The sequence below is a fragment of the Pyxicephalus adspersus genome, chromosome 12 (genome assembly GCF_032062135.1).
Source record: "Pyxicephalus adspersus chromosome 12, UCB_Pads_2.0, whole genome shotgun sequence".
In the NCBI taxonomy this organism is placed as follows: domain Eukaryota; kingdom Metazoa; phylum Chordata; class Amphibia; order Anura; family Pyxicephalidae; genus Pyxicephalus; species Pyxicephalus adspersus.
The window spans coordinates 10,316,412-10,460,590 of record NC_092869.1 but is presented as its reverse complement, the minus strand read 5'-3'; the positions used below and the strand labels follow the sequence as shown (position 1 = coordinate 10,460,590).

Here is a 144,179-nt window from a genome sequence, read left to right as displayed (position 1 = left end):
TGAGCAACTCTCCAAGCAACTGACTGATTTAGGCTGGGATGGTGGGAGAGATAGTGTGTGCGCCTTTTTTTTTTTCTTCCTCTGTTAAACATTCTTCCTAATGTTAGACATATAATAGGGCCCTTATTTTTTAAATGTTCTCTTACTATGCTCATGAAAAGACATGTGCTCAAAATAAAGGTGAGCTAGCTATCAGAGTTGCCCCTTTTTCCTTTATTTCCTTTAGCTGGAGAAGATCACAGTTTTTTTAAAAAGTACACAATTGCAGACAATATTGCACAGGGATGGAATTTGGAAAAGATGTTGCTGGACCTAAGCCCTGCAAAACTATTTTAATAGAAATTATTATCACAACCAGTATGGGACTAATATGGACAACAAATATGGACAACTTCAGACCAGAAAATATTGTCAAAAGGCAATGGGTAATCAGTTAGAGTGAAAGGCCAATCTAGTAGATCAGGCTCTAGACCAGCTTTTCTAATTACCACTGGGGAACCCTCTGAATTATCTTTAGGTCTTAGTCTGATAATCGTCTCAGGGCCAAAATCGGCTGAGAATCTGAAGTGTGTACAGCGCATGTCGTTCATCGTCTGAACGACCGTCCTGGCGGTTCCACAGTCGATGAGCGATGAACGATTGTAATGCAAGTGAAGGGGAGAGCGCGCAGCAGGGTGCCGCTCCGTCGCTCTCCCCTTCCCCTCTGCATAGAGCAGAACGGTGCTGTATGTACAGCATCGTTCATGCATCGTGATATGCTTAGTCGTTGGAAAGGATTGTGAAAGATCCTTTCCAATGACTATAATTGCAAGTGTGTATGCGGCTTCAGGAAACCCCTACTGAAACCCTAGAAGGTCAGTGGTAAAAAGAATGCACCAAACATTGGTGGCCAGAAAAATGTTCCCCTGACAATGGTGGTCAGAATGCCATCCTTGCAAATAGCTAAAAATAGTTTTAAAGTTATGCTGCTAAGAGGTCACCATCGAATGGGAGGTCAATCAGCCAAAGCTCAAGAAACCCCTAGCAACCTCTAGAGGAAGCCGTTAGGCTTTCAAATTGTGCTAAGTGTGCCTGGGAAAGAAGAAACCAGGTGGTGCAATAGTTTATCATAGGGGTCGGCAAACCCTGGCCTTTAGGCCAGATATGGCCTAGCCGGTGGTTCGTTCCGGCCTAACGCCCCCTGGCCGAGCCGGCCTAATGCCGGCTCAGGCCAGGGGGCATTAGGAACTACTGAAACCAGAACTGCTGGAGCTTTTGAGTCGCTGGAGTTACGGTGCCGCCCCCTTCCAGTTGCTCCCCTATTCACCGCGGCCGGCGTTTATACTTCCGCCGCTGCGGTAAATAGGAAAAGCTCCCTTAAGGTAAATCCCTCTCCTCCGCAATGCATACAGAGTAGAGGGATTTCACTTCAGGGGGCATTCCCTGGTGGTGGGTGGATCCATCCCCATAAATGGCGTGGTGGCCATAAACTTTGCAGACCCCTGGTTTATCACAACTTATAATTCGGCCACCTACTGCCACAGGGAGATTGGAAGTAAAATAGTAATCATCACTGAAGGTAGATTTTCCCAGAGCCTAGCTTACATGATTCACACAGGTGTCGGTAGTTATGTGTGTATTTAAGGCTTCAGCTCACTACCCTTCTTGTTGGATGATCCCAGCCTGCTAGCTATTTTCCTGTTACCTGTTAGTTCCTGATCTGAGCTGTGCCTGATTGACCCTTAAATTGCATATATGACTTTGCCTCTTGTCTTACTCCTTGGTACCTTGCTTGATCTGCCTCTACTACTGTTACCTGACCTCTGCCTAGCCCACTGTTGTTACTTGGTCTTTCCATTATCCTCAATTAGTAACTCAGTTTGGGTGTGTATCTGAGTGGCGGCAGCCTAGTATCAGCCTGCAGTGCAACATCCTCACCGCCAGAGGCTCTGGAGAAGACAAGGCTTATACTTAGACTCTGCCCTCATTTACACGCTGATCTGAATAAACCAGTTAACTCTCACCGTGGTTTAAACAATCCTGACCTCTTCATCTAGCCAGAACCTAAAGAAGCTTCACTTGGGGAAGTTGTACATGGTCTGCATGAAAACTTCCGGCAGATTTGTCTGGAGTTGGATACGCTTCAAGTCAGCTGTACATCACTACCCCTGAGATTCCTGCCTTCCACCAAGCATCAACTGGTTCTCCTGTGTGTGTTCAGTACCCCTCCTGGAGAAGTCATGTGGTTTTCACTCCAAGTTCTAGACCTTCTGTTCCAGCTGACTTTTGATAATTTTAACTGCAACCTCATACTTACACTGTAGGTCTACAGCTCTGCCAAAATGGTTATTTCTCTGCGCAGAGGAACCCCCAGATCTAAGCTTTCTTGAAATCTCTGGAAACTTTCTTTCCCCCTAGGGCCACGATTTATGATGACCTGGGTCAGTCATCCACAGCTGAAGGCTCTATTTGTAAATGTTTAGAAAGGCCTCACACATGTTGAAACATCTAAATCTGGTTGTCTCACTGCCAATATCCAATAGTGACCCAACCCTCAAACACCAGTATAAGCAAGGCCTGTCCTCAAGGTTGAGGTTGCATGTGTGGGCATTCCTAGGTCCCTGGAGGAGTTTTCTTTTTTTCTAGTAAGCCAAATTGCTGACTTTGGGAACATTGGGCAGAGATTGACTACCCCATATCCATCCTTGATGCCTCTCAAGTCTGTCAACTCTGCTAGTCTGACTATGGAGACTACATCAGCAACACCTGCTGTGGACGATGGTGAGCTAACCCAGTTTATTTATCTGGCCGCAACCTGGTATCAGTCTGCAGTGCAACATCCTCACCACTAGGGGCTCTGGAGTAGACCAGGCTGATACTTAGACTCTGTGCCTCATTTTCATGCTGCACCAATTGAACAGATTAGCTCCTCTAGCAATTCTTTGCTGTGGTTCAACCAAACTTACAGAACTTTAGGGGTTTCCCTCAAAACCTTGGTTGAGAATGGCTACTCTAGACAATAGCAAATGCACAGGATACTTTGCAGATCTCATACTCAAATGGATTAAATTATATTTAGTAATACTAGGATCATGAAGTTAATGCACAAATTCAGGTATACCAGGAGCGCAGGCTAAGATTTGCAGAAGTAGTAAATGAACCAGCAAATCCTGATAGGAATAGGGTTTTCGCCAATCTATCCTGTATTTGACAAAGAGAAGGACAAGGTGGCATGCTGTAGACCAGGGGTGTCCAACAGGTGGATTGTGATCTACTGGTAGATCGCAGAGCCCTGCCTTTCAAAATAGGCTCTACCACGCACAGAAGTCCAAGTTTTTATTGTTGGTAAATCATTTTGACTTGGTCATGTCAAGTAGCTCGCAAGCCAAAAAAATGTGGGCACCCCCGCTGTAGACATACATACCCATACACAGATAGTAAGGTATAAAATGGCATATATATAATAAATATAAATGAGTAGTTAGGCTGCAGGAAAATACTTGAAGGGCCTAGGCTCAAACCCACACAGATACTTTTTTTTGTGTAGTTAAATGTTAAAACCTCTTTAAAAAATGTTTAATTTTCACTGTTTGACAAGTCAGTTGGCATTACTATAACTATTTCAAATGTATGTCAGGGCAAATAAAAACATATTTACTACATCTTATATGACTATGGTAGAGACATTAGATTGGGAGCCCCTTTGAAGGACAGTTAGTCTTTAATGACGTTTAAAGATCTGTGTAATATGTCCACACTATAAAAACACAAGGCAATAATGATAAATCTTTTAAAACTCTGCAGGTTCTGTTGATGTGGCAGGAGCAGAGTGTGTTCCTAACATTCTGTTTTAGCAGATTCTCCTAAAGCGTGATTCTCCTACAAAAGCGTGATTCTCCTACATTTCATTATTCTATTACGCAATGTATGGTTACATTTCAAATAAGCAAAATTAGGGAAATGCTCTTGGATACATATTTAGCATGTTTTGTATGGTACAGAAGGAAAATATTGTTCTGTTATAAAAACTCATTACAATTTGAAAATTTGTTTGTGGATATAAGCATATATGGAAGTATGCAATTTGCTTGTTTGGTTTTGTATATATAGATTTTGTATATATGTTTAGTAAACAGTGCCAGCAAGAAATCCTTCATACTCTCATGATTATTTTTGCAGTAGGTTTTAAAAATTGTTCTATTGGGGCCATTATCTTAATCATGACCACCCGCAAGCTACCTAATGCTTGCAATATGTACCTAGTGCATCATCTTATAGTATATATTATAATGTATATGTTGGAGCTGAGCTGAATATTTGAATGTTAAATATCTACCAGTTGTGGTGTATAAATATAAAGTTCACACATTTTCCTAATTCACAATACATTTTTTTGTTTCACACACTTCATTGGAAAAGTTACATAGTTACAATGTAGGTTGGGTTGAAAAAAGACATAAATCCATCTAGTTCAACTACTAGGGAAATAATCATATCCCGGATATAAAACTCCATGGACATAGTTGGTCCAGAGGAAGGCAAAAAAAAATCCCTGGTACAATTTGCTTCAACAAGGTAAAAAACTCCTTCCTGATTCCATTAGGCAGTTGGATGTTCCCAGGATCATCAGTCACTGTTATTTTTACTTTAAAGCCTTAATGCCCAGTAATACTTTGTGCTTCTAGAAAAGCATCCAACTTTTTCTCAAAGCATTCTATAGTAGTTGCTGAAACTACTTCCTGAGGGAGCCGATTCCACATTTTCACAGACCTTACAGTGAAGAATCCCTTCCTTATCCGGAGCTTAAACTCCTTTTCCTCCAGATGCAAAGAGTGCCCTCTTGTTCTTTGTAATGATCTCAAAGTGAATAATGGGGAAGAGAGTTCTCAATATGGACCATTTATATATTTATACAGGGTGATCATATCCCCCCTTAAATGTCTCTTCTCAAGGGAGAATAGATTCAGGTTCAGCTAATCTCTCCTCATAGCTGACCTCCTCCATTCCTTTTAATAATTTAGTTGCCCGTCTCTGAACTCTCTCCAATTCAACAATGTCCTTTTTGTGAACTGGTGCCCAAAACTGGACTTAATATTCCAGATGTGGTGTGACCAATGCTTTGTACAGGGGCAGGATTATGTCTCCATCTCTGCAGTCTATTCCTTTTTTAATACAAGAAAGTACTTTACTAGCTTTAGATATTGCAGTTTGTATGCTGTTATTAAGTCAATGATCTACCAGAACCGCCAGAAAAACCAGAAAGTATTTAATAATTTTCTCTCCCTCTGTCACACGACAGGAAATGAGGGAAGCTTTCTGCAGTGTGGATAATGAACTACAAACCCATGACAGAGGTCCTAACTAATTTAATCATAAGAAAAGGTTTTAGATGAAAATCTTTTATGCTTTGTAATCTGTGAAGCACCCTTCTAGGTTCCGCTACTCACGTGTACATGTCAGGAAATAGGTGCCAGTCCTTGACTTTCTGAGTACATTTATTTAACTGTGCAAAAAATATGTTCTGTAGTAACTTATATTAGCCATCGGACAACATGGTAATTACATTTGTAATTACCTTCTACTGAAACATAGTGTTAGTGTAGAGCAGTACCAAATATTGATGGGTTAAGTGCTTTGCTTAAATTCACAGTCTAACCATTGTTCTGCATGTGTTGTGAGCTACCAAACTATTTGTGAAGTGGTAAGGGGTCCTTCTGACCCCTCACCAGCTTACATCTCAGATGCAAGAGTTGTTCTTGCAAAGTATAGGTCTAGAATTATTGTTTAAATCTAAGTGAAATAATGTTCTATTTGATCATATAATCCAGTACTAACCATACTTTTAAATTAAGAGAATTTAGCCATTTATTTATTGTAAATTTTAAACACTTCTTATACACTAGCTGGCCCTTAAAACACTGCTTTAAGCTTTGAATATGGCACACATTCAATGTGATATCATTTCAAAAATCTTATGCAATGTCACATCATTTATTTCCATCCAAAATTGCATTAATATTTTTCCAAGATTTTGCATTGATGATGGTGGGGTTGGACCATTGTGTAAAATTTTCCCAGGCGCATCCCAAAGATTCTCAATGGAATTAAGGTCTTGACTTTTTAGTGGCCAAATCCATATGTGAAAATGATGTCTCCTGCTTTCTGAACAACTTCTTCACAATTATGAGCCCTAATAATCCTCGCATTATCATCTTGAAATATGCCTGTGCAATCAGGAAAGAAAAATCTATTTGTGGGAAAACCTGGTCATTTAGTATTATCAGGTATAATATCAGCTGACCTCATTTGTTGGACACCAAACGTTTCAGACCCTGGACCTGACCAACTGAAGCAAATCCAGACCATAACACTGCACTTACAGGGTTAGACAATGAAACTATTTCTATCCTATTTCCAGAATTTCCCAATTGTCTCTAGTTATGGGTATTAACAAGGTAGCCTCTGCTCAACACCACAGAACAAAGTAAAATGAATCACCAAGGATGCCCACCTAACTTTTCGGTAACCATAAGGAAATTCACTTATGACTCGAATCCAAGTCATGCAATGATCTGATATGCATGAAGTAGATCAGATCTACATGTCTATTTTGTGTCCTGTCTCAGATTAAAAGTTATTAGTTATGTCTGTGTCGACATTAGCAATCCCGTCTGTGGTTTGCCCTATTTCAGAGACATCAGGGAATTCTACCATGTCTGTCCTTTGTGATGCAGAACTATTAGTCACCAGTGTATTTCCCTCTAATTCTTCAGAATTCTGTATGAGATTTGCTGATTGCATCTTCTTGGCTTCATAGACAACTGCTACCTTTTGACACTTGGAAGGTAAACTTTTCTTTGTCTGAAAACAGCACATCATGGCCTGCAGCTCTTGTCGAAACTTGGGGCTCAAGCCTATGTAAATGATAGGATTGTAGAAGCTTGCTGACTTAGCAAGCAGTGTGGCCACAACACTGGTGAGGGCTGGTACTTGGTAGCCACAGGCTGACCACATAGAAATAACAGCATAAGGAGACCAGGCGAGTAAGAATGCTGTGCAGATCACAAAGGATACCTAAAGAAAGATAGTGATACAAAAAATAGTTTTATTAATAAACTTGTTAAACACTCCTGCCCTAACTTACTAAATATGCATATTCAATATGTAATTATATATTTATGAAAGAAAATTCAAATGTAAGACTGCCAAAGGGTCAGCATAAGGAAAAATAAATAAGTTTTCTATAATGATAACAATGGTACCATGTCTATACAAATTGAAAGCAAATAAAACTAACAATATTTTAGAAGATAGGTGCTCTTAGAAATCAACCTAAAATAAAAAACAAAGTTTAAAGCATCTCTACATAAAAAGAGAATATGTAAGATGTGCATAATGCTAAAAGAAACTGTAGAATATTTATTCCAGTGGTGCTCAGGATAGAAAAGGGTTCTGTACAAAACCTTGCTACTGGTGATCCAGTAGAAGTTTTTAGGTGCTGAACATTTTCAGAAACGTAAACACAATGTACCATCATTGTGCTCCCTCTCACCTGGTCCTACAGCAGGAAAAACGTGCTGCTATAATAATTATAAGAGGGTCTACACCTAATTTTCTACCTTAGTACCCCTGCAAAGTCCCACAGATATCTGTTGATCCTGATTGGGAAGTCTACCTAATGCAGCTACCTGTGATGGTGGGAATTCAAATCAGAATGGCCACTCTTTTGTAGGCTGTTTCTGTCTGCACTACAGTGGAAGGAAAAAATGTGTGTTGGTGGCTATCAGTATTGTCACTGCGTATATACAAGCTTTTCAATTAGCACCTGGCCACATCAAGCTCTCTTCATTGCTTTCTGAATTGTCGGCTCTGCCTCCCCTGCTGGAAGCCTCCCACTGTGTCTGGTGAGTGTATGTGATCCAAATCAAGAGACTGTGTCTAGGTAAGGGAGGTAAAAAGCAGGTTTGTTGACTTTATTAGGTTTGTGCATCACATAGTTAGTGTATTTTATAATTGTTTATACTATCATTCAGGATTTACAGCAGCCTTTGGACGCAATTGATAATTAATTAAATTTATTCCTAATTGCATACCTTAAGAAACAGGATCTTTACAGTGGCCTGCAGAAATAATGCTCCTTCAATGCTTGTTAACTGCTGCAAAACATATGGGTCAAATACCTATTCCCTGCACCCTATAAAATAATTTCACCTGTGGCCTGGCATGGTCCAATGTTGACATACATTGCACATCATATGGGATCCTCTTAAAGGTATGAAATTACTTACCAAATTGTGGACAGTCACATCAACACTAAAATATAACCCCCTTCAAAAACAGTCAACATTAATTATATTGAATTGAACTTGGTTAAGGAGAACTTGGTTATAATATGTTTTTACCACTGGCTGTAGAATAAATATGGAATGGAATATGAAAATTATTGGTTTCCTCCCATATTCCAAAAACATGCAGTTAGGTTAATTGGCTTTCCCCTAAAAATGACCTTAGACTACATTAAAGACATATGACTGAGGTAGGGACATTAGATTGTGAGTCCTTTGAGGGACAGCTACTGACATGACTATGGACGTTGTACAGCACTGTGTAATATGTCAGTGCTATATAAATACTGTGTAATATTAACAATAGGGGAACGCATTTTTTGTTGAGTTAGATCTTACACTCTTTTTTTACTAATTTTTGGGTGGTGAATCCAGAAATTACCCCAGTGTTTTGCTATCACATCTAGTTTTTGCGATACAGGGTACCCCCCATTTTTGTCAAAAAACACAAATTTTACATAAAATGAAAAAATAAATAACTTTAATGTACCCTTTATTTAAATTTCTTTTGTTCATGCAAAGGATTTATTGTTACTCTATGACATTTTTTTTATTAGTAAAACATTTAAAATTGAATCGGCAAAGTAGGTAAAAATGTACGCTTATAGCTTTTCCTGGAGTGGTTAGTGTTAGGATAATGCCTCTGGATGCTCCAACAATAGTCAGCCATCATATGTACATCCCATCCACCCTGATACCGTCCTTCCATGACCTTCAAATCTTGGTGGAATCGTTCACCTTGCTCATCACTGACTGCACCAAGGTTTTCCGGGAAGTTAGAAAGATGGCTATGCAAAAAATGCACCTTGATGCTCATATTACAACCAAGCATTTTGTAGCTCTCCAAGAGTTTCTGGACAACTTCTGTGTAATTATACGCTCTTGTGTTTCCAAGAAAGTCTTTGACAATGTCTTTGAATGATAACCAAGCATTTTTTTCGACTTCTGACATTGCCCCTGATTCATCAAGCAGAATCGGATTATCGGTCGCGCATTCGTATTCGCGATCCGAAATCGTACGCGATCGCGCTATTCAGCAACTGAAAAAGCTCTGTAGACCATCAAACACACCGGCCTTTATTTTTTCAAATGATAGGCTAGGAAATGCCAAAATGAGGTACTTGAAACAGTTTCCTTCAGTTGGCAAAGCTTTAACAAACTGCTTCATCAGACCTAGTTACATGAGCAGAGGCTGGAATATAATATTCTTTCTATCAACAAGTGGCTCATGTAGAATATTTGGATCACCTGGTTTTAGGGCAGATCTTGGAGGTCAATTCCTTTCCACCCAATGCCTCTCACGGGCTCTGCTGTCCCACATGCGCAGATAACAGGGATACTTGGTTTATCCACGTTGCTGACCAAGAAGGAAGCATACCATTTTAAGGTCAACACAGATGACCCAATTGTGTTGGTGATATTGCAACAACTCCATGACTCTCTTAATGTCTGCATATTCTTCCCAAAGGGCAACTGAATGGCCAGTTGGGACTGACCCAGATATATTGCCATTGTGAAATAAACCAGGTATGTTATGGCAATACACAAAGCCACTGTCAGTTCTAAAGTACTGTAGAAATGCAATTTCTCTGGTTCGAAAGTACGATACCTTTGTTCCTTTTTCAGGTATGTTTTTCTCACGCAGTCTTGATGAGTCCCAAATCACGTGCCAAATCTCTCAACTTATGCTGATAAAATCTCTCTTCAATTTCAAACTCTTCATCATTGTTATCACCTAGTTCATCACCATAATCATGTTCTTCAAGAGAGGGTAGTGTAACGAAAACCAGCACTGGGGTTTCATCTGAATGAGCCACTGGGCGTATAGTGGATGGTGGACTAGGATACTCTGTTACATTTATTTTTCTTGTTATATCCTGAAGTTTTCACTATACAAAAGTAACAGTCACTGAAATGATCTCCTGGCTCTCGCCAAACCATAGGTATACCAAATGCCCTCTTATCACGCATTATTACGTGTTCCCTTGTCCACATCCGTAAACCCTCTAAACACTGTTTGCACACCTTATGAGGGGCCCAAGACTTATCTTGTTCACCAAGTTTAACTTTGAAATATGCCAAATAGGCTTGCTTTACAAATGTGCTGATATTCGCCCCCTTGACTGGTAATTGTGAAACTGCCACAGATATAACAAAACGAATCAGGGTTGTTTAGGCACCTACGACCAGAAACAGCAGAGCCAGACATGATCTTAAAGAAAGGAATTACGTGTGAAGTAGAAAAAGAAATTTTGCTTATTCACTATGTAGAGCAGCGCACAACCTCTGACCACACTGTCTTGTGTGTAAATGAATCGCCTATACAAATCCATGCTACAGTAATCGCATTATTATAAGCGGTAGAGAAAAAACCTGATGTAATAGAAGAAAACTAACTGCACTTTCAGAATCAGCATACCTATTTTAGTGTAAATAGGCTTAAAAATTGAAGTCAACAAAAAATTTGTTCAAAATTGTTCCCCAGTGTAATACTTAGTTATTATTACTTATTGCTTTAAACATTCTTGGACTAATTTTTAATTTTCAATCTAAACCTGATACTGAGATTAATAGATACAACATTTGTTGACGATGTTAACAGAAGTACTGCAATTAGAAATGGTTAGAACAAATTCCATCCTTAAGTATTCTATAGAAGAGATTACCCTTGTGATATCTCTTTCCATGGTGAGTTGTCTTTTACTGATCTCCACTCCCTTGGAGCTCCTGTGACTGGCGTGAACAACTCTAATGATTGATACATAGCAGAAGATCATGATGGCCACTGGAATGAAAAATCCCCACAGGAAAACTCCAATAACGTAACATTTGTAGGAAATGGAGCTAGTAGCCAGGGACCAGTCTATTTCACAGGTGCCATACTTGCGTTCTGCAAAGAGAATTATATGATAGAAGAATGTTCAACTCAAAGTTTTTAAAATGTTCCATTGTACAGCCCGATATGTAGATAAGTGCTCAGTTCTAACCTATCATCTTGATGCCAGGAATTTCAATTGAATAATTCAAATAGAACTCTGTTAAGGTATATGCGTAAATAAACACTTTATCAATATTAGTTCACCCACCTTTGAAGCTGCCCCAGCCTAGAAGTGGAGCTCCTGACCAGATAATGGCTGAGATCCATATGATGATGATAGTCACAGAGGCACAACGTTGGTCTAGCATGTGAGCTGAGAAATAGACATAACACATATCACGTTTAAAGTTGCCAAACATTTAAATACACAGATGAAAAACATATATGCTAGGTGTATATGATGAAAGAGTTGTCATTTTGTTCACTCAAGATTACATTAGCCCTCCCGTACATCAGAGTGCCTGACGTGAGAAAGATCTATCATGTAACTTCATCATATAGAATAACAATATTTTTAAAATCAAAACATAAAGCTGAATAAATGTACAAGCTTAAAACGGAACTAAACTAAAAATGTGAAGGGGAAAAAAAAGAGAGCCGATCTCACTGCGCATGCAGTGCTTTTAATTAAATGTTTTCTTTATTACCGTTGTTACTGCTTTGGACAAAAAAGTTGCTTATTAGCTGCTTGAAGAAGCTAATGAACCTTTGTTAGGTCATATTAATATTTTAAAAGAACAAAGAATAATCACATACAATTAGACATTCTGGTACACATTTATAAAATAAATTACTTTAGCACAGTTACTAAGACAATACCTAAACATACCCAGAAATCCCAAGTTTTTGGAAAAGTGTCCCTGCTAGAGAGAAACATGTTTAGTACCTGTCCCAATTTGTGTATTTAATAATTTATTTTTGCATATACAAAACAAGCATTAGCTGGGGGGAGGCGAGAAACCAGCCATTTTGGACTGATTGGGTTTAAAAAGTGTTTAAATTGGAATAAAGTTTTTTTAATTTTTATTTTTAAATATGACATCCAAGAAACCAGTAACATAGAAGAAGGAAATAACAAAAATAAGTAGCCTTTGGTACATATATCAAATAAATAGCAATGTACAAACAATAAAATATGTGAACATCCCCTTTTTATGGCCTATAGTTAATATAAAAAAGTAAACTATTTATTTGATCTAAAATAGTAAATAAAATAATTTATTGTATTTAGTCAATGACATTTTGTTACTTTATGTTACAAAGTGAATGGCTTTCGCGGGCAGCTGTGCCCAATGGGTCCTATCAGGAGTATGCACAATTTTGTCTCAGGGTTACAATCTCTCATTCACATTGCCGAGGCCTAAGTCTAGACATGATGTCAATATACCGCAGTCAAACATTGGTTATATTTCCCCTCAAGCTGCCTTATTAGTAGTCACCCGGATATAAAGTGAATGTACCGATGGAATCACATATGGAAATTAAAGTTCATCTCTGGGCTTGATACCAAAGACAGTGAAAGTAGTGACCTACCTCTGTGTGGGTGACATCCCTTCACATAGCGTAGGAGGCTGATTGCTGTAAGGGTGCTAATACTAATCAAGCCAAATAGGAGGATTAGAAAGCCATCAACCTAATAAAACAGGAGAGATAAGTAGGACAGATTGCATAGGATTCAAATAAAGCAGTTTACAAGGTTTAATTTACTTAGGACTACATTGACATGTTTTAGAATGAAAGGATCAAGAAAACTGAAAGGCAGATGTCTGGGGCAACAATGGAAGTCGAGTGCAAATCTGTGGTTATGTGTGATTCGTGTTGAAAGTGCAGATAAGAAACATTTGACATTCTTCATTTTATTGTTTAGTCCTGTTATAAATCTGTGAAGCTTAAAGTGGAACTAAATAAAAAAATTAAAAAATTGTGAGCAGGCATTGCGCACAGGTACAACAGACATCGCCTGGCCCTTCTGCAATAAAAATCCCACCTGCTTGCAATTTTGGAATATGAAACCTTAGTACTTTAAGAACAATTTAGGGTCCCTTCACACCTGTGGTGGGAAACCTCGGAGATGGCATTTTCTGGGTACCCAGCAGGTAACCAGATTTGCTGTGGCTGCAGCAGAGCCAAAAGCGACTTTGGGGACCACATTATAGCAGCCGCAGTCAAATAAGGTTCCTAACTTTTCACTTTTAGTAGTAGAGCTTGGGACCGTGGTTGACATCCATTGGACACAAAAAAAAAGGTGCAGTTGTAACTGAGACAAGAGGGCACATAAAGAACTGAGAACACTGTAAGAATTCCTATTTTTTCTTCATTTTGCTAAAAATGTGTATCTGTTTTCTGACAGAAAGCAGGAGGAAAATCTCACTAACAGGGCAAAAAGGGCAATACAAAAATCTAACAGAAACTTTAACCCTTCCCCTAACTATTCAAAACAAAATAAAATAATTTTGGCTGGGGATTGGCTTAAAAAAAACACTTGGGTGAAATACCTTTTTGTCATATCAAAATAAAATGTTCAAACACACTCACATTGCAAGTCCAGAGTGAGCTGATTAGGAATCCATCTTTTCCAAACCCCTGGAACAGTTCCATTATTCCTCGGCTGTAGCCAAAAATTGAGATTCCTCCATCGGACACAGCAAGGTTGAAGGTCATTATATCTTGGCAATCAAAGTGTTGTCTGCGTTTACACATAAGGCAGATTACAGCTCCATTTCCTAGCCATGACAGCCAGCCTAAAAAATGCAAGGAGAAACACAGGCAAGTTATACAGAAATATTATACAAGAGTTATACAAACATTTGTGGTGTATGTGTAGTTAAATATTTGAGCATTGAGTTATTTTATGTTTTAGCATTTTATTATTTGCATACCTTGCACCACACTATTCCGATTCCTATTATTATGTTATACGCCTAGGACAAACTAACATATGAACCCCCAAAACAATCAACAGTTGTAGTAATCGATTTTCATTTTATTAATAATCGCCAATAAATAAGCTTAAATCCGAAGGGAACTGCCATTACTAAAAAATGTACGCAGCCAGATAAACATGATGTTTGGTACCTAAACCTGGCGATTCAAGCAGAATTGGTGACATCTAATTTGTGTTTGATCATAGGCACTTCAGTTACAATTTCATGAGCAATAATAAAACATAATTATTCAAACCATTATGTTTTGATGATTTTCTTAAATAATCAGCCAACAATATTCCATGTTGTCCTTACCTAGGAGCAGCAGGTAAGCACCTATTACTGTCTCGCCATCACTAGAGGCTCGGGCACCACTGGTAGTGTTGGTCTGCAGGAGGGAGCTGTCCTTCAGGACCACATCCATGATCTTTCCTTGTGCATCCATCACTGGTATCTGTTAGTTGCATTTAAGGATTCCAGAAGTTTAAAATAAATGAGTGTTCTAATTTCCACTCTTTTTCGTCCTCCTTAAAAAAATGTCCTTTCAGGACTGTTTGGCTTTAGAGCGCTCAGTGTCTGATGCCAGTCCTGCAGCCCTGACATACATTCACAGTAACCCAGTGTTCACCTGAATTTACATTGCAAGCCAAACTTAAATCTCCTGAAAGCTTCTGTGAAATAGGCTTTCAGCACTTAGGATAATCTAACTGTGTCTGCAAAGCATAATTTAATGAATAAAGCTAATGTATTTACTAAATATTGGCTGTGGTGAAGAGGTTCCAACAACCTGCTCAATAAGCTGTTGAGTTCTTGAGAAAAGATAAAGTCTACATTTTCAAAAAGGGTAACAAATCAAGCATTATATTATTTTTAAAGCTTTCATTTGGTTTCTTAAATATGCTCACCAACAGTGGTAATCTTCCTGTAATAGTATTGAGCTTGATAAACTATATCATTACATTGAATCCACACAAAGTCTTATGTCTCTTCTGTAGATGTGGATGAGTTTAACCAGCCAATGTTTTTTTGTGTGTGTTGGGGACTCTGCTAGCATGAAATCAACACAAGAGATCAGCCAAAGCAGTTGCAGACGTTTGAAGGGAGTCTCCCTTCGTGTTGGATTTCTTCATTTAGGTGTGGGATTCATGGTAGGTAGGGACAGAGCCAAACTCATGTGTTACAATTGATACAATATTCTGAACAATAGACGTAAACTATAATTTAAGAGCTTTTAGTTTGCTATAGCAGTGCATACCATAAACAGTAGCCATTTGTTAAAATTAGAATTCGGTTCTTATCCTTTGTAGTAATTTTGTCATACTTTGTATCATTCCAAGATGGTTGATCTCTTGCAGTCTGTTTGCAGCCGAGTTATTCCTAATTGCATTTCATTAATGGCTACATGGTTTCTTAAAACTAGGAGTGATGTGTTCAAATAGCTTCTCCTAGTCTACTTCTGAAGCCTCTGTGACAGGGTGACAAAGCAGAAAAATAATTGGTGACAAGCATAGATGGTCACTTATGTGGTCACCTAAGGCAGCGGTCGCTAACCGGTGGTCCGCAGCTCTGGCCAGTGTGCCGGTGGGCACATGGGCCAGAGCCGTCGACTACTGACCCTGTACTGATCGCAGGCTAGGGGCAGTGGGTAGGTTGTGTCTCTGAAAAGGCTCAGACCTGCAGTGGGAGAGTGGGTGAGTTCTGGACACATGATGTTACTCTGGGGGAAGTGTCTTCCCATTTGAGTGACACACTGCTCCCTGCGCAGTCCGTAATCCGTGAAATTAGTGGTCTGTGACAACCAAAAGGTTGGCGACCACTGACCTAAGGTATTTGAACAAGGACCTTTATGGCGTGATTACCAGGTATTATTTTAATGAAAGCTTCAGAAAAAGTAATAAAATAATAAAGAGGAAGTAAACTCAAACCTCGGCCAAAACAAAAAAATACACTTACCTTCAATCCCGCAAAGTAGTTGAATGGTCCGGAGGTCTCCTCCAGCGGGTCCTGCAATGTTCAGGCATCCGTCTTCGGGCCGGTATGCTGGGTGCCACCATCTTCTCCTCTTCTTCGGGTTTTTCTTCCTACATCACCCGACACAGGCGCAAGATCGGGTGACGTAGATGGAAAAAATTTTTGCAGATCTCATTGTGCATGCATGAAATCTGCATTTTTTCCCCTTTTGAGGCTCCTTTTGCGCATGCCAGAAAGGAACACCCAAGAGCCCACTGGGATGCGTGATGTGCTCCCATTCTTTCTCAATAGCCTAGGCCAGGGGTCAGCAACCTTTACTATCAAAAGAGCCATTTTGCCTCCTCTTCCACTAAAGAAAAATAGTCTGGAGCCGCAAAACATAACACAGTTTATAAACTTTTAAAAGTTTTAATATTTTTTAAATTTTACCTGTTACAACAAGTGTGCATGTGTAGGCCTACTTTGAAGTAAATTAAACACTGAACTATGCCCCTAGAAGCCTCCAGCTTCTAACGTATCATCCTGTTACATTAGCTGGAGGCTTCTAACGTAACAGGGTAGATTTTTTTGATGGGCAGGGTTCCTTATGTTCTGATGATAGCCTAACAATTAAATTTTAGGGGGTGTTAGTCACAGGTGTCCCCCACTTGCACCTACATTTTTGGTTTTGTACATCTCCCCATTCCAGAGGAATTGGGGTTCAAAAGAGGGGGATGTCATTGTACACACCCATTTGTACACGCCCCGTGGTAGATTTATTTCACTGGTAGATTTTTTTCATTAGAACACCGGATAGGGAATCCCCCTCCTCCGCAGTGTCTTGGGAGGAAGGGGATCCCCCATCAGAGATCTCCCCGCGGCAGCCGAAGGGAGCCACAACAAGGAGGCTGAAGAGCCGCATGCGGCTCCGGAGCCGCAGGTTGCAGACCCCTGGCCTAGGTGATCGAGAATTAGGGGGCGGTGCTGCACCCTTTTTTGTAAAGTGAAAATTCTGAGTTTAGGTACGCTTTAAAGCTCGTAATGGGTCTTGGGTGGTTGATTGAGGTCCAGGATCTGTTTGAAGTGTACACGTTGACCATAAACTATAGACTTATAGTGGTAAATGGGCGTGGACCCAGAAGAGGGTCACTTAGAGCTCCCAAAGTGCACCTATTTTCCAAGATATATTCTAAAAATTTACCTGCTAAATTTCTTGAATTTTTCCAGGGAAACATTTTTCAAATTTTTATTACTCCGAATATCTGCATATATATCTGTCTCCAGGGAATGATTTTTTTTTCATCGTTTATGAATTTATGATCTCATACAGACTGGAAAATTTTGCCTGTTTAGATAATTGGAGTTTAAAACAATTACAATTTGTGAATTTGCCTGGTTTTCAGACGATTCACCATTAATTGCATTTTTATGGATTGTTCCTCCGTTTTCACTGTTACATAAAATGCTAAAGGAAGAATACTAAAACGAGAATGGTGAGTTGTATCCACCAGAAACCCAAACATTAAAGCAGGAGATGGAACAGATTGGGTAGTAAGGGGAGGGTAACTCTGCATGACCAGGGCTATTTTATATCTTTCTAATCAGAGTCAAGTCTGAGGAAATTCAATTGACAACATCTTCATGTAGTCTTTTTCCAGGTTTGGATGGTCTTTGACCATCTGGAATTGGCCAGGCTGGAGTGACATAACCCATGCATGCTAAATTCATTCCTAGCACCTGGGTATGTCCTTCCATGCACAACGCAGTGTCCATTAAATGAAAGAATGCAAACAAAATAAGTTATTTCAAAATAATGTCTCTTTCAGGATTTGATGGTTTACCTGAACCATGTAGAATTTCTGAACAAGATTTATTTTTGGTTCTATTATAGTTCTACTTTAGTGTTTTTCTGCTGTAGCCACATGCTAACAGCCCAGCTTGTAACTTTTTTGCTGTCTGTTCAGTCAGTCAAAATCTTCTGAACAATTTCTACAAATTCTTGAATATTGATAGTGACTAGGGTGTGCACTTGTTGCTGACAAAATCGTATTGCCCGCTGTAGGTCTCTTAAAAGGTTTGATGACAAAGTTAGATCTGAGTCAATTTGAATTTCTGTGATGAAGCTAGATCGAGAGTGCATCATTTGATTCCTTTCCCAGCCCCCCCAGGTACAGGTTGCCATACATGGGAGCACACTTGGTCCCCATCGCTACTGCCTGTACATGGAGGTAAGTCCCGTCAATGAATATGAAAACATTTCTTGTATTTATATATTTTAGCAATGATAAAATTAAATAATTTTGCTTAATACACTCCTGATTTTTTTCTTTTAAAAAAAAAACACTGAGTTACTTCCAGTCCTTTCACATGAGGAATGCTGGAATAAAGAGTTTTAATATCAATTCCAACTAAAAAGGCACCTTCAGGTATGGTTAGACCATAAATGACTTTTATTAACTATGGGGTATCTTTAAAAAACAAAGGTAGGCTGTATACAAATATTCATAACATTCTGTCTACATAATTACTTGCATTTGTTGAGATACTTTCTAACCCTGAAATTATTGGACGGCAAGGTGGTTTTTATGCACTTTTGGATGTGTATAAAATGTCAGTATTTTTTGAATTTCTGACACTCAAGAATTTGTAAGTATCTTTTTTTATTGCCCCTTCCTTTAAACCTTGTAAGGTAAAATGATTAAACTCCTAATTATATTCATTTGTTTTAATAGATATTAAAGGTTTATACCACTCTTGATTTTTAAACACATTTGTTTGTATTGGGAAACATCCATAACCACAACGTTTCTACCCTTGTCAGAGGGTTTAATAATTATGTCAGAATTATACTGTAAGTTTTTAAGAGCTAGGTATTGTTGTTTTGTCAAGTGTCTTCTTTCAATTCTATTGGTATCTCGTTTTTTCACTTTTCTTACTTGCTGCACAAAAGCGGGTATATGGGGGGCTCTGTGGTAAATTCGTAAATATAGTAGATTTTGATACAAAGGTCAAGACTTCGGCCTCATTTATATAGGTACTTGAAAAAATAAGTTTCTGCCAAAATGTGAGTATCATTAATGAATTTGAACTTAACACATGCACTAGAAGGACAAAAGCGAAGACCTAATTCCAATACTTCCTTTTCAGTTTCAGTGAGAGCATGTTGAGAAAGATTTAATATATTTAAGTGTTCAGATTCATTGGTAATTTGCACAGTGTATTGATTTATTTGTCCGTTTTTTTGTGGAACCCCTGTTTTTTGGCTCAAATTGTTTCCCAAAAAATGATTTATCAAAATAATTTCCAGTTATATATATTAAATGCAATTTATAATAGGCAATTGAAAGATATAATAGCAACAATTTAGAACAGAAACAGAATCATGAAGATAGAGCACCCCCTCTTAAAAAAGGTGCATTACAGTAAATACAGCTGGAAGATTTTTTTTTGTATGGCTTCAAAGCATCAAAATGTGAATATTTTGAAGGGGTAATTCTTTTCTATAGCCATTGTATGTTGGATACTTACACAATCTACCAATATTTGCAGGTTCCATTTTAATAATTAGCAATTTACTGGGGCAGATTTTTTTCTCCTTGGTAGTATATGTTAAGATATTATGTTATGTTTTATTTTTAAGGAAATACTGCAATAGTGCAAACTCTGGGGTTTTGTTCCCAATCTTTCACTACTTAGTGGGTCACTGACCAAAAAAGCATATGGACTTCAGGGATCCCAAAACATTTGTAACTTATGTAGTGTAGGAGGTAATAAACATGACAGCCCTGGACTATATGGACCTTAAAAACAAGTTAACAGTGTCAGTTTCCATATTTATATTAAAGATTCTTTTAAAAATTCTGCCTTGACCAGCAACTTACACCCAGCCTGCTAATATAACATGAAAGGGCAATACCACACAGATCAGTTAATTGTACTGCTGTATTTTTTCCAGCTAGCAAGCACCCTGTTTAATTGATTATATATTAATATATCCACATTTTAAACAGAAGGGAAAGACAGATACGGTAGCACTGTACTGTACCTGTAGCTGTGCAGCACCAGATCCTTTGTTTGAATCTTAGCCATGACAATAAAATGCTGTAGACTTTCCCTGTTGCTGAGTTTCCTCCCAAATACATACAGGCAGATAATTGTCCCCTATAATGGCCTTAGATTAGGTTTAATATTAGATTCATCTTGTGAGTGGAGAAACAGTGACTTGGACTGTGTGAAGTGTTGTGGAAAAGCTCAGTGCTATAAAAATACACGCAAAAAAATCAGTATTTTTTGCAAAACAAAATTTTGATAATTATGTGTTTTGTGTCAACTGAAGCCTCCAATTTCACAAGTAGTATATTACAATTTAATTCTGTAGAGGCCACCTGGCTTGGAATGCAGGAATTTCCCCTCACTGGTGTGTAGACATTCCAATAGGTAGATATCAAGCGAAATTCATGTACAGGAATCGGCTCTCTATTAAAATGCAGTACATTTAATTTATTTTTGTTTGATAAACAGATGGATAAAATAGTGATATTTTACTTACCATTTTCAGGGCCAGACTCATGTTTAGGGGCAATGAATTTTAGCAGCAGCCTTGGTTTACATGAAATAAATTATTGAATACAGCAAACTCAGCATCTGGAAAGAGGTTAAACGAGTTAGAAATAGAGTAATTGTTAATTTGTGGGGAAAACAGATGTTGGGAGCAATAAATTACAATATATGGGATTGAAGCTAAATCCCCCTTTTCAAATCCTAATACAAGTCATCTATACAACATGAAACAGCTTCTCATTCTCTTGCACTGACTGATGATTTATGCCGTAGAAAGTAAATAATGAAAAGGCACAATGTACTGATAAGGCAATCAATGCACAACACACGCTTAGCTCTGCAAAATAACTTCTTAGGGGTCAATAACGAAGAGGCAAATGTGATAATTCATAATTTTTTAGCAGCTTTTTGATACCTTTAGATCGTCATTTACCCGATTTATAAAGTTCCATCGCTGTTCAGATACAAGTTGGGTTCCAAAAATTTTTATCGCTGCTCTGATGTAGGTGGATTCTTTCCAAATATCCGATTTCCACTGGAACTTCTGAGTATTTACCCAATCATGATTAATTGACTGTATATTTGTAAAAAAACCATTGCTGTTGTAAATTATTGTCTATCTAAAGCTTTAATTTTATTTTTTTTTTGTTTTGTATATAGTGAGAAAGTGTTAGAAACCCTCTTAAGTTTTTATTGTCATGTGTCTTTGCCAGACAGGTTTACCAGCCTTCATCCTGGAAACCTTTTGATGTCCTTGTGAAAAAAAATAAAGAAAGGGAAATCTACAAGATTACAGCTGTCATTGGAATGGAAGTAAGGGGTAAACCTATCAATAGGGACACCGACTCCAATGAACAAGAGGACAAATTCTCTGTTTTCAAAGGTAAGTCTCTTAGAGAAAACTCTTTAGTAGGTGTTAAACCATCTGTGTTACTTTACAATACAAAAACATTTTTGGCTTTTAGATAAATTATTGCATCTTGTTAATCCCAGATATGTCATTAAATGTATTTTTTTTAAATACATGCAGTGTAAATACCTGAATGTGACCCTGGTATGAGCCTTTTGCAGCCAAAAGAAGTTTTGGAGAATGAGAGGGTGTATCAGAAAAGGAGTCAATCAGTGCTTAACTTCCATAGTTGGAAAGGTCTTAGAGAGTTTGATAAAGAACCACATAGAGGAGTTTCTGCTAGAAAATAATAATATAAGTGATAGTCAGCATGGCTTCAAGAAAGACAGAGGTTGTCAAACAAATTTACTCTCTTTTTATGAGGAAGTAAGTAAACAGGTAGACAGTGGAGTAGCAGTTGATATAGTGTACTTGGACTTTGCTAAAGCATTTGACACTGTACCCCACAGACGGTTAATATGCAGGGTCGATAGGTTTAGAAAAGTCAATCTCTAAATGGATAGAGAACTGGCCTAAAGACCGCATCCAGGGAGTTGTAATTAGTGATTCATACTCTGAATGGTCCAAGGTTATTAGTGGTGTACCCCAGGGTTCAGTGTTGGGACCTTTACTGATTAACATCTTTATAAATGATAGAGAGTTTGCGATTAAAAGTACCATTTCTATGTTTGCAGATGACACCAAACTATCTATTGGAATTAAGTCCATACAGGATGTCTATATTCTACAAGCAGACCTGGATGTACTATTTAATTGGGCAGCCAAGTGGCAAATGATATTTAATATAGATAAATGTAAAATTATGCACTTGGGAGCTGACAACATGCATGCTTCATACTGTCTAGGGGGAATACATTTGGGAGAGTCAGAAATGGAAAAGGTTCTGGTAGATTATAGACTTAATAACAGCATGCAATGCCAAGCTGCAATATCTAAAGCTAGTAACGTATTTTCTTGTATTAAAAGAGGAATAGACTGCAGAGATGGAGACATAATCCTGGCCCTGTACAAAGCATTGGTCAGACCACATCTAGAATATTCAGTCCAGTTTTTGGCACCAGTTCACAAAAAGGACATTGTTGAATTGGAGAGAGTGCAGAGAAGGGCAACTAAATTAATAAATGGAATTAGGAGCTATGAGGAGAGATTAGCTGAACTGAATCTATTCTCCCTTGAAAAGAGAAGAGGCATATGATCAAGGGGGCATATGATCACCCTGTATAAATATATAAATGGTGCATATAAAGAATTCTCTTCCCCATTAATCACTTTGAGATCATTACAAAAAACAAGAGAGCACTCTTTGCGTCTAGAGTAAAAGAAGTTTAAGCTGCGGATAAGGAAGGGATTCTTCACTGTAAGGTCTGTGAAAATGTGGAATCGGCTCCCTTAGGAAGTAGTTTCAGCAACTAATATAAATTGCTTTAAGAAAAAGCTAGATGTTTTCCTAGAAGCACAGAATATAACTGGTTATGAAGGCTTTAAAGTAAAAATAACACTGACTGTTGATCCAGGGAACATCCGATTCTATATTAGTCTTATGGAATCAGGAAGGAACTTTTTTCCCGTTGATGCAAATTGTACCAGGGTTTGTTTTTTTGCCTTCCTCTGGACCAACTATGTCTTATAGGGTTTTATATCTGGGAAATGTTTTTTTGCCTAGTGGTTGAACTTGATGGACTTATGTCTTTTTTCAACCTAACCTACTATGTAACTATGTAAGACACAGTGGACTGAAGTGTTGCTAGTGAAAGTTCAACACATGAAAACATAACACATCCACTAGTAATGTGTTGAAGATGTTGGTTGGTACATTGTATCCTTTGGACATGTTCTATCTTAGTCTAATATTAGAAAATGGTCAATGATCTTCTCGCAGGTTGGGTTGAGATTACAATACCTTTACAGGTAGTCACTCACTTTGGGTCTACCCATACGTAATATTTCTAAACTCAGTAGAAAATGGGACTAGATGTCAACATCCCCCGAGCTCAGGATGTCCAACTCATAGAACACCTCACCGCCCGGCTTTATGATCACATTGATAAGTTCATGGCAATCTAGGCACCTTGGGATTCCTATTAATTTCTCCTACCAATATATCCCAACATTGTGCTAATCTCCCTCCTTAGAAAGGACTTATCACATGATTGTTGAATAATTGTACCCCTCAGGAAACACTATCCCCTAGGCTTCTACCCCCTATACTTATTCTGTTCTTTTTGCCCCTATTGTTCCTGTTACTCATAACAGATAGGGTTTTGAACACATAAGTACTGTACCTTACATATGGAGTGTCAAATTATTCAATACGGTCACTGTGATTCTTCACATGCACTGAATGTTGGTGTTTACTGCTTCAAAGTAACAAATTCCCAAATATTTAGTTCTTTAAAATCAATTTTTATTTCATAGAGAAAATGCATAAAATTAACAAAACAAAGAATTCTACTAAAATCATCTTTCTGCCAGGAACATTCTAGTGGTCCACAACCAGAAGCTTGGAAGCCACATATTGTTATCATACATCTGATATTGCACACAACCTTTTGTCAGGTTCTAGGCATTGAAATAAACCATCTTTTGTAAACACTTCAGGGGACATTGATCAGTTCTGTCCCATAGCAAGGCAATGCCAAACAGAAGCAGTAGGACAGATTTACTACAAGGTTACATTTTTTATACAAATATTTTTTTCTCAGCTGCTAACTTAGCTCTGAGACAGAATAAAACCTTCCCCAGACCATTTCTTAATTGTGCGTCAGTTTGGCGTGAAAATCTTTCTCCTCTTCGGCGCTAATTTTGTCAGGGAACTTTGTAAATCTGTTTTAGTTGGATGCCCAGAAATACAGGAGCAAGGACTGCAAATACACAATAAGACTGCCATATATACTTTGCCTAAAGCACAAGTAAAGTCCTGACTAGCTGGATATTTTTTGTAGTAGAAGAGACTTCATAGAAGTTTTAAGTCTCTTCTGGCACAAATCTTTCTGCCTGCCTGTAAGGACTTTTCTTTTTTGGAATTAGGTAAAGATTATGGCAGTAGAGTAATAAGAGACATCTCGGTGTTGCCACGTTGGTAGTACATGTGCCATAATGCTTAGCATTACCATGGGCACTGGCAGCGGTACTTACATCCACTTTATTAAGGCAGCCTGACTTGGATAGAATTGTGTCGCCTATTTGCATGTTTAACTTTTCCCAATGTGTCATAAACATGAAGCCAATCAATCAAATGATTTATATTTTTATAACTGAATTTACCATTAAGAAAGGAATTGTGCTCTGTTCTTTATATATACAGACCACGGTGAGAAATGATACATTGGTATTCAGTTCGGTATTGCATACAAAACAGGTTTCAGTTTACTGAAAGTAAAATAATATATGAAAGCTACTGCTACCTGCACTTTGCATTAGTGAATCAACCTATTATAAGTTTTCAGTTAAAAGTGGTTAATCAGATGAAACAAGATTCATATTCCTGTAATATTTGGTTTTCCTGTGTGTAGAACTGGTCAGAACAAGGCTACATGTGGATGACTCACACCAGAGTATTCAGTATCATAATCCACGGTTTTACTGTAAGCCATTTCAGAAAGTAGAACTCTGAACACACAATTTGCTTTAAAAAATTAAACAATTATTTGTTTTTATTTGGAAACAACCTTTTTGTACAGAGAAAATGTTAATGCCAAGGGTACCGATGAACCTCCAGCAAAGTTAAATATGAGAGTCTTTTTATAACGTTGGAGGAATCAGCACACTTTTATCTCTGACTCTCTGGAAAATCTGTGTTGCTTTTCCAGTCAGACGTGCAGGCACTGGGGAACAGCTCTGCCGAAGGATTTGTGGAACGGTGCAAGTATAGGCCGGGTCTTATAGTCCATGCATGGTCAGATCACACTCTGGAGAAGAGCGAAAGATGATCTGGGTCCATGTCATCTGTTACTTCTGTCCAAGCTGAGACAACTGGAAGGGAAACAGAAAAAAAATAAAGTAAAACATGAATCCTCCTTCCACAGGAAATACACAAAATGACAAAAATAACCGCTTTCACAATTAAACCTGTCAAGACAGATGTATAAAGGCTGACTTGTTTTAAAAAGTGCAAGTCCAGGGCTGTCATTTTTATCCTGTTTACCACTTAGTAAGTCAATCATCTGAAACAAGCCAAGATCTCTCCACCTAAATACCAGTGACTCAACAAGAAACAATAAAAGAATGAATATGACAACACTGCAGCCGGAGTCTTTACAACAAATCAGCAATAGCTGATTCCATAACTTTTCTACTCCCACAGGCTCTTCTTTGCTTTCACTTCCTAAAGCTGGAGTGTATTTTCCATACACTAGAATTGTAGAATTGCCATTATAATCTGATAAGATGCCTGCGGTTAGTCTATACATTGTCTAATAATAGTAACTGTGCTACAATGGACATGAAGCAGGCTGCAGTGGGAGTTAAATAGACCAGAAAATGTTTATACTATTGAGCTTCATTGTGAAAGGTAGTCTTGTGACAGCTTTCAGCTGGCATTTGGATCAAGTAATATGAGATAATGATGTTTTTTCCCTAAAAATCAGTACGACACTTTCCTCAAAAATCTCATAGGAATGTAAAGCCCTACCAGTCAAACATTTGATATTAAAACAATATCCTTTAGTTTGAAAGTATCCTTTTAAGCTGATGAAATCAGGCTTCTGCGGTGGACATTGAGTGCAGTGATGCTAGTGCTATGTCACATATGGAAGGCACTCTACTCTACTCTGCATATTTCTTCAGGAATATTAGGAGTGTCATGTAACGCGACAGCTTGGAGTATACTGACTTGGGAGTAACAATGATACAGTGTACCCCAGTGACGGTATTTGGCTGTCTATGAATTCAGTGAGACTTTACTGGTTAACCCTGACAAAACCCTCACTGGCTGCATTTTGGGTATAAATGCTCACCCTAACTGCTGCATACCAGATAGTTGGTCCATGACCAGTCCAGTCCCAAAGACCTTATGCAGCCTTTGGGGAAGCAATGCCCCTGCCATGGAATTTTAAAGTCATTTTTACATGATTTAGCATGCAAGCTAAATACTTTTTGCCCAATTGGTTGAATTTGGATTTAATTTATTTATCTGTATTGTAAAAAGAGATGTTCCTGTACTTTTGATCTGGGTTTTACTTACATATAGATGGAATCCTTACTTTAACAGATCACACAATTACCAAGAAACCAAGTTGTAAAGATGAACATCAACAAGCAATTACAGCCATAGAACTCAAAGCAGAAATGCTCATTGCCCTCAATCTACCAACACACACTGAAAACTGATTTTTAGGCCCCAAAGTATAATGGAAATGATAATAATGTTTAGGAGCTAAAAGGAAGACAAATGTACATAATCCCCATAGCAATCACCATCAAACATTTGTTTTTCTAGGTAAAATAATAAAAGTTAACATCAGAATATATAGTTTGTTAAAATAATTTCTTTGGAGGAGCTCTTCTAAAATTCGGAAATGCTGACACTTCTTGTTACGTTTAAAACAAATGTAAAACAATGTTCATAATTACTTTACCAATTGTTGTCAGATTTCCATTATAGAAACGGGAACGTGTCTGTTTTACATTCAGCTTAATCAATGCCAAAATCAACTGCAGCAATCACAGATGGATACAGCCAGCCTGAGAAGCCATTATAATACAATATATAGATATTTTCGAAATCACCAAAGAGAAATGGACTTGGGTTTAAGTAAATGAAGCATATAAAATGGGAACAGGGCCAGAAGTCCAGAGACCTGGGGGGTATAATATGTAAACATCAAAGTCATTTTTATTGTTTCTCCCTATTATCCTATATTAAAGTGGGAGTCTATATGTGGATCTCCAGAAAAATGTCTATCATACAATTCCATATATTAAATTTAGTGAGAATGAGGAAAAAAACTTGGACCCTAGATATGAACCAGACAATTTACTAGGGTTTATTTAATCACATTTAGAAAAGACGCCCTTTACCTGTTTAACAAACTGTGAAGCATTAAAAAGCTCTGTACAGCCATACAGAACGTGCTTTCCTTGTTTGGTCTATGAAAGAAAGAAGAAAAAGACAATGCACAGTGTTAGATTACATAAATAATGATATGTATTCAACATACAACTCAATGGAATTAACGTTTCTTGGCATTCTTCCAACATTTTTATCCCCAAAAGGGTTAACAGTAGCAGGTAATGAGTATGAAGTCCCAGGAACGGCTCTGAGGTACTGGCGAGGGCCACATAAATAACATCTATGACAAAGTAAGCAAAAGGAAGGACAGGCCTTAGCAACCAGTAACAGGATCCAAAAGCAAAGCAAAACCAGAGCTGTTTGCCTGCCATGAAGCTTTATTTTTATAGGGTAGAATATTTTTTGCATGTCAATAAGCCAAAGTCGTCTGTCTGAAGAGAAGGTAGATGAGAGACAGAAGGGGAGGAAAGAAGCAGAGGAGTGTAATCTGGGGAAGGGACAGAAATGGAGCAAGTAATGAAGACAGGAGTACAAAGTATCTGAAAACAGGAATAAAATAGGTTCAGAGAATGAAATGGAAAGTAAAGAAAGATTTATTAGAGGAAAAGTCTACAGAAACAATGACAAAGTGTTAAACAGCAGCCTTACATTGCAATGCCTTTAAAAGAGAATTGGATGAGAATGGGTAGGTGAGTGCATAGTAAAGGGGAAATTGGGATTTCAGGAGGATAATTAGATGAATACCAACTGTAATCTGATTTCTAACTGCAAGGGACAGACATTTTGAAGACACCTAGACAGTTTTATCTGTAACAATTTTAGCAATGCACACAGGGGCCCACTCATTGCTGCTGTTACATGCAGACTCCATGCTGCTCCCCATCTAGAGAACATCACCACTCTGATGAATATCCTAATCTCTTGTTCTTCCTATAACATTGCCTATTTAGCACCTCCATCAGTTATCAGGAAAGCAGACCCAGTTCATATGCCAAGTGGCGATATAAATATACCATGCTATAACATGGCTTTTTCAAGCAATTCATCAGTGTGTACACAGGTTTTCTCTGTGTTCTTCTGTAAGGAGGAGTATAAAGGGCCAAAATAAAAAAAGTGGAGTTGGTGATTATGTGACAACTTAGATATATAGATTATATTTAAATGGTGTGCTGCAATAACAAACAGAATACTCTAAATGCAGACAAAAAGGACATCTGATGTTTATACTCAGAAGCAGATAACTCTGGGTATACACCAACCTTTATATAGTCTACTAAATTCTGGTATTCAATATAGTTTCCTCCACCAACAACAAACACAATGGCCTGTAGGGAAGAAAAAAAAAGTATAGATTAGCATAATCCACAATCCTAACCTGATCACACATTTACAATCTGGTTTTGTAATCTCCAAGCTACCAGCAACACTGTAGTGGAAAGCATACAAATGGAAAGCATTGCTTAGGCCAGGTTATAAGGTCGATTTTTAAAGCATTGAATCTGGCATTCACTGAAACATTCGCTGGTGGAGAATCTTCCAGGTCCATGTTTTTCAATGGCAGTATTTGATTCTCCACCGGAGAATGTTTCAGTGAATGCCATTTCACTGTTTTACTGCTTTGGTGGTTACTGGTTCAGAAAAAAAATTTGTGTACACTCATATACCCATGGAAGGTATTATTATAAATTGATGCAGCTAACATAGGACATAGAATAGCTGCAGGACAGAAGTTAGCCCTTCATGGAATTTTGATAAAACTCTGAATAAGAGGAGTGACCAAAAGTAATAGTAAGTACCTTGAGGCAACAACACAAGTCAACATGTCATTTTCATCAGATATAATTTTATGTGGGCTTTGTAGTATTTTTGATGCAGATTTTTTCTCTAGCATGTCTAGTTTTTGTGATGCAGCTAAATATATATGGTGCGAAATTCGTTATAAATAGCCTTAACATATTACAACATTTAGGAACAGTTTTCTTTTTTTAAGGCTAGAGACCGCACTAACTGCGATTGATTTCATTTGTCATCATGCCTAGAAATTGCCTTCATGATTCAGACAGTTTCTGTTATGTGTGTGGTTCATTCAGGACGAAAGCACAACGTTGCCAAATTACCACAGAACTTAAAAATATATACAAATTATATTTTAGCTGTCCACTTTGTGACCAGGATAAATCTTGGGCTCCACATGTCATCTGTACCAGTTGTTCCAAGGGACTGCATGACTGGCAAAATCGTCGTAAAGCAGCAATCCCGATGTTGTGGAGAGAACCGCAAGACCATCTAATCTGCTATTTTTGCCGCGTCAAGAAAAGTGGATTCTCAGGTAAAACTAAGCACAAAATTGTATATCCCAGCCTGGATTCTGCAATTAGGTCTGTTCCCCATGATGATTCATTGCCAGTTCTTGTACCGCCAAATGATGGACTTGCTTCTGTAGAAGGTGATGAGGAATGCGGTGGAGTTGCAGCCAGTTACAACACCGAATCATCTGATCCTGACTACTTGGCCGATGAAGATTCAGAACCAGAGACCTTTACACAAGCAGAGCTGAATGATCTCATTCGTGACCTAAATCTCTCCAAGGACAAAGCAGAACTTCTTACTTCAAGGCTTTAACAGAAGCATTTGCTTGCAAAGGGTGTAACTGTAACTCATTACAGAAAACAAAATCATAACTTGACAACGTTCTTCACTAGTGATGGCTCACTGTGCTATTGTCATGATATAAATGCACTCTTTAACATCTTGTCACAAGAGCATGTTCCATCTGAATGGCATATCTTCACGGATTCCTCTAAAAGAAGCTTGAAAGCAGTCTTACTGCATAATGGTAATTCCAAACCAAGTTTACCGATTGCCCATTACATTAACCTAGAGGAGTCCTATGACAACATGAAGTTACTACTTGAAGCAATCCAGTATAAAACACACCAGTGGAAGATGTGGTGGCTTGCTGATGGGAATGCAAGGAGGATTCACAAAATATTGTTGTTTCCTATGCCGGCGGGACAGCCGATCTACGGGAGACCATTATGCCAAGTGTGTTTGGCTACGAAGTGATACCTATAAGCCCGGAAAAAGCAGTGTCAAGTTTCTGCCTCTGGTTGATCCACGTAAAATATTCCTGCCACCTCCCCATATCAGGTTAGGCTTGATGAAGAACCTTGTGAAGGCCATGGGTAAATCAAACTTCATGGGTTTTAAGTACCTTGTTGAGAAGTTTCCAAACATAAGCACTGCAAAAATGAAGGAAGGGATATTTATAGGGCCACAGATCAAGTCTGATTTAGTGGTTTTTGATGATTATTAAAACTAATTTTTTGTTGACCTGTGCAATTGAAATCAGCTGATTCTTTTTAAAGCAGGAGGAGAACAAGCAAAAGCTGTAACGCTATCAGAAGTTCTCCTGGATCACAAACTAAGAGACAAAATAAACAGGTTCAGCAATGTTTTGCAGTAACATTTAATTCAGTGACATGTATGGACATTCTCTTGAAAATGATTCAAATGAGTCTTCAAGTTAGATTCTGGAAAGAAACTTGACACTGATTTGATTTGTATCAACTTTGATTGTAAGATGAGCTAAGAAAAATAACTTTGGAGAACAATTACATAAAAATAGAAATCATTACTTCCTTTGATACATAAACCTGCCAAGTAATTTAGGTACTGTGTCTGCCAAATGATTACATGTGAATGTTGGTCAGTTATAAGGTTTTTATTGTCATTTAGGGGTTTCTTGGCTTACCTCTTGAAAGGGGTTCTTGTTTCTTGGTACAGAACTGTAATTACAAAACAAAAAGGTATGTGTTAATTCAATGAAAAGAATATTCCAGGCTCATTTACCGAGCTATGATCCTGGACAAAAATCTAGGAGTTGCCATTGATGACTTGTTTTTAATGTTCCAGGTTCTGGTTTTATAATTCCGATTATAGCTTCATGGTCAGGTAAGGCCCCATCATCCTGAACTTGTCTGATATGTGTGAATTTGGCTTTATTCACTAATGGTTCACAGTCTTTCGGATCCGGGCTTCCTTGTCTTGTATGTCACCATTATTCTAATTCTGGATTTACTAACTGGAAGGTCACAGTCATCATGATTGGACCTTCACTGCCCATACCACTGTTATTCTCATCTTGACTTCATTGTCAGATGAATCACATTTAGCCTGATATTTAAATCACAGACATCAAGATCTTTGCATCAGTTCAAAAATAGTTTGAAATGTTGGACCTCCTGATGTGTAGATAGTAACTGTATGGTTATCAGTCATCTTTGACTTCAGTTTTATTTTGTGAACTGCAGATCCCCTCCCCCTATCTTATTGAGAAGTGGGAAAAGGGATGTAATATGCATTTCTAATACACTTTGAGAATTAGAGAGACCATGGAGCTACTGCATGGATATAGTATAATAAGTGAGAGCGTTATCTCCCTAACACAGGAACTGGTAAGATCCCCAGGTAAAAAAAAAAAAAACACTCTAAGATAATGAATATGGAAAAATATCTGGAAAACATTTGCTAAAAGTTGTTTTTGTAATTATATTAAAAATTGTCACGGAATAATCACATTCTCTAAATAACTTTTATAGACATTTACTACAAGAAAACAGATAAAAAAAGAAAGCCAGACATATATTTGCATGCATTTAAGAATCCTGTAATTCAGCTCCTGTAATAATACTCAGTGAGTTTGAAATATCAAATGCTTTTTTTTAAGGACCCCACTGCATGATTTTGTTGCAATAGCCATCGTCTTTTCTGTCCAAATAGAGTTCTATTCTACAAACATATTCAGGCACACAAGTGTTACCTGTCATTTCCACGTAACATCTTGGGATCAAAATATCTGTAGTCATCTGTTTCCTGTAGGATTACAAAAAATAAATAAAAAATGTCAATCACATGAGTATATATAAAACAAAGGTAATATTAATAAAGGTATACAAAAAACAACAACAAAACAAACATATATATGCACATACAGTTAGGTCCATAAATATTTGGACAGCGAAAACTTTTTCTAATTTTGGTACTGTACATTACCACAATGAATTTTAAATGAAACAACTCAGATGCAGTTGAACTGCAGACTTTCAGCTTTAATTCAGTGGGTTGAACAAAAAGATTGCATAAAAATGTGAGGAACTAAATAAAGCCTTTTTTTTTTTTTTTTTTCTTCACACAACCACTTAAATTCAGGGGCTCAAAAGTAATTGGACAATTGACTCAAAGGCTATTTCATGGGCTGGTGTGGGCAATTCCTTTGTTATGTCATTATCAAAAAAGCAGATAAAAGGCCTGGAGTTGATTTAGACAAGTCTACCATAAAGAGAATACTGCATGAAAGTAAATACAGAGGGTGCACTGCAATGTGCAAGCCACTCATAAGACTCAGGAATAGAAAATCTAGATTGGACTTTGGTAAAAAAAAAAAAAAAAAAAAAAACATTTAAAGAAGCCAGCACAGTCCTGGAAAAACATTCTTTAGAGAGATGAAACCAAGATCAACCTTTACCAGAATGATAGCAAGAAAAAAGTATGGAGACGGCGTGGAAAAACTCATGATCCAAAGCATACCACATCATCTGTAAAACATGGCGGAGGCAGTGTGATGGCTTGGGCGTGCATGGCTGCCATGGCACTGGGACACTAGTGTTTATCCATGATGTGACAGGACAGAAGCAGCCGAATGAAACGAGGCAGAGACATACTGTCTGACATACTGAAGTTCAGAGACATACTGTCTGCTCAAATCCAGCTAAATGCAGTCACATTGATTGGGAGGTGTTTCATAATACAGATGGACGATGACCCAAAACATACAGCCAAAGCAACCCAGGAGTTTATTAAAGCAAAGAAGTGGAATATTCTTGAATGGCCAAGCCAGTCACCTGATCGGAACCCAATTGAGCATGCATTTCACTTGTTGAAGACTAAACTTCGGACAGAAAGGCCCACAAACAAACTGAAGGCGGCTGCAGAGCATTAAAAAGGAGGAAACCCAGCATCTGGTGATGTCCGTGAGTTCAAGACTACAGGCTGACATTGCCAGCAAAGGGTTTTTAACCAAGTATTAGAAATGAACATTTTCTTTTCAGCTTTTTAATTTGTCCAATTACTTTTGAGCCCCTGAAATGAAGTGATTGTGTTAAAAAAAAGGCTTTAGTTCCTCACATTTTTATGCAATATTTTGGTTCAACCCACTAAATTAAAGCTGAAAGTCTGCAGTTCAACTGCATCTGAGTTGTTTCCATAAAAATTAATTGTGGTAATGTACAGAACCAAAATTATAAAAAAGATGTCTCTGTCCAAATATTTATGGACCTAATTTTATATAAAAATGGGAAATGTTTTTATCATAACTGGGTTACATGTGAAATCATTTACTCACAAAAACTTGTAAGCCTGTTTGCCTAATATAAAAAGTTCATTTAAAGGAACATTTGCTGTGCTTTCCACTGTGGTATATAAAGGACACTTTATACTGTAAGAAGAGATTCTGTGTTTCCTCTGGACACAACAGCAATGGGGCAACACATTTTTTTTTCCAATAATTGTTCTTGACCGATCTGTTTCTTGCGTTCAACCCCTACAAACCTGTGTGCCTGTGAGAGTGAGGAGAAATACCCAGAAAGTCTGGGAATGAAGAGCATGTAGCACTCCACAATTAGAAATGAATGACAGCTTACATTACAATTATTCTAAACATGGGATTGGGATTTTTTTTACCATTTTATCACCTAAAATGTAATGCTTTATTTCTTTACCCAACAAATGTTTAATCACTTCAGGTTACAGCATTTCAGTTATCAATTTCCATTTCTATTTTTATTTAAATTTTAAATACTGATCACCTTTTTTAAGTGTTTTGTTTTGTTCTGGTACATATGGAATACAAATAACAGTAGACCAGTGAACAAAGTACAAAAGAAAACCCCAGCTAGATGGGAAACAACAGAAATATTCTTTTCACAGCTCAGATATCTGAAGCATACTGTACATATTTTCACATACTGCCCTTCAAATGCTTTTAACAAAGGTGTTTGTCCTATACACACACTGTATTCCAAACTAAAAATGTAATATAAGACAGTATTAACTATGAATGTGTAGAAATTGATCAAACACTAGGTTTATTTCAAGCTGCCTCCTACTGAATGTGGACTAGACCAGTACATGGAGATCAAGCTTTGTATACAAACACATGGCCCCCAGAGCAATCATTTTATGAGCTCCTGGCAATAGAAGCAGCTTAAAGGAGGGCGTCCGGTTGGGGAGTCCTTTCCAAAATGTATTTTTTTTTTCCAATTTCTGTTTTTACTTGCAGCTGGGAGCAAATATAATAAAACCACCAATACCAAAAACACAAATATACAAAAAGGAAAATAAAAACAACTGGTTGGAACACAGCGATCCTGAAACACTTGAATAGGTTTTTAATGCTTGGAAATGAGACTTAATAATGTTTATCTGGGGCTGGCAAACAGCTGCAGTTGTCATATATGTCTACTTTGAGGTTATGTGTATCTTTAAAACTACATTTTTACAAAGAAACTTATAATTTGCTCTCTGAAAAATGTTGATCTTGTCTTCTTTGCTACTTCAGCATAACAGTCATATTTGCAACTGCAGCTGATAAATGGGAAAATATTGTAAGATTGATTCTTACTTACCGGGTTGGATTTCACCTCCATTAGGCTATCGAGGACTCGAGTGACTGGTAGGTTCTACAAAGACAAAGAATGACAATGGGGCACAATAAATATACGAACAAAGACTTATCTCAATCTGAGGTCAATCAAATGCTTTAAAAGGAAACTATAATATATATATATGAATGCAATCTACCTAATGTATAATTTTAGTCAAAACTTGTATATCTTTAATGATGTTCTAATTAGCAAGAATTATCCAACCCCTCCCCCCCTTAATTTTTTTTATTTATAGAAGCTAATAGAACATAGGTATGACATTTTAGGGAATTAAACCAAAGTTGTTTGAATGAGCAAAGCACAGGGTCATTTTAAAATGAATCACTTTAAGAGAACCCCAAACATTATTGACTTAATTGGTCACTGTTTTCACTGGATTTGTGTTATTTAACAAGTACAACCATCAAACACACACATGCAAAGTGCATTAGGTCATTTAACTGTGAAGTGCTTCAATAGAGTGTTATTATAATTATTATTATGTCTGAGCATCAGGGCCAGCATTACAACTTCATCGCAGACAGGAAGCCAGAAGCTGCCTGTGTTAGCTGTCAAGGGTCTAAGACTTCTAATTTGCAGCAAAGAGATGTAGAGTCCGAGCTCATCTGTGGCTCTTTAAAGCTGCTTTTATGTTATATGGATGACTGATGTCTGTAGTATTATATTTGCCGTAAAAAGAAAACAATAAAGTGAAGCTCTAATTTAAATTTCGATAGACGCACACATTTCTGATTATGGATATTTACATCTTGCAGCTGACGTTCTGGGAAGAGCAGACACATTTACTAAGGGCGCAGCGGGAGATGTGACAGAAAGTTCTGTACCCAGTGCGTGTATCAAATGTCCAAACACACTCACAAAGCTTCTTGTTTTGAGCAGCCAAAACAAACAGGATGGGGGAACCGGGCAGGATAGGAAGGCAGCTGCATTAACCCATATGCAGATGTGATGGATGGGAACACAAAGAGATTCAGCGCTACAGCATTCAACAGTGGAATGGCAACATTAGTATCAATATGATTACCATTAAACTGAATGCAGGCTGTGTGCAGGACCGCACAGCCACACAGCTGTGTATATGTGGTGCACCACAGTATAATGACATGCCGAAGACAGGGCTAAACTCGCACTCAACCTGTCCTGCAGTCACTCAGCACATGCAGCTCAATTACATTCCCATCGGTGGTGGGTGAGACTCTAGTTTACACTTGTCAAAATAAAGTCTGCTCCATAAACCGTTTACCTGCAGCTTTAAAACCAAGTTTTTCACCCCCTCCATGACAAACTGTGACCCCGTATTCATGACTCTGGAGAGCAGCCTGGAAGTAGAAAAAAGAAGGTAGGGTATAAAGAGATGCATCTCTTGTGCCAGATCCTTCACCCTACACAAGTTACAGAGAAAACTATCATTGTACCTGCATAAACAGTGCGTAGCTTTGAAGGCTTCGGCTTTGGATGTGTCTATGTAATCTGTCTGACAGTAGAGGGAGAGGGGGCGTAGAGGGACAAGAGATCATCTGTGATGGAAGGGAACTGTGCAATGCCAACCTTGGCAGCGATTCCAGCTTCCCATGGAATGGCACAGAAACACTTTGTCCTAATTGGTGATAGAATATGAAAGTCACAATACTACTAGGAGGGCTGCAACCTAATATGTGAGAGCAACAGGTCACATGCAGGTGACTGGCTCAAGAGGAGACGATAGTATGTAGAAAGCCCAACGTTAGAACGACTTCTACATAAGAAACGTAAAGGAGTATTCCTCTGCGAGCCAACAGCTGACTCCAGTCCACTGTTCATATCGGCTTTAAGTCTGCCAATGCATAGCAGTTGAAGCCTTTCGAACGGTTAATTGGAAAGTGGCCACAGGCGATTTTTGATATTGTGAACCCTGGACATAATATAGAAGGAATGAGATTGATTTGCACAACATTTTTCAAAATTACAAATTACACATTTTAATTTTTTAAACTGCCTTACATTTTAATATGGAAGTTTCATGACAAAGTTATGCCTTTAGAGTCAAACATCATTACATACCATTTCACAAAAGAATGATCATAACTGGCTAAAATGAGAAAAGTTTATTTTAATATGGATGCAATTAAAAATTCATTAATTTTGTGTGTTTTATTGCATTGGTATGGTAATTATGAACACAAATGGGATTTTAACTGTGAAAAAGAAGATTGCTATTTGTTTATTAGAATTCATGTCCCTGGCATGAAAAAAAGATGTGACTATATTACTTATATACAGCTGATGTATTCTTGCTAAAGCAATGGCAGGAACTTTGATTTACAATTTTCCTTGCATGAGTGATTTACACAGAACTACAGCTCCAATAACCCTTTCTTTGCATTTAATACCATTTTTTTTCATGTCTTCTTCATGTTAGTACAGTAGCCCATCATACCTACAGCTTGGGTCATGGATACCACAGGTCATGGATACCACAGGTCATGTAATGAATATCTGAGACAACCAGTACAATTATTAACTTTGTAGAGGCTTCTACAAAGCTTTAAATATACTTCTAATTAAAATGAGGAAACTAAGGTTTGATGAACCCAGTAACTCTACAGCCTGACAGATGTCCTAGCCCTAGTTTTATGGAAAAGAAGTGACAGGCTACTAAAATATGTGAAAGATTTGAATGATGAGTGGCCTTTTATGAAGGTGTGATCACTGTGGTGTGTATATCATCATATACATTAGAAGGTTGTGTAAGGTCTACCACAATTCTCCGTACACATTGCAAATGCTTATTTACCACATTCCAATCACTCACCACCTGTAACACTACCTTAGGTTCTACTTTTTATTAATATTTTTATTAACATCCTAGTTGTGAAATTTTAAAACTTCTGGAAACTAAATTATGCCTACAGATAAAGGAGTCTCTGGGGGAATTCAACACACAAAGCGCTGTCAATGTTACAAAGAAGGAAAATTGGAATTTTTGGGCAGTTATAGAAAATCAGGTGGCTGCAAACAAACGGTATATTGCAATCCGATTGTCATACAACATTGTATGACAATCGGGTTACAACTGAAAGAAAATACTTACCCGGTCTCCGCAGCTCCTCCAGACACGTCTGTCCTCTTCCTTCTTCTCCGGGCGAGTGCAGTAACGATCTCCGGGGTTTCCCGGTGGCGTCGGTGCGGGAGGCGGGGCAGGAAATTCAAATAACTTTGCATTGAACTCAATACAAAAAAGCTGTATTGAGTCCAATAGAAAGAAATCTTTATATAATATATATATAATTGTATTTTATATATATTATATAAGCTACTGTACAATTACATTACATTATACACTATTTTTTTTTATGTTTTATAAAAAAAAAATTTTTATTATTAAATTTATAAAATTTTGGACAAATTTCGGTGAGTTATGCAGTAATTCGGTGAATTTTAGGTAATTATTGAGTAATTCAGTGAATTATAGCCTACAAACTAAAATAAATTTCCATGCAAAAAATGTAACACTTTTTGCATGGAAGTAGGGAAGTTCGGAAAGAATAAGAACACCTGGCATTCGCGTACGCGTTCCCTCAGCGATTTCTGATGATGTCCGTGCATGCGCCCGTCGATGGGGGTAATTTTTTAATTTTTTTTTTACATGATTGTGTGTTTCAAACTTTTTTTATTTTCACGATATCTACTAGACCCTTGTTCGGACATATTTCTGTAAGTTACAGGTCTACAACTTAAAAAAAAAATTTCATGAAAAACAGTGTACCGCTTTTGGTACAGAAATCCAGACATCAGTGAAACACCCAGGTGGTTAATGTGTCTCTTTTGTTTGCTACTGTTTCTCCCCTATGAACATTTATTACAAAGTATGAAAGTCTAAGATATAAATACATACTTTTTACTCTACTGACTTTCAGCCTGAAATTTTGGTTTACCTGATACAGGTATTAAGAAGGTTTTAACTAGAAAACATTCACACATGGAACACAAGTAAATCTCTTACCCTTTGGATTTAGTTGCAGAAAGCCCATAACTTGCCGGTGCTGATGCCATCTTTGCAAATGCTCTAAATAAAAATAAAATTAATGTTACCAGTTGCTGTATTACTACACACTAACTGAAATACTTTGATCAGCATGCTCTCACAGGTGCAACTTACTTCCACTGTTTGATGTAGTTTAAAGGTGCCAAGTTGCATCCTGCATCTTCCAGTGCTTTCTTATATTGATCCAGGTCGGTCTAATACAGAGGGAAATAATAAGATATATGAAAAAAAATGTACAATCACAAGTATCATTCTTCAACCCCTCAAATCCTCTGCATCAACCAAAATGCATAATGTTTGTCACCCCAGATAACAACAATTTTGGGCAACATAAATCTAGTGTACAGGTGTCTACCGTACAGGTGTCCCCAGATATCATTACTGATTCACCATATTGGATTACTTGTGCCCAACACCATTTTTAATTCTATGAACATCCCCACAACGGAGTGTCTTCTGTCTGTCCTCTCCTTAGAACAGAAGAACAGAGCAGAATGTTCTCTTCAGGAATCTTTCCTAAACTGTCACCTAAAATGATCACCAACAATCTATGAGGGTGGTAGTAAATGTTGATATAGACATGGATATTTGTAATGCTAGGTGTATTACAAACTAGCTAAAAAAAGGATACTAAGTGGTATATTAATTGCTTACAGAACATAAACAGATTCTAGAATTATTCATCAACAGGAAACTAATAATGGGATTTAAGGAATTTAGTAATTTGCTATGTGGTCCAAGTTGTCTAAAACCACACTGGGATGCTGAAACTACTAAAAAGCCCATAAAATATTTTTGTTAAAGTTTCAAAGAAAAAATAAGCAAAGTGATGGCAGGACAAGCAGGACACTCATTAGTACCATCTAAAAAAGTATTTTAGGATAACAATGAGCAAATTGAAATAAAAAACTTAACTTAGTTAAAGAATTAAGAAGTACATGATTAACAAGTGAATTTCAATTTTATATATATCTTCTATAATTTTATTTACCAACAGATATAACACAATTGGCCTGATTTGATAAAGCTCTCCAAGGCTGGAGAGGATACACTTTGGTCAGTGAAGCTGGGTGATCCAGCAAACCTGGAGTGGATCTGGTCCAGGACTAAAAACATTTGCTACCAAACAGCAAATGACTTAAGAAATCCATTTCAGGTTTGCTGGATCACTCAGCTTCACCAATTAAAGTGTATCCTCTCCAGCCTTGGAGCGCTTTAATAACTCAATAGGTTCAATGGTATAATAATAAAAATGGAGCAGATAAGTAAAGTCCATTTTTACATATTTTAATGAAATAAAGCAAATTAAATTTAGATTTAAATTTAGACAACATTTTAATAGCCATTTATTTTCTGTAAAATGTGTCAGTTTCTACAAGCTTTCTTTATTAGAAGCTTTCCAAAGAAAAACATGAATGCAGACATTGTGGACAATGCTGTTTGGCTGTCATACCGCCTTACTTATTTCTAGCTCAGAGACTCAGAGACTCAGAGAAGCTACAGGGTTATTATCATAGCAAAGCAGCTATTGTTGCACTCATATTTCTTTTGTAGAGAATTACTTTAAGGAGCCATCTGCATACTAGGTACATTTCCATTTAGCCAGAAGTTTTTTTTCTAGGCTGTGTCTCTGCAAAACAATTCACAATTCATTCATTAATGTATTAGAAATATTTTCAGCAAAGTATAGTACTGGCAGTACCTCAGATGGGGGCTGTGCAGACGTGATGTAATAGATCAAGAACAACCGCATCTTGTCTTCTGGAGTTCCAGCTATAAACAAACAGCGGGAAATATACAAACACGTAAAACATGCAATAAAAGAAACCATTTGCTGCTTGACCACAAGTAAATGGAATAATAAATTATCCCCAATTTGAGTATAAAGTTTCAAAAGGTGTATGTGTGTGTAAATCCTTCATAGTTGATTCACTTAGCCTTAGTGGCTGCATTACTCTTAAACATAGCAATATGAGAACATGTTGTTTTTATAGAATGGTGAAGAAGACTGTACTGTGCTGCTGAAGATAACATTAAAAGATACAAACGGAAGAAATTAAAAGGCATTACTATGTTTAATACACTAAATACAGCGGAAACCAGGGTGGTGCCGATTAAACCTATTCATGGGATCCTTATGCAGCATTCTCTGTTCAGTTAAAAAAAAAAATGGAGTGAAATTCAAAGCCTATGCTAACATGCTAAACTTTAGGGCTACGTACACACGTGCAATGGTTCTCGGACAATATCGGATGAGAATTTGGCGTGTGTACAGCTCCTGTCGTTCATCATCTGAACTACCGACCTGGCAGATCCATGGACGATGGACGACGAACGATCTTAATGGAAGTGAAGGAGGAGGGTGCGCAGGGGTGTGTCGCTCCATCGCTCTCCCCTCCCCTCTCCATAGAACAGAACGGTGCTGTATGTACAGCTCTTGTTCATGCATCGTGCAGTCGTTAGTCGTTGGAAAGGATCATGAAAGATCCTTTCGAACGAAAATGATTGCACGTGTGTATGTAGTCTAAGAAGTACTAGAAATACTCTGTAGCTGACTGCAAACACAACAGAGAAAGAAAGTTGTAGTGTAAAGATACAAAGCGACTGGTGGCACTAGTTATAGGGAAAAGAGCTGTTTCTTATGTGTGTGAATTGGTTTACCTTCCATAACATTTCTGATTCTGTTCCCTCATTTTTATGAGTTATACATTTTTGGCCACACTGCACAGCCAGGATGTTGACCCCATAATTTCTACTACTGTTAATATAAGGACGTGTCTTTTTGCTAAAGTAGCTACAACTAGGCATGTGCACAGTACCAGACTGACAACACTGCAGTGCAATAACAGCTTGATTAGCTGAAACAACTAACCTTCACTCTTCCAGGCTGTTCAGTTGGCATTGGAAACTAACTAAAAAAAACCCATTTAGGGGTTCAGACTAGCAGTATAAAAAACACTTTGGAGTTCATGTAGCTGGGCACTCTTGTCAAACACCTTTTCCATTCAAAGGTGGTGCGGTGTTCTAATGCAGCACTCAATATGAAAAGAATGCTTGACTGCAATTCAAATGCCCCACATGTAGCGTATGTACCTGAATTTGACCTAGCAATATTCACTAGCAGTCACTTGGGCTCATAGGAATGGGTTGAATGATGTTGGGCAATGGACTTAGGAAACCTAATAGTATAAAAATAAACATGCAGGGGAAATTTCTAAACTGAAGCTAAATATTATACCACATGTTTGTTGTATTCTGATATCCTTTAAAGGGCGATTTTTATATATTTTTTTTATTTTGGCTGGAATTCTGAGTTGTTTTTTTTTATTAAATTTACTTTAAATATAGTTTAGCTTAAAATGGAACAAACTCTGCTGATGATGCTCAGCAGTTTGCTATAATGTACCAATGAACAATATATTTGAATGTTTGTACATTATTAATAATAATTACCAGAATTTATATAGCGCCAACATATTACACAGTGCTGTACATTAAATAGGGGTTGCAAATGAGAGACGGAAACAGACAGCGACACAGGAAGAGAGGACCCTGCCCCGAAGAGCTTACAATCTAGGAGGTGAAAGAAGTAACACACCATAGGAGGGGAGATATGTAGTAGTGGGAAGTAGTGAGGGTTTTAGAAGACAGAAGAAGACGGGTAGGCAAAATTGAAAGAAATGGGTTTTGAGTGCTCAATGAAATTACCCCTCAAAGCACCCTTACTGAAATCTCCCGATTGCTCCCACTGACTTGTTTGCCTTTTATTTATTTTTTTAGCCATCTCAATAGTCTATGGTGACATAACTCCTGGACATGAGAGATATTTCAGCCTGGCAGTCTGCTAAATATGCTGAAAAAGTACAATGAACTGGGCATTTGTAGCTCAAAATCTATTTACTTCTGGGAAGCAGGAGGGCAGCTTATACTTCATATTTGACAACATTAGTCTATTCTACAATAACGGTCTATCCGCAAAAAACAGTGTCCTTATTTTTAATAGCCACATCACATAAAATACTGTACTAGGGAAAATCAAGAAAATACAAAATAAAGACTATTTAAAGCATAGTACCAAGGGAAGCAGACATACTGCTCTGAAGATCTGTATAGTAATTCAGGAAAATAGTCTGTAAACCCTTAAGGGCATTACATGGGAAACATAATTCCTGGCGGCTGTACATAACCTAAGTGATAATCCTTCTCACCTAATAAAGAACAACTTGTTGTCTGATATATGGCCAGGGTGCACTGCTAAGAAATATAAACTTAGAATGATTGCCACAGAGCAACAGCTTTTCAAAATCAGTCAATTTCCTCAACCATTATATAATAGATATTATTTTTTTTTAATGCACAGCCCCTTATTTTAATTTTGAATAGAGTATAGAGGATAGGGTCCCAGTTTTTCTGTGTTACTTCTAAGAAATTCCGTTAACTTTTTTTCCCAGGAACACAAGCAAAAAGAGGAAATCCTTTCAAAATTATTGAACATCCCCTCTTTGGAGTGTCCCTATTGAAAGTTTTCTGCCCACACCTCCTGTTCTTGTAACAACTCAAAAGTATTGATCTGCCATTACTTTCTGTACCAGAGCAGTGGGCACCAGGGTGAATCTCTTCAGTAAATAACCAAACAGAAGATCAGTTTTAACCCGTTCCACCACCACACCACTCTATCCAAATCAGAGATGGAGTCAAATATTAAACATACAAAGTTGTGTGAAAAAAACAATTATTATTTCCCTCTTCAAAAATATTCTTCTATACAATTATTGTCTCTTAGTTATGGAGCTTTTTAGTTAACAGTAAAAGTGAATGGGGTATACAAAATACCTGCAGTCTACTTGCAAAACAACCCCTCACCCCCACAGTTTTTCTGGAATACAATGCTCATTAAACAAATACGATAACTTCACATTATTAATTGCATCTACACCATGATCATGTTTATCTACTACTATGAGGTATAACCGGAAAGCTGCTCTCAAGAAGCTACTTTCTAGATAAGTTCCTGTCCATTGAGTGAAGTCTATGAATATAAACCAGGGAAACATGACATAATGTTACTGGCTGCAAATATTGGCAGACATTATTCTCCTAAGGTGTTTGCTTATGGATCTTTAGAATAGTCAACGTTCAGAAAACCTGAAAAACGTTCAAATGTTAAACAAACTTACAACTGGGCATTGCATACATAGCCAAATATCCCATTTGTCATATGGAAAGAAGAACATAGAATAGGACCTCAGTTATAAGACACTTAGCTCTATGTAAGCTTCCTAGTAAAAAAAATTAATATCCGCTTTATGTCATTTCATCCTCCACCTACTAATGTTAGTGTTGGTCACAGAAGCAGTAGTATATACAGGCTACACTTTCCTTTATCTGGACATTAACTCACACTCTGGCTGCCATATTTAAAAGAGTTTCCTTTTAGTATGTCATGGGACAATACTTCAAATATACCCTGGCTTTGCCATATGGCCATCTTACAGCTGACCATGCCTAAAATAACTACAGAGGGAGTTCCTCCAGAGCTGAACCATCTACCAAGTCCTTAAGAACATTCATATGTCTTGGAAATATCATATTTAGCCCATGGTGCTTTTAGTAGCCAAATATTAAACCTGTTGATAGAGAATACCCCCACAGGCCTTTTACAAAAGCATCGGCCTGTAGGAGGGCAATATAATCTTATAGCAAGATTTTCAAAGCTTTTAGCAAACTTTGAGAAGCTTTGTTGAAACCCTCAGAATAGACTTTCCGTGAAAAGATGTCACTGCCAGCCCTGAACATCCAAAATACAAATACATTTAAAAAGCTATTGGAAAATAGGCTGTTGTGCTATGGTCTGGAGTGCATATTTAAAGGAACTCTAATAAACAGATCTCTGGGGAGTCAACAGAAGACATGGCTAAGGTTTATTTACCATTATTATTTTTGTTTTTTACAAACTGTTTATTTTTGAATGGTTTTTTAAGCCATTTAGGTTGTTGCGGGGTGGCAGAATAATTCTTTCCAAAATAGTTTCATTGGAAGAAATTATTTGAATTATGAAGATGTTAACGAATGGTGTCAGTCATGAAATTCCTATGTGAATATAGTGTTTTTCAAAGAAATTGCTGCCACAGGAATGACATTTCAGTTACCTGTCACCTCTATATTATGACATTTTCTTTTACTGTGAAGATTTTCCATATTTATTTTATCAGTGTTTAAGGATCTTCAGCATAGGTATTTTCCATGCAGCCAACACTGCTGCTAATAAATGTGTCGTGAGCTATATTGTGGAACTTTCTGGATGGACTTCATTTATTTTTATAGTAGTGTTTTGATTAAGTATCTAATATCATCCAGAAGAAGGATGCATGACAGATCTACCACCTTCCTGATTATAGTTTTCTTCCATTGATAACAGTGAAAATTGAGATTTGCATACGCTGTAAATGTAGCTGTCTACGTCTCTGGATCTAATGATAGTTTTGGTAGTTTTAAATAGTACCTATAGTTTGAATAGATCATTTTCATCCTTTAATGGACAAAAGTGATTCTTTGCCATTTTAGGATCTTGCTATCATTGAGGAAACAATGAATTCGTATCTGTATCAAGACCTTTACTAGCACGATGCCTAGTATCTATCATAGTGACACTTGGAGACTATTGAAATACAACAGTCTTAAGCAATCCTGCATGGCTCCTGGGGAACGGCACCTTGCCGGTCATTCAAATGGCAGCACATTTAACAGCAGACAACAGTGAGCAGTACTGAACCCCTCACTGCTGCCCCCAATTATTTTCCATTGGGCTGTCACAGGTAGAAGCTACATGTAGCGTCTCCCCAGAATTAATATTACATAGTGCCAACATATTACGCAGCGCTTTACAAACCATGTTACAATCAGCGGTAAGGGCACTGCAAGCGCACTGCCAATCTGAACATAGACTAAAGTCTTTTGTTAAACTTGTATGCATACCAAATCAAGAAACTTTTTAACAAGTGTCACTTGTAAAGGTGTCCTATGTCAGCAGCACACTGGAGAGCCAGAAAACTGCCCTACTATAGGTCTAAATCTCCAGCACTGACTTTCCTTCTCCAAAGTATTCCAATACATGTGTCATTTTGTCAATAGCAACTTGGTATTTATGTAATCTTTGACTAGTTTTGAGTCAAGAACAAGCTGCCATGTAGGGTCTTTTCCATTATAAATGAGCTGACTGGTTTACCAAACACTAAAACAGCTAAAAATTTAAGTTGCAATTACAAAATTGTCCCATATTAAAATCAACAATAAAAATGACAACAGCAGTCATTGTCTAATTAGGTTTATGATAGCATCCTTCACTGAGTATCATAAATATAATGGAAATCAAATAGTCAAAGTCATAAAAGTCATCAAAGAATCAAAGTCAAATAATTAGAAAATGTCTAGATGGATAACATGAACCATGTATCCCTGTAATAACAGTGCTGGTACTGTTTTCAGAATTGTACATGTACTCTGGCTCCTAATATATGGCTGATTGGTCCCATATTAGACAGCCTAGTTTTTAAATTTCATTATTATTTGTCCATAATTTTTTAACTCGGGATCTTTACATTAAGAAACAGTATGTGATAAATGGGTGGTGGCAATCCTGAGCTTCTTCTTTTCAACATACTTGCTGGTACAACAGCACTAACAATTTTCTAAACAGACACAAGCAGACACAAAGCTAATCCAAAAGCTTCCTGTCCTTGTATCTATTCCTTTTCAAATGAATAATTAGCTCTCCTTTCATGTGTTACACAAACTGAGCCTCCAGTCAGAATTTGCACCGCCAGGGAAGTGTCTTTAATTAGAGATAAGTTTCCTATCCCCAGGGGTGTAGAGTAGCCCATGTCCTAAAAATGTCACAGTTGTAGGCATCTTGTAAAGGATATTCAGGGTCCTTGTGGTAATTCCTCAGTTAATATATTTGTGAGAACACAAACCTTTGTAAATAATAGAATTGAAAATAGCCATGTCTAGCCTAATCACACAGAAGCGTCCACAAACCTTAATAATTGAGACTACCCATAGCAATATATGCCTATCTTAAGCTTTTTGTTACGTAATATATGTATATATAAATATATATCATGGATAAATACATGGTAACATCTTTTTTGTGAGTTAAAGAATATATTGAAAGATTTATTTTTTTAAATATAGGGGGTAAAAGATCTGTCAGATTTTTGTTGCAATTAGTGTCCAATGTAGAAGGGTTCCCATCATTTCCTGTCTTACAGACACAAAATCTCTCTTAAATTAGGGGAAATTTCCATGGACAGTTTTCAAATGTCCCTATTGAAAAATTTACTCTTACTATCCACGCCCCAAAAAATCTTTCCCACCGCTTTCTGTCTGGATAAAAATGGTCAGCAGGACAATTAAAGAAGCTCTAAAGCCTATAGTCCAAAGCCTTACAGAGATATGAAAACCCTCTACACGCTAATCTGAAGGGGAGTGTTGGCTATAGATTTATACTTCAGGGATTTAGGAATCTGCTGTACTGCAAAAGATCCTGGAAGTGGAAAAAGACAAAGAAGTTTTCCGTTTTTATTAGGCTGCTTTCAGACAAAATTTCACAGCTAATTAACGGTGATATACAGCCATGTGAAAAAGTAGGTACACCTCATGGCAGTCTATCAGGGCCTATTATAGTGAACCTATCACCAAAATTTTTACTTTTCAAAAAGAAAAGACAACCATTTTATGTAAAGTTTTTTAAACAAACCCCCCCCCCCCCTCTTCCTTTCTTCGTACCACCGTGGCGGTAAAGACAGAATGGGAGCACAGAGCCTCCTGGCATACTCACATGATGCATCCCTTTCTCTTCCAGAAGACAATCTTTGGTCATCTTCAAATGACATGCAGGAACATAACCTATTCCTTTCTGCAATACCTACCTGCCTGAGTTGCGTATTTGCAAAGTGGGACTAGTTCCAAACATAAATTCTCCGGGTATACTTATTTTATTGTTCTAAGTTACCTTACATGCACATGACAAATAAAAAACTGATTCTTTGAACAGGTCATAGTTATGCTAGAAACAGGTCTTCGCAAAAACTGTTGCTACAGTGTTGGTAAATGGAAAATTGTTAAATGTATTTGTATGCTGTAGCATTAACACTTTACTGTAAACACCTAATCATTAGGAGGCATTTCCACAAATGGCCATATGGTGTAGGTGTAATGGTCAGGTGTTCTATTTGGTAAAGGTGGTCAAAATACAAGATAACTTTATGACTTTCAATTTTCAGAAAAGTAAAGCTAAGTGTGCGCATAATTAACAAGGTTCTAAAGTGTAAAACCAGATGGAAGGATGAAAAGAGCAGCTTGACATTTTTAAGTCCATTTCATTTGAAAATGTTTGCTTGCAAATGGTAGTCAGTTTAGTTGACAAAACATAAAACACTTATCACACTGTAGGTATTTAGCCTCTATATGGAAATCCCATGGACAGGTATTCCAGGAGTGGGATAGTACATTTGTTTGCTTACTCTGAGCCAGCTGTAACATTACAGTTCTGGAACTTTTTTAATATGTATTATTAGAAGGCTTTAATGAGACATTACGACAATAGTGAAATGAAACTTCAGCAGAGGATATGAGCACAGACAACCAACCTTAAATTGATGCGTTTAAGGTGTTGATTTTTGCAGAAATGTATTTGGGTTTTGGGAAGCGCTGACATATGTGAGAAACGTGCCAAAGACTTACTGGAATCAGGAGAGTAAGTTTATACAGAAGAGCAGGATGCCATCTAATTAAAAGGTGTTAAGGAACATAAAGATTTTTTTTTTTTATTTGAAGCAAATCAACTTTCTTATAGGAAAAGGAACTGTGGAATAATTAATCATAGATTCATGTTTTCATAAATGTGTGTTTTTAGTATACTTTTATATTAGCCTTACTAAATTATTACATTTTCTTGTTTGTACTATAAATGATTATGGACTGAAATCCTTTTTGATATTGATAGCATAAAAAATGCCACTTCCTTTTCCTTTTTCTATTTAATAAAGTTAAATGTATGTCAACTGCAGTTGGAAATATGAAATGGCCATGTGAAGCAATTGTGCATTTGACAGTAAATAACAGAACAATACATTCTGCTCCTTATGATTTGACCAGAGATTCTAATATATTTTTTTTTAAATAGTAGAAAAAAAGATTACATTTTATTTTTGCATATGCAGAGATAAGCATAGATAAGCATATGTGTATATAATAACATCTTACAAAGGTCTAGCTAAGAAAAAAAATCACACTGAATAAGCAATAAAATCTTGGCCTGCAATCACATATATGTGCAGTCAGATTTGTGGGACTGTGCCATGTATAGAGATGTGTGGTACCTTCCTTGCCAACTGCTTCCCTAGACCTGCTGTGAGGCCGGAGACATTTAAAATCAATGAGGTGTCGAGTGTGCTGGCTTGAGAGCCAAGACCCAAAGGGCAACGTCAGGAGCAATAACAAAACAAACCAACTATAACACCTACTGCCGTTCCCCAGTAAATTAACCCTATTCTTCCACAGCAGGGATATAAGCAAACAAAGCTCACCATCAGGGTCAGAGATTATGTCCAGGAGGGATTTGTCCAAAGACGATTTGCTCATCAACTTCTCTTCGCATTCAAAATATATATCTAACTTCCGAGCCTACAAAAGAAAAGGTCTCATTAATGTACAGTACAGTATAATGTGGGGTTGCAGGTCTTGGTGGCCATTTATACAGTGGTTACAAGTATGAATAAAAGTACAGACATTGGAAAAAGGGTGTACACTGGAAATGTTTAACTTTTTTTCAACATATTTAAAACAGGCACCTTCATTCAAACATTACCAACATAAAGGTGACATACAACAGCTGAATGTTTGCTTTCGATCATTTATTCAACATAAGTTGTAATAGCTGTAATGGTGGCTCTTGGTCTCATAATTTAGTAGTGCCACTTTTACCAGAAATATTTTGTAGCCATACTGCATAAGTTGTTTTTTTTCATCACACCTCCATGCAAAATTACTGAATTTGTTGGACTGGCCAATCCTTGACTAAATCCAATATGTTTGTGGGTCTCTCTATGAATTGTCCATTTCAAATCTTCCATAACATTTCCAAAGGATTTAAATCATGGCTTTGACAAGGACAGTCCATAAGTCTTCATATTTCCTTCCTAAGCTATTCCTTGGTAGATTTGCTGCACTTTGATATAATGTAGAACGTAAAATCGGCTAGAAGACTGCAAGCTGCCCAAACCCTGAAGCCGCAAAGCAACCCAACATTTCCATCAACATTGGTATGGGGGTTGTTGTCCTGAAATGAAGTATTCGGGTTGCTTCTCATAAGTCTACAGTTACTGATAAGACATTGTAGAAGACCTGGTTTTTGCCTATATGGTCAATGGCAAACTTGCTCTAATGTTTTTTGAAGGCAACATAGGCTTAGTTTTTGGTAAACCTCCCATGCATCTTTAATTGGTCCAGTCACTTTCTGATAGTGGATAATTGCACTTTGCAATAAAAATGGAGACTTCATTTTGCATTAAAGTGTCATCTCTTGAATCCTAAATCCCAACTGACTTCCCATTCTGGACAGATTAGCAGTCTCCTGAAAATTACCCAACTTGAAGATTCTTTAAAACCCAGTTAAAATAATTTAGTATTTTTTTAATCACTTGCTTGAAGCTGTTGTCCACAACTTTAAAGAGCTCTGGCATGATGACACCATACTAATCCTTGGCAAAGAAAACACCAAACCCTGAATATCTGAAACGTAAAAGATGTTCTTACTTTTTCACATGACTATTTGTTACATTGCATTTAATAGGGATTGTGCTAATGTCTATTTAAGAGCTGCACTCTGAATCTCAAAGTTTCTCGTAATTTCCTGGTATAGGTCTAATGACCAGTCATTAATATATTGCTTTCCGTACTTTGCATGCAGACAGCAACTTGACTGGGAACACTTAACAGAACTCCATACAATATTCTTGGTAACAAATGAAAAACAAAACAAAGATGTATTGAAACAGGAAAGGAGAAGGCTTAATAACTAACACATGACTTCTGTTCTTTCAGATCCAATAAATAGTTTTATTGCATGCATTGAAAAAACAGAAGTTTGGGAAAAAAACATGTGCCTGAACTACAAATTAAAAAAAGATCACAAATGCATTCCCCTATTTTTTTTTCTTTTTTTTGATACAGTAGTCCTCTAAACACATTACAATGCAGATTTCAGTTAGTATTTCAGTACACTTTTAGTCTGCAATCCAAAAACCTGTCTGAGATTTGATCTCATGCACTGAAATTTTTTGTGCAGCAAGGTTTTTCCTTTTGGTTTTGAAAGTGTGGATAACTGAAAGTCTAGTTCATTCACAATAACATAAATGTCCTAATTCCATATGGTTACCATTATAGAATAATGATATGCGGTTATTCAACTGGCCCTACCTATCACCAACTGTTGACCTTCCCTATTAACAAACAGCTATATCTCTATCTAAATGAATGTACTCAAGAAGCCATGGCAGCCAAAATATGTCATAAATTAAAGCATTTTGCCCTTCTATGAATGAACCAATCATTGACTTTATCGCCTGTTTAAAGTACATGTAAAAAAAAGGAATAGTAAAGGAATACAGTACATATGTATTCTCATGAAAATACTATTGCTATTTTAAGTATATAGCAACAAAAGGACTTGGAATATCTGAAAATAGGGGGAAGACACCAAAAAGTCCAGGTGTATGGGATAGAATAGGTTACACTTGTAAAATGATGCCACTGGTGTCTCCCAAGAAATATAACAACCAAATGGTGATTGTATGACTCAAACCTCCTCCTTTTTTTGTGTCAGCCACAGTTTAGTTTGTAAAGAGCAACCGTGTAATTGAAATATCTTCGGATAAAAAAAAAAAAAAAAAGTTTGTGTCTGTATATATTATATATTTAATTTTCCCGCCATTTTTTAAAAAATATTTGATAATCAAAAAGTATCTGACTCTTAAACTTCTTCCCCCTCCTAAACAAACATCTACAGTGTCCAATACTAACCAAGGCTCAAAAGGTAATAGTACATAGCAGAGAGTTCACAAGACATTAATGTTTTCTGACAAGGCCATACAAGCAAGTATTATCAATGAAATTTCAAATTGTCCTTAGCTCTGTTGTACAATCCGCAGACGGTTCTCGTTCCACTGGAGTAGAAAAAAAGGCAATCTGACAGCAAAATGCTAATACAAAAACCACAGATTTGCAAGTAATGCTCCAATAGCGATTAGCCTGAAACCCATTTCTGGCAATCTCATATGAGATCTAGCACCTGGTATACTACACACAAGCCCTGCTTGTTCTTTAACCTCTGCTTTAAATGGAGGAATCTCCTAATGCTTCTGGGTAACACATACATAGAATAAAATGCTTTTATCTGCAGAAAGAAGATGGATTAGTTCGAGACTCTGCTCTGGCACATAAATCTTCTCCTCTATAAGATGCCAGCTTATGCTACACCTAAGGAGCAACATTTTTTTGGTAAATATAGCAGTACATTTTGTTATGAGTAGAGATGAGGGAATATGAACTACTCAATGCTGAGGATTAAAGTAGGAGTTGTTTGTTGAAATCTTTCAACCTGTCGGGTTGTTAGGAGACGCACAGACACAAGCGCTGACTTAATGCGCACATGGGCCAGAAAGCTGCCAGGACACACCAGAGGAGCTGATTAATTGTCAGTTTCCTTAAGGCGATGCTAAAAACTGATGGAATATGAGCAGCAGGGACAAATATCATGTATCACTGGCATCCTATGAACACTTCATTCCTCCAGCCAAAACACCATCTACACACACTGCACTGTATGAATGTGTTTCCACCTCTGACACTCTGAAAAACAAACAGCAATCGAAATCCATAAAGCTGACCGCACCATTAATTTAAGCCTCCGATAAAACTTGCTGATAATATGAAAACAGCAAATCACCCACAGAAAGCTCATCTATCCCACAGCAACTATTCACAGGGCTGGTATATATCACTAAACTACTGCTCAAATATTTCCTCTGGTCTTCCAATCTCTACAATACTTTGTCTTCAAACACCTACTTTATTTTCAGATTCCACTTCCTTTAGCACGGCAGACTACATATCACTGTAGCACTCAAAAGTATAAACAGACTATGCTGATACTGTAAAATGTGAATATAAATGACTAGATACCGAGCTTTAGACTGCCTAAAACCATCTACATACACTGTATCAGACGTGAAAGATTTGCAATGCATTTAAACCTTTTTCGTGATACAGGTATCCCTGCCAGACAGCAAAGTCAGGTCCAGCACTTCTGAGCCCTCTCTGCAGACTACAATGCAGTTGAACAATGATGCCTGATTTAGAACCCGACCCCTCACATGCTTCCTCCTCCTCTAAAAAATTTTAGATTTACAGTCATGTACAATAAAGAAAAAAAAGAGTGACTGTCCTTCTGTTAATTTGAGTGCTGCTGTACAGAGAAAGTAAATCATGGGACATTTAGCTGCTTTTTCCATCATTTGTGGGATAGTGAAATTTTATATTGGCCCATAGTTCATACAATTTCTAACAAACGTATAGGTCCCATTACTAACAGGTTCCTTTTTAGCCTTCTGTGTTCTGCTTGGAAAAACTTCTGGCCACTTCTGCTCCAGGAGATGCAGAAAGGTGAGAGACTCCCCATATTATTATCTGAATGTATGCCCATATTAATTATCTGAATGAGTTCCTCTCTTGTTTTTATGAAAAGTCATAAAAAAAATCTATCCAGCGAGCACACAAACAGAAAAAAAACTTAGAGATTTTTTTTTTTTTTATTGTCTACTCTGCTCTGTTCCAGCTGGACACTCTTTATCTGTACGATTGCAATGTATATGATGGCTATGTAATTCTGTGTCTAACATTTTAACGCACCTCACTATAAAACACCATGTAAAATATAGAATCCGCAAGTCAACTTTAATATAAGGCTGTACCCCACAGTACATCTTTTCCACCACTAGATGTCCCCAGTGTAATCCATAATGGTCCCACCCCCTCGGAGTACTACAGCATGATGCTTACAGGGCACAGAACAGAGGCTTTTTACCCCAGACTACAGTTACTTGTACAGTGTAAAACTATGCAACCTGTACTTTTTAACACCAAAATGCAATAACTAACTCTTTTAACCCTTTCTTGCTATTAACTGCTTTTTTTTTTTTTGTGCCTGATCCCTTACTCAGGAAAAAAACAAGTCCCAGGGCAGTCATCCTGATCCTCATATACCTAGTGAGTTACCAACAAGTCTGTGGAACAGAAGATTAGACACTTTATCATTCACTGACTGCATGCTTGCTCCTGATCAAGTCACTCATACGACTACAGTCAGGATCAAAATGATGGCCTCGAGCCAGCACCTTTACAAGCCAAGACAGCAATGGCAGCTCACATAGTTCTGTGCTTTTTACCATGATAAGAATAGAAAAGAGATATTTTTAAAATGGTATTGTTAAAAAAAAAGTGTCACAAAAATAATCTTACATTCATGATGGCAAAAATGAGCACTGAAAAAAGAAAATGAGAACCCAGATACTCACATGGCTTTTCCAATGCTTTTGATTTTTACGGCTTTGAAATTGAAAACCAACAATATGCGGCACACTTTACTACATAATTTAACAGTATGGAAACTGGATCAGTGGTTCCGATTAGACTCAGCAAGTCATCATGGAAACAGCAAAGATGGTTGATTTATGCTTGTAAGATCTGAGCACCTTCAATTTCACGATCTCTGTGTATTGTTAAGTAAACCTGTGATGGGCTAGGAAGACCTAATAATGGAGAATATATGGGCAGGGCGCAACAAGTATGAAGCTGATGTTCAAAAGCCTGAAGGGCAGCTTTATTGGCATCCTATCTGATTGTGATGAATACTTAATCCAGAAAAAAAAAATAGGAAAAGATGTGAGAGGATAACCTTTTATTTTATAGAAGGGAACAGAAAGAACAGCAACTGTGTAAGCACTACTAAGCCTACATAGAGAATGTAATAAGAATTTATGGTTGCCATATGTAAACATAAGTGCAAGCCTATAAACATAAACAAAGCTCTTTACAAATTAAGGCCTTGATTGCATTTTATATATACCAGACATGCTAAACCCTCTCTCTGTTACTGGTCAATGTCCATTTGCTAGCAATGTCCTTCTCTCTCCTTTAGGAATGCTGGGGACATGTACGAATGAAGCCTGCAAATAGTCTGTTCTTTGGTCTGCACATAATGTTAGTGCAAGGTTATTTTTTTTTTTTTTTAACCTCCCTAGAGGTAACCCCGAGTGTGACTCAGGATAGAAAAAGTTGCTAAAAGTGGTAACCCCGAGTCACACTCGGGGTATGTAAACCTATGGAAAGGTAATAGTAAAAAGAGAGCATACCTGATCAGCCGGCATCCCGCGCTGTTCAGAGCCGCGATTTCCGTCTTCTTTCTTCTTCCTGCTTCTGCATCCGATGAGTCACTGGGGAGTTCCCGGTGACGTCGGTGCGTGTGTACGTTGCTGGCGGGGTAGGGCAGGAAATTCAAAATCCATTTGCATTGCATTCAATACAAATTAACTGTATTGAATGCAATACATTGGATTTTTGTGTGTAAAAGCAGTACATTGTTTTCAAGAACATTTATTTTACAGTATATATAATACTTTGAGTATAATATGTATTTTTTTTTAAATATATAGATTTTTTTTAATTTATTTAATTTATTGGTTTTACATGATTTTGTGTTTCAAACTTTATTATACTCATACTATTATATTATACTGTAAAATAAATTTTCATGAAAAACAATGTACCGCTTTTAGACATATAAAACCGGAAAGAAATGAACCGCTAGGGAGGTTAAACAAAAAGAATTAGTTGATCCTAAAAAACTCTCTTCCTTTTATTATATATATTGTTTATTCAAGTCTATATATTGCATTTTGTTTTCTTTTTCACATGTAATATCACAAGGACCTGAAAGTAATGCATAACTTTCTTATGAACTGACACAAAAGACTCATGTTTAATGGGACAAAACTCATAAAAGGGAAATAGTCACTTTAGGCTGCAAAGTTCCTACATGGAAAAGAGTGTTCATAAGGGCTTTTCTACTCAAGTAGCATTATGGTTCAGACATGATGACCTTTGCCAGTAACAGTTTTAGATTAAAAGGTTTACTGTAAAAGAAGAAATCTGCTGCTTGGAAAGAAATTTGACTACAACATAAATTATTGATGTGGAGATGAGTTATTGATGGAAAACACCCCATGCTACAGAGTATGGCAATCTCCTGTCCATGGACCCGACATTTGGCTTTTTGCTGATTTAGTAGGGGAATTATGCTGTGATGTGTACGATGTCTAGATTCAATGAATGGGGTGTTATTGCAGTTCTATGGCAGACAATACTGCAAAAAAGGCAGTTTTATGTGAAATATTCACATTTAGACGTGTCCAATGTAAAAAAGGCCCAAGAACCAAATTTATATCAACATTTTGTTATTTACAATTTCTAACTGTAAAATGTCAGGAAATGGTCATAGGTATAATGGAATCAGAAAAAGACATGCTTTTAGGATAAATATTACTTGTCCAGGAATCCCTTTCTTTGGGTACCCTGGTGCCACTTTGGCTGAGCAGCTTCCTAGCCACAAAACAGGAATGTTGTCTGCATGCCAGCCGTTGTATTGACCGATTCCATGCGACTCAGTGATTAAAACTGCATATACAACTCTGGATGATTTACTTATAGGCCACAGATGTAAACAGGCAAACTCTTTATTGTATAGCTGTCAGTCACACATTGTGGTCTATTTATAAAACAATAAATCTTATATTTACTGAAACAATTCCTGGTGTAAATCTTCCAGATCCATGTGTTTCAATAGTAGATTTTCCACCAAAGAATGTTTTGGTTCAACGCTTTATAAATGGACCCCATTGTGTTTTGTCATCTGTAAACAATGCCAAAGATGAGTGTCCACAGATTTTTACTTTCCAATATTGTTTACTTTGTATGACAAGTAAGCCTAGCATTTATGGGTAAATCACTTTTAACTCTTTAATCAGTTTTGGCTAATTTTTTTTTATAATGAGTGCTGGTGCTTCCTAAGTCTCGTTATGCTAGTAGCTTTGTATTCTGGGATCCCCGAGTTCTCCATTGACAAGCGCACGCGTGGCCAAAGACTAAGGGGAATAAGGCTACATACACATGTTCAATAATTGTCATGATCCTTTCCAATGACAAAAGACTGAACGAGGGCTGTACATACAGTGCTATTCTGCTCTATGGGGAGGGGGGAATGACGGAGCAGCACCCCGCTTTGCTGTCTCCCCTTCATTTGTATTACGATCGTTCACTGTTCCTGGATCTGCCAGGACGGATCCATGAACGATTTTAGACGAAAGCTGTACACACCCCAGATTCACGTCCGATAGCATGAATCATCTGAGGTGTGTATAGAGCCTAAGTCCCATGGTGGTGTTGGGGGAAAGGAATTACAGAAAACTATACAGCAGGACGTAAGTCATAACGTGAAGTAAGTCATAATAAACCAGTTGCCAACCTTTTTGGACCTATGGACTGGACTAAACTTACGGGCTACGGACTGCACATGTACAACTAATTGTGTGTCACTCAAGGGGGAAGAAACTTTCCCCCATAGTGACGTCATGATGTCCGGACCCGCCCACTCTCTGTCCAGAGACACAACCCCGCACACCGCCCTAAGGCTGCGATCTGCACAGGAAACTCTGGCTGGTGCGCCCCCCAGCGGGGTTCTTCTCCTGACCCTGCTGCAGGGCACACCACCCAGAGCCGCGGATCGCCAAAATTTTCTTGCGGACCACCAGTTGGCAACGGCTGTAATAGACAATCCAGTTTGTGCAATACAATGGCCTTCATAATCAAAAAGGCCTGAAAAAAGGATAGGTACTTAGGATAATTAGACTATACCAGCTACCAACTGGATTCTCCTGCTTCATCTGCATGCACTCCAGTAAAGGCTGCATAGCATTTCCAAAGGCTGATTTCCTAATGATGACAACAGTGAGCCATGATATTGCCAACAGCAGTCTACAGCAGAAGCTTGTGTGACAGTGAACCGCATTCTGTTTGGATTTGTAATACTTACACTTCCTTACTACTGAATTAAAACAAACATGGTCATGTCGGGACACCAGATATGCTTGTTCTCTGGCTTACATATTGGGACACAGATAAAAATGACTGCCTCTGACAACAAGCTTTAAAAATAGTCAGCAATGGCATTCTTTTATCCAGATGGGTTCTTTTCACGGGAGCATTCTGGTGAGAAAAATCCCAGCAAAACCAGCACAATAGCAGTGGTTATTCATATGGTACTTTTTGAAGGGTACCCATTTTGCTTTCCGTTTTAACAGTGCACGTTCAAGGGTTGTAACTGATGCCAGCAACAGCAAAATTTATCATCACATGCTTCTGTGCATTTATCACCCATTGTACCTGTGCATGGTTCATGCTGGGCAAACAAACAAATTACCTTTACAGGAGACCTTCACAGTGACACTTAAGCTACGTACACACGTCAGATTTTTATCGCTCGATAATCGGCATCGACCAATTATCGGGCGAAAATCTGCCGTGTGTACAGTCGGTGTCGTCCATCGTCCGGACGACCGACCTGCCGGATCCACGGACGATGGACGACAGCCGATCGTAATGAAAGTGAAGGGGAGAGCGCGCAGCAGGGTGCCGCTCCGTCACTCTCCCCCTCCCCTCTCCATAGAGCATGAACGGTGCTGTATGTACAGCACCGTTCATGCATCGTGCACTCCCTTGTCGTTGGAAAGGATCGTGAAAGATCCTTTCCAACGACAAAAATTGGCAGTGTGTACGCAGCTTTACTTTCCTTTTAGTCCCAAGGTGATCCATTGTTGTAGTTTATAGCCTGTTGTCTCACCATGCTCAGATTCATGATTCCCCCAATCACTAGGCCCATTTAAAAGCCTTCAGATAAATGATTGGAAACATAGCAGAGACTTCTCCACAGTACTTTACATTGGTATATTTGTGGAACATTTGTAATATGAACTCACTATCTGCTCTCTGCTCAGCTCACACAGGTAATCCTGAATGCTGACTATAGCGATGTTAGGCATTTATAGACAATTTTTCTTAATATGCACTTCTCTTGATAATGGCCATTGATAATGATAAATACCTGCACATAGAAGGCTCTTCAAAAGGGAGCCAGCAAAGTGACAAATGTGTAAAAGTCTTTCTTAGCAGAGATAAGAGCAGCTACTCCTGCATTTACATTTGTTAGTGAGTACTGTTGGGTTGGTATGAATTCCCCTGACAGTACTAAATGCTAAAGCCTGTAAGGGAAGCATTAAAGCTACCATTAGACAGATATATGTCTGCTACAATGGCACCCAGCAAGAGAACCCCTAGATACCCCTATGCAATCCTAGGGTTCTATGACACCCCTTGCTTTTTGAAGAAAAATTATCTTTTACAAACTGCACTAGCCATTGGTTTCATGAACAATGTAATTACAAACAACACTTAGAAAAGTCAATTTCTGAATATATAATCCTTTATATATTCAGTTGAAAGGACAGTACAGGTTTAAGTATCTGTACATATGCAATGCCATTGAATTCAGAGTATTTCTTGTGCCTATAATATATAGACAGACACTCATATGCAATAAAGATTTTTTTTCATCCTTATAGGACATAATTTGGAATAGCAAGCAATACAAGTTCCACTTAATTCAAACACTGTCAAGCTCCAGTCATTCATGTTTATATATTGTACATTTCCAGATTAGCTGCTAAAAAAGAAACTGGTGTGTTCATGATTCAGAAATGTAGAACTGAAAGAAATCTGGAGTGTTTTCAGCATGTTATAATTTTAATCAGTAATCAAACCCCTGAATGCTTGTTTGAACTTAGGAACCATTCAACACCATACTGAAATACCAGAATTTTTCCTGTGAACCTGGCCACCCAATCCAAGACAGCGTGTAATCAAAAGACATTGCATGCTCATATCTGGTTACAATATCAAGATCTACCGGCACAGACTTCAACCATAAAAGGACATTATGCAATTTTATATCATAGAAAATATGCCAACAATTTTAACTATTTTGATGATGCTCTGTTGCCAAGTGATCTTTTACAAGGTCTAAAAAAACAAAAAAACAAACAAGGTCTTGGGTGTCTTGTTTTTCTGGACATCCAGTTGTAGAACTCATTCTTCATTATAATGCCTTAAGAGATACCTGAATTACTTATATAATATAATATATACACTATTAAATAAATATACATAACCCCAATGCGACATTGTCCAGCGAAACAATTACAGATTTTCAATTACAGATCAGTGAAACTGGGTGATCCAGCAAACCTGAAATGGATTTCTTAAGCCATTTGCTATTTGTTAGCAAATGTTTTCAATCCTGTACCACATCTATTTCAGGTATGCTGGATTACCCAGGTTCACTGATCAAAGTGTATCCTCTCCAGCCAATAAATACAACATTCAAAATAAGCTACTTATGGCACGTGTCATAAAAGTTACTCCATTTTTATCTCATTTAGTTTTACACCGGTGCTGTTTTTCCTTTAAAGTTACTGAATATTTGTAATTTATTTCCTAAACGAAAGTTACAAGGACAGAGGCTTAGCTATAGAGTGTAACAAACTTATCAGGTTGGTGTTATAAATAGTAGCCTGATTTATGCTTGTAATGTGATGGGGTAGTACATTTAGTTTGTTCCTACTTTGGGTTAAACCAAGGACTTTACAAATGGTACCTCTTGCCTCTTTGATTGTCACTCAGCATATAGCGAACAGAGGGGTGACCAATCATTAGATAATGTGGGTAAGGACGCTTGCTGTTATATTTTTAAGGTACTAACTTCTAAACAGGATTCTTTTCCTAGAAGCAATAAAGATGTGGCAATTCCATTGGAGCAGAGAGGGAATTTAAACTTTAGTTTCACTTTAAGCACTCCAACAGAATTTCCTGACATTTGAAGTTATCAGTTTCTTAATGAATATTGTTTAATCTACTTGGTTATCATTTATTTGATTTAGCAATATAGAAACAAATCGTTCCTTACGCTCCAACGGTCCTTAACTTGGCATCCGTTTGCAAAAAGATTAAATAGATATTCTATATCAGACAGTATGGAACTTGTTTCACCTTGCTCTGGTAGTCTGAGGAGGGATGTGGAGGGTCTTAGACTACTCCGAATGCTGTATACTTTTATATAAAGTCTGACCCTGCCTTTATCCTTGTTGATGAGGGACTGCAAATACCAACTTTCTTTTTCCATCTCAGGATAGTTTCAACATTCCAGGGGAATCTGCAACTTCTGGTAAATTATGGGCAACAGCATGATCTGTCAGAAGGATAAAATTGTCTGTCCACCAGCAGGTTAAACGCTGGGGAAACAGTCCATGTAGACTTACTACTTAAGCAGTAGTAAAAAGGCTATATTGTTTGCTAATGGGCTTGATGATGAGGTATATTGGTGCTTTTAGTATAGTTAACAGCTATAGCGATGTGGGCTTGATAGTTATGGAAAAATTAATTTTGCTGTCATAATGCAGCTGCTCCACAGGATGTTCTAATGTTGTAAGGTAGGCTTCTAATGTTACGGCAACTACAAAGCTATTGATTAGTATGATATGAGTATGTACAAACATTGGTGTGCCTGACTCAAATATGGGGATCAATATTGTCCAGGACTTTAACCCTTTTAGCTTATGGGGCTTGCAGATTCCTCGACTGTAAGTCTAGTTGAGTTTTAATCTCTATGTAGACAGAAGCTTGTTTTTTTACGGCTGCCTTTAAGCAAACTGTAATTACCACTGTAATCATTAAATAGTAATAGACTAAGTGATGAGACATATTGATACTTGTGGTTTTCCTGCTGCTAGTGCACCATAAGTATAATGCTTAATTCTAAAATTACTACTAAAATACCTGTAGATTTTGTTTAGAAGTATTGCTATGAGTACGTTTTCTGGTTTAGGAGAACAACACTGGAGGCTCCCTTTGAAATGGTCATCTTTTAACACTAAACTGATGCAAAAACATTCGCTATGGGCTAATTCCCCCAGTGGCACAAAGTTGTCAAACTGGAGAAAAGGCTGGTCATTCCCACAATGGCCCCATCTTCTCTTCCTGCAATGCTTTCTGGGAACTGTTACCACTTACAGTAATATCAATGCTACCTAAAGTGTTTTTATAGAAGCAGAAAAAGGAAGCACTCTTAAGCATCTTTTTTATTCCTTACAGCATTGAGGACCTCAGAGTAGAAGAGTGCATCCCATATACCATCAAATATAGTTTATGTTGACTCTCCATCTGTTTTTAACATTTGGGACATAATCTACATAAACAAACATACCCATATAGTGCTTCATAGTACTTTTTTTTTCTAACTACAAAGCTTTTTACGTGCCTTGTTTTTTCAGAGTTCCATAATATTTTTAACTAGGAAATGCAAAACATTCCCTTTTTGGAAGAAAATTTTCCACAGTTACATCATTCACAGTTTATTTGACAAACAAATTAGGCAAACCAAAATCTCCATCGAAAAACATAAGAATAACTGGGATAGGCAATTAGAGCTGACACACAAACCATCAGGCAGGGAGTTGTATTATGTTTCCCTGAGCAAAAGGACATTTGCAGCTTCCTGTGCCGAAGTGCTACACTGGCAACATGATACAGATCATCTGTCTCTCATTTTCCTATTTTTTGTTTTACGACCATCGCTTTCCTGAATGTTATCTAATCCAAAATGCTTCATTTATGAATAAGGTTTAAAGCTTCTGAAGAACTTGAGAATGTGCCATGTTTTCTTCTGCTGTTGTGATATTTTGAGGGTTATATTTTCCTTACAGATGTCTTAATACAATTTTGATATTTGAAATAAAACTAATGATGCATTAAGTCTGACAACATCAGTGTAGAAGCACAATGCAGCGATGGTCTCTCAGGTTTAGGAGGAAAAAACCTCCTAGACCAAGACTATTAAATCTTTTTCATTTGAATGCAAGATTGCAATTAATTTTGCACTTGGAGGGCAAAAATCAACAACAAATATAATAAAAATATCCAGAGAAAAATCAGTGCCATATTGACACAGCCTTAAAAATGTAAGGCCAACATAATCCATATAATGCTGACATAATCAAAAATCAAAATGTCAGCCAACACAATCAGTAGATTCTACTTTGTGCCTGTGCTATTTTACATAATAGGGGTGTTCTGACTACTTGTGGACTCTCCAAAGAAACTGGAATGTCATGCAGTCGTTCTATTAAACTGGCATACGACATTGTTGCCTCAAGACTACAGACAATCACGTGGAAGTGTAGAATGTTTTAAAAAGATGAGAGAGACAATGATATAAGGTAGGTAGGTATGACACACTAGCATGCAGATTCTGAACCACACCTCCTAGACAAGGCTAATCGTCAGCATGGCCAGCAAGAAGCGACCACAGGAAAACAATATTCCATAGCATAGTAAGACTTAAACAAACCATATGTAGGTTTTTTGGTATACCATGTTGGCAAAAGATTTTTGCATGCAACAATATATGTTGGACAGACTGCTTCAGTAAATTTTTGCTGGCAGTAATAATAGACATTAGCAGATCCATGAAATTCATTCAAATCATAATAATTGTTTGGATAGGAGTGAACTCAGTCAATAACATGGAGATCCTACAAAATAGAAAGTCTGAAACATCTAAACCAGCCATTCTCAAACAGGGTTCTGTGGAACCCTACAATTCCTCCACTGGTTGTTGGGGATTCCCTGAAATTTGAATGATTGACGTAATTAATGATATACCTCAACAGTTCTAGTTTGAACGCTATTTGGCATAGTCAGTCAGGTTTTTTCCTTTTTATCATTGTAATTTAGGCATTCTTGCCACCAACGCTCAAATTAATTTTATCAGTTACCTGAGACCCCAAATTTATTCCAAGGGTTCTTCTTGGGTAAAAAGGTTGAGAAAGGCTAATCAAGACCATGAATATTATCAAACCTAGTGCAATTTTGCAGATGTTGGGCTATCAGTCTTTGACCTCTGGATCATACAAGAATAAGGCAGTGACTGGAGATACATTATAACTGAATGTACTAGCAGGGGACGTCAAGCAGTGTTGAGGAATAATGACCAATGTTTAAACATAACATGTAATAAATAAGCCAACAATAAGCTTAAACATTCCACATTAGTTTATTGCTGTCCAATTTACTAAGTAACCCACAGGGGTGCATCTTTTTCTTTGCAGAATTGTACAATACATGCAGGTTAAGTTTCTTCTCACATACGTGAGATATCACCATATTGCATGCTGTACAAAGCAAAGCATTTTTGAAAGAGTTCAAAGTTTGGAATCTCAATTGATCTGATTGTGAATAATAGGATTACCCTGTGAGTGGCCAGCCTAAAAAGAAATATCAGTCTTCTATTCATTCCACACACGTACCCTATTACAAATTTAGAAAATAAAATAACTTGGCACTGTCTACATTATGTATGTGTATGCATATTAAGTTGACAACTGACCTTGATATGTTCCAGCACAGCAGTGGCTACATTAGTGTGTAGGTCTATAAGTCTCTTCTTCTCCAAGAGTTCGGGGAGCGAGCTTTTAAGACAGAACAAAAATAAGACAGTTAAAGTCGCACATACCTTATGCTATCTGTAGTCAGACTTCAATATATGTTTCTGGGAATAAGTAGGACAAGTCAAATAATAACTCACATTTGTCTCACACTCAGATTTTCCCTGTTTGATTTCAAAGAAGCTGTTCCACTTTTATCTGAAACACTCATTCACAGATACAGTACCCACATGCAACTTCAGACTAAATCAAACCTACTTTCTGAACTCAAAGTCCAATCTACAGAAAGCAAAAAAAGGTAAAATGGGTTTCAATGCCAAAAAGCTGTGCTTACCTGACAGCGGATGTTAGCTTGGCTGTATTGTCAGACAACATGCTGATTGCACCTTCATCTTCCCCTTCCAGTCCCTGGAGAAAAAACAAGATCAGTATTGGTTAGAAAGACAACTCTTTACTTGAATTTGATTTTAACCCCTGTCAATTCACTGTACAGTACAGAGTGGAAAAGGTAAAAGAAGAACCACAATAAGTCAATTGGTTGAACTGATTCTACACTTTTAGTGTATAACCAGCTTTCCACCTTGTATTGTGGATCATGTAATGGGTTTTTCTGCCTTAATGATCAATAAGGATAAGCAAGAGGTAGACAGAGACTTGGCTAAGCTAGATTTTAAAAACAAAAAAGTAGAGATATACAAACTGCGCTTGGCTACATATCTAGGTCTACTTTTTGAACTACATTTGTCACAGAAGTTAACCTTATGGTAAATGCCAATGCTATTCCTATACAACATTTATTTTGAAATGGTCTCAAACAGCAACAATGTGTTACTAAAATTAAAACCCACTCTACATTACAAAGATAGTGATGGAAATCTTCTTACCATTATAGTTTTGAGTCGTTTAACTTCATCTTCTTGATTGCGGTAGGATTCTAGCTCTTGCTGCACTGATTCAGCAACTTCAGGAAAGGGGCTATGGGAAAATCAAAGATGGATCTTAGATTTCATTTACCATTGCTAGTCAGACTTGGGTACGTCGAGCCAGAGAAAATCCTTCTCTAAGCATAGGAAAGTACAGTATGTACATCTTAAAAAGAAGGTATTTACATGGAAGCAGTATATCTCAACACACCTGCCTTTATGCTTTTGCCAGAACTTATCGGACACAGTAAGATCATATGACTTTATGTTCTTCTTCTTTGGACGGGCTCCAGAGGGGCTACTTTCTGCTGCTGATGTCTCTTCTAGATTGACTCTGTTAAGATGAAAGTCCTACAACAGATAAAGATGCAAAAGTTATTTTTGCTCCACATCCATATGTCAACAAACACAAATGAAAAACCTAAACTTCTACAAAGACATTCTGTCCCTTAATTTGTCAGCTTCTGATCACCCTAACTAACAAAGCATTTTATCCCAAATACACTGAAAATCTGATGGTTTGGCACATGTAAAGGTCCACAGTATGCAATAAACACCAGCACCATAAATATATGCTTACATAGAAGAACACAAAATAATTAACCCATGATGGTGAAAGTGTTAGAAGGGTGGAACCTAATGAGCAGAGATGGATTTCCTATTAGCAATGGCTTTCTTCCAGTTTGTCCTAAATAAAGCTCAGCTTTATGAAGTGCCCAAGACATAGCTCTGCCATACTAGTTGTGCAACTATACCACTGCTTTATACTGATCATTGACTCTTTCTCTTAACCTTTCCCTCTCTTGTAATAGAGAATTGGTGGACTGTTTATTACAGGTTCATAGCTGTGCAAATTATTTTCATTTTATTTTTTTGTTTATGGGATTGTCCAAGAATGTTCAAAGTTTGGGATTTCTTTTCTTTCTTTCCCAGAATTGTATTCAGTGCTTGCTTTGTCAGCTTCATAATGTATGTTCACCAACAAGCTATGGGACTTTCCAGAAACACACTGATTTATTCTGAGACCATGTGACATTCTTTGTACAAATTGGATGCAACTTTTATGTTACTTTTAAAATAGTTGCACCATAATATATTTAGTGGTTTCACAGCAATGAAGGTGAATATCTATGTTAATGAAGACATCTCAGCTTTTTATTTGCAAATGTAAAAAAAGGTTTTAAATAATGGACCAGTCACTGTAGATCAGGGTCATCAAACCACAACTAAATTCACTTTAGCCTTTAACGCTAATAAAAGTGGAAAGGTCCAAGAGGGTGATTATAAATGTTGGGAGATTGATCTTATGTTATAATGAGCTGATCTAATGTTCAGAGAACAATTGATCTTATATACACGGGACAAGATATGTGTTTATGTCAGGCTGGTTTACTTTTAGACACTTTTAAAACCGGGCATTTATTAAAGCTTAGAAAAAAGAAGTTTGTTTAACATTTACCTCTTCTATGAGCAATAGTAGAAGCATGTAACACTATAACAATAGAGGACCTTCAGCCCTGGCAGGTTGATAGTGTTGGCAGATTAATATTCCTGGATGGCAGAATCTAAACCACAAAACTCATTGAATATTGTGGAAAATAACACATCTGATGTTTTCCTAAATAGATGCGTATTTATTTCTCCTATCTTCGGTCTCCTAAAAACAGTTGAAATCTATGCCTTGGTAAATGTTTACTATGACAGACAAAAAGTAAAGAAGGCAGTAAGCTAAGCCATTCTATAATATCAGACTGAAAGGGGCTACAATGAATATGAATCCAAATCAAGAGACAACTCAGGTTTAAACAAGATAAAAGCACAGCCTGGTTCGGAAATGTTTTGAAACTGATGGCAAATTTTATTACGGTAGATGGGAAAGAAAGTGATTATTATGCCAAAGAAAGAGCTTTGGAACTGTAAGCTTTATTTTCACTGCTGTCTTGAATTTGGCCAAAAGTCTGGTACATATAGTACAAAACTGGGATAATGATGATGGCAGAGCAGCTAACATACTCCAAAAACAGCATATGCACCATTATTAATAAAGTATCTTTGTATTTTACAAAGTTACAGTATTAAACCTGAATATTTTACAGCAATGTGGACACATAAGTGCACAGCCCCAGCAAGAAGAGCTGTGCAAGTTTTCCTGTCTGGATTCCATACACTCCATTTCTCCCCGTGGTCCTTCTGGATCGTGCTTTGCTCAATACCAAAGATTTTTCTCTAGCAGTCATCTTATTACTATTTTACATGTGAACACCAAAGGAGGGTATGTTCTCTGTCAGCCTCTATCACATTTCAAATGTGGCAAATGGTTTATAGTGCCCTGCTTACTCACATACAGAGCTCGGACAGATAATACCCCACCCACACAGACAATGAATCTTATACTCCAGACATGTAGAAACCTTTCAGAACGCCTTTTAGGCAGATAACACCAATGATAAGGCTGAATGGTAAGGAAGAACCACAGGTAACATGGACTTAAAGGGGATTTACACAATTCCTAAATTAAACAATTACAAGGACAATACAAGGCATGCTAGTATTCACATTTATTGTTTGTATACTTCTAGAGAAAAAGCTTGATATAAATGCTGGTGGTCTATATCTATTGCTTGGTTGAGGATAAAACTTTATTAAAACAGGAATGAATACAATGTGATTTTTTTGTGTTAGAAATGTATTGCATTTAAATATTTTTCAGGCTTTGCACTTGAAAGGAAAATAATATAAATATATATATATATATATATATATATATATATATATATATATATGGTACAAATGTTACTAATAAAGGTATGACCAATATTTACAGTTATGTGTAAATGAAAAAAAAAAAAACATTGCTTGTGTATGTACCTAAAATTATGATTCATAGCTCCTGGCAATCTCCTACACAGCAGAAAACTGGCTTGAAGTAAAAGGAGGAGCCAGATTTTAAACCAGGCTGGCCCAACTGTATTGAATGGTGCTGCCCATTTACCAGGTGCAGGTACAGGGGGCATATTAAAAAACAGGATTTATATAGCGCCAACATATAATGCAGCGCTGTACATTAAATAGGGGTTGCAAATACCAGAGATATAGACAGTGACACAGGAGCAGCAGAGGACCCTGTCCAGAAGGGATTAAAATCTAGAAGGTGAGGGAAGTAACACACAATAGGAGGGGAGATATGGAGTGATAGAAGTAGTGAGGGTTTAGGAGACAGAAGAAGATGGGTAGGCAAGTTTGAAAAAATGGGTTTTGAGTGCCATTTTAAATAAGTAGAAAGTCGGAGCAAGCCCATAAAGGATGAGGAAAACCATTCCAGAGAGTCGGGGCAGCTCAAAATGTATTTGGGAAGCTTAAAAGACAAATTCACCCACTACCACCATCCCAAAAAATGTATTTCATACTTACCTGTATTCAAGTCTTTAGGCTGGTCTTCTCAAACACTTGGTGGTCTTTAGAGCAGACAGTAACACTGATGTAAGGATGTCACTGCCTCACCATACTTTGAGATTTATGATGTCAAGGTGACACCCAACCAAAGGCTGGGTACAAAATGCCCTTCATTAAAAGAATTGGATTAAATGATAATGGGTTTTTTAATCAACCTGAAAGAGGACTGGCTCTACATTACAGAATAGATGAATACACAGGGGATACTAAGGGAGACGTGGTGAATGCTGCATTTAAAGCAATGTTTTTTATATTTACTATTAGTGGGTTACCTATTTATTCAAAATTAACAAAAAAGAGGTGTGGGGGTTAAAAATAAGTATCATAATGTAATTTTGGAAGTCAGTAAATAGGAATTGACAAATGAAGATGTCCTCTTGCCTAATGCATATACAGGCGTGTGGGGGGCTGTCAACTACAGGAGTCACTGGACCCCAGCACCAGGAGGCATATGCCCTTGTTCCAGCATGACTACTTACGGAGCAAATCACCTTGACCATCAGTAACTTGCACCTATGGAGCACATCCTGAGCACCATAAGGGAGCATAGGCTGATCACTATAAATAGATGCACAATTACGTTATATAGGGGTGTCTATTGACTGACATAAAGGTAGATATGTTGATTGTTATAAAGGGGGCAAACTGACCACAGAGAAAGGGGTGGACTGACTACAATGTACGACGAGTTAAAATGACAAAGTCCTGGCTGGCTTTTGCAGTGTTGAACATGACATTGCCCTGGCTGTGCACTTGATGTTACATAACCCTGACTGCTGCTCTCTATACACTGTTACACATTGCATAAGTCAGACCGCCGCAATGTATACACTATGGTATATTACATAGTTACATAATTCTGACTGCTGCACAATTTATGCTCTCTTATTTGCTTTTCAGTCCTGACTGATGCATTGTGTTGTACATTACCTACTCTACAACAATGTTTATTGGTTCAACAGTTGCTGGTTGCTAAGTATTATCAACTCATCCAATGAAATTCACATTGGCGCTGCTTGTATTTAGGCCACTTCCACTTTTAGGAGCGATTTGGCCCTGTTTGTGTCTATTGTCTATGCTGTCATGTGAAAGTACAATCCAACAGGACAGCTGTATGTCACACAACTGACTGCCGCTAAGCCTACACATATTGCACCCAGAAATCTAGCGAGATTGTAGGGACAAGAACTAACACTGCTGCCCAACAAGTTCAACCCCAGTTCTGTTTTCTGCTAAGCCTAATTGGAATTAAATTTCAATTGTAGTGAATTTTTTTTTATTTAAATTGCATGCATGGAGGTTATTAGGCACTATGCTGCCACGGTCTAGTTTATGATGTCTCAGGATGTTTAAACATAAGGTCTTTAGGGGGCACAGGCAGTGGTAAGCTTGAAAAAAGCACAGGCACCATGTAAACCATCAACAAAGCTGCCTAAAAATTGCTGCAATACTTGCAAATACATAAATAGTTTTTTGTAAAACTGTACATGTTCTTCTAAAAATTGAAGTCTACGTGGCCTTAATGGTTTATATGTTGCTGGCATTAGCTACAAACTACAGACAGTACAGTGTTTATCTGCTATCAAAGAAACTCATGGCAACAGCAAACCATTTAAATGATTAAAGGGAGCTCACAAAAGCAAAAAATTGTCATGTTTTATAAATAATCATTTATCTCAAAGCACTTGAGTGATCTAAAATGTATGTAAAAGTTACATTTGCTGCCTTTAGTCTTGCACAGCATCCTTGGAAATGTTATATTGGTATTGCTATTGTATTCTGTGGTTCTGCACGTTTCAGTTCAAGACAAGGCAGACGGCGACCCCTAGTGGAAGATGTATGATGGTAGTTGTAATCCCTGAGGGTTCTAACCAAAGGGCTGCTACAGTACAATAATACTTCTAGAAAGGAAATGTCTTTATTAAATGGGGGAGAAGCACTACAGACAATGTAAAACATTTTTTACATAAGTTTTACAGATAATGAATCAGTTGGTAGAGTAATATAAAAAGATAAGAGCACCCAAAAAAAAATGGACCTGAGCTATTAAAGCTCTCAAGGGCTGGAGAGGATACACTTTCATCACTGAACTCGGGTGATCCAGGAAACCTGGAACCGTTTTCTTCAAAGTCATTTGGTATTTGCTAGAAAATGTTTTGAATCCTAGACCAAATCCATTCCAGGTTTGCTGGATCACTGAGCTCTCCAGCCTTGGAGAGCTTTAATAAATCAGACCCAATGTGTCCATGACAGAATAGCACTAAACTCACATTATTAAGACCAATATCATATACTGTATGAACTAGTGGGTGAATTTAGAATAAAACTACTGTTGAAGAGAAAAAGAAGCTGATAAATGGAATAACCTGTTGGTGCCTGAGTTCTTACCTCTCCAGAATTTAGCACTTAGAGAAAATAGTGGCATTTTTGCATTTGCAATAAGCACATAATTTGGCTCTAAAATCAGAATATAAGTATCCTAATGCACACATAATATGAACACTACCATCCAGCACATGACTGATATATTGGGGTAAAACAAACATGCTCTGATAATTTTACATGTTTGTGTTACCCTACTATAAAGACAAGCAACATGGATTCACCAGGTGTCTGGTGAATCAAAATCCTTTGATTTGTTACCCCCATCTCTAAAGTTGTTTTTTTTGAGATTTGTGAAGTTCACACATTTTACCCATAAATGTTTAAAAGATGGAGCCATTGGGAGATGCAGCAATAGGTAGACATGTGTAAGCCAGTTTTACCATCACCCTACACCCCAATGCTACAACTGGGTTACAATCAAGAAATGGAAGACTTAATTTTGCACAGAGTACCCAACATGTTGACATGTCTCATTGTGATAAATAGGTTGATACGTCTGTTTTTACATTTAGGAATGCAAAAAAAGGATGTTTACACTCGTATCTTTACTTTATATCCGACAGTCCACAAGGTAATATTGTGACCTGGTAAACTAAAGGGAGATGTCTTACCACTGTTCAGCTGTGTATATTGTGCAGCCTAAGAAATGTTCAGATACGAAGAACTGAGCCAGGTTATATATGAGAGTTTCATATTCCTTTCACCCTCTGTTCCACCAATTTTAGTTTTAAAATTCAGTTTAAAAAGGAAAACTGAAAACTAATAGTTGTTCTACTAGGTAAATTAGTTATTGTAATGCATGAATAAAGATATTAAATAAAAAGGCCATATAGGAATAAAATATACTTTCTAAGCTGACACAACAGGGCTGAATATAATTGTGATTCTGCATAGGTGTTGTGCGCTGTATAAAATGGATAATTTTAAAAATAAAATGATATGGATATATCTGCTGTGATCCCTTTTTCAGGCATGTACTAGTAGAAGATTCTTGGCAAACTCTGTAAAGTAATGTAAAGGATTCTTGGCGAACTCCAAAGGATTTTTTAATATTTCAAGTTAGCCAGTAAAAGGTATTACTTGAACTACAGACTCTAAATTAATCAATGGCTAACATGGTACACGATTCAAGTACTTAAAAATACACAAAAACTCCAAACTACAATGATTTCAATTATAAAATTAAAGAGCGTGACAAAATGTAAAACTAACCTATTTAAAACTTTGAAAATAAGATGTTTTTCTTTGCAATTATTAATAACAAATAAGCTTGTTATAAGAAAAGCATTTGACCTCATACTTTCATCTTATTAAGTTCACTATGACCACAAAGTTACAGTCCGGTTTGGAATTAACCACCCTACCTAAGTGTTGTTCATAATAATTTAGAATTTCAAGTGCAAATACTCACTAGAACATCATGGACCAGTGCCTGGTAAGTCCATGTGTGGTGCAGAGGAGTTGCAAGGTCTATGTTTCTGTCCACAAGAACTAATAAAGGCCTCTGGAAGCTGACAAGAACAAATCAAAAAAAGATTTTGTTACAAGAAGAATTCTCTAATATCATTCACTAAATATATGTTATATATTTGATTAGATTGTAGAAGCTTTCAACATGTAAAAAAATGTATATATGCAGCTCATGTGATCAGCTAATTGCCACACAACTTTCTACACTATAAGCAGCATGCATTACTAAAACCAAAAGATCAGCTTTTATCAAGGCAAATTAATTATTTTAAACGAGTTAGCAATGGCACCTTTTATGATTTCTCAGTGATTGGTTTACTTTAAGGTTAAATTGTCTATAATCTGACTGAATGCTTCCTTGCCTTCCCTCTGTGATGATTTTGCTTTACAATATATCATAGCATATACTCCATCACAGCGGGATCACTCACATTTCTATTATTGCTACAATATTCCCTATGAAAACACTGCTCTTCACTTCCACCCACCACTCTGCTCTCTATTCAATCTTCTCTGTCTCTATCCACGCCCACTCTGTTCTCCTCTCCTCTGCAAACATTTTCCTTACTTTTTCAGTCCCATCTGATCATTTCCTTCGACTTTCTTCCTGAATAACTAAATATTAATTATAACTAAAGTAACTACTTAAAAGAAAAACAAATCTGCGGGTGTAAAATTATTAGTGTGAACTAGTTATTTATAACAACATGTAAGAAATGCAGCATCATAGCAGCCACCTGAATTGCCCAGCTCCAAGGTTATCTCCAGTGAATAGGCTGTTTCTGGCATCTCTGAGATTTTCACGTAGCTTCTTGTCCAGTTTCTGAAAGAGAATAATTACTGTAAGAACTTGACCCATAAAACATGCTAATATATAGAATCAGATACCAATAAGCAAATTACAGCATCTCTTGTGATAACTGAAAGACTAGCACTGGAGATAACCAAAGGTTCATAAAAACAACTGCTCAAACAATTAAAAACTTGCCCAGAAAGACAGTCACTGACACCTATACCCATCCCAAGTCTAGCTATATACATTGCAAAGTGCTTGCTGGAATTTCGGTAGATCTGAAAATGACTCTTACAACACTAATAAATATCTAAAGGAAATGGGAAAGCATAGGTTTTTAACTACATAAAGGAGTTTCCAACTCTAAAGTCTGATTTTTTTGACAACAAATATCTCGGATGAGCAAGCTAACTTGCTCATAGAATAAACATGTTTCTCAAATCACACATTTATCCAGACTGTAATACCTGGCATGCTAGGAATATCTTTAGCTGAATAAAATTAGCCTAAATGGTAAAAATATTCTCACCACTGCCACCATCTCTGCAGCATTGCCTCTTGCACATCTTATTATGGGTACAGCACCTAATTAGGAGAGGAACCAAGAAAGTCAACTCTGGTAAAAGCCGCATACAGGAAGAAAATTAGGGGATTAACAATTTGATAAACTTCAAATGTAAATTAATAGCATTTACTATTTAATAAAAATTTAGGTTGATTCTCTGGTATAGATAGATGTTCCATGTTATTCCTATATTTTATTTACTTTCTAATATTTTATTTCATTGCTACACCTAAAGGATAGCTACTGAAGAATCTCCATACCCCACCCTTACAATACATGCAAATTCATTACCATCACTTCATTATTACGTGCATAGAATAAATACAGGAAAATGATGCATAAACTGCAGAACTACAAAATTATTAGGAATCTATTGTCTTCTACTTTATACCACTTATCTGATCACTCCACCCACATAATAACTCAAAGCACTGATATGTGGGCAGAGCTTTTTTTTTATTATCTTTGAAGTCAACTTCAATGCACTAAGAGTAAGGCTATGTACGTATGTTAGGCTTTTGTCCTTGGAAAGGATCTTTTACAATCCTTTCCAACGACAAAAGACTGAAAGATGCATGAACGAGCGCTGTACATACAGCGCCATTCTGCTCTATGGAGAGGGGAGAACGATTGAGTGGCACCACGCTACGCTCTCTTTCTCACTTGCATTGCGTCATTTGTTGATCCTCTAGGATGGATCCATCATCAACAATGTCGGACAGCCGCTGTATGCGTCAGATTCTCGTCCAACAGTAGCCCTGAGACTTTTCCTCTTTTCTCAATCAACTTTGTTGCACTGCAGCATTTACACATATTCTTTCTTTGATCGTACATTTATTCTTCATGCTTGTTATAAGATATTATAATCATGATTCTACCACAGATGTATTAGGAAGAGAATTCTCTATATCAGTGGTCACCAACCATTTTGGTTCCACAGACCACTAAAATCACCGGCTCCTAACAGCGCATGCGCGGGGAGCCGGGTGTCAATCAAAGGGGGAGAAACCTCACCTATAGTGATGTCGTTGTGACGTAGCCCCGCCCACTCTCGCCCACTGTAGATCTGAGCCTGCGATAAGAGAGTGGGTGGGTTATGTCCAGGGACACAGCCTGCCCACTTTCCTAAGCCTGGGACTTGTACGGGGACGTGTTCTGCGGCTCTGGTCGGTGCGTCCCGCCAGCGGGGTTCTTCTCCCGACCTCACTCGGGGGTGTACCGGCCAGAGCCGCAGACTGCATATTTCAGATGTGGTCTGACAAATGCTTTGTACCGGGGCAGAATTATCTCCATCTCTCAAGTCTATTCTTCTTTTAATACAAGGAAGTACTTTACTAGCTTTAGATTTTGCAGCTTGGCATTGCATGCTGGTAATAAGATATGATATACCAGAACCCCCAGGTCCTTTTCCATTTCTGATTCCCCCAAATGTATCCCCCCTAGACAGTATGAAGCATGCATGTTGTTAGCGTCCAAGTGCATAACTTTACATTTATCTATATTAAATATAGCTCGAATTTCTGAATAAGCAGTGTGATGATGATGATTCTTTCCTGATGAGCAGGATGGAGAAAGAGATGTGAATACTGAAAGCCCAATGAGTTTGAATGATAAAACTAGTATCTGATTAAAAAAAAAAAAAAAAAAAAAAAAAAAAAGAGACTTGTAAAAGTGCTCCAGAGATCAGATTATAAATTGGTATTGCAATGGATTGTTTCTTAAGACCTACCTAATGTGACAAAGAAGCAGAAGAGACTGTCAACTATGGTATCCATTATTGTTTCCATCTCTGTGTCAGTGACGTCAGGTCTATTCAATGCTGGGGAAGGAATGATAAGATTCAGCCAATGCTTTATTCTTTTAAACACATATTCCAATCTTGGGCTACAAAACCATTTTTAAAAATTGAATTAAAAAGGATAGCTGAAAGATCTCATGAACTTACCTCTGTAAGATACTAGCTCTTTGTTTTGGTTACAAAGCACAAACATGTCATCCTCCAATGTAATGAAATTTAAGTACTGATCAAAAACCTGTAATAAAGAATTGCATAGTCACATTGCAAGTAAAACCATACATAATATATAGTTCAACCTGGCTTCTCTTGGTTCACCAAGCAAGATACAAACAGTATCAGATGCCTATCTAATACAAACCTAGTTGCTAAAGCTACATACACACGTCCAATGGTTCTCGTCCGATAATCGGCTCAGGGACGATATCGGACGAGAAATTGGTGCGTGTACAGGGCCCGTCGTCCAAGAGCGACCCTCTTGGCAGATCCACAGACAATGGACAACGAACAATCCTAATGCAAGGGAAGGGGGAGAGCACACAGCGGGGTGCCGTTCCGTCGTTTTCCCCCTCTCCTCTCTATAGAGCACAACAGTGTTGTATGTACAGCACTCGTTCATGCACCGTGCAGTGCTTAGTCGTTGGAAAGGACTAAAAGGTAACTGCACGTGTGTATGGGGCTTAAGGTTTGTGTGGGCCTAAAGGTGCGTACACACTCCCAATTTTTATCGTTCAAAACGAACGATCGATTGGGCAAAAAATCGTTCGTAAAAAAGTAAGCAACGACGCCGACGAACGAGGAAAGTCGTTGCTATACGATCGTTCGTAGATATCGTGCAGGATCGTTCGTCGTTCGTTTTCCAACGATAATAATTGGAAGTGTGTACGTAGCTTAAGATCTTTGTAATTTCAAATCTTGACAACAAAATCCAATGGTTTTAAGGTGCGTACACACTTCCAATTTTTATCGTTCCAATCGAACGACTGTGTACAATATCTACGAACGATCGTGTCGTTAACTCTATGTGCAGGATCAGTGCTATACGATCGTTCGTATATATCGTGCATGAACGTTCGTCGTTCGTTTTCCAACGATAATAATTGGAAGTGTGTACGTAGCTTTACAATGATTTGCAACAGATTTGTCACAGGATTTGCATCAGTTCCTGATAAGAAAACAATTAGTAGCTATCTCATTGCCTGCTAATCTTGTTCTTTGGAGAGATACGCTTACTAAAGAATATCCAGCATATGTTACACTTGGGTATGTGAAGTACATAGTTCCCTGCTGTGCATTGTGGTTTCCTCTGACAGCCCTTACATGTCTAGTAATGGTGAAGGGCCAGCAACTAAAAGCTACAGGAAGCATTGGGTGCAAAGGGTTTTTATGAAACTGTATCTCTTCATCACAAAAAATCCCTGCTTCTGTCCTGTCAGAGAGACAGACAGACAGAAATGAGGTACCCAAGATACCCCTTTTAATTTAAAACTTGTGTATTATTTTGAAAAAAAGATAAATATAATTAGGGGTGCGGTATTCAATCTCACAAACTCCACCTGAAAACAAAACTGGCAAACATTTTTTAATGCTGCTAATCAGATGACAAACACACTAACAGACGAAGGTAATAGGTAAACTCACCTTTGAGACTTGAGCCACTGTATTAGCAGTAAGTGCTGCACTTGCTATATCCTCCAATTTACTGCGAGAGATTGCAGAGATGAAATTTAAGTAATAGGACTCATACAACTGGGTCCTCAGATCCTGCAATTGGGAAAAAATAAAAACAAAATTAGCCCAACATCAGGGCTTTTTGTGCAATCTTTACCTAAACAAAGGATGCTATTCAGTGTCAGTATTCACCTATATTTTTACTTTCCAAGCATATACAGAACTACCTTCTTCCCCACATCAGTATGCAGTAGAACAGCATGCTACCAAAACTGTGAAAGAACCCATCATTAAATGTGGGGGGAAGAATATCAAATACAGTTCTTTCCTCCATGATGCTAGCACTAAAGCAGAAGGAGGTCCCTGTGTAAGTAATAACCAATGTAGGGATTTTCCATTGCAATCTGCAGTCAGTAAACAGAAGACCAAACAGAATTCCTCTTAAAGGAAACCGCTCAGGTAAGAAAGTTGTGTCCTGCTAAAGAGAACTTTTCGCTGTACATAATCTCATAGGATGCAGGTCATACCTGACATATTCTATCCACATTCTCCTCAGTAGGCATCACAAAATACACAGCTGGAACATCTGGAATTGCATCCCGATCGGAGTGTAGAAGTCTTAATAAAAAAAAACATGGTGTTGTGATGAATAGACTGAGTGTAAATCAAGACATAACTGTACAAATCAGCAATGATAATATTCAAAAAGACCACTTTCCCTTATTTCTGCCTGTTGGTCCTGTAAATTAAATGGTTGTCACATAGGCTGGACTTAAAATCAATTCTGCCTTTCTCTATTATATGGTATATTGCTGATAAGGGCGTTTGTGCTGTCTTTTCTGTTTACAGGAAATGATTAGTACACTGGCAAGATCACATGTATTTTCTGTACCTACTGAAAATGTTCTTAGGCCGAATAACCCGAAACTAATGCATGGATCCCATCCATGGCCTGGCCTGATTACTATTATTTTAAATTCAGGTTAAAGTTAAATTTTAATATATCATATGCCACTTCATATTTTACTTTTACACACATCAGAAAAAAATGGTACTGCAAGTCTTGCTAGAATGGAAACGTAAAGACTAAATATTTATCTTTTCTAGAGAAAATACAGATCCAAGGTACTTCACCATAAGATCACTGCTGAGAAGAAAATCCTACTGGTTAATTTACCCTTTTAGCAGAGATCATGAAATCTACATTGACAGTGACCTAGGCAGCACCTTTTCGTAAGTATTTCAGCTCATCTAATATAAATGTATATTCATGTATTCTGTAGGCCTTATCTCTAACACAGTAGCTTCACATTAAAGCATTAGAACAATGCATACAACACATGCTAATAAACATAGATAGTTTCAAGACTATAACCAATGGATCTATGTGTGTGTCTGTGTATAATGTATACTTTTGATCTGTTCAACTATATTTGCCTAACAGCATATACCTCCTGCTAGATTTATAAGTTGAAATGAATACACTAATAAACTATACATTATTTAATGCACACCAAGGCTGTACAGTTAGGCACAGGAAAACCTGCCTGGTAACACCAAAGACCTCACTATATTGTTTCCCTTTCCAGCATCTGATGACCTTTTAAGATGAATGTTGGTTTCCTCAGCACCCTGAACTCTGTCATTAAAAGAGGCACATAAACATTACCAACACTTACAAGTGTAACGTGACCCCCATATCTCTTAGTTCCTTCACAGAGAGCAGAGGAGAGATGATGTCTTGGCCAAAGCGATCGTAAATAAGTACCTGTAAAACAAATCATATTTATTGAAATTAAGCGAGGATAAAAAGGTAATTTAGTAAAAACACACCCATATATTTATGTGCTCAGATTCTAAAGAGAAGGAACACTGAGAAATCCATTATTACTAACTGCTGTGGGGGCAATATATCAGAAGCTTATCACAGTACCCCAGGGTTCAGTGTTGGGAACTGTACTGTTTACCATCTTTATAAATGATATAGAGTTTGGGATTAAAAGTACCATTTCTGTGTTTGCAGATGACACCAAACTATGTAATGGAATTAAGTCCATACAGGATGTCTACAATCTACAAGCAGACCTGAATGTACTGTTTGATTGGGCAGGCAAGTGGCAAATGACATTTAATATATAAAAATGTAATGTTTTGCACTTGGGAGCTAACAACATGCACGCTTCATACTGTCTAGGGGGGATACATTTGGGGGAGTCAGAAATGGAAAAGGATCTGGGGGTTCTGGTGGATCATCAATATCTAAAGCTAGCAAAGTACTTTCTTGTATTAAAAGAGGAATAGACTGCAGAGATGGAGACATTATCCTGCCCCTGTACAAAGCATTGGTCAGACCACATCTGGAATATTCAGTCCAGTTTTGGGCACCAGTTCACAAAAAGGACATTGTTGAATTGGAGAGAATGCAGAGAAGGGCAACTAAACTAATAAAAGCAATGGAGGAGCTCAGCTATGAGGAGAGATTAGCTGAATCATATCCCCTCCAGCATCACTGATGAAAGTGTATCTTCTCCAGCCTTGGAGAACTTTAATAAATTAGGCCTAGTGAATGGATCCATTTGTCTCAGTGTTAACCATCTTTTGCGAGTGTTAGTGTGAACATGCCCTAACTATCCCTTAGTTTCAGTCCTTTGCCACAAGGTGGCAGTGTTTGAACAATGGAATCTTCTAACACCTGCTCTCCCCTCCATCTAATGAGCAATATAGCTGGAACATGGTGGGCCACCGTTAGGGCCAATGGCCATAAGGGCAGATAGCTGGAGGAGCTGGTACTTGTCAGGGAGTAGTTAATCTGTACAAATGTTGGACAGAATGAAATGTGAATGGGGAAGAACACAACATACATTTAAAAGACAACTCTTACCTTCCATACTGGCTCGCCTGTGCTGTTCTTTACCAGAGGAACATTAAAATTCAACATACGCTTCAAAGCAACTGCAAAAGACAGCAAACAGCACTGTGATCCGTGCAAAATATGACTGCAGTACATATGTATATGTTATTTATATACAAAGCACTGTTTACCAAACGTGCTGGGAAAACAATGATCTACAGGTAGTCCCCAAGATAGGGCCTGTAGGTTTGTTCTTAAGTTGAATTTGTAAGTCGGAATAGATACACTTAAATAAATGCAATTAGAACAGATGTTTGTCTCAACATGTTATTAGGCAGCATGGTGTCAGTTACTGTAGAAAAAAATCCTCATTGTGAATTAATCACAAATAAAGGGGAAAAAATCATCTTTATGGAGCCTAGACATTCAATAACTTCTTGAGCAAGCTGTGCTTTAATATGCAAAAAGAAACAATTGTAGAGTTTGTCTTGGTCATTAAAAAGAGGCTGCAAAAAGAGCTCCCCCACCCCCCAAGATCACCCACAACCTCTGTGTTTAGCAAAAGATTTCTTCTGCAAGTCATGTGAACAGCCCCCTCCCCCCAGTCAAGCCTCCATCCTGCACACAGCAAGCAGGGAAGCCCTGTGAGGAGGGGTTCGTATGTCAGATGTCCTTAACCCAGGGACTACTTGTATAATAAATATACATTACAATGACCGGCCCTCCTCCAATCACAGAGCACACTGTGGCCAGCATTCTATGAACGGGCTGCTGCATTGAGAAATAATGGGATGTATCTCAGAGAGCAGATACTGATAACAGATCTCTGTTAGAAATTGCTCTCCACGTACAGTCAGGAAATTCCAGCAACTGCTTCTTCCTTTGCTTGCACTAAGGCCACGGGATTTGGAAGCAGATTTGGATCAGGATTTGGAACGAAGTTTGAATAAATTACAACACTCCAGGTGCATGAAAACAGAGTATTAAAGTTGGTTTTCTTTAGAAAAAAAAAGCCACAGCCTTAGTAGGAAAGCCTACTAAAAAAGTTCTGTGCAGAGATGGTATTTTGATCTGTATGGAATCAGTGGTCTCTCTGCAGAGGTTTGACATGTCCTTCTGAGTGCTCCAATCATCAGGGAGAATGAGCTTTGCTGTAGAGAGGTTTGACTCAGCAGGACCTCTGCAGAGAGACTGCTGATCATTCTTTAAAGCATACTAGCAGGGAACATGCTTGCCTATTCAGACAAAACTAGAAAAAAACTATAATCCCCAATATTTCTTTCTTTGAAAATGTTTAGGTCAAAGAATTATTATCTCCCATTTCAAATCTAGTTACAGCATTACATTATAAGCAGTCTCCATTGATCCTGCCAATAAAGTCCATGTAATGCACTTCTTGTGGGACAACAATGCTGCAATGCTCTTGAACTGGGACAGTTGCCACTGTCATGAAGGATCTACAAGATATAGAGGGCGTGGTTATCTGTATCGCCTGTCAATCATTATCTGACCACACCCATTGGTTTCCATATTGGCTATTGCAGAGTCCCTCCCACGGTGGTCTGCAGTGTCTGTGGGGGGGAGCAGGTGAGACAGAATGGAGGAGGCTTTGGATCAGGAAGTTTATTGAGCTATAACTAAGTTTGGCGCATGTTCTACTGTCTTTATATTTATTTGTACAGAAGTCTTTATATCAGACTGAGGACGGTTCCTATGGCTGCAGTGGGTGAGCTTCTTTCACCTGAGCACAATGCATAATATTGGCTATTCTCATTACAGTACAAGCAGACCTGTCCACACATACACCCAGCTGTCACATGACTGGCTTGTCTCCGTATATAAAGCCTCTCACTCCTCATACCCCCCTCATATCACCTCAGCCACACACACATCACAGGTCTCCCTGCTTTCATGTCATTCTGCCCGGTTCTCACCCGTCTGTTTTTCCCGGATAGAGGACGCCATCTTTCTCTGCCTTTACCCCGCCTACCGAGCTGACGGCACCAATGGTGACGTGGCAGCAGAAGCGAACTCACCACCCAGAGCTCAGCTCTGTCCCCTAGGTAACCCGAGAAGGCGGGACTTGAATCCAGCTCCTTCGATTGGCTGGTTATGGACGCCGACTAAAAGCGTCATTTTAGTCAATGAAACCGGAAGTCCGTGCGTTCCAGCATGTCATTTCTGTGTGGATGGAATGTTATGATTTCAGCGTTGTGTTTGGAATAGATAAGGCAAGCATTGAGGGAAGTGTGAAGAGGTTACACAGGTTACTTTATAAACAATCTTTACTAAAGCTATATCAATCTTCCTAGAGTGTAAGCTCTTCGGGGAAGGGTCCTCTCCTCCCCCTGTGTTTCTGTCTGTCATCTACAACCTCTATTTATTGTACAGCGCTGCGTTATATGTTGGTGCTATATAAATCCTTTTTATTATTATTATTAATAATAATAATGTGAACGGTACAAGTTCAGACATTCCCATCAGAAACCTGGAGGCTCTTTTATGTTATTTTCTTTCAGAGCTTCATCCGGCCTCTTATGTGTTAAGATGACATGAATTTCACCCCACATAGTGCCAATCATTGTGAATGGAACCCCAAAGCTCCATTTAGAAATTGAGAATGGATGAAGATGTCCTATGGGAGGGTATGCAAGGCCAAATCAAGGTCACCTGCGTTGTTTGATCTATAGCAGGCCTCACCAATCAGTGGTCCACAAAAAATGTGGACATTATTTGCAATTTTTATGTTTTATTATTAATAAAACGAAAATAATATTCTAATAAATTCTTATATTCTGAATGACAACTTTCATATTAAACTAAATTCACAAATTGTACCAGAGACGGAAAAACAAGGCAGGCGCAGCATGACTTCAGAGTAGTATTAAGATGTATGAGGCAACCGTTACCGAGCCGTACATTTCAGTATTGTTTCCACCATTACAACAGTCACCCCGCTCCGCCAATACCGATTCTCATCTGATTGTTTTATTTTTTTATTTCTCAGATGATCTTGTAGGGAAGTATTACCTCAACTGTGTATTTTCTTTCACTGTTATATTTAATAGCATCAAATAGTTTGACTTTGATAACTATCATTTCTTGTTTGGTCTTAGATTGGAATGAAATAAAACCATAATGAGCGAGAAAAACCAAACCAATATTTTTCATTTCTTCAGTGATACCAAAGATAATGCAACTAATGATAATAGTAACAATAGTAATACTTCACTTAACCGTGAGCTGATCAATGAATCACAGCCTCCACAGTCCTTGTCAGGCACCATTAGGAAGATCATTTTTTTACAAATGTATTTTAAAGGATTTAGTTCTGAATTTAGTGGTCTGTGAGGTTGGCGACTGTTGATCTATTGTGATACATTCGTGATGAGTTGCAGAATTTCCCACAGCCCTGCAAAGGATAATAGAACTGTCACATGGCTGCTGTAGAAAGTAAATTAAATGGGAAAAAACACAGATACTTATAGGGTTTCTACTTTGTATATTATATATTAATATTAACGTTTTCTAAATGATTTCTATGAAACTATACCAATGTTTAGAACACTGGGGAACCCTTGAAATAACCTTCAGGTTTTCAGGGAACTCTATACTATATTTACTATATTCACAGCAAACTAAGAGTGCTGGCCAGTGGGAAGAATGTCCCCTTATAAATAGCCAAAAAGATCATTGATTGAGAGGCACAAACTGCTAATTGCTGAAGTTGATTCCTTATCAACATCTAGAAGAATCTTAGGAATCGAGAATCAGTGAACTATATATTTATAGATAAATGTGAGTGTATGTATGTGTGTATATATATATAATTGTTTGTTTCACTTTGCCTAGAATGACAGGTGGTAAGCTCCCACAAACTTGCATTTTCCCATTTTGCATTTTGTGTGTGCAAACATCCGTGCTCACAGGGTGCATGTGGGGATATACACAAAAGATCATCTCTACTTTCATTCTGAATACTGGTATATTAGTCTGTTTTAGGTGGTTCTCATCTAGGAAATTAAAGATTCTACTCCCATCAATAGATAAGAATTAACATATTTCTCCAGGATCTTGTTCTTCGAACATCTTGGTCATGGGTAAGGAGAATTGGGGTCAATCTGCCCTATGCAAAATCCTCTTCAGGATGGGATATCAACCACAGGCATTGCTGGCATCCTTGGCAGTTCTTACTTGGACTGGAAAAGGCTCAAGACAACCAGGTGTCAGGTGTTCTATGATCCACCACCTAAACATTGGTCATGTAAAAGAATGCTGCCCAAGGCTTTTGGGTATTTCATGTTCACATGACTATTCTTTTTAGGGGCCTTAAATTTACCTGTGCCTTATTAGTGCTATGCAAAGGTAAAGAGATAACATTCTTGGACAGAAGACTTGTGCCACCATCATTTTTGTTGTTTTTGCAGTTTAATGTTCAGGTTCTTACCTAGAAATATTGTTTTGGGATTCAAGTCCGACTGTTCAAGTTAAAATCCAGCCCAATTCTTAGGAAGGTTTTATAATGTCCCTGTTTACTTCTTCCCTTGATACCAAACGACAGAATCCATCCAGATAGGGTATGATCTCCATCCCTTGGTTCATTTAGGTAACCATTAGCACTGCCATGATTTTAGTAAGGATTCAGGGTCAGGGCCAACTCAGAGAGGTGTCTGCAACTGGAAAATGTATCTCCCTGCTAGCAAAGAGCTAGAGTTAGTTGTGGTCTCTGTGATGACCAAGGTTGCCCTATTTTATTTGGTGGTTCTATAGATGCAGATTATTTCTAGTTTGTGCCTAAAGAGTGAGGAAAGAGCAGGAAACAGGGCTGCCAGGTGGGGCAAGGCCCCAAAAGAACCCACTCACCCACCACATTAACCCTACTGTTTGATTGGAAACGCAGCTACTGGGCACTAAATATTGAGGTTATGGAGTAAGGTGTATGTGGGTGGAATTCCTCTGATGGATGCTGAAGGAAAGGGGGGGGGGGGATGTCGCTGGAAAGGGAAGGATGTAACCTTTATGTGACCCCATGCCAAACATATGAAGGTAAATTGATGAGCATTGATAGGAAGGGGTTCTGCTAAAATGAATTTCCCATCCTCTGATGGATCTGACCCATTGTGAAAGCTTTGACCCAAAATCACAAATTTTCTGCAATATTAATGTGTTACATGATACAAGAGGCTACTACTGCTTTGATGGCCAAATGGCCACTCAGACTTCCTTGGGACCAGTTTCAGTCGACTGCAACTGAGACTGGTGAGGACCCCTGGCATATATAGCTGATCCCTGGGAAAGGAAAAATAATCCATGAGCTGGTAATGGCTGTAGTGCAGGACGCAGGAAGTACAGTAACAAATCATTGGTGGACTTTAAACTCTTTAGTCTTGTGTTTCCTGCAGGTGGACTGGACCACCTCAACTCAGAAGATTATTTGTGAAGCATACACAGTGTGAAGCATGGAGTATTTTGTAACTCTTTATTGCATTTTTTTAAAAGGTTGATTTAAAGTTTCAGGTCCATGTAAAAAGTAAAATACAATGGAAAAAACAAAGAAAAAAAAAAGACAAAATGAAAATCTCTGCACTACCCTTTATTGTAAAACTATTTACATTCAGACTATAATGCAATACTGGACTTGCAAATCCGAACAGAGTTTAAATTGTGATTTGGGTACATCACTGGTTAAACAAAAGACCTAGGAAATCAGCAAATAAGGGGAGTCAACATTAAATCCAATAACTAACCACCAATCGTAAATAACTGTTCATCTACCAAAAGTTCATGTATCCTGTATCCTTTATACAGCCAATTATCCGCCACTGATAGGGGAAAAAAAAAACACCACTTGTATCTCAAGGGGTTCTATTTATTAAATATTCCCTCTTCAATTCGTTCATAAAATGTGTTTTCTTCCTATACCTATTCCTTCCTTTTGCTATTGTGACAGCTATGCACTTTTGACGATTGGCCACTAGGTGGCAGAACGAGTTATTGTTTTAATAGGAGACCTGTAGAAAAATAAGATCATAAAATTCACCACCAGCCATTTTCAGAGGAATTGACTGGGGGAATAATTCATAAAAGGAGCCCTATGAAGCATTCTCTAACACTTAAAAACATGTTGTCCACAAACACCCTGGTGTGGACTAGCACATTAGAATTTCAAACATGGGTGTTTAAACACTGGGGAAACAGTATTTGTAAATTTAGCCTAAGAAATTTTCAGAAACAGATATTTCCTTTGAAATGAGGAAAATAAAGACCATAACTAAACAGAATATCCTTTTGAAGGGCCTAGTAACAAATGGGCTTAGAGCTCCCTAAATCAGACAATTGCTGTCTGGTGCATCAACTTTCTAAACATGAAGTACCCATATGGGTCACCTTTACAAATACAGGATGTGACCATATCTGTAAGGGTTATGGCTCTATCCCAATGACTAAACAAAAGAACATGGGAGAGTGAGAAATACTTTAGTGGTCTACAGTCACCTTATAAACCTCTGACAGTCACCCGTAATTCTTTTTTATCGAAGCTTTAAAAAAAAAAAAAAAAAAAAAATTACATGTGACACCAGCCCACTAGCACCTAAAAACCCTTCAGGTCATTAGAGATGCCTTGGAACATCTAAAGAAACCAATTAAAGCACCTAATTACACAAAATATCAAACAACTAGGTAACGTCCCCACTTAATTGATCCCTTCAAAGGACTTGCTCTGGCACCATATCATAGTAATGCTGCTAACTGCAAAGTCCACACAAACATAGAACTCTAGTGTAAAACATTCTTGTTTAGTAAATTTCCCAGTTAGGTGTATAATTACTTATTTTTTTATCCACATTTCTCATCTTGTTCCACTGTAACCATGCAGGCTTAGATGGGAATACAGAAGAGAAACACTGAAACCCTGTCAGGCTTTTAACATGCCTGTTTTGGAATAATTCCAAATGTGACAAAATTCCTGAACGATGAATCCATAACATTAAGGGGACATCCGCTAAAGGAATCTCAAACAGGAGTGAAAACATGACCTGCTTTCCACCCTTCTTCACTTTTCACTTACTGCAGTGCTTAATGCCAAGTGAAAGAACGGCTAACAGAAGTGAACAGTCAGTCAGGAACTTTCCAAGGTTCAGCTTACCTATGAAAGGTTAGAATAGGAAGAACATTAAACACACCAAAATATCATGTGCTATGTGTGGACTATAGACACATCATGATAACGCATATATACAACAAAAAAGTTTGTATTTTTTTTTACATAGCCTGAGCTATGTAATCAATGCAAACGGTGATAACTGAAGTTCTTTTGACAGATGTACGGAGTATGAACAATCCAAGTAATTTACTTTCTGCCTATGAAAACACTATCAGGTGTTATTAACATGGGAATAAACTATTCATGGTATGACAGTCATTTGTCTACTTAAAACACTTTATACAGTAGTATAAATAATGTAATATGTGACCTTCTTCCAAAACATAACACAAAATTACAAAGACTCTCAATACATAATTTAGAAAAACAAAAACACAAAAAAATACATACAACACAAATAAAATACAGAGAAGATCCTGCAGAATGGTAGCTTAAATAACACTTTTCAAAACTTTGAACTGAGGTCAGACATTAATCAAGCAAGAGGAATGTAATCCAGCTGAACCTAGAATGATCTGCCACTCGCTATATTTTTAACAGAGTAAAATATTTTTTCATATAGAAAATAAAAACCTTTAAAATGCACTTAAAGCCATGCTTGCAGTAAGATACAAGGTCCACTTACAAAGCTGCCAACCTACTATTTAGAAAGTGTAAAATGAACATGTAAAGACAAAATGTTTACTTAACTCATCTTATTCTTCAGAGCCGAGGCAAATGATGATGATCACATATGTGACATATTTGCAGGGCTAAGGGATTTTACACTTTGAAACCTATAAAAATCATTGTCTGACCTGCATTCTTTTACTTGTTTTATTTTTTCCCAAAAATTTATAAGACGGTATACAGAATCGTCCAATAGGTCTTGCTGCATAAGAACGTTCTAAAAACTGCATACCTAAAAAACAGAGTTGAAGTTAAAAATTTAAATTTTCGGGCCTGGTGGCAGTGCTAAGCAGCTGGGTTATTTGGCAAAAAAATGTCAGCGGCACTACCTTCATAATTCTTAATAAAATCTGTCAAGATTTGTTTTCTTATCCTTGCTGTCTATCACAAAGAGTGATCACCCTTGTAAAAAAATCCCCAAACCAATACAAAATATAAGCAACAAATACAAACTGCTTAGGTTACGTTTAACTTCAGTTCTCTGCAAGAAAAGAAGCACAAATGGATTAACAAAGAAGTGCAGTGTCCTCACATCCTCCTACGGGGAATTGCACATATATGTTTATAACACATAGTTCAAACACTTCAGAAGTCCATTTTACCGGCTACATTTAACCTCCCCCCGCCCCCGAGCCAAGAGTAGTGACAGAGCAGCAAGATACACAATTCCAAGAAGTTTAGCCATCGTGATAAAAAAGTGCTATGTTTTGCACAGTGCATCACATATGGCCTTGTCCATGATTTTTCTGAATACGCGGTAAGAGTTCAACCCTGAAACCTCAATACAATTTATGTTTTTCCGTGCTGTGGGAAGGATTTGCTTGTAATGAAACAAAATAGATGGCTGTGGCTCAAATCCAGCTGCAGGAATGAAATCCAAACCCGTTGCAAAGCTCAAAATGTCTTCCAGGGAAACAGCAGAGGTTCCATCTGCAAATAATAAACAGGTTAAGTTATACCACTGAAAAGACAAGGTGTTAACAAAAACATTATAGATGGAGCTCCGAGACAACCCTGCCCATAATAACATTTATTAAAAAACTGGCATATCTGGGGGAAGGGATACTCTATACCTATGCCACTATTAGTGCCACCAGAAAATCACTTAAATCACAAAAAATATTTATGTGGAGTCCACAGAAACATTTCAGGAGCATCTTATTTCCTACAGCACTTACTGGTTTCTCTTGCTGACCTGTAATAAGGTGTTCAGCTGAAGAACCACCAAGAGTTGCAGGGAAACACAACTGACACCCCGAAACCTTTCAGCATTATTTTAGACTTTAAATCCTGATGGTGTTTCAAAAGGGTGGGAATAACCGGTATTTATGCTTTTTTTTTTCCAGGACAGCCCACAATTGTTAAGACTAAAGGTCTCTCTTAACCTCTCTGGCGGTCTGAATAACAAGTATTTTTAAATGTCAAAACGGTACATTTAAAAATACTTCTTTTAAATTTTCCACCTCCCAGCCGCACGTTACCACCCTCCAGCTGCATGCTCGAACTGCCCGGCCGGCATCGCGTTCCCCAATGGTCTCACACTGGGAACGCAGATGCCGGCTGGCTTCGCCAGGGGAAGCAGATGCCGGGCATCGCCGGAGGGCACCCCAGGAACGTGGGGACTTTTGGTATGGATAATTCACCCTGAGCCACACTCGGGATTACCGCTAGGGAGGTTAAACCTAATTTCTAAGCTAACTCACCTTCTGTGTCTTGCAGATACTTCTTCCAAAGATTTGCAGCATTAAACTTAATGTTGTCCAGGTCTGCATAATGAGTAATAGTGAATAGATCGGCCATAGCTTTTGCAGTTAGTTTTTCAGGCTTCATGCACAGGATGCTCCAAAAGGCAGCTGGATAAGTTTGGATTTTCTCCAGGACGCCCAGTGTCTGCAGCCCTTGTTTAAAGCTGAAAGGAAAAAAAATAAAAGTATTTACAAATAATTTAACATCAATTTTTCATATGCAATTGAAACAACCTTATTGTGCTGCAGTAGTCACTGTAATAATCAGTTAGTCTGAATTAAAATTTGTGTCTTTTATATCTGCCTAAACTTCAGCATTATTATAAAAAGTTTGGGTGCTGGCCTCCAGTGATATGGGGGTTAGCAAAGGGATCTGCTGTGTGTGGTTGGAATGATTAGGCATCAGACACACCCAGAAGTGTAACAAACTTTTACTCAGTCTCAGCAATGGAGTTTGATTAACACAATGTTCTTCAAAGACTGTTAAAAATACAGTATAAAAATATACAGTATTCCTGATATGACAGTGAAAGGCGGATACTACAGAATAAAACTACACCCGTGGCCTTCCCAAAGTACCTTTCGAGTGGTTCCTGCACTCTGCGAATGACATGGTAGGATAGCATGTTCTTCACCAGAATAGCTTTATCACTAACATTTAGTACAAGGTGTAATGTGCCAGTCTTCTGCAGGTAGTCAAAGTAACGCACAGTAGCCTCTTTCAACTTATTAATCCTCTGGCAAGATTGAATCTGTCACAAAAAAGGAAATTACATCATTTATACATGAGTTTTGTTGGATTACAAAGAAAATAATAATTAGTGTATTTTTCGCAAAAATTTCTTAAAAAGCATTTTATAGTTACTAGTTTCCAACACAACCAACCACAAAAGCTGAACTTTAGTTTTTTTTTAACACTACTTTGACAGTAAATCACATTGTCATTCACATGTATGGTGTAAAGGTGTTAAATCTTACTCTGTAGTGTGTATAGCCATTACTATCCACCTGTTGTCCTCAAAAAAGGGATGATGTAAAATTTAGAGAAGCAAAATTTGCAAGGTTTGCATTCCCACTAAAACTTACTGTTAATATTGCTTCCAAGACATTAGAATCTGCTACATCATCTAAAACTGGCTGAACATGATGAGAATCCAGGATTAGGCAAGAAAATAGTGTTTGGGAAAGAAATCCTGGAGCAGGTCCTCCGTGCACCAAAGCAACTGCCAGCATTCTACCAGCTTCATAGTACAAATTATCTTGCAGAGCTGTGTGATAATACAGTATAAAAGAGGTAGATCAATATATATATATAAAAAAAAAAAAAAAAAAAAAAACACAAGCAAAATGAATTCAGAAAAACATATATTCCAAACCAAAGCAGCCAAAGACATTTAGAGGCTTAAATGTGTATAGCTTTAAAATGGTAGATGGGACACTGGAAATAAAATTCTGGACACCAGACCCTTCAAAGAATTTTGGAGTGATGCCCTGCACTTATATATACCCAGCAGCTCATCTGTAAGCACAAAGTTTTTAAAGTCCGCAGTAGTCAGGACTAGTCACATATAGAAATGTTTCCATATTTATTTCCAACAGTATTTCAAGAAAAAGGCTTGATGAGTGAACTAATGAGATCTTTACTTTGCAAAAGAACGCCATCTTACCATTCAAATTTAAAGAAAGGTTCTTCCGTGCAGATCCCTCAAAAAGATCAGAATTCTCAATATCATTCAGCAAAAGTTTAAAATACTGAGAAAGAGACACATTTGCTTGCTGGCTTGCCTTTTGGTTGTCATCTGTGAATGTTACATGTAGAGTGCTACAAGGGGAAAAGGTGCTCTTGCGGAAACTGCTAAGAGAACTTTTCCAAAGAGACTTTCTGTTTACCCGTAGTGTACACTTGGAGTTCATAATCTGAGATCTCAGTTCTTGTAAAATGTCTGATATTTTCCTGTTTTCCATTTGAATTTGCCTGAAAATAATACAAGAATTCTGTGACTTTTAGGCATTTGAAAACCAAGGTAGTATAATTCCTAATGCTAAAATAGAAAGAGGCATATGTGCACTACATATATCACGTAAGCTCTTATTCAGATGAACAATGTCCCTGTACTTTTATGCAGTGAACGCTCCAGACACTTTTAGCCGTGCGCACCACCCGGCAGTTTTCAGTAACCACCCGGCTGTTTTTGGGAAGTTACTGAAGAGCTGGGTCACAATACAGGGGTTGCCTGAAGCAGCTTCTTCCCATCCGGCTTAAAACATTTATGGGTTGAACACTGTTTATGCAAATGTTTAAAAATGAATAATTTGCTTTTGTGCAGGGTAGCTGGTGAGCATGCTGGGAAATATTCATACTGTTTTCTATAGCGGAAAAAAAAAATATATGTGTGTGTGTGTGTAAAAAAAAGTCAAAAAGTCAAAAAGGCCCCATTCCATGTGCACCCTACTTTAGAATCTAGTTATATATTGTTTAGAGCAGTTGCCATTTTTGTTTTGTCTTCAATATGGTGATTTTGCAGAGGTGCTCAGCTCCCATTGCATTGACTTTTGATGTGTACGCACATTAAAAGGAGATATGGGCAGCAAACCTTCTCCAATTATTAACCGTTTTATAAATGCTTAGAGATTAAAGGGACCACGCTTTAAAGGGGCCCTAATAAGGTAAGGTGGCCCTCCACATATTTAGAAATGCCTGCAACTAAAACCTGTTTTTAACTAAAGCATTTCAAATAGTGCAATGAGGTTTAAAGTTGGACAACCCTGATCTAAAACTATGCTAAACAATCCAACCATAAATTTTTTAGTATATGTGATGTTATATGAACAATAAATTTTGTTACTTACTTTAAAATACTTCTCCTGGGTGTCTTTGATCGCCTGGGGCATTTTGGTGAAGGCTGACCAACCTCACTTTCTGTTTTGTCGGATGCATTATGAGAATAGGGATGGGGTCTCTTTACTAAAAGCAAAGACAAAAAACAAACGGTCAAACTCAGAATTAATTGCATATCTGCTACCTGATTTATGTCTACCCGATGCACGGCCTCTTGATTCAAAAGCCACTAAACTAATAAAAGGATTGTAAAATGTTACATACATACACACAGCTGCATGAATTTAACTCTGGAAAAAACAGATGGTAATATGTACAATGTACCATTTTCCACTCCCAGTGAAAAACAAGGACTACTAGCTCATTACATTGTTCCTCAATCTTAGCTCAATCGAGCAGCCTGCAAGGTTAAAGTATAAAACATACATTTAACTGCTATGATACAGTAGAAATGAATTATGTCTGCTGATGTGGCACTCATTTCTTAAACCCTTAATATCACATAGTAAAACCTCAAGTTTCCCCAGGTAGTTTTTCTGTAGCATAGTCAAGGAAACATATATTACCTGGTGTGCAGCTAATACGCCGACAGTCTGAGCATTCCCAAGTCTGAGTAACGTATCTTAGGGAGGAGCAAGCAATATGTGTACCACTGGAACCACAGCACTCGCAGCGCACAATCTCCCACTTGCTGTAAATAAAAACAGAATTACAAGTGTAATAACATAAAAAACATACACTGAACTGGCATAATTATTTTATATTGTGTTCTTGTTTATTAGTGAACCTAGCTTTCCAGGGAATAAATTATTCCATAAGGAAATTATGTCATGAACATGAAAAATTATTTTTGTTAAATTAATTGTTACTTGTAACAAGTGGCAGCACCTTTAGGTGTCTGCACATACCCACAGCAAACAGGAGGCCAAGCCCTAACATTTGCCACTATTGTACCCCCTTCAGTGCAATCCTATTAGCCTTTTGTTATGGAGAGCTTTCTATGGATCATTAGTCAGGACAAAACAGTGGGAACCACAGAACCAGATGCTCACCTCTCAGATTCATTATACTCTCGCCCAAATTGGCATTTGCATTTTTTAACATCACAACGCTGATATCTGACTAACAGCTCCTGAAAGGCATTTTCCTCCAATTCCCATGAGGCATCTCTGGACAAATAAGAACAAGACAAGACTTTTTGAAGCACAAAAAAGCAGTAGAAAATAAACATGAAAAAAGATGAAATGGCCAAGGCTTAGGGACCAGCCCAAATATAAAGTTTTGTTTTTCCCAATTAAATTTAATCGACAGGCTTCAAAGTGCTGTAACAAACATACCTTTCTGGAATATTAATTCCCATCCGTAGCATTTCTTTCTGAAAAAGTTCCTTGTTATTGCAAACTGTGCAGCGGAAAAAAAATAATCCAGCACTTAGCGCTTGATACTGTGGGTGAGGGGATAAAGAAAAGTCAGTTAAATGTTGCATGGAAATAGAAAGCAAAATCTAAAACCTATATGCTTTGCAGATTAAGCTTGACACATATCCATTGACTTAGCAATAAATTGATGGTGAAAGAATTTAATATATGGTATAAATGTCTAAAATGAATGCAAATTAGGTAAACTGTATTGTCTCAATATGTTCTATTACTGTAAATTGTACTTATTAGCAACTGGATACAAATTGCATAAATCACAAGTGTTTTGGAATAGCTTAATTTTAATTTGCATACTACAGCGTGTATTAGGTAAGGAAATCCCAATATAGAATACATACCTGCAAACAGTCTCTATGAAACCAAGAAGTCTTGCAACATGGTCCTCTTAAGACATGGTAAGAAGGAACATGGTTCACTGGTTCCAAGCAAATTGTGCAGACAGAAGATTCAGATGGTTCACTTCCTAAAAATGTTTGAACTGGTCGATGATCCCAGCAGTATGATCTACAGAGGTTAAAAAAAAAAATTGTTTCTAAAAACTGAAAAAAACCTTTAGTTAATAAAATCACAGGTGTTGAAAATAGAAGGTCTTAAGATAATGTCTACACATGACAGGTGACATCACACTCCTTCAGGGAACATCTTAGAAAATACAGAGCAGAATTACACAACGAGACCTCTCACAGACTGAATCTGATTTGCATTCCCTAGTAATCACTTTGAAAGGTTCGGCACATCATGCCAAGCAATGTTTCACATAGGGAAGTTGGGCAAGCAAAGTGTTTTTTTTTTATTTATTTTTAGGAAAGCCTAAATGTATCCATCCGGGTATGTAGTATTAGGAACGATTTAAACGCCTACAAAAAGCATGTATAAAAAAGTTGATATTTCTAGTTTTTATTTTAGAGCAAAGAATTTAAAGTCCACAGTGCACTTATCACCTCAACACACCATCAAAAAAACCACAACACACCATCATTAAAGCGTACCTAACCTGAACATTTTTACTTTACATAGAGGAGTAAGACAACCCTTCTATATAAATTAAAATTTTTTTAAATATTTATATATATATATATATATATATATATTTTTTTTTTTTTAAGTGCAACATTTAAAAAAAAAAAAAAAAAAAAAAAGGTGCAGCACTGCCACTTTAAGTCTTGATACCTACGTCATGCATCCTGGGAGACTCTGGCTGTGCCTTCTGTGCATGCCCGAGATCAGGGGCATTTTTCCACCAAGGGGAAAGAGATACGGATCTCATGCATGCACAATGAGATCGGCTCTTTTTTCCCCCTTCACAGTGGCTATGTCACCCGATCTCACACATTCGCAGTGCGAGATCTGGTGACAGACAAAGAAGGCCAAAGACGGAAGACAAGATGGCGGTGCCTAGCGCTTTCTCTGCGCTGAGACGAGAGGAATTCCAGGACGACAAGGGACAGGATCGTAGGAAAGACCAGCGCCATCGAGGGATCTAGGGGATTAAAGGTAAGTGTAATTTTTTTATTTTTAGTTTAGTTCCACCTTAAGTGGCTTCATCAATTATAAAAGCCATCATAATAGCCCACAACAAAAAAGCTGAAAACGGTATAAACAATGTTATGCTACATTACTAGATCTTCATGTTTTTTCTCAAACACAATTGCAGGCAAACCACTATCACAGCTATGGAGGCGAGTGGCACCTAAAACACTGTAGAAGATGGCTACAAGGGATGATATTCCAGTCTGTCTATTCCCCCCCCCCCCCCCCTTACTTTCTTACACCATCACATCAATACTACACTTTCTGTTGCAACACAACCAACATAAAGAAATGTGTACCTGAAGCTATCCATGAATTGGAATATACACTGCCTTTCCAGGCCACAAGGATAGTGGTAGCTGCGTTTACACCGAGGAAACACACAGCCGATTGAAGCTCCCAGCATTCTACATATATAGCATCTCTGCAAATGGGAAGAAAAAAATTATAACGATATTCCTTATTTGATAAAGAGATTATTAGGAATCAGAACAGAGAATATGATTTAGTATGCTTACCAGTCTTCTGGCTCTACTCAGTTCTTTCTTAATGTCACTAACCAGGAAGCCATATATGCCTTCATGCTCCTCTCCTCTTTGCCAAATACCACTGGAAAGCAGCTACAGAAAGTAATATACAAAGAATATTATTCACCAATAGCACATTAGGGGCTCAAAGCAATTAAAGTAAAACTCTAGGAGACATACAAGGACTTTTATTGTGAACCCTCTGCGGAAAAATTAGCTGCTTGGCTGTTATGCTGACTTAAAATGGAAATCTGGAGAAATAAAAAAGGTTCTACTTGGAGTTCCATGAGCATTTATAGTGCCTTCATCCAGACCCAGTCTTTAAACTCCCCTCAAGTAATAAAACCTTTGTGTTGGGTTGTTGTAAAAAGACCACAAGTAACAGTGTTTGATGGGTGACTGAGAAGTGAGATAAGACTCAAGTGTTTCATCAACTGTCTGCAGAAAATTCAGATTTCCAGTAAAATGTTGGGAATTTGGATAGAAAAAATAACATTTCTTGTAAAAGGATGTCCCTGGAAAAATCATTTACCATTTCACAGATTAGATTTTTAACTAAACACTGAAGGGGATACGAGAACCTGCTGTATTCTTACCAGACAGTAATAGTGCAATGTTAAGTTATGCTCCGGGTAGGTCTTTTTCTCTCCATACTTCTCGATGCAGTTTTCAGTTCTTCCACAAAGCATGCAGGCTACAAAATACAACATATTACTTAAACTTTTCGAAATGAGCATTGTAAAAGATTGGTCTTTCAAAATAAATAAATCAACTAAAACAGATACAACAGTCAACCACACACAGAAACAGAGGACTGTGAGGTTCAATATGCAGGTAAAAGGATAAACACATTGAACCATCCACGCACCATTAAATAGGTTAAAGCATACTAAAGTACTTATTTAAAAGCTAGGTACAAATTACTTGCAGGACCACTTTTAAGCATTCCATTAACTCATACCTAATCACAAAACAGATTAGAAGAGAGAAGAAGCATTTGTAAGCAGACCACAAACATGAAAGTATGTGGTCATTGTAGTTTTAAATTAACCCACTCACCACATCCTAGACTTGTGGTTTTTATGGAGGACAGAACTACAGTAAACAAATCACTACAAACTACACTTAAACTTCACATCAATTTACTATAAATTGCAGATCTCGACCCAGTCTGGCAGCTGCAGAGTAACCAGAGATATGAATACCTTTGCTTAAACTCCACAAGACTTTGCTCTTCTTGTTGGCCATACATTACAAATCAGATGCCACAAAGAGCAGAAGGAAGTAAACAATACCAAAGCTAGGCTAGAAGATGTCAGACCAGGGTATGTCCTACCTGATGTTTGTTATATATATTGTATGGAGTGCAACATGTTGATGTGGCATTTAAGCAGACTACATTTTTTATTACAACTGTTTGCTGAGATAAAGCTATCTGAAGAGAAATCAGCTCTCTTGTCAAGTTAAAAGGAACTAAAGTACTTACGCAGGTCAATGGGTGGAATCCCAGGCTGGCTCATTCTGAGACATCCACTTCCTGCCACTACACTGCTAGAAAAAAAACAAAAAAAAAAAACAAAAAAAAAATGATGATAATCAAAATAAATAAAGATGCACTAAAGCACTTAGAATAGCTATAGAAAGTCACAAGTTCTTTTCTTTGGAATCAGGCAACTTCCCGATACCAGAGGAATTTATATAGGGAACCAAAGTGACCTCCAGCTAGAGCATTTTGATCATCAATCAAAACATTGAGATAATAAAAACATTTGTTTTCCATTATTTACACCAGACATAAAATACCACAATTCAACAAATTCTGCTAACAGATAAAATATAAAACACATAACTAATGTAATCATACAGGAAATCTATACATAGGATACAAAAAAACTATAAAAATATAATATATTATATTTAAAATATATAACATAAATAAATATAAAAACAATATATATATCATAAACCAGAGGACATTTTCTGTATCTGGTCGATAAGACTGGTTGGTTAGCACACATTCAGCTTTATGTACCAATACTCCTCCTGTTCTCTTCTATAGTCTTCCATTCACCATCTCTACTCATCCTGACACTTCCATGTCCCTCCAATTCCACTTCTACTCCCCCTGGTTGAATACTACAAGTTTTCAAACCTCATCTTGTTTTAATAGGACTCCTTCTCATGTTGCCGGCCATGTGCAATCATTTGCATGGATTTACTCCTTTTTCTAATATCGTCTACATTTCAAATACTTGAGTGTGACCATGTGTTCTGTAATCTCCCATCCCAAGGGTCCTGCACTTCTATCGTGATACTTTTTCCCATCTTGGTCTCTGTTGTGGACTATGACAGTGATGAATGGAGGAGGAGGAGGAGGAGGAGGAGTGGGGAGGACAGAACATTTCACTAATTACTCCATGCTGTATGTTGTATACTTCATAGCACCCTCTCTGCACATAATTTTCACTACCTTCCACTGACAAAAAGCTGATCCTCTTCTCCAGGCAGAGAGAGATACACAGAGAAATGCCATGAATGTCTGCACAATGTTGCTGGACATCTCAGCATGGGGTTCATTAGCATGTTTTACCCTTCTGGTCTCCCATTTACAGAGTGGCAGACAATATGTGGATTCAGCTATTCTATGCAATGGATGGTCTACAGCAATGTGGTGTCATTACTACTGGAATCTGTCAATAGCATTGGCTGCTGCCGTATTCATTTGACATTAAGACACATTCACATGGCCCACAGTGGCAGACATAGCACCATGTTTCAGTGGATTCATCCTAAGTGTCGTGCTAGACAGGAGCCAGACCAATAAATCACTGTTCTATTAGCATAGATCATTTATAATAAGTTTGTATATGTTTGTATAAGTTTGATCATTTATAATGAGTAATGTTTTCAGTCTACTTTACTGACAGTGGTACACAGATAAAGGTTAATTTTTACCCATTGCCCCAAGACAGGTTAAAGCATATCCAAGCCCCAAGATAAAGATATAGCAGTGGCTGCATTAGTTCCTCGCCTTTATTTGTACCCAGTTATCCAGCCAGGTCCTGGGGTGACAGAGATCATTCATTGCTATAGATCTTCGGAGAAGCAGCTTTGTCAACCAAGGTTATGATTATAATAACCTCCTCCTCTCCCCTTCTCCAACAGGTAGGAATTTCTTTAGTCCTCCAGACTAGTGGGCCACCACTATCTGACAGCTGGGCCGCGTGAACACGGAGACCAGCGGTCCTCTACCTGTGGTTCGTGGACCCCGCTTGGGGGGCGCACCAGACAGACCATGTCCCCCATATGTATCACAGGCTCAGGGCAGTGGGTTTTGAGCAATGAAGAGACTTGACCCAGAATTTTTTTTAGGCTGGGAAGAAATTGTAGGCGGGTAGAAGTCCCTGTATTGTGACCCAACTCTTCAGTAGCTGTCCAAAAACAGCCGGTTGCTGAAAAGTGCCAGGTGGAGCACTCGGCTAAAAGGGGCTAGGGAGATCTCTGCTCTGGACACATCGCAGAACCCAAAGGTTGGGGACCACTGATCATGATAGCAGAGATTAAAAACAGGAAGATGTCAGCTAACATTTTTAGAATAAATACTTATCATAAAGAGATAAGAAAAGTATTTCAACGGTGTATTGACGAGAGTAAGGCTACGTACACACAAAAATGATTATCCCCCAAGATGAATGCTGCGGGTGAGAATCTGGCATGTGTACAGCGGTTGCCCACTGTTGTTCATAAGTCTGTCAGAACTGATTTGTGAATGATTGATGGGGAATGACTGCTATACAAGTCTTCCATACCCCCTATTCTATAGAAGGGGCGCTTATTTCTTCATCATGAGCGATCATTTGTAGCAATAAAAACTATACATGTGTACACAGCCTAAAGCAAACCAAACATACTGAACAGGACCGATCTAACCAATACCCAGCTGATAATGCCAATGCTATGGCTTCAACCAATGGCACCAGAACCCGATGTGCTGCAGATTGTTTTACATCCCAAAGCCAATCAGGTCAGCACCAACCACTTAGCTCATCATATCAGTATTGGATTGTGTCCAGACAGGCAGCCCAGGCCACAGCCCCCAACGCATTAACACCCCCCCCAGTCCACATCCCCCAATGCATTAAAGCCCCCCCACCAGTCCACAATCCCCATTGAACTGAACGTGCCACCCAGTTCAACTGTTACATTATGTTTGCTGTTGAACCCCATAGCTATCTTTTCATAATGTCCATTTTATTCCCCTGAATACAGATCTCCAATGACGTCTACCAGCGATCAAGTAAACAATGCATTCCATTCATAATATGATACACTTCACTCCAGCCTGACCACCAATACCCCCCTCATTCAGACTATTAGGTACCGGTATACCTGGAAGCTGTTCCCTGATCAGGTCCCTTTCTCCCCTTTACGTTCTCTTCTTTTCACAACTGTGTTGTCCAATTCGCCAAAAAATTCAAATCTTAACATCCGGTCCCTCCCGGAAGTAGTCTTTGCCGCGCCCTCGGATATCATTGGTCGGGATAAAGGAAGGAAACCATAGGTGGCGTTTCAAGCCTCGTTGTGATTTGCCGGTTCTGCCAATCAGAGTGGTAGGGAGTGTCATATTGAGCCGTTGTAGTGTGCAGAGCAGTATTTTGTCACGTACAAGGCAATGTGTGGTAGATGTTTGGTTCCTCCTATACTAGGGAGTGCCTATTCATTGTTAGTGGAGGTGTACGAGGATGCTGTGTGCTGAAGCACGGAATTTATTATTATTATTATTTAAAAAATTGTATTTATATAGCGCCAATATGTTATGTAGCACTGTACATTAGTTTCTTGTTTTCTTGTTTTTTTAATGCCTAAGTACCTCCAGCTTTATTTAGCTAGGCACATTCCAGGTGCATCAACATATGCTGTGTTCCTGGTGCTAAGTTCATCTTCTTTGGAACAGCCAGAGTACAAAATAGTTCCTGCATGCTGTAGAGAGAGCTTTCCACAGGGAAGCAGTGGTCTCCCTGCAGATGTTCAGCACAAACCATACAAAGTCAAACTTAAAAATCCACCATGAGCAAAATTCATATTTGCAAATGGGCCCATCCTCCAGTGTACCCATAGATGCCTTTCTGATATTGTCTGCAAATGTGCTGAGCCCTAGAAGGTGAAAAGGTTGCCTGGTGTAGCCTATGGCAGGAACTTTGCTGGCCTCCTCTTTTCATCACTGGGTGATAAGGGAGAGTCAGGTGCTCAGGATAGACATGCAGGCTGCAGAGAAAAGAGCAGGTGATTCTTGTTATTAAACAGCTGCTGTCCTACCCAGGGGTAGTGTTTTCAGACATTGGTACCCACCCAAGCCGGCAGGGTAGGTGGGGAGGATGCAGTGTTGCCATGTTTTGCCCTGTAGTGCTGTCCTCTCTGGATACAGTCTATGACCACCAATATATTACAGGTAGTCCCTGGGTTAAGGACATCCAACATACAGGCATCTCCTAGATATGAACAGGGCTTCCCTGCTCCTTCTGTGCAGGATGGAGGCTTGACAGGGAGGGTGCGGTTGGTATGACTTGCAAGATATCTTTTGCTAAACACAGTTGAGGTTGTGGGTGATCTTAGGGGACTGAACTCTTTCTGCAGCCTCTTGTAACTCTTTAATGACCAAGACAAGCTCTGCAGTTGTTTCTTTTGGTATATCAAAGCACAGCTTCCTCCAGAAGTTAATGAATGTCTAGGCTCCATAAAGATTTTTTTGCTTTGTTTGTGATTAACTCACAGTGAGGATTTTATACAGTAACTGACACAACGCTGCCTAATATTATGTTGAGACAAACATCTGTCCTAATTGCATTTATTAAAATAATGTACCTGTTCCGACTTACATACAAATTCAACTTAAGAACAAACCTATAGTCCCTATTGTGTATGTAACCCGAGGACTACCTGTAATCTAAAGGGGCAGAGGCTGTTCACTTGTCTAGGGTGTAAGTTTGTCTAAAACTCTCTCCACCAGTACTGGTCCTACTCTGTTGCGGGAAAACATGGTTTTCTATACATTGAACACCTTTTGTTTTTATGCATCTTTATGCGTATCAAGGTAATTAATGGGTAAATCTATTGTTATTTGCATTTTCAAAGTTTATTACCAACAATACAGTCATAAGAAGGAACAATATGAAAATAAATTTTACATCCAATAATAAACAACAAAAAGAAACATATATAAAGGAATAATAATGAGGGGGATTGGGGATACTAGGAGAGGTAACTGGGAGTGGGGGCACCTTGGGGTATCAAGGTAATTTAAGCTGGATGTACATTTACAGCAATTTTGTCAGCCTGTAAACAGTATGAATACTTTCCTATCTCCCTGCAATGATTTGAATCTATTGTCCTACAGAGCTGCAACAGAAAGTTCTACGTGTGTTGGATTTCTGCACGCTTCACTGCAAAATGTGTTTGTCCAAGGATGGAATGAACAAAAATCTGGGTGCTAAAACTTTTAATAAAATGTATTTCGTTACAGATACAAAGTATATAAATCTACTCCGTGATCCCCAAATGCCTGCAGCCAAAAGTAGCAGTAACATAATTGATTTGTACATACAGTGGAGCAGTGGGATGAACTCAACAGGCTACCTGCAGAAAGGTATGGGGGCAAATAAAATACCAGTCACCCTGCACAGTAAAGCTAGGTACACACTTGCAATAATTATCGTTAGAAAACGAATGACTAACGTTTATTTTGAACGATCGTATTGTGCACAGTTCTGTACATGTAACAATACCATCGTTCAAATTTAATCCACCAATAGTGTACACACTCTAGATACGATCGTTTGAACGATGCAGGAAGTGACATGTAAAGGAGAAAGTGTATTGCAGAACCATCCACAATCACTGAACGACCATACACACAATAGCTAGTGAACGATCGTCACCCAATATAGGGCAAGTTGGGTGACGAAGAATTTACCTGCCATTGCTTTGGGCAATGTGTCATTCTCTGGTTGTAGTTCTGCTTTTAGTGCAAACAATTCCCTGTGATTTTTTTAAATCCATGTTAAATAATCAGTCTGCACAATCTCCGTACTCTACAACAGCAGAGTCTGCTTCATAAATATGGATCGGCACGCCACAATGTCTGCAATAAAAGGACAATCTTTATTATTACACTACTGTGTGTTTCAGACTCAATAATAGATGATATAATTAAGGACCTCTAATATTCCAAAATGCGTACAAGTCTGTAGAAGTACTTTTTTAGCAGTTTTATAATTAAGATTGGCCTTTTATTCTGGACTTGGAGAAGTGCTGTTCCATATTTATGAAGCAGACTCTGATATTACGGTAAATCCAGGTACCAGTTTGGTAATGTTAAGCTAGACTTTAACTATTAGCATTCCTTAAGGATTTTATGTCACTGGAAGAAGGAAGATATATTTCCTTGGCTTTTCCATTCCCAGTGTATACAGTAACATATAACATATATATTGTATTATAACTGTATTATTGTAACTTTGTAGGAAGGAGAGGCAGCAGGGAATTATAAGGATCCTCCAATAGTTGCCAGGGGTTCCTTAAGTAAAAAAAAAAATTAAAACTTTCCTCCTTATGGCTACATACTGGATTCTGTATAGTCTCTTACCTTGCACTAAGGTCACAGGGTCCAATCTCAGCCAGGGCAAAATCTGCATTTTAGTTTGTAGGTTCCCAATGTTTGCAATTTCCTCCCACATTCCAATTACATACTGGTAGATGATGGTCGTATATTCACATTGTTCCTAAACAGTAGATTTTGAGCGCCTCTAAGGGAATGGTAATAGTATTACCAGGAGGGGACATAGAGAAGTGTACCATTGTATGACAGCCAAGACCCTCTTCAGCCATTAAGGGCCCCTACAGTCAGCCCTATCACTCCTTCATCTCGACTTGTGAATTGGGCTAAGACACAACACTAAATTGATGGAGTTAGCCCAAAGCTCTGTAGAAAGGTGAGTGCTGTTAGAGAGTTTAGGATGAAGGGAGAAGGGGTCAGTTCTGCACAGTGGCCCACTGTTGGCTATATCCGCCACTGGGTATTACTTTAAACTCTGCAAAGTGCTGATGACGATGGCAGTACTAATGCAAATATTCTATTGTGCACATTACTTGTTCCTTTATGGATTAAAGCTGGATTTTTTCACAATTACCGGTATCACATTCTTAAAGGTATTTGAAATGCAAGCAGTATAAGTACCTGACATGGTATCGGCCTATTGCAGTCCCAACACTCAGAGATAGGGAAGAAGCAGTATAGGGAGCTAATCAGTTTTGTTAAAGTTGGTCCAGTGCATAAGGACAGATGATATAGTAAAAGTAAAAGTAACTAATAAATCTTTTGACAGATCAAACTGCTCTCATTTTATCTGTTAATTCAGATGCACTTTTTGTTTTAAATTAAGTGTCTCCATATAATATATTGACGATATATTGGAGCACTGATCGGCTCTGGGCTGCCTTGCTAAAAGATTTTTGCTCCTACACATCTCTCACTTCCTCTAATTTCCGCCCACAAATTATATAGTCGGGAGCATGTGATAATATATATATATATATATATATATATATATATATTGTAATATTTCTGTGGTTTATTTAGCAGTCGTTTTATTGCAGGATAGATTATAAGTGGTGTTTGTGCATTTACTATATTTTAAGCCCAGCCTATTTTAGCTGCTGGTATTTAAGGATCTGTTAAATACATTTGTTTAAGTAACCATTGGTAAAAATCTAAACCGTATCTAGAAATTCATTAATTAAAAAAAGGTTCATATTGCATGAAAGTCACTTGAATAAAGTTCCTGTGCAATGCGACAAATATTAGCAAGGTGGACTGATTTGTGACACATCACATTATGAGCGGATCATCTGCCTCCCCTGTCATGGTTACTGCCCCATCTGTTCATATCCCAATTAGTGTGTCACTTTCAAGCAACTGGGAGGGCATAGCTTGCCAATTTTTACATTTAACAGATGTACAATTCTTTGCAGCGGTGTTCTGGAGAAGAATGATTGACAGAATAATTTCTCTTAGTTATTTTTATTATCATACATACATCTAAGATCTTCCATACAAGTTTTGTCTGTGAACCATCCGGCAGCAATTAGATTGGTTTCTCGCTTTGCAGTTTACCAACATCATCTTTCAGCTTTACATTCTCAGTATATTTTATGATGAGCTTTCCATGTTTATTTATGATTTCAGCTCACAGTTTATCTGACATATACAAGGATAGAATATCTGTTGCATCCTCAAAAATGTGTCTTTGGTAGTCTTTTCATATTTTTCCTATGTTATATAGTAATGCTGATTGTTTATGGAACGGCAGTACATTTCTTACAAGAAAACTGTGATTGTTTGCTTGGTGGAAATATTAAATTGAGATTTATTTACATTTATGACAAATAACATTGCACGTTTCTGTTAACATATGTAAGGAACAGATTAAAAATTCTTGAAGAAACTTTTTTAAAGGGAAAAGATTTGATTAATTTTATGTTAATATTAAAAGCAATATTTGTATAAAGTCTGTATTTTATTACAGGTAGCTTTCTGTAATTGGAGGCTCTTTCACATTTGCAGTGGAAAATCACGCAGTTAGCCTCTCCCAGACGTTTGCTATGCAACCAGGAGTTGAAAACTGCACCGCAGATGTTAGGAGACGCATATCTGGCCAGTAATCCTGCGCTGTAAGTGGACTCTGATGATTGCAGCAGCAAAGGAGATTAGGCATTTAACTGTCGGTCCTCAGAAGGAGGAAGACAAGCAACCAAATGGCTTTTTGCCTCCAGGAACCTTGCCATGATCAACCACAGCTGCAACCATGTGCATTGCTTATTGGCAGAGGTTGGAACTCAAGTTGCGCAACAAGTCTGACTTTGGTCACCTGATGAACGACTTCAACTCGACTCGGGGGTATCCCCAGTGACTTGCATTTCGACCCGTGGCTTGCTTTCTCTGCTGACAGCTGAAGGGGGAAGGGAGAAAGGCAGTGAGGCTTTTGTAACACAGCTTTCCCCCCTTTCCCTTCAGCTGTCAGAGGAGAAAACTTAGAATGCAAGAAAGGTGGGGAGGAAGGCAGTGAGTTTTCTGTAAGATAACACTGCCTTCCTCCCCACTTTTCTTGCATTCTAACTTTTCTCCTCTGACAGCTGAAGGGGGGTGTGGAGGCTATGTAACAAAAGCCTCAGTGCCTTCCTTCCTTCCCCCTTCAGCTGTCAGAGGAGAAAGCTGTGGACTTAGAATGTGATCCTGTGCTCAAAAACAGGATCAGAGCTGTTTCTATATGGAGACAAATGGGGATAAATGAAGTGACTCGACTTGGAAGAATTCTTGGTGACTTAGACTTGACTTGGGACTTGGTGTCAATGACTTGGGACTCGACTTGGACTTGAAGGTTGACGACTTAGTCCAACCTCTGCTTAATGGTTACCAACCCAATCATTTTAATGTCTGAAATGGCCCATATGCTTTACAGATTATAATGGGCTCCCAGAACTAGCTGTGTACTTGTTGATTCTTCCTATCCCCAGTAAATCCAGATGGCTCCATGTTTGCTAGTAATGATGAAATGGATATTTTCCTCCTCTTACTCCTTTATTTGAAAAGGTACCTACAGGTCTCATAGAAAGTTCACTGAAACCGGACAGTTCTAGTGAGTTTTGGGAACATTTATATGTTTGTAAGTTTCTCCACCTTGACCAATGATCCTTGGCTGAGTTTGCTCATGGGAAAATGTTGAATTGTCAGGATTTATTTTCCCGGTTAACAGGTATTGTTTCCCCAAGAGGTTCTTATAGAGCATCTTTCCATCTCCCAACATATACCTTCATTTGATGAAAATATGCATGTTTGTAGCATGATCATGACTTGACAGTACTGGAAGCCTTAATGAATAATCAGCAAGCACTATTGATGTCATGGGGTGAAGAGGTGTGAGTCAATTAATATTGTTATTAATAAACTGGATTTATTTAGCGCCAACATATTACGCAGTGCAGCGCTATACATTAAATAGGGGTTGCAAATGACGGACAATAAAGACAGTGACACAAGAGAAGAGGACCCTGCCCTGAAGAGCTTACAATCTCTATCCCCATAATGGACAGTTTTCATTGGTCTTGAAGGCTGAGTTGGAAGAGAGAATTGAAGTAATGGAGCCTCCATTACAATATCCTTTTTGTTTTGTCTTCATTGGTGGCAATGTGTATTTGTGTAATCTGATAGACTGCTATTTGTATCCATTTACAGATAATGCAAATAATACAATTATACTTGAACAAACCTTTTTCCATATTCACCTGCCAAAAAAAAAAAAAGATTACGAAAAGAGTGTTCCACCAAAAAGTTTACCAAAGTGGCATTGCCTTAGGTTGATGATTATCAAGCTAATCAGCACCCCCAGTTATCAGGAAGCTGGCAAGGGCTGGGATTTAAGTACTAGCTACATTCCCCCTATATTACATCATTCACCATATTTCACCTAATATGGTGTTAGAGCACCTGTAAACTAATACTTAATTGATCTAAAAACATGTAAAAGTAATCTTCAGTTATTTATTTAATGTCAGCATTTTTTAATTCATTTGTTCATTATTTGCGTTTTTAATATGCATCATATTGTTGTAAAATTATTATAATATTGGTGTAATTATATCCCAGCATCACATGTTAATTAGAACTTGCTTAATTAAAAATCTGTTAAAGAAAATTGCGCACAATGTTGTATGATAATTAAAAGAATTGTTTATTCACCTGCAAGCTGGCTATTATTTTACAACCAATGCCAGGCATTTATAAAGCTGATGGACTTTTCATTTCTGAGTAACCTATTGCTGTCTCTTCTAAGCCTATTTGGGCCCCCTGAGATTTTTAGGACCCTATTTTTAAAGTTTACTGTAAATAGATGGTTATATGTTTTGTTTACTATGTTGTACCTTCTTGGGGAAGACCATGTAGTAATGTATGTTCACTAAGCTTTGTCATGTGGTTCACGTTCTTGTTCTGGGTGTTTTTCTTTCTTCTTTTATGTACCAAGCTTAAAGCCTCATTTTTTTAATATCCCCTAGAATGAAATAAAAAGCTTTGGGTACAATACTCACCTCCTCTTCAATACTGTGGTCTGTGGAATCTCTTTCCGCCAGTACCTAGTTTTTGGCAGATGTCCTTTGTCTCCCCAACTAGAGACACCCAGCACCATCCAACCATGAAACACCAAGAACATGCTGAGTGTGCAGGGCAATATTTACCCAACCCTTGTATATGTGTCACCATCTCACACTAAACTCCCAATGTAATGCTGCACAGATTAATGATTTCAACACTAGTCTCTGCATCAGACCACCCATCTCCGGAACAAGATAACCAGTGGAAGAGGACCTAGCACATCATGTGGTCAGGTCACAGCAAAAAAATAAATACCAAAGTAATATAAAAAGGCAAACTAAAATTATTGGTTATACACGCCTTGCTTTCTTTAAAAGCATAGTCACTGTATAAAATTGATAAAAGAACAAGGGGTAAATGACCCGAGGCAGATTAAAATACTTTAAAAACTACTCATTATGTTTACAGTCACCCTACTCTCCGTGCTAGCTTTAGTACCTAATTTGTATTCTGTTTTCAGTGGTATTCTGGAGGATCTGCAGGCTTCAGGCACAGACTTTTCTCCCTGCTCCTTTCCCTATTTGTCATATACTGTGTATTTGATATTCTGTATTGTCTTGTTCCATTTTCATTTTTCATGTCCCTTTTTTTGTACTTTTTGTATTTGATTTTTTTGCTACTATTCCTCAAAAAAAAAGGATTGTTAACGAAAAACCTACTCATTAAAGCTGAACTGAACTAAAAATTACACATTTGCAGGACAGCTATGAAAAAAAGCCTAAAATAAAAATACATACTTATTTGTAAACACATAATTAGGTCATGAAATGCTAAGAGAGTAAAGCCATCACTGCCCAATGCCTAGTTATTCTGCACCGTCAGACTTTATTTGTGGTTGTCAGGGCCCCACCCCAGCAAGTCATCATTAGGTTCCATACAGACTTGAAATGTACTCTATATATGTAAATTTACAGTTGAGTAAATTGGCACTCAAAGCAACACCTCCATAATTCTGTTTATCAGGTAAGCTAACATTTTTGGCACAATAAGCTCTCCTTATTTTTAGGATGTTTCCTTTAACTAATACACCTCCTCCTGTGACTATTTCGCTCACGCTGAGTTTGGTAAATCAAGTAATAGAAGTATCAGCTTGAAGTTTTCTGCTGACTTGATGTGTGCAGCTCGCTAAAAACCAGCAGGAAACATTCATTAATGCATTGCACTGCATTCAGTCCAGTGTTGTCTTAGAACAATTATTCCACAAACCTGGAATTCATTATTTCCTAATCAGCTCACACTCAGGGCCAAAGGCAAAAAAAATGCACATGTGGTAATTGGTTGTATGTGATGGGGCTTGTCTGCATGAATTGTAACCATCCTCACTTTTTTCTAAAACAGATGGCAACTTTCTAATATAGCAATTGTTTCCCGCTAAGTGAAAATGGCAAATGAAACAAACAAAATAATTCATTAACCTGAAAGAAAAGACTGTAAAATAAGACACGTTAAATCATTTAGTTTGCTGATTCAACTTTTTTTGCACACACCTAGCTCTCTGTCTGGCTTTGTAGAAGTTGTGAAGGAATCTCACGTAATGAATTGACACATTGTCAGGGCTAGCACGAATAAAATTTCATATATACATATATATATATATATATATATATATATATATATATATTTTTTTTTTTTGTGGTGTTCATGAATGGTGTTCATGATAATGTGTGAATGTTGCAGAATTTGTATGGTGGAGCCAGGCTGTATATTGATGCCTTTGGTGGTGTGCCATTGATAGCCATGGTTCACAGAATGTGATTAAATGATGCTGGCAATCATTTAGACCTGAAGAAAATCAGTAAGCGGTGGCAAAGGAGATTAGAAAAGGCAGCAATAAATCTTGAAGAAGTTGACTAGTGCTTTTATAAACTTTTTTTTTTTTTTTTTCACCATGGAAGGAAAGGACTGAAAACCTTCCTAACCAAACAGCTTTAACTATCCTAAAGTATTTATATTGCTGTTGGACAGTTCCCTTCACTTGTTACATGTCTGGTAAAAATAATCAACACATGAGAGTTGACCTCTTGAGTTCTGAATACCATTGTAAATCTGAAAAGGTTTTTAAACTTACCTTATTTTATACAAAACTAAAGCTACAAACACACGTCTAATGGTTCTTGCCTGATAATCGTCTCAGGGCCGATATTGGACGAAAATCTGGCGTGTGTACAGTGCCCGTTGTCCATCGTTAGACCAACCGTCCTGTCGGATCCACGGACGATCATAATGCAAGGGAAGAGGGAGAGTGCACAGCAGGGTGCTGCTCCATCGCTCTCCCCTCTCCATAGAGCAGAACGGTGCTGTATGTACTGAGCTCGTTCATTCATCATGCAGCCCTTAGTCCTTGGAAAGGATCGTGAAAGATTGTTTCCAACGACAATAATTGCATGTGTGTGTGGAGCTTAAGAAAAAACATTTTAATATGGACATATACTTTAGTTTTTCTATCACTTTAAGTACTCAATTCCTGTTGAAATGAGTTAAAGTTTAGCTATGAAATAGCTAAACATTTTTTTATAAAATTTGGATTTTAGATAATTTGTTTAAAAATTAAACTTTAACATATATATACTGAACATTTACAGACTAATTTATTACTATTGTTTTTATAAAGACAGTTATTAAATCATTGAATCTGTTTTGGGGTTATCTGTAAAAAGCTTTTATAATCAAGTAAAATTCATATATATCCCTTCATATTCTACCTTTAACCTATTTATTTCATGTGCTACTTCTTGTGGCATAATACTAGTTGATCTTATTCCTTTATCCATATGCAAGCATAATTTACATTTTCTTTTCAACTATGCAACACTCATACCTGCATAGTAAACAATGTCCCAAATGAGTCTACATATATCACCTCTCATTGATTTATTCATGCAAAGTGGAGAAAAGGAAAGAGGACGTGGTGTCTGTAACAACCAGTTTGATTCTAGCTGTCATTTTATTGTTGATTATCCAGTAAGGTTTTTTAAATGTATAAAATATAAAGTATTTGACATAACAGGAATGTTAAAATAAGTAGCATAAAAGTCTCAATATTCCTTAAAGTAAAAAAAGTAATATAGGCAAGCAAAACTAAAACTCAGCTCTGGTTGCTGTACTGACCTTCTTAATTCAGAAATATGAGGAAATGAGCTGTGATGCTGTGTGCAAACACACCTCGCCCATACAACATATTCCAATAAATGTCTATTAAATGTTTATAAAGGAATCTCTTACTTACTTAGGCCAGGTCATTTATTTGACAACAACAAATCAAAATTTGTGCATCTAGAATAGTAGTGCATTGCAATGTACATTATTAAACTGCGCTGCAATGCATGGGTGCCCTAAAGGTGTGTTAAGGTGCTATGCAGAAGTGTACGAACATATGTAATATGCAACAGTACACGCAATGTTTTATTTATTACAAATTATTTATTGTTTATTAATTATTTGATTATTTTTTTTATTATTTGATTATTATTTAGTTGTTTTATTAATTTATTTTTAATTAATGTATTTATTAATTAAAATATTTATTATTTATTAATAATTAATTTATTTGTATTATTTATTTATTAATTTATACATTTTTTTATTACAAATTATTACAAAGCTTCTATAACATGTCCTAAACATTTTATAGATTATTATTTTGTTTTTTATTACTAAATATCGCATCCAGGGGAAGGATCAGCAATGTATAATATGCTGGGAGCATACAATGACAGCAGAAAGATCCTGGAAAACATTTATCTGAAGGTATGCTATACATAAAACTGCCACTGAGTGTCACCAAAATCTAGATGAATAAACTGCAAATCACCTGAGATATGACAGATCAGTGTGCTACTAGACAATACCACTTAACTATTTCATTACCATGCCAGGATTAAATCTTTTATAGCATAATGGAAAAAGTATATATTTATTTTTTTATTGGGACAATAGAGCACTATATTTAAAAATATTCTTTACTTTTTTACCATTGTCATGCTACATATTACTACGGTAATAAAGCTTATATGCGGTGTAAAATATTTATATTATATATAAATACAATTATATATAATACTTATTTTATGATTCAGATAATGAGAAATGTAATATATATATTTTTGTTTTTATTATTATTTTTACAAGTTTTTATTGCGCCTGGGAGGGTCTTTTTACCCCACACTTGTATCTTCAGCGTCACAATGGTTTCCTTAAATATCTCAAGTTCACCCGGATAAGGGGCCTGTTTAAAATGGTTCTGATTCTCATCACCTAGATCTGCTAATATCAGAGGGCATTTTATTTGATGGGCCTTAAAGGGTTGTTCTGTCCCAATATAATTGTCTTGCTTGCTGTGATGACTTCTTATATGTATTGGGAGCTTTGGGTGTTCCCATCCATCTACATGAATTCTATTCCTATTACACAGGGATACACAAAGAAAAAAAATCAGCAGGGACAATGGGACCTCCTCATAATTGCCATGGTAGGTGTGCAGATCAGGGAACGTAACACAGATATTTCACCAATAAAAACCCTGAAATATATGAGAGGCTGTCAGGTGGGTTATTACTCGAAAATCTACGGTCAACCAGCAAGGTAAGTTGATTGCTTAAAAAAGATTCTTTCCTAAGAACACAAAATATAACTAGACTGCTATAAAGACTGAAAGTAAAGATTCATGTTTAGCCTTCGTAATAAGGGAAGGTGGGGGTTGATAGAGAGTATAATACCCCTGTCACTGCCTATAAATATGTCTCCTTCTCTTTAGAAATTAGAAATTTGGACACCAAAGAAATTGGCTAAGAGATATTACATCACAGGTAATAAATGCTCCTATTGCTATGTTGAGTTTAGATGCCTCAGGCTGCATACACATGTGCAATGGTTCTCGTCCGATAATAGTCCCAGGACGGATATAGGATGAGAATCTGGCGTGTGTACAACGCCCGTCGTCCATCGCCTGAATGACCATCCTGGCAGATTCAGCGACGATGATCGACGAACGATCCTAATACAAGTGAAGGGGAGAGAGCACAGTGGGGTGCCGCTCTGTCATTCTCCCCTCTCCATAGAGCAGAACGTTGCTGTATGTACAGCACTTGTTCATGCATCGTGCAGTGCTTAGTCATTGGAAAGGATTGTGAACGATTCTTTCCAACGACAATCATTGCATGTGTGTATGTAGCTTTACTCTAGCTCATCTGTAGATATTGGGTTCTGTTTATGCATTTGTTTTTACTTTTTTACAATTCCATTTTTTTTTTTATCCATGTGAACTTGATGGATTTTTTTCAACTTATGTAATTATGTAGAAAAAAACATAAAATAAAATATAAGGCTGAGCTTTTAAGAAATGTATGTATTAATGACCACCTAACTCTGGTGTAAAATGAAATGAAAACCTATAAGGCCTACCATTGTTAATTGTAATGAGATTTCCCTCGCTGTCATGTTGATGTTTTCTCTTTTTTATGCTTTCTGAGTTTCTGAGCTGAAACAAATATTTATATAATTCTTCATTATGTTTGTTTTAGAGCTGTGACTTATAGATATTAAAGCCAGCATTAAAACAGCATTGGCAGCCAATATACTTTTCTCGTGACATTATATGAAAAACAATGACCCTCCCTGTAAAAATACACTTAATTGTTTATGATGGTCCTCCGACGCTCTAACATCTGGCCTGCAAACACACAACACAATCCCAATGACATCATTGTTATGACTGGAGAGCCAACTTGCTGGAAGAGGATTTGCATGACTGGTACAACATCATTTGTGCCTAACATTCACAAACATATAAAAAAACTATATTTTGTCTTTTAGATTAAGTAGGGAAAGAATAAAACCTAACTTTATTTTTTTTGCTGTTTTTTGCTATAAATTAATTTCACTTGTGCAAAACACACAACAGGAAGAGGACAACCCTACAAGGTAATGGGAGTTATAAATGCTATGCTATGCTGCTAAGGTTCTAAACCACGGGTAAAAGAACAGAACAGGGAACCAAGTCCTAGGGATCTGAAAGCAGGGTGAGACAACTTTGCAAGTAGCATAGAAGAGATTTGTGTTGGTGGTTACCATAATACAGCAGTAAACATTTATAATTTATATTTATAATTTATAATAATCAGGTTTTCCTCTTAGATCTCCTTTCTGGATCATCTGCATCTATAAAAGTGTCATGCCCTTACGTCCATATGTTTTTATAGGTAAACTTGTATAACAACTGGTATGAATTGTACACACTAAGTACGTATGATGTGGGTCATACAGGCATGCTAGTACGTCACAAATCCCGTATTTCATAACAAAAAATGTTTCCTTTATTCTTGTTCCTCCTTTGCTTGCCACCATGACTTGCCAAAATCGCTGCAGATGAAAATAACAAAGTTTTACAATATGTTTCCAGTATACATAAATATGAACATGTGCAGAGTAATATATTTAATATTTTATATTCTTCTCTATTTTAAATCCAATTTTCGGGCAAAATTATTTCCACAGTATGGACATCATACTTGTCTTCTTTACCTTGTAAAGAAACATAAACACCTAAATCTGCTGTCTAAGTATTGAGTCTGAAGCATTTTGTAACAATAATTTTGTTTTCCATGCCAGTGGTAAGTTGAAAGGGGGTGAAGGTTGGGATAAGGGTCTTTAGTTTGTCCAGAGATCAGCCATTTAATGGAATGGGTAGAGATGGATAGGTAATAAAAACGTAACAACAATAATTATAATCAAAACAATATTTTCTTTTTTCAAAGTCCAGTCCAGTGATGAGAACTTCATTCACGGTCCTTGTTCTCAGTTTCCCATAAAGAAATCCTGTTGTGTTTTTTTATTATTATTATTATTATTATTATTATTATTAATAATAATAAACAGGATTTATATAGCGCCAACATATTACGCAGTTCTGCACAATAAATATGTTTTATCCACCAATTAAAGGTAAAACATCATCAGAATTCAAAATCTGCTTGAGAGGTGTGGAATTTAGGATGATCTTACCTCGCCTGTGAGGAGCCCAATGAGACCTGGCAGCAATGGATCTCCTAAAACTCAATAGATACAGCAAAGTGAAGAAGAACATTTATACACATATTTTATAATTGGTTGCTTCTTGGAACTACTCTGAAACGAAAGTTTCATCATGCAACTTACATGCTAAATTAATGAAACCAACATCATCTTAACAGGGTGCCCATGTATGACCACCAGTTATAAAAATTGGTAAATTGATTGCCAACTATTTCTAGAAACCTTTTTTAAGAGTGTATAGATAAGAATGAATTAAAATCACCCACATTTGGGGTTCTACTGTTGTATTAGGATCTCATTTTTACACAAAACTTTTTAATTTTACCGATATTTTACCTGGCTTACAACTCTGATGTTGGAGGAGAATGAGTGGGATTGTTGATATAAAGAAAGGAAAGCTGGCTTTTTATTTTAGGCTAATTGCGACTATATTAATATAACTTCCAACATATACATATAGTGCAATACAATATGTTATGGTATATGGTCATGCCTATTTAGTCATCATTACCTATACAAAGGTATTGTGTGTGTCTTATCCCAACGCGTTTCGCCTAAATGGCTTCCTCAGGGGATCAGGTGAGACTGGCCGTACTCTGAATAAAGCGGAGTAATTGTTCAATCAGAAAAAAAAGGGGAATTTTGCAACAATTATAATAATAATTCGATAGCAAATGTATTCAGTTCTGTTGCTAGTAGTACATACATTTAAAAAAAAACGTGTAGCAGACTTAAAAGAATGAATGGCTTTTACCTCTACATGGGCATGCCACCTGATTGTCTCTACAGCCTATATGTTGTGCCCAATCATAGCTTAAATTATAGACTGGCTACTACCAATAGGGGCCCCAAATCCAAATAATGCCCGTGATTTGTGGCTACACATCTAGTGAGAAGAGCATGGTATTACAAGATTTCATATCAGTGAACATATTCCATTACCATAATAGTAACAGGGCACACAATAGGTAGATACGTATAAAAAAAATCCAAATTTACAGCCGTTCCCATAATCTGTAATACAAATTAAAATTGTCTTTATAGCTTTGTTTAAGGTTTTGTGCTTCATCTTCTATGTCAATATTTTTATACAAACCCTTGAGATAAAGCATAAATTCAAGCACATTTCTGCACCAACAAAAAGCCCATTGTTTTTTTCCTAGACAAACATCAGGCCGTTTTCATATGGTGTTTTTCTTTTGTATCAATCTTTCCCTTGTGAGTTGCTCACTAATGAAGCTATTAGTTACTGTGTAATCACTCTGATTGTGAGCTCAGGTGCAGCGGTCCCTTGTGTGCCGACTGCCTGCTTTTACCAGGAGCTGAATTTCCACCCCCAAAAGATGAGTACAGAGGTCTCTCGTTAGCAGGCAGGGGAGCGCTGCTTTGTTAGCACTCCTCGTTTTCAGGTGTCACTCCTCATTTGGAAATAAGAATAAAAATAAGAATATCAGAAAGTGATTATCAAGCCCGGAGGGAGCTGTGAACAAGTGCGAGAGCCTGGAGAATCTCTCCTCCTTTGCTGTATAGGCAAATTAACGCTGCTCTCCTTAGTTAGGAAAAATTTTCAATATCCATCGTTCCCCAGGAGAGGAACCACCAGCCTGGTCTTCGGCTGCCTTTCATATTCCGCAGCTGGGATTTTATCAGCTCATGCAGCTTAGGGAAATTGCTGCCAGTGTATGCCAAATCTTTTTTTACCTCTTTCAAACCTGCAAGAACGCCTCAGCACGTGAAGAGCCTTATTATGTTTGCTCTTCCATTCGCTTGCGGTCCTGAAGTCGTCTGCAAAACCATAGAATCCTGGTTCAACTGGATACTCTCATTTAATGTGACATGCATAACTTAATATGTGCAATTCACATTATAATTCATTTCAAATAAGGCTTGGAATAGTTTATTACAGAATAGGTCTTGATAAAATATAACATTGAGTAATAAATAATGTATTGTGATAGTAACTCTTGGCCCATGAAATCTTGAAATTTTGTTTTCATATGATTTATTAGAAGAAAGAACCTCCACCTTTTTTTTTGCTAAGCATCATTTAAAAAGTGGAAATTAACTGCTCCGTAAAACCAATATTTGTTTTTTTTCCATAATTTAGAAATATACTCATAATATTTGCCTTTGATTTCATACCTTCTTGTCAAAATCAGGCCCTGCGGTGAGGCGATATTAGCACTCAATGGCACTTCCCGTCTTCTTCTGGGCTTGAAGTCTTTGGTCTCATAATAACCAAATGGGGATAATGTAACTCCCGTTCATGCACAGCCCAATGTACCAATTTAGAAAATGGTCTGATTAGCATCTCTTCTGTTTTAAAAAGGCTGCCTGGTAATGGTTTTTTAAAACATTGACTTTGATTCTGCATAAACTTGGTCCATGTCTTGCTCCATGAATAGACTCTACTCCTTTGCGAATCCTCTGTATTGCTCACCTTTAATTTTAATTTGATCCACTTTAATTTTCAGTTATTAAAAAGCAGTGACTCGGCTGAGATGATCTCTTCACTTTCCTGCAGACAAAAAGAAGCTCAGTCTCCTCTCATCGGGGCTGATTTATTAAAGCTCTTCAAGGCTGGAGAGGAAACCTGGTGATCCAGCAAACCTGGAATGGATTTCCTAAAGGTCATTTGCTATTTGTTAGCAAATGTTTTCAACCCTGGACCCGATCCATTCCAAATTTGCTAAATCACCCAGCTTCACTGATGAAAGTGTATGTTCTTCAGCCTTGGAGAGCTTTAATAAATTAGGACCTTCCAGTGATTGGGTTGCATATTGCAAACTGGTAGCAATTTACAAGGTGAAAAGCTCTAGAAAGGGCATTGTATATGTATGAACACCTTGGTATATCTTGGTATAAAAAGTAGATACTGACCATGGATTGTGTGCTCTTTTAATAACTGGAGGCGTTGTCCTGGAGAAGGTGGGGGTCTGTGACCTTTATTACTTTCACTTGGCCACCACATTAGGCGGTTGGGTGCAAGAAAAGTCAGTCTTGTTTAGCCTCAAGCTGGATCTCAGTTGAAGCCCTACATAAGGTTGAGTGTCAGTCTGCGAAGTGTGTAAATACCAGCTTGAACTATTGAGCTCTTTCAACATGCATTTAATAATAAAAAAACAATAGAGGTAAACAAAAACAATACAAGCCTAAGTTTTGCCCTGGAGGAGCTTTTAATATTTAATTACCCGACAAAAATATTATTTTTAAAATGTTTTTTTTTTTATAGTGCTTATAGTACATTTGAAATTAATATATTATTATAAATTATTATAACCATTGGGATTATTAAAACAAGCATTGTACAGTCCCTTTAATACAGCCATGACATAAACAGTCTGCCAGGAAGCCAATGGCTCCATCTCAAAAATAATAGTAGGGGGGTTCTAATACTCGGGGTCTATAAATGACATCAGCGGACATCTGTACACATTCTAGATTTTCTCCCAAGACTGTCCCGATCATTCGTACCCGGTGACAATTATCCAATTTAATTTATTTTAGTAAAGCTGCATAGGGCCAGAAGTGCTGCTAACTTTGGCCATACAAAATGTAATAATTGATTAATCAATCTGTATTACTGTCTGTTCTCCAACACAAATTCACATATTTGTTTGATCAATGAAAAGACTTTAAAAGCTCATTATTTCAGGTAAATACATTTGCACTTTTTTGTTTATTTCAATTAGTTTTTCGCACTCAGTAATTGATTGTATGATCGTATTTGTGTCACCATACCACAATGAATACAGACAATAATGAGAATAATAAGACAGTGAGTATATTTTATGTATTCTTATAGCTCCTGTTGTAAGAAAGCTGTTCTAGGGTTCAGTGTCTTTTATTAGCATTGCCTCCCCCACATACCAGAGAAGGGCTCTTTGAAAGGTTGGAAAGCTAATCTCTCATGTTGGTCTTAGTCAGCATGTGTTATACTCCGATATTAAATTAGCATTGCAGTCGCCTCTACGGTCAATCATCCAATGTATTTAAACTCACTTAGGGGGGTCTTAACTAATTAGTTCATTAATGGCATCCCATTATCCCTTCTGTAAATCAGCCCTATTGGAAAGCTGCTTGAGCTGATTGAGGAAATGTATCCTTCAGGTGAAGAAATGAAACGAAAATATGAGAGCATCTAAGATACCAGAACTATAAGTGGGAATGTATGATATCACTTAATATGCTATTCACATTGTGCTTGGATATTTTGAGCAAAAGCCAAATAAAAAAGCAAGTGTATCCACTTGCTATATTGTATCAGTTAACTCACAGTATTTATATGGTGCCGACATAATATGCAGCGCCGTACAAAGTCCATAGTCATTTCACTAGCTGTCCCTCAAAGGGGCTCACAATCTAATGTCCCTACCATAGTCATATGTATATTATCTGTATCTGGATGAAAGCCGCTAAAACACAGGGAGAACCTGCAAACTCCATGCAGGTATTGTCCTGGCCGAGATTCAAACATCAAAGTTACAACCTAACCACTGAGCCACCATACTCATAGTCATATATCTTTAATACAGTCAAGAATAATTTTTTGGGGGGAAGCCAAATAAACTAATTGCATGGTTTTGGAATGTGGGAAGAAACCAGAGTACCTGGGGGAAAGCCACGCAAACAAGGGGAGGACCTGCAAACTCCATGCAGATAGTGTCCTGGCCAAGATTCGAACCTGGATACTTCAAAGTTACAACTTTTACTGTGAATGGAATGAACTGTTTTATCTTTTTTTTTTCTATATTTCAATAATGTTTGAACAAAGAGACAACTGTTTAATATACCACACATGCTTTATCACTATTAGTAATTATGGAAACGTTTATGAGTAATTGACTGAAAATAAACAGATTTGGTTAGATGTTTTTTAAAGTTTATCAAACGATGGGACTGAAATGAGAATGCTCTGCTCCTCTGAATGGCTGAAGGCCACCATGAGACTCATGGAGTGTGAGTGCGCCATAGGAAGAAAAGACGGTAAGGACATATTTCCAGCAACAATCACCTACCAATCATAACCTCCCATAATTACATGGCAGTGTAAACGAGAAACAAGAGAATGCAAAATATTAGCAGATTAAAGCTTAATTAAATTGTATATACACCATTGTACCAAAGGCCAGATTATCAGTACTGTAAAAGCAGGTTCAAAAGACCCCATAGCTTCAGTGGCATCTGTCCTTTGAGACCTTTCCTGTCTATAACATCTGCTCTGCTTCAAATTCAACCCACCTTACTAAATAGAATTTATTTTACATGGTGTATGATCTCCAATCTCCTCTTTATTTTCCCAACAATGGTACCTTTTATGTGTATACTGTATTTTTGTGGGCTTGTGTACTAAATATCTATGCCATGTGGCCAAAGAATATGAAAACATCTCGGAAGTATTTCAGTAAACTTAGTTCAGCAAAAAGATGTTCAGTAAAACTGTATCTAAAACAAAAATGTGATATAATACATCTTACCAGTCCTTCAATGGTGTGGCTGCACTAGTTTTTTTAATGTTGTTTGTTTGTTTAACCTTTAAGTATACGCTACATTTCTAGTGACATAACGTCACGGGTGGGGTCTGCAGGTATCCCCATACAATTATTGTGTAAAAAGAAGTTTCTAGGAAAAGGTACTTACCTATGAGCACGTGTGACAAGCGTCCTTCTCTCAACAGCTCTCGTGGCACACTGAGATTAGCTGGAAGCGCGGCGGGCTACAATGCATAAAATCGAAAATACGACAATAAAATGGCGCTTGGGGTCCGTGTAGACCCCACCCGTGTAGTTAAAGGTTAAACTTGGTGATCATGGCGGTAAAGCTTTATTTACATTTAAAATTTTGTTGTTAGAAACCATCTTTTGTGATCGCTTCCAGCAACACTAGAACGAATGATCGCTGTACACATGCTACTGTTCAGGTCTATGGAGGAGGGGGATAAGTAGGAGAGACCTCTCTGTGTACACTACCATAGGAGATGACAATAGTTGTCTAGGTCAGTCATTTAGTGGTCCATCATGGTGGATTGCAATGTGCAATAATTGTCATTGGAAAGAATGTTTCACGATCCGTTCCAACGATTAATGAGTGCACGATGCATGAACAAGTGCTGTACATACATCACTGTTCTGCTCTATGGAGAGGGGAGGGGGAGAACGAGGGAGCCGCACCCCACTGCCCTCTCTTCCCCTTTACTTCCATTACGACCATTCGTCGTCCATCGTCCGTGGATCCGCTAGGATGGTCGTTCGGAGGAAGAACGACGAACGCTGTACACACGCCCTCAGCCGATTATCAGACGAGAACCATTGCACGTGTGTACCCAGCCTAAAAGACTTTGGTGGACTTCTTTTCGCACAAGACAGGAAATTATATAGTATGTGTACGTAGCCTAATACACTTGCTGTAAAGCCTTAAAAATGTATGAAAATGAAGATTGCAAAAAACACAACAGCAATACATTTCTGGCAATGATCTGCAGGTATTTTTACACTCATCAAAGAGATATCCAAAATCCAAAACAAAAAAAAAGCAAAAAGAAGAGTAACAAAATGTTTTTTTTTAGGTGTTTACATGTATGCTAATTTATAAAGAGATTTTATAGAATTTTAGAGAAAGTTTAGAATTTAGATTGAATTGTGCACTTCCAACCATGGATCAATGGTTTGTAGGACAGCTACATAAAAACATGGATAAAGTGGGGGAGCTTAAGCGGCTTGCACGGAATCCTGACCTTGAACCTACTGAGCACCTTTGGGTTGACATTGAATGCCGATTGCAAGCTAGATCAACATTAGGACCTAATGTCACAAATGCTCTTTTGGCTGAATGGGCAAATCACAGCTACTTTGTGAAACTATATAGTGTGCTGCGTAAGGACATCATGAAGCTAAGACAGTTCTTCTTTGTCATGTGTGGTCAAACCAAAACTCAGTACGTCATGTATCTGAGATAGGGCTTCTTTAAAGTTAAAGATGCTTGGAAAACAATCACTTGACTGTTTGCAAATCAGTATTAGAAATTCATCACTTCACTGAGAATAAGGGATGGAGAGGTAGAAGAAAGAGCAACTGTGGGAAAAGATGATCATTGGTCTCCACTGATACTGCAGCACTGACACTCCGGTGGAGTGGAATCACCGGGGACATTTACTCTCCTTTCCACACAGCTGCTCCTATGTCAGGCAAACAATAGCATCTGCCTTCTGGGGAGGAAAAAGATGGAAAATAAAACAGAGGTTATCAGGTCTGTGCACACCACACAAAAATAATTCCACCCCCCCTGTGTAATCCAGTAATCTAATATGTTCAAACCCATCAAACAAATAAATCTAAAGGATGTGTGTGTATGTATATATATATAAATATATATATCAGACTTACTGATCCATCCCTTTACGTGATATGGGTTCAGTTCTATCAGTCATACAGGGTCCGAATAACACGTGGCAATACCTTGGGTAAATGGACATCTGCCCATTAATGCACTTTATTATTTGCATTAGTCTGTGCACCACTTGCATCAGGGCTGAAGGCTTTTGAGCAGAGTATCAAGGTATTTCGGGAAACTTAGGTGTAGCTATGGGTGCTCCAACAAGCCATAATCTGTCTGTTTTGCATCCCAGGGAATAAAATATAAGTAGATCTTCACCTTATACGTTATACATATACATATAAAAATATAAGTAGACGTTCATCTATTATTTTTTATACTTTGGGCCTTGCTTTTTGTGGGTTGTGGCATCAACGGCAGAGCTTTTAGAAACTTAGTTCACCAACTTTCATTTTATTACTTTGTACCCACTTTCAGTTGCAACAGAGTTGTAAGATGGTGGGATATCCCTCATGGGGTTTACAGCATCACACCAATATGGCATTAGTATTCAGCCATCTGGTTATTTGGTCTACAGAGTCTATGTCATAGAGTCTGATTCTGTCCAGACTGCTACTTTTAGGTAGATCAAGCTCAAACCACCCATCTATGGGACCTGGACACTGAATACTGGAGTCCCGACACACTCCTGTGGCACCAACATCCACCAGTCTTCCATACCTCTCATACCTGACCAGGAACCTTTCCACTGCTAAATTATCTGGCCCCAAGGACTGATCAGGGACCTTTTAGATGCACAGTGACAGACCGTCCATAATCTATGGATTTGTGGCTCAGATGGTATAGCCGCTTTGGCCATGCTCTTTGTAACAACTTGCTTTCCTATTTGGATCGCTCAATCAATTCAATGTTTCAGCAAAATCATCACATTTTTAGGAAAAATGTCCAACAAAAAATGTTATAGATAACACTTTCTTGTGTCAATTAGTTAATCATTGTAATAAAAAATTAAAAACACATCAATATTTCAAAGTGATATGGTGATTACAGTGATCATGATACCAATTGAATATTGAACAAGTGGATTATACCTGGAATACTTATACTTGATCACAAGGATTGATTACAATTGATTGTAATTACAATTTTAATATCACCTGAAAATCACATATTTGTAGAAATACTAAAAATGTGTGCGGAACCTGTCTGTTGTAGACTGAAGTTAGCTCAGAAGCACAGATCTAAGACAAGGGACGAGATAGAATTAGTTGGGTCCAAGAATTAGATGAATTAGATGTCCAAGAATTTTGGCAAGTAAAACCTTTTTCTTTACGTGCATGAAAACTTTATGTTTTGTCAGAATGGAGTAGAAAAGTTGTCCTGCGGAGGAGGGGGCCTGTTTCAATAGATCGGCGCAGGTCAACTTAGATTGAAGCAGCTTGTTTCCTGCCTGCGGGTGAGCGAGATTCGTGTGTTGCTTCAGAATCTCTTGCAGTACAGAGCAGCTAGTGGCCACTTAAGTAAGAAGAAGAACAATGTTGGCCTAGTTTTGTCTAAGAGGTTCTGCAGCAGGCGATGTATTATTCTTCTGCTAATCGTCGTTATCTTTCCTCATCAACAGCTAGACAAGCAAGTTGTCCAGTATGCTATGGTTTGATGTATGAGAAAGTAAGAATCATTTTTCTTTAGCCAAAAGCTGCCTGACGGCTCCTGCTTAGCGCTGATCAGTGCTCAGAACTCTCCTTTAGTGTTCTTTTGTGATGGAAGCTCAGAGGTGCAAGGAGTAAGAGGCTTATATAAAAAGCCCCAGCATCTAATCAGCAGTATTGAGGTTGTAATAGGCAGCTCGCCGTGCGCTGCTTTCACTGGAGAAGGGGAAAATTGAGAGCGAACACAGACATCTGGGAATAAGTGAAACAACTCTGAATTGGAGATTTGGGGGTTGGAAAGGGATCCTGCAGCTTGGAAATTGAACTTGCTATTTCTGCAGATACGGATGCATTGTCCCAGATGCTTTAAAAGTTGTGAGAGATAGAACATTAAAAAATATATATTGAACAAGAAAGGCCAGCATGCAGAGCGAGAGTGGAAATGGAAAAAAAGAGAAGTGAAAGCAGCGGGAAAACCTTTACCCTGCTTTTCAGAAAATAAAAATCCGTTTTGCTGTTTTTATCTTTTGTTGCAGTGGGACGCTGTTGGTGTATACTGTTCTGTACGATGCGGAACAACATTACTGGGTAGCCAAGCCTGACAAAATTCACACACACAGGCTGTGGCGCAGCAGCGGCCTAATCTAATTTAGCCTATGTGTAGGAGGGCGGTAGGGTACCTTGCTTCCTAGTACATTAGGAACTTTGTTATGGGTACATATCTACTTGGGTAGTTTATATACATTCTTTATGTTTGCTAAATGATGAAAATTGACTAGGAAGTTACTGTAATAATCAATGAGTATGCAGTGGTGCTGGCAATGGAACTTTTCTTATCAAATCTATATCTGAAATTAGGTGGTAAAACTCTTCCAAGCGAGGAGTCATTGTTTCTAAATGCACTAGGACATTTTCTCATGTATTTTATTGTCTTTTTGACGGTGCCCATTCAGCTGCTTAATGGAGAGCTAGTTGCAAAAAGTTGTGAATGGGCAGGATCTTTTTTTTGGTAGCAGCTGATATCCCTTCTGCAATAAAGCAAACTTTCTTGCCTGTTTGTAATCCTTTATTTAATGTACACAGAGCTTCCCATACACAGCTCAGTATATGATCCTAGCAAAGCTGACTGCTGGGAATGAATGGATTCCTGTGTGCATGTGCAGCAGTTACATTATTCCAGCCTGGCCAATTAAGATGGCTAGGATCCTGAACCTGGAAGAAGGCTGGTGCCATCAACGGAGCCAGGAGTGGCGCATGTAGTGCAAAAATTGTTATCAGTCAGATAAGTTTGTTTTTTGCAAAAGGGATATTGCCTGTCTCTTCTACAATAAAGAAACTAACTCATCCCTACTCTTTATTTTTCAACATTAATTCCACCTAAAAGTAACAATAAACCCTTAGGTATGCAGGGAGGAACCCGCCAAGGTTGTCCTTTGTCTCCCCCCCCCCCTTTTTAATATTGCCCTTGACTCCCTTATACGCCTTCTCATATCCAACCCACAATTTGAGGGAAATACCTTTGGTAGCACCGAAATAAAAAACTCACAGTTTTTGCTGATAATGTTCACCTTTTTTTTTTAAATCCCACCTCCTCTCTGCCCTCCATAATTAATCTTCTGCCCTGCTTTGGCCCTTTGTCGGGATACTCCGTTAATTTCAACAAATCAGTGGCCTTATACCTGCATCCTAAGCACAAACCAACCTGGTATAGGCATTTTCCATTTCACTGGGCCAAAACAAATTTTACATACCTAGGGGTCCAGATTCTCAAAAATCCAGCTCGTCTTTATGACCTCAATTTTTCACCTGCCCTAGCTGCTATGCAGGTCTCTTTTAAATTATGGTCATTCCTTCCCTTTATGGGTCGTGTGGCCCTTATCAAAATGGTGACATTCCCCAAATTATTATTCCTCCTGCAAGCTCTCCCTATCTTACTCAAACCCAAACAAATCCAGTATAATAATGGAATATTTAGGCAATTTATCTGGGGTAGTAAGCACTCCAAAATCCATCGTGCCATACTGCACCAGTCCACGCCAAATGGGGGATAAACATACCTTGCCCAACATTGCGCTATACATCTCTCTAGGCACTCTCTGTTGCGTATTCTTAAAGACTAGCTTCATGGCACCTCTTTTTACACCAATCTCTCCACTGATTTTACCCTATGCTCCCCTCTACACCCCCCAATATTTGGTATGGTGGGTGGAGACGGTATTCGCTACTCTCGTGGTGGCCAAACGTTTTTTCCATTGTCCGCAGTTGGTAGAAAATGTTCCCAGTCTCCACCACTCCACCATAATTTTTTGAACCTTTTCTCTAAGACGATATATATCCCCTCACTCCCCCATAATTCCCCTACCCACTCCTAGCTATAAATATACTGATGGTTATAACTATTTGGATAATAAGTATGGTTCTTATAACTGACATTTATCCCCATTGCACTGTTGTTAGGAACTTATAAAGAATGTATGTCACTGACAATTTTGGAAAATTGTGGTACACCAAAGAATTTTCTGTTGATTTCTGTTTCTGGCAAATGATTGCCTAGTAATGTATCGGTTATGTTTTACCTGAGAGTTGTTTAATTAAAAAAAAAATTAAAAAAAAAAGTAACTATAAACCTTTTTTCAATAAAAAACAAATTATTTTTAAATATACTTTTTTATGTTTTAATTTTATTTTTACCAAAAGCGCTTCTGCATGGATTTTGTACATGAGCTACTCTTGCCATTGCCTCTAGCTCTCAATACTTCTACGAATGTCCAGTCTTGGAGCACGCATAGAAGAAGAGCTTGACTACATGGCCATGATCCAGTGTATCTTCTCATCTTCTCCTATCCAGTGAGAGCATGCACGTTGGGTGGCTATGATGGGGCTCCAAGGACACTGCAAAACAAAGTAGCCATCCTGAGAAAAACATTTCCTTTTATCTTCAGTTTCTGCTTCTGGGATACACATGGCCCTTAGGAAGGAAGATCTGGAGTATATTTCCAGTATGCAAGTGTGGATTAGAGCTATGTATAATAGATTTAATCACACTTCAAAGTGTTATTTTCTTAATGAACCTTTCTTTTTTTCCACCCTTTTGGAACACAATTCTAATCCACACTTGCATACTGGAAAATTCCTTCACGCTTTCCGTCTTAAAGGCCATGTGTGTTAAATATACTACTGAAGGAAGTTTATTTTTTTTTTGTTAGTTCAAACAGTACCTCCTGATTTTGTGAAGTCCAATCCCGGAGGTTGTAAACACATTACAAACATCATGGTCAGACCTTCATAGAAGAATCATTCCACTGTAGTGCATGCAGGTAGAGCCTACATGAGAATTTCAATTCTACTTTGAATTTTTTACTTCTGTCTTTTCTAGGTAAAAGGTTTTCCCAGGGAAAGTAAGTGGAAGAAATCTCTTTACCAGAACCTCAGATTGCAGCAAAACTGGGTTTTTATCCTTCCCACACTATCCAAATCTAAATAATTAGTCCAGGATATCTTAGCAGGGTTCAGACAAGCAGTTTTGGCAGGAGGTTTTGAGTTGGTTTTATTGCTTTTGTGCAATGAATGGAACCCAATGTGTCCATTTATTATCCTTTTTTGACAGGCAGTAGAAAGCAGAATCTCTGTAACAAGGTTTTTGGACACCAAAGGTGGTTTTCTCCCCCTGTCACCCTCAAAAGCCTAAAAACTTTTGTGCAAGTGTTTTTAACCTTTGCATTTTTTTAATAAACGGAAAAAAAGGAACTGCCAGATCTTTGAAGCCATCTGCAAATGCACTGCTTAGCAGTCATAGCCCTTGACAAAAATTCTACCTAATTACACATTACAAAGAGGAGCTATGAAGTATAATTAAATAAAATACAACAGGTTTTTCTTGATCCAGGTGAGTAACATTGGATACTGTATAGCAGTGGTCGCCAACCAGTGGTAAGCGGGAACATTTTGGGGGTCCGCGGCTCGGTCAGTGCACCTCTGAGCGGACCACATAACCTGTACAGTTCCCAGGTTCAGGGAGGTGAGTGGTCTGTGTCCCTGCACACAACCCGCCCACTCTCCCGTTGCAGGCTCAGATCTGGGATGGGAGAGTGGGCGGGGTTATGTCATAATGACATCACTCTGGGGGAGGTTTATCTCCCTTTGAGTGACACCCAGTTCCCCGCTCACTTGGGAGCCGATGATTTCTGTGCTCCGCAGACCTGAAAGAGTATGCAACCGCTGCTGTAAAGTGTTATACTAAATAGATTTAGAGACCAGAGCGTAATTCAGATCTTTCTATAATAGTGAGAGATGTCTATATTATTATTATTGATAAACTGTATTTATATAGCGCCAACATATTACGCAGTGCTGTACATTAAATAGGGGGTTGGAAATGACAGACTGATACAAACAATGACACAGGAGGAGGGGACCATGCCCAGAGAGCTTATAATTCACAGTAGGACTTGTTCACTGACTTTTTGTCTGATTGCACTATGAACATATTGGATGATAACTAACCCAGATATCCCTATAGCATCTATTTATGAACCCTTGTGGTGATCCCCATAGATTAAAAAATAGTAGAGCCTATGCTTGGTTGGAGAAGTATATATATATATATATATATATATATTTTATTTTAGAAGGATGATTAAAAAGTGAGTATACTGGTATCTATTCGGGGTGGGCCAGTTTGCTCTCTGCAGTAGGCAGAATAAAAGCAGAAGCAATTAGGAGTTTTTCCCACATGTGGTTTCCTGGAAAGCAGCTCAGATTGTAGATGCATCAGTGAGCTTTGTGGTGTCCTGCAGCTAGTTTGCACACAATAATGCTACGTACACAATTTTAGCTTCTATCAGAAAAAAGTTATTATTAGTGATCGTTTTAGGTAGACAGTCACTGTGCGGACAGGCTGACGGGCTCTCTGACGAGGTGCCTCTTCTCTTCTATGGCGGGGTCAAAGGAGGTCTTAGCATGACCTGCTGCGGGGACACAGACACATTAGCTGCTGTTGTATTATACAGATCCATTAGGGCTGAACAGTAACAACCTCCTGTGCAATATTGGAAGACACTAGCACACACTGGATTTTGTCCAGGATAAACATAAATGATTGTGAATTTAAAGTGTGTGCATTCTCTAATTGTTCAAAGTGAGAAATATTTATATATTAAGTTTATTATAAATAAGTGCCAAAATATTAGGCAGGACTGAACTTTAAATAGGGGTTGCAAATGACAGACAGATACATACAATAAGCTTACAAAGGAGCTTACAATAGATAATCAAACTGAATGTCTTTTATTGTCATTTATGTCTGCAGTAAGGGAAGTTCAGGAACCTCAACAAAGCAATATGAATTTATCTGGCTGATTCTCCAAGGTCACAGCTCTCAGATTGACCTTACTAGTGGCAGCAAATGTGCACACAGAAAGTGTCATCACCAGATCATAGGGGAGAAAAACACTGCCGTCCAAAAAAAAATTCCATACTTTTTTTTCGGAGCACCTTTACCTTTTATTCCCCATATTCCCCATGGTATCAATTTACAAGCTTATGCAATCACAACATGTATTTCCATCCATAGCTGCAATTATTTTTATCAAGTATTAAAGAGTGGGAAGTCTTCTCCAGCACATTCCAAATATTCTCAATGGAACTAGGGTCTGGACTCCATTGTGGTGGCCAATCCATGTGTGAAAATAATGTCCCAAACTCCCCGGATAACTCTTTTACAATCTGAGACTGATGAATTATGTGATTGGATTATCTGGTAAGCTAACAATGATAGGAGACATTCAAACAGATGATCCAGAAGATCCAGGTAAAAATTAGAAAGACAACAAGGAAAAGGGGTCATTCACACTATTACTTAACACAGACACAAGGACAAAGCTACCAGTTCATACCAATGCCAAAAAATACGTACATCCCAAGGTTTAAATTATGATTGAAATGTAGTATTAAAGAGTTTGGGAAATGAAATTTATTCGATTGTGGATAACTGCTCCTCTTTTCCTCCAGGTTTTAAAAGCCATTCTCTTTGTGTAAAAAGGGAATCATGCTTTAAAGAGGAACTAGCTCACTTTTCTAACTTGCCTTTCCTGGCAAGTAACAAAAAAAAATAGTACACTGGAAAATTGTATTTAGACTTTTCTTTCTCTGTGTCACAGTCATCAAAAGAAGAAGAAATGGCCTCATTCCATTGTCCCCATCATCCGTTTACTCATAACAGCTAAATTAAACATCCTGAGGAATTGAAAATCAAATGATTCCCATACTATGTCTACACTAATTGCAGATATATATATCTTCTATAATATCTGCCTATAAAGGCTGTTTGTTATCACAAAAAACACACACACACAAAAAAAAAACCATAATCATCCAACGATATTGGAGTTCTTGGTTACAACATCCTAAATGTACAATACATCGTTAATTGTTGTTTTTACTAGTTTGTGTAAATATCCTATTTTATTTTATCTCCTGATATTTTCCTTATAATTATCCCCTTGGGTAATCCCCTGTATTTCTTCTCCATCTGTTTTTAAAGTTACTATATGTATATGCTACGAAAGCTATTGTATTCTTTTTGTTATATTTATTTTTTTGTACCCATTTTTCCAACAAATTAATGAACTAAAATATAAAAAAAAGCACTCCTATACAGTCGAATGGGAGTGGTTGAGAGTGTGTACAATACTGCAGTTGACCACAAGTATGGACCATATTGTGATGACTAGGATCCTGGTATTACCCTTACAATAATATACTACTATTACCCCTACAATAGTATACCCTTCTATGTTTATTTCCCCACAAATTCATTGTATATCATTGCATTTATCCAATTATTGTCCTTGTACTACGTATAGTTTGGACTTCTCCCCACTTCTGTAAACTCTACAACACAGGTCAACGTTTTAAACTTTGCTATGATCTGTTTCCAATTTGGAGTCATGGATCTATCTGGATCTGCTTGGAAATCATGAATATAAAAAAAAGAAGAAACGAGTGCCAGGTAAGAGAAGTGATAAACCATTCATCCTTGTCATCCAATGTCATCATGATTCCAACATTTCTTTACGAACGTCCGACCCTAATGACGTCAGATCTGGTAATGGTTACATCCACATTGTATATTTACTTCCTTGTGCATCATCCGTGTGTTATCCTGGATGGAGTGCAATTACGTGACCGGGTAAAAATGGTGAAGAATGTCATGCATGACACAAAAAGGGGGTAGTGAAGAAAATTGAGAAGGTGGGCATACCACAGAAAATATTGAACTGCATAAAAATATTATTTTAGGCGTTTGGCCATGTCCAGGTTCTCTTTAATAAACTGGTAAGCCTATCATTTGCAGAACAGTTTTTCTCTTGCAGCAGGCGCTTAGAACCGCTGGGGCTTAATTCCATTCATAGACTCATCTGTCTGTTTACATAGCGGCCAATGATACATCTCTAAGATACACTTAGGCTTTGAAAATCAGAATGCGTACACACACAGCCCCCAACAAGACTCAGAGATAGCTGCAGGTGGGGAGAAAGACGCCTCGGGCTGTCTGTGCCCCCGCCAAACTCCCCCCCACACTCTACATTCAGTCATTCTTATAAATAAAGCATGTGGCAGGGTACAGAGCCAGAGAAAAAAGGACCACATCGCGTGCAAATCCATCTGACTGCCCTCGCCTCTCATTGCAGCGCCTAATCTGAGATGACATGTTACAGTAAAAGTACTTTAGGAAATCAATATTAAATTCACAGCCTCTGACATCCCGGGACATGAAAGATAAAAGGGGAAATAAGGCATGAGGTAAACAGAGGAGCGGGAGCCGCTGGAAGGAGAAGAGAGGGATTGGAGAAAGAAAGAGAGCAGTAAAGGGGAGGGTGTGGAGGGGGCCGTGGGGGAAATGCGTACAACGATAGGCATGTTTTTATACCAAGGTCCCGACATCAATGAAAACATTAGGAGGACGGCACGCAAAGTCTTACACACAACAAACAGCAAGAATAAATAAATCAATAGGCAGAGCAGGGAGGGCGAGCGGAGGGTGTGTGTGTGTGTGAGTCTATTGTAACCTCATTCTCCGCACCAACTGACCGGAAAAGGTGAAACGGGATCACCGATTCCGCTGTGGATTTTCGGCAGAGTAGAAGAGAAATATTGACATTGTTCCGTGAATACATACAGGCGTGATATATTTATATTTATGTAGAGGAGCTTGTAGGTTGTCATAGCTTCTAACAACATGCATTTTCAACTGACACTGCCGTTGCGTTGAGGTTTAAAGAAGAACTGGGTTTTCTGAGCCCTGCTTGGGGCGGTACGTCGGAAATGTACTGGAATCTGTGTACAGACTGGGCACAAAGCCCATCACTCCAGCTCTTCTCTTCAAGGGAGAAATAGGCCTAGGTTGTGGAAGGTATGACCTTGGAAGTGTCAGGACAAAGTACATCTCTAGTTGTCTTTTGTAGTTGTTTTTTTTATTTTGCTGTGTTGTTATCTGGAATGTTTTATGCTTTTTTATCATAAATAGCTCAGTATATAAGGTGTTAGCACCAGGAGAACAGTTTAAGCACCTTTATGTTACCCAAATACTAACCATCTTTGTAATTCTAAAGCTACACTAAATTTCCTTGTCATCCAACTCACACTACCCTTCCTCTACCTCAAACATTAACCCCCCTTCTACCTCTAACAGGAAACTCTTACTAAAGGAAACTAAATGTTTCCTTACATTAAATCATGTTGTATCCCTGCAAACCCAACATGACCACTTATTTTGCTTGCAGTAAATACCATCAGCATCAGTGACAGTGCACGGAATTAACCCTAGCATTGGTGTCAGTATATGCAATAAACAAACCTGGACACAATAATACCCCAGCATTGGTGACCGTGGACACAATAATACCCCAACATTGGTGACCGTGGACACAATAATAACCCAACATTGGTGTCAATAGATGCAATAATAACTCTGAACACTGATATCACAAGATGTATAAAAAAGCATTGGTGTCAATAGATGTAGTATTTAATCCTCCTTATTGGTGTCACTTGATGCAAAAATAATTTCCAGCATTTGTGACAGAAACTGCAATGATACCCTGAAGCATTGGTGTCAGTGAGTGCATGAATAGCCACCAAGATTGGGGTCAGTGGACACAATATTAATCCCCAGTATTGGTGTCAGTTGATGCAATAATAACGCCCAGCATTGACATCAGTGGATGCAATAATTATTAGGGTGTCAGTGAGTGCAATATTAACCCCCAGGATTGGTATAGTTAGCATTGATGTCAGTAACTGCAGAACTAACCCCTAACTTTGGTTTTAGTTAATGAAATAAAACCCCAGCATTTGTGGTAGTGGATGTAATAGCAACTCACAGTCATTGTTTTAATGATACCACACATGACATAGTATGGAATATGCCCCTTTTACAAGCCATGTGATAAGCTAATCCTAGGAGCACAGTAGACTGCTACTATGTGCCCAGTATTGCAAAACTGCCCCATGGGTTAACGCTTTGGCTTGAGTTTCCGTTGTGGTGTGGTTCTTCTTTCAAAGGAAGAAAAGCAGCTTCTCAGCCAAAAGTGGAATGTTGATTGAAGGAACCATGCTGCAACCCAATCAGTGCAAAAAGTGGTCCCCAAGCACTCCTATACAGTCGAATGGGAGTGGTTGAGAGTGTGGTACAATACTGCGGTTGACCACAAGTCTGGACCATATTGTGATGGAAAGGATCCTGGTATTACCCTTACAATGGTATACTAGTATTATTCCTACAATAGTATACCCTACTATCTTTATTTTCCCACAAATTCATTGTATATCTTTGCATTTATCCAATTATTCCTTGTACTACGTATAGTTTGAACTTCTCCCCACTTCTGTAGACTCTACAACACAGGTCAACGTTTTAAACTTTGCTATGATCTGTTTCCAATTTGGAGTCATGGATCTATCTGGATCTGCTTGGAAATCACAAATATATGAAATCCTATAAATATATATATCTTTGAATTATTGAACCTGTCTGCTCATCAAAAGTCCTTGTTATCCACAAAGATTTCTTCTCAAGATCCCAACTCATTCCTCAGTGACATTCCCTGGCTTCATTATATGAAATTAGTGTTTTTACTTAGGTTTCTTTATCATATCTGCATTCCCACTTTTTTTGTCAACCCTGCCTCTTGATAATTGTATCTTTTGTATGAATGTGATGGGGTGGAAATAATTAGCACAGGAAGTAGTCTGGTGAAAAATAGTGATGTATAAAATAATTTCTGTTATTTCTTGCCCAACAACACTTCAATAACTGTAATCTTCTCTTCCCTTTACATGGAGTAATGCATTAACTTTGCACTAAGAGTACAGAGACCAATAGAGTTTACAGAGAGTCCTAACACATTTAGCACAGGAAACACTTCTAGATCAGCAAACAAGATCAATAAACCATGAGTATGTTTCATGCTTAACAATGTCAGCGTTTTAATTACTTCTTATATCTATGATATTTTTTCTCAACTTCTAACAGACAAGTATTATTCTGCAGACTTGAATACAAGTGGCAAAACAGACTTTAGTCTGTTCAGGAAAAGGAACAGCATTGCAAAGGTCAGGTTGGTGGTACCAATTCACATTATAATTATGTTATATGGTATTACATTACAGTTGCTATTAAGAATTTAGTTCTCTGTACATATTTACATTGATGGCCAAAATACCCCGGTATCTCAGTTCATGTTATTTCTCCCACAGTAGAACTCAAGACAATTTGCAACAATATGAAGTATTTCATTTCTGTATACTGTATATACTCAAATATAAACCGAAAATAAAGAAAAATGCTTTGAATTACCTATATACCTGTACACAATCGCTGCTAACATTCAAAACATTTATCAATAGAAAAAACCATTAAATTATCATAAAATCATGAAACACATCTATGGTGGGCTGTATTTATAAAACTTGGAATCTGACATTCCCTCAAACATTCTCTTGTGGGAAACTTCCAGGTCCACGTGTTTCAAAGGTAGTAATTGATTCCTACCAGGGAATGTTTAAGGGACTGTCATACTCCCTGTTTTATAAATTGAGCCTGGTGAGTTATTTTTAAAACATATTTTTGAAAGGGGGAAAACCCCTGGCTCAGTTTGCTTATCTTGTTACACTATTTTTACAAGCTTAAGTATTTTGTACTTTTAAGTGGGTTATAAAGGGTCACTTAAATGATCTTGTGACATATCTGATGGCAAAGGTTTGTTACACACTTTACATGAAGACACAGCACCATCCCCCAGTGTGATCCCCCAGTATAAACAGATTCTTTTTCTAATGGCATTTTGAGGGGAAAAAATCTTGGATTATTCTCAAAGACTGATTCTTCTACTGATTAATGCATAACATTTATTGTAAGGTAATAATTACTGGAAAACGTAATTTTCACATAATTTACAACTTGAAAAAGTCTAAATAGTTATTACTACTAAAATTGATAGTTCTTTACTATTTAAAGATGGGGGATGCTTTTTAATATGTATGCCGGCCAATATATATATATATATTACCAAAGCTGGGCTGCTAAAATTGTACTTTTTTTACAAAAGGATAACTTGTCACTTTATCAGCATTCGCTCTTTTAGCAGCAAATTGCATCCAAGCAAGGATATTGCCATTTTTTTTGTCAGGCGCCGATGTACAATGTTTAAAGCTGTCTTATATTGTGATTCTGTATATCTCCTGAATTCCCGTGAGTTCACTTAACCTCTAGTTGCAAGGTCACTTATGTGTGTGTGCCGCACTCTCCATGACACATATTAAAAAAAAAAAAGCATTGGCCTATGTTAAAGAAGAGTTTCCTCAAAACAGTTGGGGCTATGTAGCAACTAGCAGCTTGAGAAGATGAACACTTTGGACACCACTATGTAATGTACAACATATTATATAGAGTGCAGCAGTTTGGACTATGTAATAAATAATGTAAACTATACAGGGCAGCAACTGGGACCTTATATCGTGCAACATTGCATATTCAGCATGATAATTGCAGCTATGCTATGTACTACACTGTGTTTACAGTACAGGGGATTGTCAGCAGCCCAGCTGATTAAATTTAGCAGTCGAAAATTACTGATCAATCTTTTGTAGGTAGTCTTTGGGCAGTGTTGGTGGTTAGAGGTTCCCTTACAACTAGGGTCCCCAACCCCAGTCCGCGGGCCACGGTCGTCTGACAGCTGGGTCGTGAGAGCATGGAGACCAGTGGTGGTCTGCGGCTCTGGCCAGTGCACCCCCAAGAGGGGTTAGGAGAAGGACCCCGCTTGAGGGGGGGCGCACCGGCCAGAGCCGCAGACCACCACTGGTCTCCATGCTCTCACGCAGATCGCAGGCTCAGAGTGGTGGCGCACTGTGTCTCTAGACCCAGGCTCAGACCTGCGATGGGAGAGTGGGCGAGTTGTAGCATAACAACGTCTATCGGGAAAGTTTCTTCTCCTTTGAGTGACACACGGATCCCCTTACATGCATGGTCCAGGAGTCCATAGATTTAGTGTTCCACAAGCTCCAAAAGGTTGGGCACCACTGCCTTTCAAAATTGATGTTTAGTGGTCAACATACCAATGTCAATGTTCAGTGAACAGTGTTCCTCTTTTGTTGGTGGTTAGTGTTCACTTACCTAAAATAGGTTGCAGATGGCCCATGCTGCTGCCTTCTGCCTCCTAGGTCTCTTCTATGATATGCAGGGAGCATTAGGCTGTATAATATTATTATTACACTAGGTGCTACCACCACACAACAGAGCAAGTCATTTTGACTGTTAGGGTGACTTGTATGGTTTGTGGATTTATTAGACAAGGCACTTTATAGATTTATGGACAAGGCATTGGACAGGAGATGCCAATGTCTAGCAAGGCCTGTGGCAAATATAAACCTATGTTCTATGCTGAAACTCCATCTTGGACATAAATAACATTTGCACGAACGGAGTCACCTAAGCAATTCACATATCCTGTTTGGTAAACTCAAATTTTCTGAAGAAATGCTACTTCCTCTTCTAATAGCAAAAAAATGCAATGTACTTATAAATAGATATTACTGTGCAATAAGATATGCTTACAACTTTAAAAAAAACTTTATACAGAGCAGTATAAACTATAAAGTCTTTCCTTTTAAATAACTTTTGTGGAATGATAGACAAGGAAAGTAATGAGGGTAAAAGATCTGTGCTTTGGTGCATAGCATAATATATGCAATTGTCAAGGTTCAGCTTGCACCTGTTTACAAGGCGAAGCATAATGATAGTCAGTCACTTGGAAAAGTATGTAACCCTATGAAAATGATTGACTTTTTCAACAAATTTAGTCAAGCAAAGATTAGATCTTCATTTAAACAGCATCTACAAGCAAATGTGATTTACTTCAAACAACAAGAGCACAATGAAAATGTGTCTTTTTAATCATTTTTTCTTCAAAAATATCAATAGATGTAATTGTATACTATAGATCAAGTAAGTACACCATCGACACCATAATCTGATATCACTTTTTTTTTGGCGGAGATTACTTTCAGAGGGCATTTTTGCAAGAGGTACCACCATTATCAGACATTGGAAGACTTTGGTGAAATTTTTAAACACTCCACCATGCAAAATTTCTTCAGTTAAAACATATTTGTGGATCTTCATCCAATACCTGACAATTTCAAGTCACCTATTGCATTTTATTGGAATTTAAGTCATTGATTTGGCTAGGCCATTTTAAAATCCTCTATTTCTTTTGTTGTAGACATTCATTGATGGATTCACTAGTCCGCCGATAAATATTATTATGTTGAAAATTCCACTTCTGCTTAAACTTTAACTTTTGGACAGATGGCCCTTTGAAGCACACTTTTCTATAATTTAGAATTTATGTATCTTCCCAATGACTGCATGTTGACCTGATTCTGAAGCAGCAAAGAAACCCCATAACATATCCATCACCATATTTTAAGGTTTCTATGGGTTCCTTTTAAAATGTTGTCCTCAGTTTGCACAAAATACCGACAGATTCCACCAACATACATTCTTAAGAGCTTCTTACCATTGGCACTTGATTTTATTTTAAATTTTGATTTCTCTTTTATTTGAAGTTGTGGTAGATACAGATGTGGAATTATTTTTCCACACGACAAATCTTCAATTAAAATTATGTAAAGTTGAGCCCCCAGTTAGTGGCACAACACTCTATTGCCCCTCAGGATTTAGGTGTACAAGGGATGGTATCTTAAGTGGAGAGAACTGACAAAAGACTATACATCCCCACTAAAGTGAAACAGGGCCAAGCAACAGAACCGATGGGCATACATGGGTATCAGTCAGCCAGGCAAGGTATCTGAGGATTAGCAGGAGAGCAGGTCCAAGGATTGAACCCTAAGGTGCTAAAGAAGTTAATGCTCTCTTTAGTAAGAAACAACTAATACTTGGCCTCTGCCCAATAAAAGGGTCCGAGAGCAGGCCAAATACTGGAGCTAAGGATGGCTTATATGGCACCGGGTCATGAAGGAGCTGATGTTCCACTTGGGGTAGTTAAGGAATCCTGTGCATCAGAACAACATAAAAGGACTCTTGAATTTAGAGCAGTCCCTGCAAATGAGAAACAGCTAGGAGCTGTGATTTTACAACATAAAACCCTACCAAATTAAACATAATTGCATTATTTCTTATTGGTGGATCTACAACTTAATGTGCCAATTTGATTCCCTGGGAGGATGTCAAAAGTAAAATGAGTTCTGCAGCCATTCACGAGAACTAATACATCATTAAGGACTACCAAGTAATAAAACAAAGCTATTGGTATTATTTTTGCAGTTTTCAGTAGTATGATCAATTGACTCTTGACTGACAGTCAACAATTATGTTAAACAATACAATAAAAATTATTACCAGTCAAACTAAAGTTGACCAGTCTTGGACTGCTATAGCCAGGGCTGGCCTGGGTGGAACTTGAGTTTTAAATGTCTCATTAATTTTGAGTAGTTTCCTATGGTATCTAGAACTGAAATATTTCCCTAGTTTAAGTCACCGTAATGTCCCATTTCTTATAGGTGTTTTATAAGCTTTTCTAACCTAGCTGGGGCAAATGGTATATTTCCAAGGGTTTGTAATCTGTTCCAAATGTATTTATTCTTTATTTTGTATATTTAATTAAAGATCTGTTTGCATCCAGTGACAACTGCATATTATGTGGGCATAAATTACCTAAAATGTAGGTCTATTGCCTCATTGTAGGCTCTGGGTGTGGTGGTTTACAAACAGTAAAAACTAGTGGTGAACTGAGCCAACAGTGTGCCCCCGTACAGAACTGAGTTGGAGCCAACCCTGCCATCCACACCCATGTTCTACTGCCACGCCTGCCCATATCCAAGCAATGCCAGCCCCCCTATCCCCCCCAACTGCCCCCACCCATTGACTGACGCAGAATCACAAGGTCAAGAAGAAAAACTGGACAGGTAGAATGAATTAACAGAAATATCAGTTCAACCTACCCATCCAAATGTCCTTCTTGTGGCTCTGCTCCAGAGTCATAGAGCAACAGGAAAGCATGGGAGTTCAAATATAATTTTGTATGTCCTCATTTTTGTCTGCAAAATGAGAATCTTTTAAAGGGGTAATTCTTTTCTATAACCACTGTAGTTATTATAATGAAAAACTTACTTTTTTTTGCCTCCTTAGAAGGTACAACACTCATTTAATTTCCAGTTCTACATCCAGTTACTCCCCACCATATCAATAAAGCATATGCTTCAACTGGTTCTGTAAACATTTTTTTCTTAAAATAGCTTTATATGAGGGGGTGCTGAGAAGTTCCTGGCGTTGCCCCCTTCCAGATGAAATAGAAAAATTAGTGTGGGGGCATATGACAGCCTAATATCTTAGTATGTAACTGTGCAAATAAGGTCTTTTAGAGAGAAGCTGTGATGGCAGAGGCACAAGCAAGTTTCACGTCGTTGGAGTTACGGGTCGTCATAAAGTTTTTGTTTCTCCAGGGAAAGTCAGCAAAGGACATTCACACTGAGATGTCACAAACACTGGGGAAGAAGTGTCCTTCCTACAGCACTGTCAAAACCTGGATATCTCGTTTCAAGACTGGGCATGTCACCGTTGAAGATGAACCCCGCAGTGGGCGCCCCCAACCTCAACTGACCCAGCAACCTGCGATGCTGTCCATGAGCTGATTATTGAGGACCGGCGAATATCTGCAAAAAATTTAGCCTAGATACTTACATCTCATGGGAGTGTGTTGGGTTTGTTATCACCACTATCCTAGACATGCGCAAGCTTTCAGTGAAGCGGGTGCCGAAATGTTTGATTAGTGATCAGAAGAAGGAACGAATTGAAGCATCCAAAGCCGTTTTGGCCCATTTTGAAGCCGCACAGAACTTTTTGGCTAGGTTAGTGACTGGGGATAAAACCTGGCTCCACATCTATGATCCTTAAACCAAGGAACAGTGAAAGGAATGGCGCCACAGCGGGTCCCCGCGGCCGAAGAAGTTCTGAACCCAGAAATCAACCAAAAGTCATGGCGTCCGTTTTCTGGGACAAAGACGGTATTCTGTTGGTGGACTATCTACCTCAGGGCTCTAGTTTTACTGTACAGTATTATGCTAATCTCCTAGACCAGCTGAAGAAGGACATTTCTGGCGTCAAACATACTGCTGAGAGCTGGTTTGCAGCCCAACCAAAGGACTTTTATTTGAAAGGTCCAGAAAAGCTGCAACTACGCTGTACCAAGTGCATCAGTCTCAGGGGTTAATGTGTTGAATAAATGTGTTATTTCATAACTCTGGCTCTCTTCTTTCTGGGCAAAGGAACTTCTCAGCACCCCCTCGTATATTCATGTGTGATGATGTTCCAACGATCAGTCTGGGTTTCTTTTAATTGTATTTAAAGAAGATAGATAGTTGACTAGCACTAAATAGTACATGGCGACTATAACATCACTGAATGTTTTGGCATGTGAGGTGGACAGTCATAGAAAAATACCAGCATGCGCTGTGATCACATCCTGTACGATGATCTGCGTGAGCAGAGCTGTACTGACATCCAAGCAGAAACATATCAAAATATTATTTCAACTTTAGTTCCACTTGAAGAGATCAGTAAATGCTTACTTACAGAGTGAATTAAGCTGGAATGTATTCACAGAGGTACAGGAATTATTCATTGACATAGTAATCTGTCATGTAACTGGAACTTTCTGGTTTCCTGAGCGACATTTGGAGTTGAGATGATCCTAAATCATAGATGGCAATATAACATATCATATAATAAAGTACATGACCGCTTAGACTAATATAGACCCATTCACAATGTGGATCTAAAATATATGGGAAATAAGAGTGTCTATGATATGTGAGTGTTTGTATTAAAAAACCACAAACATCTGGTTGAATTCCTAAGGGGTAACATATCAGTATATCAGCGTTCCTTATTTTTCAGTCTGGCGCTAGAAAAAGTACAGCTAGGAATATGATTACTTGCTGTAGGTAGTAACAGAAAGAGTGTTCCCTTCTTATCAGTAGAACACTTGGACATATTGTAGGTTTCTAGCTGTATATAAGGAAAAAAAATTCTTGGGAATTTGGGCTTGATTTACTAAAAAATTAGAATATTTACTTAGCTGGTCGAGTCTTGCGTCGAACGTCGAACGTTTTTTTAATATCCAATTCTTAGTGTGTTCTCCAAAAATATCTTATTCTGCTGCATCAGAACTTCCTCTTGTTCCACTAAGAGAAATTAATTGTGGATATTCAATGAAGAAAGCAGGTTTTAGCAATGTTTTTTCAAAAATTATTCTGGACAGTGGACCATGCAAGGTTCCCCTGCCCACCTAGACAGCCTTATGAGCTGTGAGGAAGGTAGTAGGCAAGTCAAGTCAGTCGAAGTTAGGCCCAGCTGAATAAGTTAAAAAAAATTATGATGCAGAGAAGAATTTTTTTTTCTTTTGAATAAAGGTAAATGGGTCTGATTTATTAAAACTCCCCAAGGCTGAAGGGAATACACTTTCAATAGTGAAGCTGTGTCATTCAGCAAACCTTAAATGAATCTGGTCTAGAATTGTAAATATTTGTTAACCCCCTTAGCAGTATTCCTGATTGTGAATCGAGGTGGATTTTCCATGAAACAATTGGTACTCCGGGTACCTAAAAACATAACAAAACCCCACTTACCTTGCTCCATCAACTTTCCCTGTCGTCCTGCTCGACCCCGCAGGTCCTGGGGACACGTCCTTCTCCTCTGATCTCCAGCTGCGAACTGCAGAGACGATCTCCGGAATTTCCCAGGGCTGTTGGTGCATGCATCAGTGCGGGCGGGAGGATAGGCCGAAAATTCAAAAAATTTTGTACTGGATTCAAGCTGTATTGAGACCATTACAAAGAAATCGTCATATATTAGATATGATATATATTATATATATATTTTACAAGCTACTGTACAGTTATATTACATGTTTAACATTTTTTTTACGTTTTTTAATAAATGTATTAACTATTGGACATATTTCGATGAGTTATGCCTAAAAAATATAGGCCTACAATGTAAAATAAATTTCCATGCAAAAAATTGTACTGCTTTTTGCATGGAAATATGGAGAGAATTAGACCGCTAGGGGAGTTAACAAACAGCAAATGACTTTTGGGAAATACATTCCAGGATTGCTGGATCATCCAGCTTTACTAATGAAAGTATATTCTCTCCAGCCTTGGAGAGCTTTAATAAATCAGGCCAATTCATCAGATCTTAGACAGGATTTTTTTGTATTTAATGTTTAACATGGTGTACAGGTAACTTTAATCCCTTCATGACCAGAAGTCACTAAAATCATTGATGCCTGGGCCACATTTAGTAGCAGTGTTGCTGTTTGGATTAGGGTTATAGCTAAAGGACCTGAAGAGTGGTATTTCAGTTTATTTATACAAGCACTGAACAACATTTATATTCAGTTGCAATTTGGGAAGCTTAATGAGCTAATTTGTAATGACACGGTCCTCCAATGAGCTGTTGATGGTGGCTGGAACCAAACTGAATGCCTTAATTATCTGATATTTGAACCTTCCAATGTGATCATAGCTTCTATT

The 144,179-nt window shown here is 37.8% G+C and overlaps 3 protein-coding genes across 5 annotated transcripts; all 3 read right to left on the bottom strand.

Annotated features, from left to right (window-relative positions):
• Positions 1 to 3,298: 3,298 nt before the first annotated feature.
• Positions 3,299 to 14,731, bottom strand: LOC140342297 (opsin-5-like). The gene is made up of 6 exons (XM_072428435.1): positions 14,442 to 14,731; positions 13,738 to 13,943; positions 12,736 to 12,835; positions 11,411 to 11,515; positions 10,991 to 11,214; positions 3,299 to 7,053 (listed from the first exon to the last, which is right to left on the bottom strand). The coding sequence occupies exons 1-6, from the start codon at positions 14,569 to 14,571 to the stop codon at positions 6,607 to 6,609; spliced, it is 1,212 nt and encodes a 403-aa protein (XP_072284536.1). The 5' UTR covers positions 14,572 to 14,731; the 3' UTR covers positions 3,299 to 6,606.
• Positions 14,732 to 23,928: 9,197 nt separating this feature from the next.
• Positions 23,929 to 83,010, bottom strand: SCFD1 (sec1 family domain containing 1). 2 transcript variants are annotated; one of them, XM_072429095.1, is made up of 25 exons: positions 82,872 to 83,010; positions 80,968 to 81,038; positions 79,766 to 79,854; positions 78,614 to 78,704; positions 78,057 to 78,179; positions 76,566 to 76,653; positions 76,350 to 76,439; positions 74,585 to 74,640; positions 74,000 to 74,085; positions 73,204 to 73,303; positions 66,166 to 66,305; positions 65,916 to 66,006; positions 65,366 to 65,439; positions 64,974 to 65,055; positions 49,894 to 49,990; positions 41,007 to 41,077; positions 39,419 to 39,498; positions 39,263 to 39,325; positions 36,524 to 36,599; positions 35,242 to 35,295; positions 32,379 to 32,431; positions 31,311 to 31,344; positions 28,816 to 28,881; positions 27,565 to 27,633; positions 23,929 to 25,518 (listed from the first exon to the last, which is right to left on the bottom strand). In XM_072429095.1, exons 1-25 carry the CDS (start codon positions 82,900 to 82,902, stop codon positions 25,495 to 25,497), a joined length of 1,899 nt encoding a protein of 632 aa, XP_072285196.1. In that variant the 5' UTR covers positions 82,903 to 83,010; the 3' UTR covers positions 23,929 to 25,494. The 2 variants fall into 2 exon arrangements, 1 of the variants encoding a protein (XP_072285196.1); XR_011923135.1 differs by lacking the exons at positions 23,929 to 25,518; positions 27,565 to 27,633; positions 36,524 to 36,599 and having other exon boundaries at positions 28,829 to 28,881.
• A 3,392-nt stretch (positions 83,011 to 86,402) lies between these two features.
• On the bottom strand, positions 86,403 to 101,335 carry G2E3 (G2/M-phase specific E3 ubiquitin protein ligase). Of its 2 annotated transcripts, none has more exons than XM_072428029.1 (15): positions 101,241 to 101,335; positions 98,338 to 98,399; positions 97,448 to 97,545; positions 96,843 to 96,944; positions 96,624 to 96,748; positions 95,133 to 95,298; positions 94,693 to 94,799; positions 94,408 to 94,524; positions 93,922 to 94,046; positions 93,367 to 93,481; positions 92,184 to 92,491; positions 91,603 to 91,784; positions 91,096 to 91,268; positions 90,475 to 90,680; positions 86,403 to 89,701 (listed from the first exon to the last, which is right to left on the bottom strand). In XM_072428029.1, the coding sequence occupies exons 2-15, from the start codon at positions 98,369 to 98,371 to the stop codon at positions 89,472 to 89,474; spliced, it is 2,088 nt and encodes a 695-aa protein (XP_072284130.1). In that variant the 5' UTR covers positions 98,372 to 98,399; positions 101,241 to 101,335; the 3' UTR covers positions 86,403 to 89,471. The 2 variants fall into 2 exon arrangements, with proteins under 2 accessions (XP_072284130.1, XP_072284129.1); XM_072428028.1 differs by having other exon boundaries at positions 98,338 to 98,402; positions 101,241 to 101,325.
• Positions 101,336 to 144,179: the final 42,844 nt, after the last annotated feature.

What these genes read in the sequence shown, in the direction of transcription:
- G2E3 (XM_072428029.1), bottom strand. Translation starts at nt 98,371, where the DNA reads ATGAGCCAGCCTGGGATTCCACCCATTGACCTGC. An exon ending in TGAGTAGAGCCAGAAGACTG is followed by an intron (nt 96,749 to 96,842) that starts GTAAGCATACTA and finishes TCCCATTTGCAG; the next exon opens with AGATGCTATATATGTAGAAT. An exon ending in CAATTCATGGATAGCTTCAG is followed by an intron (nt 95,299 to 96,623) that starts GTACACATTTCT and finishes TAACCTCTGTAG; the next exon opens with ATCATACTGCTGGGATCATC.
- SCFD1 (XM_072429095.1), bottom strand. Translation starts at nt 82,902, where the DNA reads ATGGCGTCCTCTATCCGGGAAAAACAGACGG. An exon ending in ATGGGGGTCACGTTACACTT is followed by an intron (nt 78,705 to 79,765) that starts GTAAGTGTTGGT and finishes TTTTTTATTAAG; the next exon opens with ACTTCTACACTCCGATCGGG. An exon ending in CTGTGCTGGAACATATCAAG is followed by an intron (nt 49,991 to 64,973) that starts GTCAGTTGTCAA and finishes TTTCTTTTGTAG; the next exon opens with GCTCGGAAGTTAGATATATA.
- LOC140342297 (XM_072428435.1), bottom strand. Translation starts at nt 14,571, where the DNA reads ATGGATGCACAAGGAAAGATCATGGATGTGGTCCTGAAGGACAGCTCC. An exon ending in GGGATGTCACCCACACAGAG is followed by an intron (nt 11,516 to 12,735) that starts GTAGGTCACTAC and finishes TCTATTTCTCAG; the next exon opens with CTCACATGCTAGACCAACGT. An exon ending in AGGCTGGGGCAGCTTCAAAG is followed by an intron (nt 11,215 to 11,410) that starts GTGGGTGAACTA and finishes TTCTCTTTGCAG; the next exon opens with AACGCAAGTATGGCACCTGT.